This window comes from Gouania willdenowi, chromosome 6, assembly GCF_900634775.1.
Source record: "Gouania willdenowi chromosome 6, fGouWil2.1, whole genome shotgun sequence".
NCBI classification, from domain to species: Eukaryota; Metazoa; Chordata; class Actinopteri; order Blenniiformes; family Gobiesocidae; genus Gouania; species Gouania willdenowi.
Window position 1 is genome coordinate 58,462,260 of NC_041049.1, and position 144,179 is coordinate 58,606,438.

At 37.5% G+C, this 144,179-nt stretch overlaps 6 protein-coding genes across 7 annotated transcripts; 4 read left to right on the forward strand and 2 right to left on the reverse strand.

Moving 5' to 3' along the window:
- The first annotated feature begins 272 nt into the window (after window positions 1-272).
- lcat (lecithin-cholesterol acyltransferase) lies at window positions 273-14,296 on the forward strand. Its single transcript, XM_028448898.1, has 8 exons — window positions 273-340; window positions 1,999-2,157; window positions 7,088-7,244; window positions 7,357-7,472; window positions 7,674-7,769; window positions 9,875-10,099; window positions 12,514-12,709; window positions 13,657-14,296. The coding sequence occupies exons 2-8, from the start codon at window positions 2,007-2,009 to the stop codon at window positions 14,009-14,011; spliced, it is 1,296 nt and encodes a 431-aa protein (XP_028304699.1). The 5' UTR covers window positions 273-340; window positions 1,999-2,006; the 3' UTR covers window positions 14,012-14,296.
- Window positions 14,297-16,350: 2,054 nt separating this feature from the next.
- spire2 (spire-type actin nucleation factor 2) lies at window positions 16,351-50,448 on the forward strand. Of its 2 annotated transcripts, none has more exons than XM_028448886.1 (15): window positions 16,351-16,756; window positions 23,378-23,424; window positions 24,820-25,212; window positions 28,915-28,995; window positions 29,890-30,072; window positions 30,249-30,335; window positions 31,625-31,742; window positions 34,378-34,544; window positions 36,676-36,880; window positions 42,423-42,520; window positions 42,620-42,757; window positions 42,832-42,899; window positions 43,556-43,583; window positions 44,358-44,455; window positions 49,027-50,448. In XM_028448886.1, the coding sequence occupies exons 1-15, from the start codon at window positions 16,468-16,470 to the stop codon at window positions 49,409-49,411; spliced, it is 2,385 nt and encodes a 794-aa protein (XP_028304687.1). In that variant the 5' UTR covers window positions 16,351-16,467; the 3' UTR covers window positions 49,412-50,448. The 2 variants fall into 2 exon arrangements, with proteins under 2 accessions (XP_028304687.1, XP_028304688.1); XM_028448887.1 differs by having other exon boundaries at window positions 29,890-30,054.
- A 6,155-nt stretch (window positions 50,449-56,603) lies between these two features.
- sntb2 (syntrophin, beta 2) lies at window positions 56,604-84,588 on the forward strand. The gene is made up of 7 exons (XM_028448893.1): window positions 56,604-57,575; window positions 74,027-74,252; window positions 75,565-75,775; window positions 76,868-77,010; window positions 77,772-77,968; window positions 79,457-79,647; window positions 81,886-84,588. The coding sequence occupies exons 1-7, from the start codon at window positions 56,858-56,860 to the stop codon at window positions 81,976-81,978; spliced, it is 1,779 nt and encodes a 592-aa protein (XP_028304694.1). The 5' UTR covers window positions 56,604-56,857; the 3' UTR covers window positions 81,979-84,588.
- Window positions 84,589-85,775: 1,187 nt separating this feature from the next.
- vps4a (vacuolar protein sorting 4 homolog A) lies at window positions 85,776-104,863 on the forward strand. Its single transcript, XM_028448896.1, has 12 exons — window positions 85,776-85,901; window positions 85,991-86,211; window positions 90,768-90,879; window positions 92,418-92,562; window positions 92,665-92,726; window positions 93,580-93,699; window positions 95,681-95,837; window positions 98,586-98,734; window positions 98,831-98,912; window positions 101,813-102,032; window positions 102,107-102,247; window positions 103,672-104,863. Exons 2-12 carry the CDS (start codon window positions 86,191-86,193, stop codon window positions 103,771-103,773), a joined length of 1,311 nt encoding a protein of 436 aa, XP_028304697.1. The 5' UTR covers window positions 85,776-85,901; window positions 85,991-86,190; the 3' UTR covers window positions 103,774-104,863.
- Window positions 96,297-98,416, reverse strand: LOC114464574 (uncharacterized). Its single transcript, XM_028448895.1, has 3 exons — window positions 97,670-98,416; window positions 97,228-97,510; window positions 96,297-97,090 (listed from the first exon to the last, which is right to left on the reverse strand). Exons 1-3 carry the CDS (start codon window positions 97,954-97,956, stop codon window positions 96,338-96,340), a joined length of 1,323 nt encoding a protein of 440 aa, XP_028304696.1. The 5' UTR covers window positions 97,957-98,416; the 3' UTR covers window positions 96,297-96,337.
- Window positions 104,481-118,404, reverse strand: cdk10 (cyclin dependent kinase 10). The gene is made up of 13 exons (XM_028448899.1): window positions 118,204-118,404; window positions 113,178-113,250; window positions 112,199-112,270; window positions 111,890-111,992; window positions 109,662-109,743; window positions 109,522-109,589; window positions 109,231-109,283; window positions 108,301-108,370; window positions 108,038-108,097; window positions 106,888-107,011; window positions 106,656-106,795; window positions 105,654-105,706; window positions 104,481-105,565 (listed from the first exon to the last, which is right to left on the reverse strand). Exons 1-13 carry the CDS (start codon window positions 118,291-118,293, stop codon window positions 105,471-105,473), a joined length of 1,083 nt encoding a protein of 360 aa, XP_028304700.1. The 5' UTR covers window positions 118,294-118,404; the 3' UTR covers window positions 104,481-105,470.
- Window positions 118,405-144,179: the final 25,775 nt, after the last annotated feature.

Below are 144,179 nucleotides of genomic sequence, written 5' to 3' on the forward strand. Positions count from 1 at the left end.
TAAACTTAAAAATGTTTCTCTGTACCTCCTGAGAGGTGTTCACGTACCCCAGTTTGGAAACCACTGGCATAAACGAATTATTATAAGTCTTTTTAAAAAAATAAAAAATAAAAATAAAAATCTAGTTCTGCTCCAGGACCCTGTGTGGGTATTATTGAAACACAATAAACTGACCATACTTGTTTCTGGACTGTGGAAATACAACAAGACCTTGAGGAAACGGATATATTTTCAGGCGCGCTTTCAGCAGACAGAGACGTTTCTGTTTTACTTAGTTTTTCATCAGGTCTTTGAACGCATCCGCGCAGCAGCTGTCCACAGACAGGAAGGACGAGTGGAAGTAAGTGAACCTCTCATAGAAAACATTGTTTGTGTCTAATAGTAACTTTATATTTACCTTAACAACATTTAACAGCGTTGCACCAACGTGAGGCACGTTTTACTCTTACGTCAAACGTGTGTTGTGTATTTTGTCGGTCATTTATTTACTGGTGTGTAAATAAATACATGATTGGAGGTTAAAAATCAATGGAGCAATGAGTAATCTGTAGTTTACACGTTTTATTTGTCCATGTGGTTTGATGGATACATCTTGTTGTAAAGCCGTAGGTGCAGATGTGAAAAGTACTCACGTTAATGTTACTTGTACTTTTAAAAAAAAAAAATAAAAATTTTTTAGTCTATGATAAATCAATAATTTGACTTGTACTTAAGTACGTTTTAAAACAATACTGAGTAAATTTTTTTTTTTGTGTGATTAAAAAAAATAAAAAATAATAATAATAATTCCGTTTCATAAACAGTTTAGAAAGTCACATTAAAGAATCCATTTGTTCTTTGTCGTGCTATGTCTGATCAACGCCACTTTCTTGGGTTCAAATTGGAGTTTCTACCTAGTGGAGAAAAACACTAGGTAGAAACACAAAAAGAATATAAAAACTTACAAAACAACAAGTACAAATATATCAAAAAAAAAAAAAAAAAAAAATCAGAACAATACATAGAATGACAACAATGATACACAAAAATGACTTAAAAAACAATCAAACAAAACAAAACAAAAAATACAACAAAACTACATAAAATGAGTCCCAAAACACACAAGATGACTACAAGTATACATAACAGGTAAAGAAAAACATACTAAATGATAAAAAAAACAAAAGACTCCAAAATGTATGTATCTAAACTCACAAAAAAGACAAAAATAAACAAAATGAGCATAAAAATATACAAAATGCCAACAAAAAATTTACAAAAATCAATTAGAAAACACACAAAACAACTACAAAAATACACAAAAAACCCTTTGCTCTTTCCTGTATTATGACATGAAGTGGTGGAAGTCTGATTTCATCATCATATAGATTATATTATTCTAAACAAAACTTGCATGTCTTATGAATCTGGAAGTATATGACCAATGTTACCCACATGGCACAGTTTTAAAGTTCATAAATGTATCTATACTTAAAGCCTGATAATGTTTTTTATTGTTATTTTGAATTGAATTCATTGGTGTTATTGTATTAACAAAAATAACTGTACATTTTGACAAACCTTTTATTTCATACAGATGACTTTGTGGAAAACAAATTAAGTTCTCACTACAAAGTTCATACATGAGATGTTTACTGTGTGCAAGGGAACAGAGGCAAGATTTATTACCAAAAATAAACATGGGGGGTGAAAGTAACTAGTAACTTTTACATTGAGTACTATTTAATTTAGCTACGTTTGTACTTGTACTTGAGTATTTTATGTATGACTTACTTGTACTTATAGTTGAGTACAATTTCAATCAAATAACAGTACTTCTACTTGAGTAGAATATATAGGGACTCTTTACACCTCTGATGATCTGGTAGTAAAGGCTGTGCTATCATTATTGTGATATCGCTGGTTATTGTTTGCCTCCGCCTCCAGCAGCCTCACACACACACACACACAGAAACACACACACACACACACACAGTAGAATTGACGCTGTGTTCACAGAGAGAAAGATGGGCTCCTGGGGACGCCTGTTCCCGGTGCTGCTGATGGGCTTCCTGCTGGGACTCCATCACTCCACGGCTTTCTGGATCGTCAACGTAGTCTTCCCTCCCAACGCCAAAGCCAGGCCAGCCAGCAACAGCACTCCACCGCTTATCATCAGTAAGTGCTGATCGGGTTCTTTTACAATCCTTCTCAGCCACAGAAAGTAGTTTCATTGATAAAAACATTTAAAAACTCATTGACAATTCACTAGAGCTGGGACGATATGCAAAGTTCACGAGACGATACAATACTGGGCTCACAATACCGACACAGGACTGTATTTTGGAAAGGGGAAAGAATGCAGAAAAATAATCATGCTTTTTTATAATTATAATAATAATGACGATACATTTTATTTATATAGCGCTTTTTCAGTGCTCAAAGACACTTTAGAGGAATAAAAAAAAAATGCATTGCGTAAAACAGGGGTTCTCAACTGGTCTCACCCTGGGACCCACATTTTGCCACAGTCATCAAATCGCGACCCACTTTTTCTTTTTAGAATTCAACCAAAACCAAATTTTGTTTTTTTCAAAGATAGCTGTTGGAAACACGCATATATAATCTTTTTAAAAACATAAATCTATTAATTTTCCTGTGCAACATGCATTTCACAGCATGCATGTCAAAAGACAAGTTTCTTCCAAAATAAAAGACAAGTCCAACATAACAGACATTAAGTATTTAATTTTTTTTTTTTTGGCCAGCTTTCCGCGACCCACGCAGTACAGGTCCGTGACCCACTTTTGGGTCCCGACCCACCAGTTGAGAATCACTGGCATAAACAATAGGTAGAAATACAGGGGCATAGAAATAAGTTTAAAAAAAAAAAAAAAAAACCATTGTTTAAATGGGTGCATATTTTCATATTTACTCAAGGGAATTTAAAAGATCACACTTTTAAAAAAGGATAAACAAGACACATTTTTCCTATTTTAAAGTGTAGAAAGTGCCACTGTGCAAATATAATGCAAAAACAGTGATGGGCAAATATATGCCAGTCTATAATTAAAACCAAATCATGTCATCATCATGACACTTTTCAAAATAATATTCCTATCTGTGCATGAACTTTGCATAACTATAAAAACATGTTTGTAAATGATCTGTGCTTAAGACCATAATTTTTAGATACTAGTCAATATTCCTGTTTTCCTTTAAACATGCTGAGAGGTCAAACACTATAGGACTCTGCACATTAGACCCTCAGCCTCACTGATTTTCTCCAGCTTATCTCAATCATTCATGTGTTTTGTCAGAACAAAATGAGATTCACTGACCATGCTTACAGAACGCTTAAAAGGTGATGAAATTAGCCATGTGCATGGTGTGCTTAAGGCAGACATCTTGGGGCCCTACACTGCCATTATTCTATTATAAACCAAATGAATTACATTTTCCCCTCTATAAACTAAAATATATGGAAATCCACTAGGGATGTCCCGATCTGATATCGATATTGGATATTGGTCCGATATCAGCCTGAAAGTCGGAGTTTCCAATTTTTTTTTTTTCCCCCAATTCATTTTTTATTCATGTTATTCAATTGTAGAATACTGTAGATATTATGTTGAAGGTTAAAATTCATGTAACCAATTAGTTAATAATAAATGGATCAGTTTTTCTCATACCTACTGTTGCTGACTATTGTTCTCTGATTGAGTAACATCACTTGATCAAGCCTTTTCTAATATTGCACACTACAAAATAAATAATTATTATTTTTTTCATGAAAAAAAAATAAACACATAAAAGTATGTATGATTCATGCTGATATCGTATCGGTATCGGCCGATGCGCAAGGCCACAATATCGTTATCATATCGGAAATGAAAAAGTTGTATCGGGACGTCCCTTAAAGCCACTCTAATGGAAGATGAATTAATAGAACCAAATGTTAAAGCCTTATTTTACATTTATTCATAAATGATTATTTCCAATAAACCAATAATAATAATTTATTTGCATCAGGAATTCCTTCAAACACACTTCCAACTCTGAACTATTCTACTCAACAGAAACACAATGAACAAGATAATAAACTGCAAAAAGACATTTTTCTTTAAAACAAAAACAAGTAAAGTTAAAAAACGAATATGAATGGAAAAAATGAAAACACTCATTGCGACAGAATAAATATGAATAATGTAATTGTTTATTAAAATGAAAAAATAGATTAAAACATTGTTTAGAATTTAAATTCGATGTGCTTTACATGATCAAAAAGTGCAACAGAAAACATTCAACAGCTTAAAATTTATAAGAACATTATAGTCGGCAAAAAAAAGAAAAAATTAAAACATCAGTAAAATCATTAGCAAACACATTACATCATCAACAACATGACTAGAAATCTCCCTTTCAATCATACGCAGTAGAGAAAAAGAGTTCCTTTAACTTAATTTTAAAATGTTCACATTGGATGCTGACTTCAACCACTTTATTAATTTTCTTTCTCCTTGTTAATGACTAGACGATATGTTTGTTTTTCTTGTAATTTTTTTATGCAAACCCTTTTATAATGTCATCAGAGGAAATCTGCTTTCCAACCTCATGGTCGATCATGATAGTGATGTCGTTGACAGTGTTTTTTTGAAGGATGGGTGGTATTAACAAGTAGTTTAGCAGTTCACCGTAGATAACAGGTTAAAGAAGTGTGACGGACAGCCATCGTGTGGGGGTCCCCTATTGGCCTCGGGGCCCTAAGCAACCGCTTAATCCGCGAAGTGGTAGGAACGGCTCAGGCTTAAGGTTTCCCTTTGACTTTTACTTTCATAAGCTCATCATTGTCCCATTTTTTCCCATAATTATCAATAACTGGTTAATGATAATCGGTAATATCACCTTAAACACTCATATGATTAATTAAAGCAATTAACAAACACATGGTTGAAATGTATTGTATGAACATGATTTAAAAATATATATAAATATCATTAAGGTCAAAATACATATGTTTTTTGAATCTGTTGAATACTTATGAGTCGTAAGACCAAATAAACTAAAGTTTAGATCAGAATAAAGTGTCATAATTGATTGATTTTCTTGCAGTAAAACACAAAGATCAGGTTTACATCAAAATCAGCTTTTACTTCAGAGGTCAATGTCTGACATCCAGAAGGAATTTAGTTTCACAGTTCCCAAAGTTTATTCCTCCCACGAGCCGTGACTCAGTGTTGACAGTTAGGAGGTCATTGTCCACGTTGTGATGACTCTGCGTGTGTCCCGCGTGTGCCAATCCTTCTGTTGACTTTATTCTTCTAGTACATCAGTTACAGGAATGGTCATTTCTCTCTGAACAGGGACAGAGTGACAACTTCAACTCCACAGTTTCTGAGAGCTGAGATATCACAGTGTCAAATCTGCCCTGTTTGCAAAAAAACAAAAAGAGAAAAAACCCTCTTTATTTCAAACATTTTTGACAATCCATTTGAGCTGAAAGTAAATAAAAGCACAGTTTTATACCAGAGTGTCAATAGCCGAACAGTAATTTTCCATATATTGTAAAGGTGAGAATCACATGCCAATACATTTTCATGTTCACTTAAAAATAACAAAGTGATTTATGAGGAAAAGGGTCATCAGTAAATGAAAGACTATTCAGTACTAATGATACTAATGATAAAGTAGTTAAAGTAGTACCATATTTATAACACTAACAATAATAGTAATACTCCAATAAATGGTGTGTATTACTTTTTTTTTTTTTGGGAAAAAAAGTCAAATGTAGTTTATGAATAGAGGCAATAAATTAAGATCAGTAATCTAAAAGGCTATTTTTTGCACATCCTGAGGCACATTTGGAGCGCACAGAGCAAGAAACATGCCTAGTGGAGGTGTCCATAATCTATATTGATATTTAAAGCTAAGGTAGGCGATTTTCTCCAGATGTACTTTTTAGGTTTTTGGTTGAAATTGTCTTTATGTCCTGACAGAGATTAAGATCGTATGTGCTCTGAAAAAGGAACGAAGAAAATCTGTCATCTGTAGCAGTTGTAAATCTGTAACAACTTCGACCAATTGAAAAAACCAATCACGTCTCCCTGCTCGTTCTCGATCCCTCGCGTGCACGAGCTCACAGTGAAAGCGCGTTGCTGCTGTTTTTTAACATATATGATGGTAAAGTTTATTTTTTACTTATTGTTGAATGAGACATGAGGCAACAACGTTTCTACACAATACAAGAGATGAACTGAGGTCTGCAGCAGCTGTGCGCGCGCATGTGACTGAGACGGCGCACAGAGGGGAGGGGCAAGGGGTGTATGGGTGGAGCCATCAGGGAGGCAAATTCAAAATCATGCTAGCTTTTGAAAATCACCTACTCTACCTTTAAACAATGAAACCTGACCTGTCCTTAGTTAATGGATGGTGACTTAATAATGAGTTGGACGTGACTTTCAGTTTTGAACAAAAATAAACTAAATACACTGAACAATTAATAATGAAATTGTCTATTTATACGGTTGCCGTACGGACAACCTCCGGTGCTATTGGTACGGTTACCGAAGTACAAGTACGTAGCGTGTTAGGGTTAGGATAAGGTTTAGGGTTAGGTTTAGTTTTAGACACGCAACCTAAACTGGCCAATGACTGACATATCACATGACCTAAATTGGCCATATAGGGGCGCTGCGTACGGATAGATTGTCGGTATATTGATACGGCAACCGTATGGATAGCCACTGCCATTAACAATCCGATAATGTTTGAACTCGGGACTAACTGCTAATGAGCTGCCATATTTGGTCAGTTTGGGTGCTTAGTGTCACATAACGTGAGAGAAGTTTGATAAAAGTAAATCATTCAGTAATATAATAGGATTGTACGGTATATGAATCCTTATTATCATACATTGCATATACATTTCATTTAGTTTAAATAGCTGCCTTAAAGTGAATGTGTATCATTCTTACAGTATAACCAGCACTGTATAACCACTGATCACTGTGTTACTCAGATTTGTCTTGTTTTTTTGGCAATGCTCTTTACTGACTCTTACTGTTTTGTTTGTCGGGTGAATTCCATATGTGTTTGTTTTTGTGTTTAGTTCCAGGAAGCTTAGGGAACCAATTGGAAGCAAAGATAGACAAGCCTACGCTGGTCCACTGGTTGTGCTATAAGAAAACAGATCACTGGTTTCCCCTTTGGATCGATCTCAACATGTTAATGCCCATTGGTGTAGACTGCTGGATCGACAACATCAGGTAGTGACATTATTCTATGTTTTACATTCTTTGCGTTGCCAGTTGTGACATCACAGGCCCTGTAATGGGATCCTAAACTGGTATTTGAGAGTGAGCGTGTGTTTTTTCCCAGACTTGTGTACAACCGGACGACTCACCGGTCATCCAACTCTCCTGGGGTGGAGGTGCGGGTGCCTGGGTTTGGACAGACCAGTTCCATTGAGTTTCTTGACCAGAACAAACTGTCTGGTGAGAAACTTAATGTTTTTTATAACAATTATTATGGGATCTTTTCATGTATGCCAACAATATGCATATGCATGGTTTTATAAAATGAATTGCATGTGAATTTTTAAATTCTCAACAGATCAATTTCTGCTTTTTCATGTTTTTTTAATAAAGAGAGAAATCAGGCTCTGATTTTGAATGTGCTTTCCTCTATTTTTCCAGGTTATTTCCACACCATGGTGCAGCATTTGGTCAACGCCGGCTATGTCCGTAATGAGACGGTCCGCGGGGCACCATACGATTGGAGATTAAGTCCTAGTGAGTAGATAAACTACATATACACAGTGCAGGTGGGCGACCTTTGAAGCATTTTGTAAAAGGAACTGAGCCTGTACATGCATTAGTTTGCTTCACCACATGAAACCAAAATGTAATTTACACCAAGGACATACTGGTACAAAGACTTTTCTAGAATAGGCAGACCTGTGGCTGGATCGTTTCAGTTTGATAAACAAAAATAACAGAAGAAATGTTGAGTTTCTTAATCTTTTGTTAGCTTTAGCATTAAGAAATTGAACAAAAGTGAGCACCAGCTTAAATGTTGTAACATGCATTTACACACTTAAGATTTAGGGATGGATAGAAGTTTACAACAGTATTCTGTTCCCGATTGGAAGCTGATTTATTTTAGTTTTTCTGTTACATTATAAAATATATATAATGGTTGTTACTACACATAGACAGATTTGATGATTTTACAAACATAAAACCACATGAGATTTCGTCCCATGTGATGAAATTATAGTTTTGTTTTCATTAGTTGAAGAAAATACAAAGATATTTGGGTCCAGTTTTTATTCACATGTATTTTTTTTTAAATTATTTATATTTTAGTTTTTGTTATTTAAAAAAAAATGTTGTCAATGACTATTTATAGTTGACAAAATTAACAGTGAGAGACATTAATAAACAGCTATTTTAACAATAGGAGTAAATATGCTGGACGATAGCAAAATGCTAATTTGCATTTGCAGTCATAGGCAGGCAATGGAAACACATTACAGTACAGTAGATAAAGAAATTAAAAGTCAATGGACACTGTAAACAAATTTTAAAACAGTACACATAATTTAAAGGTCAGTCGGACAATAACGCACAGTAAAACACATTATTAAACAAGTTAAAGATCATTAAATAAGGCACTTTTCAATGTATTTATTTGTTATTTTTTGTTGATAATTTAGTCATCATTAATGTAAGCTACAAAAAATATGAGGAGCCACTTGGGATCGGAAATCTTCTACTGTTTTTTGAAAAAGGAAAGATGATGATGATGATGATGATGATGATGATATTATGTAGGATAAAAACATTAAGTGCTTTAAAATAGTGACTGTTGTAAGGGCTTGAAAAGCCACCAGTTCATTTGGTTTATAGATGTTTTTACTTTTAGTTTTAGGTCATTTCATTAGAAAGCTTCATATTCTGTGAGGCTTTAAAGAACTGACATTTAGTTGTGCTGCTTCTTTTCAAACCCGAGATCAGAAAAGTTATGTGCTCTCCTGTTTGTATCTAATCTTATCAATTTTATTAGGCTCATTAAAAAACGTGTAAATACTTTGCGTTCATGTCATCATACTAGAAATCATGACACCATTTTAAGAACCACTGCTGAGTGTACAGTATGCTTTTAAAGCCAATCTGATAGATTTACAAAGTATTACAAATGTTTGGTATTTGGGTGTTGGTGTTGTGATTAACAGCCTTTTTCCATATTTAGTTGGCTAAGTTGGTTTGGTAACGTGAATGGTCAAGTCTGTTGGCATTTCCTTTGTTTTTGGTGATCGTATGTATTGATTTGGTTCTTGGTATTTCATCGCCAGTTCATTTGTTTATTTTAATCCCTGTCTGTGGGCCTGTTTCAACCTCTTTTGTGTCTGGTGATCGTGAGTATGCTCCCCTTCTCCCTCCTGTTTCCACACAGGTTAAGCCCATCTTCCTGATTACCCTTATCTTTTGAGAGGTGCTTTAAGACACTGTTTGATGAATAATTGTTTGTAAAGCATCATTCCTTTACTGCTCTTGGGTCATCTACATCCTTCAACTTCTCCTACAACACCCCATGAAATTATGACAGTATCTTGTCTCTTTATGATATACTAGTAATCTTGTTACAAATTTGGCCAACACAATGTATTTAGGGTTCGTAAGATGCCTTTAAAACATTTCATTTCCGACATGCTATTGCCACTGAAGGGTTTAAATTGGTTCAGCAAACACTGAAGTTCAAGCCCTAGGACATTCCCCTGCTCAGTGTCTAGTGATAAAATGTTTTAATGTTTAAAAGCATGTATAGCACATCTAAGACTGAGTCGTGTTTGTAGTTTCAAAGTTGTGTTTCTTGTGTGTGTATGTGATTTCAGATGAAAACACCGAATACTTAGAAAAGCTGAAGGATCTGGTGGTGGAAATGTACGAGCAATACCAACAACCAGTTTTCTTGCTGGGACACAGCATGGGCTGCCATTATGTTCTCTACTTCCTCAACCACCAGCCACAGGCCTGGAAGGACAAATACATCAAGGGCTTCATTTCTCTGGGAGCACCATGGGGGGGTGCTGTCAAAGCACTTAGAATCCTTACCTCAGGTAACGTCAAGTTATACATTGATACAATGTGCCATAAACAGAACCGGAGAGATTCAGAACACGTAATTATCCCCGAGGGGAAATTCAGTTTCAGTTACATTCTGACCAAGAAACATGAAAGACAATAACATATCACATGGGGGGACAGGTACGGGAGTACTGGGGAGCAGCCACAGCAGAGCAGCGCTCCGTTTCTTAGATGAGAAATATGAAACAATGAGTAGGAAGAAGAGGTAAAAAAAAAAAAGGCAAAAACCAAATTAGGCCCGTGTAGAGAGGGGCGGAGTTTGAGATCAAGAAGAAACTATTCAACAAACATTGCAACAAAAACCAACAAACACAACATTCAATTCAATACAACAGCACGTTGGCACAGGAAATGGGTCTTAAGATGGGTAGTGCGCAGGTTGGCCACAGGATGGCGCTGTTCTTATGGCTCGCCTCCTGCTGCCTCTGCAGGAAGGGAGGATGAGAGGGGCTCAGAGGAGATGGTGAAGAAACAGGTTGTGTATGTAAATATGGAAGTGAAGTGTTCAGTGTTGTTTGAGATAAGTCTGTTTACTGAGACTGCTGTAGTCTCTCATAGCCAATGACGTGGAACGACGTTGTCGTAGTGATGACCTCGAGAGTTTGTTAGCCGAGCCAGATCGCAGGTGTTCATGGAAAGTAAGGGAAAGGTCAGAGCGTTGAATCAACATCCATCCATGGAGAGTGTGGAGATAAAAAAAACAACAGACTTTGACAGGCTGTTCTCAGGGGAATGAGATAAGAGAAGATGTTTTCAGACGGGCTAGCAGCAACATGACTGCTAGCCCTATTATTCTGGTCATTCGATCAATAATCAAATCATGTGCCCATTTCCTTGAGCCAAACTCTCCACTCCTCTTAAAGTTCACAGTGGAATCCATCAGAGAGTTCTGAGAGCTCGGCCCCTTCTATCGATGACAAGCGGCTTTCAATATTACTGCCAAAGTAATCCGAATTTTGCGATAAATCAGGAAAATGCCAGATCCAATCAGCAGAAGACCCGTTATCATAATTCCAATCTGCCGGACTTCTTCCACGTCCTCAGGATTTACGGACTTTCCCAATGCCCGTACTCATAAATTTGACCAAAAGCGAAGAAAGACCAGCTCATCAATTCCATGATTTAGATTTAGGATCAGGATGCAGATAGAGGCTCCTGTTAGATTAAAACAAGACACAAACAGTAGGGAGCAAGGGTAAAAGCGTCCTGGTGAAGGGAATACCACAAGGAATCTGAACCAGTTTCAGGTTGAGTTTTTAGACATTATGTTGTTACCATCAAGGCACATTTGGCATGGCACTGTTTTAAATCTCATCAATTTATTTTGAATTGAATTCACTGGTGTTATTTTATTTAAAAAGAATTGTATATTTTGACAAACCTTTTCTTATATACAGATGCCTTTGTGGAAAATCAAACTCCAATTGTGCAAGAGTTGGTCTCTTCCTATTTATAGTTTCTACATGAGATGTTTATTACCAATAATAAATGTGGGGGGTGAAAGTAACTAGTAACTTTTGCTTTGAGTACTATCTAATTGAGCTACTTTTTACGTGTACTTGAGTGTTTTATGTATGACTTACTTGTACATGAGTACAGTTTCAATCAAGTAACAGTACTCTTTACACCTCTGGCTAAGACCATGCCCAGTCACAGCAGCTCCACCCACACAGCGTGAAGCTGTTCATCAAAACTCACTGAGGGCTGTGAGAGGAGAAAACCAGTCCCTTCTCCCATCTTTTATAGGAGGGGCGGGGCCAACAGTGACGGTTAGTGACGTCACCGATCCAAAAAGACGTCACTGATCTAATCTCAGCCCAACAGCAAAATTAAATTGCAATAGTTGGAATTCAATCCATAGAGGGCAGTCACAACTGAAAATGCTAAATTGAAATACTACTTTGACTAAAATGTGATGAGTGGGACTAGGATCAATAAACTCCATTACTTCATACCTAATCATATACTGTATGTATTCAGCAGAAAAAAGTGGCTTTAGGGTGTACTTACACTTTAAGAATTCCAACAGATGAGCTGCTGTTGCTCATATTACTGAAAAAGTTCACACTGGTTCTGAGAGAAATGTGTTGCATGGAAGATGAATACAAAAGTACAGTTTGTCACCAAAAGGGAGACACAGTATATTTTGGTGAATGTTTATAATGTTATGAACAGAATAATGTTAACACAACAAAGGGTAACTGAAAGCTACACCTGTAACTATATAATAATTCAACCAAAGGTAGAAGACAATATACAAATGGTGAGCATTTGAATCCGTGGATATCCATTACAAACATTGCCATCACAAATGTAAATGTATGAGTCAGTTTGTTTGGAGGTGGGCATCAACATTTTCCTCTGTTGCTGTTGACACTGGTTGCAGGTGAAAACGATGGCATCCCGATGATTTCTAACATAAAGATCCGCGAAGAGCAGAGGATGGTAGCAACCAACCCGTGGATGCTGCCCTTTCCGAACTTCTGGCCCAAAAAGCACGTATTCATCTCCACACCGACCTTCAACTACACCCACCAGGACTACCAGAGATTCTTCACAGACATTGGTTTTCAGGACGGCTGGTAACTACCAGTTTTTTTTTTTAGTTTTTACTAAGGTCAGATTCATTGAGGCAGTAGGGTTTTGTTTTCATCTACAGAAGGTTCCCTATCCACAAACAAGCCCTGTGTTGTGTCTCCACATCAGCAAACAAAGACATGTATTTAAAGTGATTAAGACAATCCGTGTACCCTTCGTTCTTTGGTTATCCCGTTGAAAAGCCAAATCGAAACAACAAATAAATGATGTGGTTATTTTGTTTTACTGACTTAAAACTAAAACAAAAATATAGAACCAAAAAAAAACCAGAAAAGCAGTATCCAAATGAACTGGAGACTGACTATCGACTCTGAGACTGGTGTGAGGAACAATATATGTTAGAACTTCTACAATTTCACACTTTTGCAAAAAAAATTACACAGCTTTTTTGAGGCCAGTAAATATATTTATTTTGCACATTTTAATACCGTGAGCACTAACAACAGCCGTCAACACACATGGACGTTGATCACAAGACACAAGTGGAACCAGTAGATTCATTACACCACCTCTGGTTCCTTTAATCACATATCATGTCCATGCTTTTTGTAACATCCATTTTCTTAAATGTATTTATGTGTTACTCCATTTTTGTCAGGGAGAAAAACTCCACCCCCGTCTGTGGGTCCCCTCTGTGTGGTGAGATTGAAACATGAAGCTCTCGTCCTAGTTTCCCATAAATATCCAAATATCACACAAACAGAACAAGATTTGATTTTAGAACAGAAAAACGCTGCTTATCTGGTTTCTGATTTTTCTGTATTTTTGTTTTGGTTTTAAGTCAGTAAAACAAAATAACCACACTGTTTGTTTGTTATTTTGATTTGATTTTAAAACGGAATAACCAAAGAACGAAGGGTACACGGATTTAAGACAGGTGCAAAGTTGAATTTAAAAAAAAAATGTTATTTGGTCTATGTTTGTGTTCTAGGTACATGTGGGAGGACACAAAGAACCTGACTGGAGATCTTCAGCCACCTGGTGTCGAGGTGTGGTGTATGTACGGCGTCGGACTCCCAACTATTGTAACCAATATTTATGATAGTGAATTTCCCAATGGGGACCCTGTGGACTTTATTTATGCTGACGGGGACGACACAGTGGACAGTTTCAGCATGGGTCTGTGCAAACTCTGGGAGGGGATGCAGAACTATCCAGTGCACGTCACCGAGTACAGAGGTCTGGCCCACCTGGATATGGTGTACCACGAGAAGGTTCTCGACCAAATTCAGAATATCTTGGAGGGCAAATCAGAAACACCCAGAGAAGTGGAGACAAGGTTTTAGCAGGAACAGCAGCATTCAAGGTTTTAAAACACTGGTGTAGGGCTGGATTTGAATACTTAATACATTGACTTTGTTTTGATATCAAAGAAGAAGAAAAAAGATTGTATACACAATCCTGACCTTATGAAATTCAAGGCTGATGGGCTGATGGACAACTTTCTACTTGTATCCATTACATTATCCTTTTTCTGCTAAATGTTTTTCCAGTAATCTCAGCAACATAATCATTTTGCTAAAGAAAGAAAAACCTTTTTTTTCTTTTTTAAATAAAAACAAATAAATGCATCTTTTTCTGTTTAAGACTGTTTCATCAATAATGTTACATCATCGTTTTAAGTTATGCAGTGATTGATGACTTGATCGCGCCATCTTTGCATTGTGTATAATATCGTTGTTATATTATGAGCATGTGTAATGTCATATCATCCTTTGGAACTAATGGACCAATTTTGAGTATATAGTTTATTTTACATAAAATGTTAGTGATTTAATATAACAGTTGAAAACATATTCTTTATTTTTTTTTTGTTTTGAATAAAGCATGTGATGCCACTAAAAAAAATACTGGAAGCCTTCATTAAAGTCATAATAAGGCCAATTATGGACAGAAAATATCCAACCACATGTAAAGCTGAAAGCCTTCAAAGAAAGTCTTTAGAAACTGGAGCCTTTACTCATGCTTCTTGAAAATCTCTGCGTTAAACATTATCTTAGAAGCAATTTAGAGCAACAAATGGGCAGAGTGCATAGCTCATGATAGGACATATCAGTGATATCACACACTGCAGGTTTTCTATGATAGATGGTGCAAAATTGCCCTTAAGAGTGTCGTGGTTTTCCCAGGTAGAGATGTGAACGATGAAAAAGATGTAGAGTGGAAAAAAGGGATCGTAGAAACTGGCTTGCATAATAACACAAAGTTTATTAACACAAGCAGAATCAAAAGAACAGGGCTGAGGCAGAAGCCCTGTGAGAGCAGCCGGGGTCAAATTTACTCTGAAGCAAGAACAGGAGAGAGAAGCTTATATCTTTCACAAAGTTCTCAGATGTCACATGATTACTTAACAACCCTTTTCTGGGACACAAAGAAAGGAAGCAACATTTGTCCATTTAGGTGATAAGACCCTCACATGATGATCTCATTTTGAGGTGGAAACAAACAGCTGGTATTCTTCCAACATCCTGAGTGACCTGTGGGGATGATTAAATCTCCTGGGCTCCGCAGGGGGTCGGAGCCCAGAGTTTGGAAACTTAGCAAGTAAACATTGATTAATTGTTTATTTTTGATCGTAATGTAACAAAGAGGTGATAACAGGAACAAACCTGTTCTTTGATTCTACTATTCCTTTGCTTGGCCAGGAATGCTGAGGCTAGCACAGTCAAAGTTCAATTTAAATGATTTAATTTCCTACACGTGAAGCAGTAAATACACCTCAAGAGTTTACGGTACTGCTCTCAATTTGTGTTTTCCTCTAGTAAATTCAATAAAATGTCTTTGGTTTGATGGAAATTTAACCAACGAAACATGTAAATATTAAGTATATCTGTTTATTTTAAAGTCTGCAGCACAAAAACATACGCCACAGGGTTTGTGATCGTACTGAACTCTTAGTCTACAGATTTAAGAATTGCTGAAAAAGAATTTACATTCAGAAAACATGACAGCCAATTCAAAGTTAAGTTTTTTTTAATGCATATTGAGGGTAAAGGGCTGCTTAATTGGAAAAGTGTCCATCTGCAACTTCACATAATCATCTTTCATTCTGAAAGGATTATTTATTTGGCTTCTGAGCACAACCGATGATGATTTTATTTTAAATGGGGCCATGCAACCTTACCTATACCCAGTCGGTGTCAGTATTACCCTCAGTATATCCCTAGGAATCACTATGTCACTATTCCAATAGATTTGAATGGGAACATTTCAACATTTCAATTTAATTTTGCCAATTAATCAAAAACTGTTAAACTTTTTTTCCTTAGATTGAAATGTTTGTTTTTGAATAATAATGACAGATATACTACCCTTAATATGACCCAAATACAAAAAAGAAAAGAAAAACCTTTTCAATAAAAAAACAAGAAAAAAAAACCAAAAACATTTTTAATCAAATTATTTGAGTTCCAAATTTATTTTTTGCATTTGAACACTTTTTATTCTTCGATTGAAAATATAATTTTTTTTATTGAAGTGTACTTTTTTCATTGAATTATTATAATTTTTTGATTTTTGATTTTTTTATTTAAAAATCATTGAACGCAAATATGGTATTTTATTTCTGAATGCTGGGCTTTTATTTTCGTGAATCTGCACCGGATGTGCTGTGGTAGTACGGTCATCTTAACAGCTGGTGGCGGGTTAAACTGCAGTAGTCGAGCAGCAGACGGTAGCGGTCGTTGGACTGGGCCAAACCGCTGTCTGTGGACTGAAGAATGGGCTCCACCACATCGCAGCCATGGCCAGATCCAGCAACCGAAGCTCTGAGGACCGTGACCCGCGGGTGAGCGCCTCTGCAGACCGCGGGGAGGTCCGGGACCTGGCCGAGCCCCGGGAACTGTCTCTGGAGGAGGTGCTGAAGTCCTACGAGCAGCCCATCAACGAGGAGCAGGCATGGGCGGTGTGCTACCAGTGCTGCAGCGGGCTCAGAGTGCCCCGCCCGGTTAACCGGAGGGTGCCCCGACTCAAGGACCCGTCCTCCATCCTCCTGCACCGTGACGGAACCGTGTCGCTGCATGCGAACCCCGGTCAGTATATGATGACATGACGGCCTCAGCCTGAAATGTCCAACTTCTTTAGTTTTTCCAAACAACACTTATTGAACTTAATTTGACAGCCAAACCCTGCCGCCCAGAGCTAAATAACTCTCTGTATCCACCTCACTTTCACTTTTATAATTTTTTATCTGACAAAAAGTCCTGAATGTATAGCAACTTTATTTACTTTAATGAGAATTTGTTATGGATATTAGTTCTTGGTCGAAACAAGGTTAAGTCTTAATTCGCATGTTTTTCAAACGGAGTCTGCTTAGCAGGAAGTTACAGTTTGACTTGAGCTAAATAACTCTGCGTTCACCTCACTGTCACTTTTATAACACAAAAATTACTTTTGAATAAAATCACTCAAATATGTCACTGGAAAAAATAAATACACATCACCACCTTTTTTGCAAAAATGTACACTTTGTTTAAATTGTTAAACTTCAAAGTTACGAATGCAAACTAGTCACTGAAGCATCTCCATTTCCTAAATACTTTGGCAATTTTTTCTCTGACAAAAACTCCAGAATGTACAGCAACTTTATTTACTTTTCTGAGAGTTTGTTGGGGATTTTAGTTCTTCGATGAAACAAGGTGAACTCTTAATTCGTATGTTTTTCAAACGGAGTCTGGTTAGCAGGAAGCTACTGTTTGACTTGAGCTAAATTACTCTGCGTTCACCTCACTATCACTTTTATAACACAAAAAATGACCTTTGAATAAAATCACTAAAATATGTCCCTGGAAAAAAAATACATATCGCCACAGTTTTGGTAAAATATGCTAAAATAAAATAAAATAAATTATTAAACTTCAAGTAACGAAAGCAAACTAGTCACTAAAGCTCCCCATTTCTCAAATACTTGCATTTTTTTCCCTGACAAAAACACTTGAATGTATAACAACTTCATATACTTTTCTGAGAGTTTGTTATGGATGGTAGTTCTTTGGTGAAACAAGGTTAACTCTTCATTTGTGTGTTTTTCTAACGGCGTCTGGTTAGCAGGAAGCTACTGAATCCGTGTATCATTCATTGATTCGTTTTTCTTTATGTAACAAAAACATGAAAAACTAAAAGAACACTCATTATTTGATATTTATTTCCAAAACCAAAATGAAAAAATGGAAAACGCCTTGTTTTTCAAATTCAAGCTCTTTTGCTTCGGTACAGAAAACGAAAATCGCATTCCGAGATATCTTTAGCTTTGCAACACTTAGGAGTCTCTAAATCCTCCTAGATGTTCGTTTTAGAGGATCTGTGCCCAACACCAGCTAAAGCGAAAAGGACACGTTTCGGATGCACAGTTGGAAGCAGTGATCTTGTCATGCCAAATTGCTGTTAGCATAGCCATTAGCATCGGATGAGAGTACACTTCCGGGTCACGTACTTTGGCAAATCGGTAATGGAGAAAACTAATAAAGGTGTTCGTTTCGTTTTCTGTACGGAAGCAAAAGAGCTTGAATTTGAAAAACAAGTTTTCTGTTTTTTCATGTTTTTGTTACATAATGAAAAACGAATGAATACACAGATTCTACTGTTGGCTTTCCTTTCCTTTCCTTTCCTTTAGGCTCTCTCGTCCCAAACGGCTCCGGTTTCTACAAGCTCAGGTGTAATATTCTACTATCCTGCAGAATGTTCAGCCAAACAACTCTAGTGCTTTCCATTGAATAACTACTGTATCTCTGTCTGCAATGACTTGTATTATGTCGGTAAATGATTAATTATTCATATTCTCTCTATTTAGAGTTTCCATAAGCTCAGACTGTAGGCGACTTCTTCAGGATGAATGGCTGTCCAACTGATTTTATCCATTATGTCCAAACTGAAATCAGCCATACCACACAACATATGTCTCCATAAGGGCAGTAACGATTCACTCAACTCCCAATACGATTCGATTCACGATACTAGGTTCATGATACGATTCTCTCACAATTTATTTTACAAAATGGGACTGTAGACAAATGATGACTGAAAAATATTCCTTTATTTTTTTCGGGGAAAAACGAGAAAATACTGTACTGTTTTCCTTTTATTTTTCATTGTCAAAAGAATCCCTTGATAAACTATTCAAAACAATGCAATTTACCTAAAAATTAATCTTGAATTAAATAAATAAAGGAATAATACAAGAAGAAGAATATTAATTTACATTCTGGTTCTATCGTAAACAATGCAAATCTGCATAATAGTTCCTTTTCTTTTTAAAAGTGCAACTGAAAATGTATTTTGTGCCTTAACAATTGGACTTAAAAAAAAAAAAACAGTCAAATATTTGTTTGAACCAGCAGAGGGCGCTGGTAACCCAGTGGTCAGTTGGCATGCAGATATTCTAGCAGTGAAAAAGAGATGCTATGCTAGCAGACGGAGCTAATAGAAAAACGGGACTTTTACAGATATTCACGTAATATTACAGATATTCTTTCGGTGCTAAAGGGGTAAGGAATCATTTGTGAACATGTTTAAGAGTAGAAGGCGGCCAGAAACAAAGTAGTAGCAGATTCTGCCCGCTGCCTACGCTTCTGGACAAGAGAAGGATAAATAGATAGCGCCCTCTGCAGTTATTGCGATTCAATTTTTAGAGTATCGATATCAACCGTGATACCTATGAATCGTTTTTTAACTGTCTTACAATTAATCATTACATCCTTAGTCGCCATAAGGGATTGATGTCTCTGAAATCATTTTACGATACATCCAAAAACGACACTGGCAGTTTTGCTGCGAATTTGTAGACCTTTGTACAAATTTTATTAAATACTGTTCTTCATCATGCATTCTTAGTTTGCTCAGGGATGATATAGTTAAGTACTGGATGAATTAAAGTTGTTCCCAGCTTCCAAAGATCTCTTCATTCTCAGAGTCACAATTAAAAGTCTTCTTCAGTAGCTGCTGGAACAGTTTTTCCAAAACAAATTTGACTAGATACACATTTTACAGTAAATGTTGATGTATTTATAATCCTTATATTTACCAGAGATATCGCATTAAGATTAGCAATCCCAGCCAAGAAAGGCTACAACATGAAGACCATTTTCAGAACATGTAAGCAAAGTAGATAATCAAACATAGCAACAAAAACATAACATGAATACATAAGAAAAAATATGAAGTAAAAAATCAATGACGCAAAAATAGATAAAAACAGACACAAATTTAGAAAAAAAGATGTGGAAGGTTGAGGACTCCAACCCAAACATCATTCACATTGGAAATTATTTTTATTGACCACTTTAAATACTTTGACAGCTATTTATAGAAAGAACAAAACTACATCAATCTTTATTTCAGTGCTGGGAGGAAGTTGTTCCACAGATGAAAAATTTTGTCAGAATCCATGAAGTAGTTTTAACAAAAACATGCTAACAGACAAACAAATGAAAGCGCTTATGCAGCGCAGACTTTAGAAAACGGCCAATTTTGTTCTTAGCTGTTTCCATCACTGACAAAACTTATCATAGTTACTGGATCTGTGGATGTTAATTAGATTTTTGAGAAAATAAAAACGGCTTTCAATTCTATGTTAGGTCATATAATAGGCTCATCCAACGGTTTACCAACTGAAATCACTCAATCATGAAATTGAAATGAGCTCATTATCCCTGCACTAAAAATAAAATTCAGTTTAATCCACAATTACAATCACCTAGATCTAGTATGGTTTCACAGAGAAATACCGCTAAATGGGGTTTTCCATGTCAAAATCGGCTCACTTCAACCTTCTGCCAAATCCACATTCTGGATCGGATTCGTACGAAACTCGAGATTTTGATAGAAGTCACAACCTGACATCAATCCACCAAATTTGAATGAAATCAAAACCTTTTTAAAACTGTATAAGAATTTTTGAAAGTGGTAAATGGGCTTTGTTAATTGTTGTCAATGTTAATTTCCAAGAAATGCTGAGTCGGCAATCTGGATCGGATCCAGATCAGATGTTGCATGTCATAGGCTTACATCATCCTGCAAAATCTTGAACGAATCGATGACGATCTGACAGAGATATGAGTTTTAGAAAATTTGCCCTATGCTATAGATATGGAATTTTGTGATTTTTGATATTTTTGTGACCTTGATCTTGAACCTACTTTCACCAAAATTGAATGGTCTCATCTGTGGCCAAAAACCCATTAACAGAAAAAAATTGAAGTGGATTCGTCAAAAATTGAGGAAACTATCATGTACACAATCATACAAACATGACGACCAATATACTTTTAAAAACCGTTTTGGAAGGTAATAAGTAAACGCCATTTCAAATATAACCTGATACTAGTCGAAAAATGATTCTAGTATAGAGGTTTAATACCAGCTAAGCCCTCCACAAATCCCTTTCAAAATAAAAGCTCAGTAATTTGATTTTCCTCTCTGGAAAAACCCCCCCCCATTGTACCTGATATTTAGCTGCAATTGACATAGAGATTAATTATTTGTTCTCACATAAAAATGCAAAAAAAAAAACCTAAACAAAAACACATTACAGCTAAACATGCATCCATATGAAAAAGTAATTGATGTAACCGGAGCCTGGTTTCTCTACATTTCCCGTCACCTTGTCCAAAGAACCTGTCGTTAAACACTATAGAGTTTGGTTTTGATGACTCATAGATCATGTGAAACAGCACCAGTCTATCCCAGTACAGCCGTTACACACAGTGATTTACTGCGTTTCTGCAGCCTGATGGAACGTTAAAATGTTATACTGCTGCTGAATGAGCAAACTGCCATCTGGATGAGAGTCACTCTTGACATGATGAATGCAGCAGCTTTGGTGGCAAATCTGTGTCATGTGACGAATATTTTACCCTTTTTTAATTAAATTCAAGGGCTCAGCTTTTAAATCCTCTGTATGTTTACCTCTCTTTTTGTTTTTAGGTAAATCCCTGCCAACATTTGTGTGTTTGGGTCAATGTTGCAGTAAACTGTGGATATTGGTTACAGTCTGTAACCATAGCAAAGCATTATGGGAACTCGTCGGACAGGTTTACGGGGCTTCACGTTATCACCTTGCCCCCAAGGGAAGAAGGGCATCATAATGGAGAGTTTCTTGTGTCAGGGATGAAAACGGAGGCGAACACAGCAGTGCTTTGTTTGTCTTAGCCCCTTTTTTTGTTGTTGACATCAGACTGACCTTTTCCTTGTCAGCATGGTGTGAGATTGTACTACAGGAATGGGAGAAATGAAGTACAGAATACAATGTAGATTTATTTTAAACCCATAATAAAACAATAAAAGAAATGGTGAAGAAGTAGTGGTGCTAGAGTGGGAAACATTTCTGTTTTCTTTTCAGTGATTTTTTTTCTTCTTGTTTATTCATTTAAATATTCCAAAACAAACATGCAATTTGTGGATATTTTGAGCATCAGGTAATAACTACAGTAGTCTCAGCATTTCCTAGCATCCAGACTAAACCTTTAAAGTTTCTTCAATATCTCAGCCAACGAGGTGATATTTTCACCAGTGGATGTTGTTGTTGTTTTATTTTGGAAATTCAGGTAGCTTATATTTCAGTTGAGAGAAGCTATGCAACTGGCCCTAATGGTTTGATTGACAATGCCAAGGTTTGATGGAAGTGAGGAGGTTCAAAACTTGTTTAATCTTACTATATATTGTGGATGAATGAAAAGAGTAGAAGGGTTGAGCTGCATGTACATAATTAAAAAGTATATGTGCCAAGGCTACAAGTCAAACCTGGGTAGAAACGCACAATATCTTAAACAAAAACCAAAATGTACATGTTGTAAAGAAACAGTGAAAGACTGAACAAAACACAGGTAACTGTATGTTTAAGCTGGTGCTCAATAATGAGCAAGAAATTTTTATGAATGTGTTTTTACATTTGGCTCATTTTTAGTATTGATCTTTCCCTCCCTGTATCCTCCGGTCTGTCCTGTCTCCTGTTTCGCCGCAGTGAGAGCTGCTGATTGAGGAGTTTCAGGCCTCTCGGGTGTCATTACTGACATCTGAGACGGGCGTGAGCACTTGTTTTTATGCTTGAATCTGACTGCAACACAATGACCAAAGCCAATGCTAAAGGACCTGTAGTGTGAATAAACAAATGACCAAAAAATGAATAATTGACAGTGTTTTAATCTTTTAATTCAATGGAAATTGTTGGAGATGTATAGGAGATTACAGTCTCTAACATCTTTATGATTTTTAATAAATACACCAATTATCATCAATAATTTCTGGCTGAACTGATTACACAACACAATAAGCACAACTATAACATCACATTTCACGCTCACGTTAAAACAGTCAACTTCCCTGTTCCCTTCCCCCTCACCTAGTTGTAACACTGCCCTCTCTTTTTAATCCTCCCTTTAATAAATTGTTTCTTACTCTTCCTTTGGGACGGCTGGTGATGGCCACAATTATGCAATAAAATAAAAACATTGATTTAATTGCAATAACAAAACATGCATTGCCCTTCTTGTAGTGGTGACCTTAGCGTGTGCAGAGGAAAAATAAAATAAATAAATACACCAATTTAAAGGACAAGTGAAATTGCAATTTGTTATGATAAATTGTCAGGATGAATGAAATGGTTGTAATCATTTATTGGTGGTTTCTTCATGCAATGTTTGACGTGTGTTTTTTTTCAGATGACTTTGAGGATGAGCCCCCTGTTTCTCCAGCTGCAGAGCGCCAGGTGAGATGATATCATGCATTTAATTGTTTCTTTCACCTGTTTAACCCAAGAACACTATCGTCTGGTGATTTTCATTGTTTTGTGTTAGTCTGAGTGTCATGGGTCATCTGAGTAGCTTCAGCATCATCTTTAAAGGTGTTGTGGCGGTTTTGATGAATGAGATGGAGTCAAGCTTTAGGGTTGCTGGTCAGATGCGGACACAGGGTTTATTATGTCAAAGTGTTTGGGGCGAACAGACCGGTTTGGGATTCAGAGGTTAACCAGCTTAGCTTTCAGCGGGTGTGCCTCGGTGAATCTGCTGCTGTTCCGTGCTCTCAGGGTTATTAATGTCTCTGATAGCGGTAGTCAAAACATGGCCGAGCTTCCTCAGGCTGAGACCTTGGTGTGATGCTATCTGTATCTGGCATGCTTAGGGCATTCTGAACAGAACCAACCAGGGGAGAGTCCCATAACTGAAATTAGTAACATCATCACTAACAATTGGTTATTTTTACCTGATATAATATACCCAATAAATAGTACTTGCCATCAAAATATAGTAGTTATTGTTGGGTATTAGAGCTGTATCTTGATATTTTCTCTCAAAATGGTGATATAAAATATAAATCTCGATATTTTGATTTCAAATAAAGTTTCACCAGAAAGACAATTCTGGTTAAATCTGCTGATGCAAAATACCACACAGGCCCATTTATTAATAAACAGCTGCTTAATATGTGTCACTTTTGGCATTTTCTTCTATAGGGGACAGCATGTGTGAGTGAGTTCTGTGGTGTGGCTTTTTTAGGGGAAGGTCTGGGTTAGGACGCACTTAGCAAGTGATCAAACTGGGCTTTTAATGCTGTTCTGAGAAGTAGCAAAAGCAGTGACTCCTAAAACAAGTATTTTAATACATAATAAACTTTAAATAATATATACATCGATAGAGGTGATATTGTCATTTTTTATATCGCCAAAAAAGAAAACTTGATATATCTTAAATCACAATATATTGCCCTGCCCTATTGTTATATTATATTGGGTACTGCACTAATTTGTGATGTATGATCATGTTTTTATATATATTGTACTTTTATTGGGTATATTGTATCGCAGTGGTTCTCAAACTTTTTTGGCTTAAGTGCCCCCTTTCTCTTATTTCTGAATCCAAGTACCCCCTTTGTCTGACTACAACATTTTGCTTAGAAAACTATTTAAATACAACTATAGAGCATAATGTTGGAATGAATGAGTGCTAACACACATTTTTAAATAATATATTTAGTAAATAAGTGGAAAGAAAGTGTTTAGTGCAATGGTTCCCAACTTGTTTTGGATCGTGACCCCCGTGACTCAAGAATTTCTGTAAGAATTCCACTTGAAGGTTAATTAAACGACTGTATGAATCTTCCTCAGTTGGTGCAGTCCCTTGGTGTCACCATCTATCAAGCTCTGGACTGGGGGCTTGACGACAGCGAGGAGCGAGAGCTCAGCCCACAGCTGGAACGCCTCATCGAGCGCATGGCCAACGGTGACCATGGTGGGGAGGCCAATAGCTTTGCTGGTAACGGAACAAAGGACGAGGGCTACAGTGGACAGGAGGAAGAGGAAGAGTACGAAGAAGAAGACGAGGAAGAAACGGGAGTGATCAGGGCGGTGTGCTCGTTCCGCCAAGTAATTGCCATGTGCGCCGCTCGACTGGCCAACCCCAGTTTGGCAGCAGACCACTACCAGGCCGTGTGTCGGGCTCTGTTTGTGGAGACTCTGGAGCTGCAGACCTTCCTCATTAAGATCAGGGATGCAAAAGAGGTAGGAGAAGTAGTCTGATTACTTTTTTGGGTTTATTTCCAAACAGTTCTGGAGAGACATTTTTAGCAAAGCTAAACAAGGTTGTTGCATGAATATATGAAGCTTTTTCCTGGGTTGTCCTGATCACGAGATTTCGTTATTCTTGCAGTTCATTTCCTCTCATTCTATCACAATGAAACCAAAAAGTATATTCATACTTTTTTAACTGAATGCTCCATTGCTTGTTTTAGCTTTTTTTTTTTTTTTTTTTAAAAAAAAGGAAAACATTAGGGACTGATATTCAGACTGATGAGATTTAAACATAAAATGGATGACAGAAACAGTATTTTCTTTGGTGTACAGTATTTCAAACAAGGTTCATTTACTAATCAGTTTGTGTTTCCTGACCAATATTGATATTTTCTTTTTTGGCAAAACATTTTAGAAATAGCTGTATTTTTCATTTCTTTTTTTTTTTCTTTTTACAAATCTTTATTTTAAAATGTCGTTTGTGATGGATTCATTTACCTGTCAGGGTTTTTGAGGAAAGGATCTAAACACCAGAAACCTAACTAGCAGACAGTTTGTTTGTGACTAATAAAAAGGGCGGGGCAATACACAGAGTTCATGACACCATACCTTTGGTTTTACAAGATCGATATCATACAATATTATAAAAAAGAACAAAAAAAATGCGTTTAATATTGTTAATAATATCAGATTTATTAAATTAAAATCTGGATGACTTTGCTTTTGAAGTTTCAAATATGTCTTTTAGTTAAAACCAGTCTGTGACTAAATTTGAGAACTAATTATCTAAATATGGACATAAAACCATGTTTGCTATGCTAGTAGGTCAATGAGTTGGAGTTTAAAGCTGAGGGTTTCTCCATCTTTCTTGTAAACATTGTAAAAGAACAAGAAAAGACTGTCATCTCTAAAGACAAAAGCAGAAAGTGTAAGAAGTGACCTGCAGTTTATTTATTTACCCCAGTGGTGTCTCACTGCTGCTGCCTCACCACTTGTTGTATATCGCTGTATGCTCACGGATTATGATTTGCTTTCAAACCCGGGCCGTAGAGCAGCCTGATGAATGATACTGCCACGGTTGCCCCCAGACTCGGCATCCAATCCGTGCCTTTTGTTATGCTGCCTGCTGCTGCTGCTGTTGTGGTTACACATTTTTTAGCTGCTCATGCATAAAGAACAGAGATACTGTGCTGTAAAACCTTTTAACAGCTACATTTACACAGCAGACAATGTGTTGTTCAGCAGATGGTGTTACGTGCCGTGGTTTAAGTCATTAAAGTTGTTGCTAGGAAACTACAAGAATTCAGTGACAGTGGCTTTAGTTTAGGGATTAATATCATTTGTTTTCTTTTTGTCTCAGCTTCTAATGTGGCACAAGTGGATGATTGACCTCTTTTTTGGACAACATAAGCAAAATTTAAAAAAGCAATACATTTTTCTTTACCAGGGTTCTGGCATTCTATTCATGAGTCTAAAAATAAGGCCTTAATTGTCAATAAAATGTCTTAAATCAATGTTTCACAATTTTAAAATATTAACACATAATAAGTAGGATTTTATGATTGTAATTAGTCTCACGTTTTAAAATAAATTGTAACATCTTTTTTTTTTTTATATATATATATATATATGTACTAGTGCAGTGCCCGTAGGAAGTACTGTATGTCTTGCTAGAAAAGTGGGAGGTTAAGTAACTTTTTCATGGGTGGTTTACATGGGAGCTTTAATTCATCTTTAATTCAGAATAAAAGTTAAATCCTCTATAAACTGACCTTATAAACACTTAATTCCTAATGAAAATTTAATTCTGAATTAAACACACACACACACTCTGGTGCACCCACAGGCTGCATCTAACCCGGCCAACTGTTTCGCTTGATCAAAGCCAGCAAAGGCTCAATCCACAGTGATGATGTCATCAGTTGTAACATTTATTAAAATTTTCCGCTCCCGGTGGACAATTTTATGAAATAATTCATTAACGGTGTCATTGCAGTCCAAACAAATATGACCTTGCACACCTTTGAACCAAGCAGCAGCCATTTTGAAAGTCTCAGCTCTGTCTGACCCTGAACCACAGAGATATTTCAGCCACACACACACACACAGACAGAGATTTCTTTATAGATAGATAAACAACATGGGAAAATGTAAATTTAACAAAAATTGCCTGTCCAACAAAACATTTTGTTAATGGTTTTTATTTTTTGTGTTTATGTTGTTGTTTTATAGATTTCTGGCAAATGTTGTAGTCATCAAGACTATAATCTTGATTATTGTAGTCTGTTTTTTTTGTCTATTTTACTGTCATTTTGTGTGTTTACTTTGAGGGCCGCCAGTTGCACGTCTGCACTTAACACTAGAAAAATGCTGTAGATATTATGTTGAAGGTTACAATGTATGTAACTAATTAGTTAATAATAAATGGGTCAGTTTTTCTCATAACTACTGTTGCTGACTATTGTTCTCTGTTTGAGTAACATCACTTGATGATGCCATTCCACACTACAAAATATGTAATTATTATTATTTTATAAAAAATAAAAAATGTATGTATCATTCATGCTGATATCGCATCGGATCAATATCGTCATCGGCTGCAATATCGGTATCGAAAATGAAAAATTTGTATCGGGACATCCCTACTATTGTGTTAGCTTTCTGTTAGCATCTCTTATGCTAAAGGGTCAGTTTATTCCTTATCTTAAATCAGCTTTAAAATACATTAAAAAATATTATCCATCATCTAATTTGTTTCTCATCTCTTGGTTACCGTGTGAAGCTTCCTTATCCATGAAAATATTGGTATCAACATTTTTGGCGTGAGCGTCTGAGCCTTTTTTCTGTCAAAAATGGTAAAATTATCCATCTTACTGTAACACAGTTCACCAGATTTGCATTTAATTAAATTTTAAATACCAGTTTTCATAGAATGTTATTGCCAATTACAAAGTCCATTACCTCAACTCAATTACAGTTCAATTACGATGACAATGGCACTAGATTTTTTTCATTTACAGTTATCATTATGTCATAACCCTGGTGTGAACCCCTATACTGTATAAACCTTTCCTGCAGCGCCACCATCAGGTCAAACTTTCAGTTTTGGCGTTGGTATATCTTAAAAAATTTTCATCCAAATCTCTTCTAATTTGGGGTAACCATTCATGACTCTCACATAATGTACCATATTGATTGATGTTGGTGACCCCCCCCCCTTTTCCTCTCTTAAACATATATACAGTATTTACTTATTTTTATCTTCTTTTTGTAACATATTTGAGGTTATTGATAATATAGTCCTCTGTCTGTTACTTTCACTGTGAAAGAGCTGACAGACACGTTTTACACAGCTCAAACACCTTGGGTTCAAATTGACCCCAGAGGAACATCAATTAACAATATGTGTTCAGCACATTGAAAAAATAATCATCTTGATAATTTTATAATTCTACCCATCAAATTAGGAAAAGTCATGAAATACGAAGCAAAAAAACCCAAAGTCAATTATTATTTTTTGAATGATAAACACTAAATGTGGTGAAATTGACCCCAAGGATAATAGGAAAGTTAAGCGCATTGTCATTGGTAATATACTGTGTTTAATAATTGGGGAATATGAATTTAGTTTGCCATTCAAAGTGCTAAATAAGGTTATAAATATAACGGAGTGAATTTCTGTTTGTTGCTCAGATGCTGAAGAAGATTTCTTCAGAGGAAACTCTGGAGGACAGATCCACTGCAGAGCTGGACGCCCTGAAGCACAGAGACTGGGTGAGATGAGACGGGTGGCTCCTCTGTGAAGCCTGGAGAACAGGACTATAGTGTACTGTAATGCAGGGGTTCTCAACCTTGGGGTCAGGACCCCATTTTGGGCCACGAGACACTGGGAGGGGGTCGTCAGATGCCTTTAAGAAGCTAAGAACATTTTCTGAACAATTTGAGCTTATTGTTGCTTATTTTTTTTACTTTTTTTCTGCAACTACACTAAACTTTTCATCACTGTTTCTTGCTATATTTTTGCTACATTACTCCCATTTTGCTATTTCAATGCCTTTTCTGAAATTTTTTCCACTTTCAAGACATTTTCTGCACTTATAAACCCTTTCCACCACTTTTCCCACCTAATGTCACATATGTTGACCCGTTATTTTCACTTTTAACCTCTCTTCACCATATTTCATGCTTAGTTTTTGCCCATTTAACCACATTCATCATTTGTCATGCTCATCATGTGCCAGTTTAAACTAATTGTTCCAATATTGACACTTTGAACCTTTTTTATCATTTTTCTTGGCCACTCTAATTTACTTTTTATTACATTTTTTTCTTATTATTATTGTATTTAATTTTTTTTACATCAAAATTGTTTTTTTTTAATTTTATTTATTTATTCAAAATTGTATTTATTTATTCTTTTTTTTTTTTTTTTTTTTACTCTTTTTTCTTACTTTAATTTTTTTTCACTATAATTTACAACTTTGAACTAATTTCTGTGTTTTTTAAAATCCTATTTCACCACCTGTTCTTCAATGTTCATGTCTGTGTACAGTGGAGGTCCCCGGTCTAGACTGGCACCTTCATTTTGGGGGTCGCGGGCTGAAAAGGTTGAGAACCACTCTAATGCCTAGTGATGATCACACATGTATTCACATATACACGTTACAGGCTCGACTGTGGGTGCAGTTGATGAAGGACCTCAGGCAGGGCGTGAAGCTGAAGAAGGTCCAGGAGCAGTCGTTCAACTCGCTGCCAACCGAGTTCAGCCTGACGCCCTTTGAGATGCTGATGCAGGATATACGAGCTCGCAACTTCCAGCTCCGCAAAGTCATGGTGGGAGTCGACACTATGGTATTCACTAGCCCAGTGTGTGTCCTTTGAAATGAGAGATTTTTAAGCACCCACAACAGTTACTGTTTGAAGCACTGAAAGTTCTGTTATCTCTTAAAAAATCGGTTTATTTACTCCAAAGGTAGACTTGTCTGCAAATGAGGCACACTGTGTGTTTGGTTCCTGTTTGTACACAGGTGGATGGAGACATTCCTACAAGGGTCAAGAGAAATGCCCATGAACTGATCCTGGATTTCATCAGATCAAGACCTCCACTTAAACCTGTGAGAAGCTTCATTCTTTTTGAATATCCAACACCAACTTGTTCTTAATATAAATTGCTTTTATGATTTACATTAAACATAAACACGTGAATAATTCTCAGGCTCATTACAAGATGTTGGATCAACATATCCTGCAAAGTAAGCCTGAGCTCCAGCTTTAGAGACCCTGTGCATGCGGTAGATAAAGCTGGGCTTTGGGTTTCTGAACAACTCATGTGAATTCGTTCAATCTGTACCTGCTCATCTTTTTTTTTAGTTTTGACACCCTGGAATGGTCACGAGCAGGGTTTGAATTACATTTTTAATTACTCATGTTCAATTACAATTAGTTACTTTAATTTTCTCCAATTACATTTCAATTCCAATTATTTTTTTATCCTCAGAAAGTCAATTACAATTACGTTCTCAATTGCTAAAGTTCAATTACAATTGCTGAGCTTGAAATAAATAACCTAATAAAAGTTAACCTACCTCTTGTGTTAGCTTTTCTGTTAGCATCTCTTATGATAACGGGTTCAAAATCCACTGTAAAATCCACTAAAAACAAATATCCATCATCTAATTTCTTTCCTATCTATTGGTTACCTTTTTAGGCTTCATAATCAATGAAAATATAGGTTTTAATATTTTTGGTGTGGGCGTTCTGAGCCTTTTTTGTGTCAGTATACCCCTAGATTTATATTTTTTGAAATGGTAAAACGTGGAAAAGCTTGATATGAAACATATTTTAATAATTATTAACTACATATATGTAGAACTGTACATAGAAATGTAACATGGTTCAACAGTTTTGCGTTAAATTATAATTGACAATTTTTATAGAATTTTCATTGCAATTACAATTACAAAATCAATTATCTTGAACTCATTTGCAATTTAATTACAATTACGACAGCAACAGATTTGTAAAATTACAATTAGAATTAGAAATATGCCACAATTGTCATTAATTATCAATTATGCGATTACAATTATAATTGACCCCAACCCTGGACTCGCTAGTTTGTCGTGGGGCAAACAAACATGATCACTGTCACGCACACACATCCTTCACTATGGTGAATTTTAGAGACACGTGCAAGAACAATTTCATTTATATTTCAGAACTTGGATTTAAAAAAAAAAAAAAAAAAAAACTTACCTCAGTTTCTATTATCAGAAAATGAACCTTGTTTTCTATCGATGCTGCTTGTCAAAGTCTGTCAGCTGTTGAAGAGCTAACCGAAAATGGAGTTTTTAAAGTGAACACTGACACCGATTTGTGTGGTTGTTGTTATTTACTTCCCCAGGTTTCAGAGCGTAGCCTCCCCCCTCCTCCCCCACAGCAGCAGTCCCTCCATGATCAAGTTCTCGCTGAGATCAAACAAGAGCGAAAACTCAAGCCTGTGGTCATACCCAGTTCCCGACGTAAGAACAAACAATATTTAATCACATTCATTTCTCTGCTCTCAGCTTTCACTTTACTTATACATACGTAGCTGCTCCATTGATCACTCTCGCTGGTGATCAATGCTTATCCGTGTACAGTAGGTGTGAAAAACACAGTGTTCAATCTGTGCACTATGCATGCTGCCTGTAGAGGTTGAGTCTCTATTTAAGTGTAACTGTGTTTATTCATTTCTTCCTGTGCCTAATTTGCTGATTTTTTACTTTCCCTGCACATGCTGTCGAAGGTCAACACTACAGTGCAATCTTTTTTGACAGCAATGCATATTTTGTTATTGCCATAAATAAATGTATTTATTTTATTGCATAATTGTGGCCATCACCAGCCCTTCCTAAGGAAGGGTGAGAAACACTTCATTAAAGGGAGGATATAAAAAGAGAGGGCAGTGTTACACCTAGGTGAGGGGGAATGGAACAGGGAAGAGGGAATCGGGGTAGGAAAATGGAAGCGGTGCTGATTTACAGACGCTGTGTCGTGGCAAACCAGCCAGCGGTGAAAGATCATTAGGTGTGCTGATTATCAGTGGTTTTCTCAGTAGGCAGCAGACTACAGCAAGACTTTTTTTTTTTAAAGCTTAAGGCTTTTTTTTAAAATACTTACAGTCTCCTTAAAAGTCTAGCACTACAACATTAAACTGTTTACATCACATAATTACCTTATTGTAGTGCTGGGCGGTATGACCAAAATGTATGTATGTCACTGTATTTTTTTAAATTATTACAATTTCACAGTTCGATATATATATATATTTTTTTTTGTTTGTTTTTGTTTTTTTTGTTTCTTTGTTTGTTTCTTTTCCAAGCACGACTGAGTGTTAACCACATTTTCAAATGATTTACAGAATAATTACTGCATTAAATTGGCATAAGTAGTGAATTGTACAGATGCATTAATATTCACACCACAATGCTCATTAAAAAAAAACCAATATCCATGTTTTAATCTGCCAAGGTCTCCACTAACACTGGAAAGAGTGTTGCTCTGTGTGGTAAAGAGTCACAGGAGGACTCAAATTGACTAACATTGCACGTCTCTCACTCACTTCCAAGAGATTAATCATGATTTGAGGACTTCAGGGAGATAATATTAATATGCAGGAGATTCTTGCAGCTGCAACTTGGGAGATACTTGAAATGTCTGCATTCCACACACTTCACACAAGTTGTGCTCTCGCATGCTTCCTCACTTAATGCAACTACAACACAGTCTCCTCACAAACTATTCCAAATTAATTTGTATACCACCCACTACTGCTACCTACGGAATAATGAGTATTTAATTACTCTATCTTTGAACATTGAGTGAACCCATAATATATTTAATAAACATATCACTTCCAGGGTTGGGGTCAATAACATTTTTCATTTACAATTACATCTTCAATTATCCATGTTCAATTACAGAAAAAAAACAAAACAATTACAGCTAAGTTTTGATTAAATTGACTGCCTTTTTTTCCATTTCAAATGATTTGTTTTTCCCCTGAAAATCAATTTCAATCACGTTCTCAATGACAAAAGTTCAAATTCAATTAATCACAATTACTGAGGCTTTAATAAATAACCTCATAAAACTTAACCTTCTTCTTGTGTTAGCTTCCTGTTAGCATCTCTGATGATAACGGGTCGGTTTTGACCCATGTCTTAAATCAGCTGTAAAACACACTAAAAAATATTATATATCATCCAATTTGTTTTTCATTTCTTGGTTTCCTTGTTAAGTTTCCTAATCCATGAAAATATTGGTATTAATATTTTTAGTGTGGGCTTCAGAGCTTTTTTGTGTCAGTATACCCGTAGATTTCAATCTATACAAAAAAAGGTAAAATGATCCTCAAGCAAACTGACAGGTAAACTTGATATGAAACATATTTTAATAATTACATATGTGTGAGACATAGAACTGTAACATGGTTCCCCAGTTTTGCGTTTATTCAAATTGTAATTGACAGTTTTAATAGAATATCCATGTCAATTACAAAGTCAATTATCTGAACTCATTTACAACAGATCTTTTCAATTACAACTGCAATTATAATTATGTTGTAATTGTAACAAATGATCAATTACGTGATTATAATTGACCACAACCCTGACCTGGTCCATGTCTTCCAACAGAGCAGCAACACCACAAATTAACTTAGATATCATTACATTATGTATTTGACAGCAGATTGAATTTTACATGGATCTGAGGTGTCAGACTCAGTTATGTCTTGCACTCTTTAATATTGCTGAATATTTTTCCATCTAAACCAGCCACGGTGTAAACATATAAACTAATGCACAGATTTGAATATGCCTATTGTTATATTATTAAAGAGAAGCCTAAACATCCATCCATCCATCCATCCATGCATTTTCAGACCCATTTGTTCCTGAGCCTAAACATTCAAACCGAATAATATGCGCGGACTCATGTGAGATCAATGAAACAATTATGCAAACTAAATGGATTTTTGTTAATAGAAGTGATTAAGACATAAATAATCTCAGACTGGTATTTATCATGTAATTGGTTGCTCTGACTGTTTCCTTGACAAGTTTACACCCTGGGGTTGTTGATGGAGTCTTTTTTTGTTTTCTCCTCCCTCAGCATTTGGCTCCCTTCCCTGCCTCGCTCAGACGTGTCCTTGTCATGTCAAATCCACCTCCTGTATCGACCTGTCCGTGTCCGATCATGGGCCCCGACAGCCAGCACGCCCCCGCATCCTGCTCAAGGCCCCGACTCTGGCTGAGATGGAGGAGATGAACATTTCTGAGGTGTTGGTTTTTTTTTTTTTTTTTCTTTCTCAGATGAGCTGATCGTGATGTGAATACTTTGTATTTTACACAAAGGCACAACAGCTAAGGGACTTTTGTCTTGTTGTTCTGCAACATTCCCTACAGGACGTTGAGCTGCAGGCCATACACAAACTTTCCCTGCTGTTCTCACTTTTAGGATTGTTTTTTAATGTACTTTCTTTATGGATTAAAAACCTAATGGTACGTTCACACCTAACGCGTTTCGGACGTCAAAATCGTGCCACACACACGACGCTTGTTCTCATTGAATACAGACACTTGTCACCAACGTCGAAGATGCTCGGGACGCGCGTCCAGCACGTTCAGGGGAGGGGCTTCTCTGTTGCTGGTGGTGTTCATAAAATGGATGATATTGTGGCGATCAGTTATGGTCATAATTCACTTAGTTGGTGTTTCCGGTCGGATGTATTGTGACTCAGTGTGTGCAGTGTGATGTTAGAGGACTATAGAGAAGTGTGGTGAATGGAGAATAAAGTTTGGAGTTCCTTGCTGAACACCTCACCTCAGACTCCCGTTCATCGGCTCTACATTATCGAGAGAGTGGCTTGGCTTTATTTGCGTCGTTTCTGGATTCACCAGAGCTGTGCTCGGACGAGAGTCGCTTTCAGCGCTACTTCCATGTTTCCCGTGCCCAGTTTGACAACCTGCTGACCGGCATCGGCGCTCGCATTTCCTACCAGGACCAAAACTACAGGCGCTCTGTGCCAGCAGAAGAGCTCCTGTCCATCTGTCTCCACCTCCCGTTAGTGTTTTTTTCCTTCTCATTTTTCTGAATACGTCATGTTTGGGGAACGCTCCTGATTGGTCGACACTACGCAATATACCCCAAAAGTTCAACAACAACAGCGTCGGCTGCGTTGGAGGCGCCAGACGTACGTCAAAAGCATCTGCCGCGCGAAAAGCTTCAAAACGTGCTGCGGCACCTCCTTAGAAGCGTGTCCACCATGTATTGTGAATGTACACCTGCTGCTTTTGACGTGTTTGGTGTGAACGCGCCATAATGCAGTTCCATAGATACAATATGGCTTCAGTGATGACGTGTTTTTTATTTATTTATTTTTACATTTTATTTCCCACTAATGTCCCAACAGGGTTTGGGCCAGTTATAATTCATAATTAATTACAATTATGACATATTTGTAATTGTAATTAAAAAATCCATTGCTGTTATTTTAATTGCATTGTAATTGAGTTCAGATCATTGACTTTGTAATTGGCATTAAAATTCTATAAAAACTGTCAATTACAATTTAAACGCAAACCTGTGGAACCATGTTCCAGTTCTATGGCTCACACACACGTAGTTAACAATAATTATAATATGTTCCATATCAAGTTTACCTGTCATTCTCTTCAGGATAATTTTACCATTTTCGAGGGGTACACTGAAACAAAAAAGGCTCAGACCCCCACATTCCAAAAATATTAATACCAATATTTTCATTGATTAGGAAGCTTAACAAGACAACCAATAGATAACAAACAAATTAGTTGACAGATGATATTTTAAGTGTATTTTACAGCTGATTTGAGTTGTGGGTCAAACTGTACCGTTATCATAAGAGATGCTAACAGAAAGCTTTTACGGGGTTATATATTTCATGCTCATTAAATATGATTAATTGTAATTTAACTTTTGTATTCAGATTATAATTGACTTTCAGTGGAAACGTAATCATTTAAATTTGAATTGTAATTGAAAACAAATGCTGGTCAACATAATTGTGAAGACGTAATTTTAATTGAAAAATGTAATTGAATGCAAGTGAATGTCTTAGTTCCAGTGAGATTCATTTTGTCTTCTTTTTGAATAGTATGTTAGGTTGAGGTTTCGTTAACATACTATTTAAATGAATGTCTTGGTCGAGTGTCGGATCTAAATTGAAGCCAAAGCCCTTTTGTTAAGTTTTAGTGAAGATTTATCAGTGGAGTCACAGGGAACTGATGTTACTGCAACAAAAACTGTATAACATGTTGGTGATGACATGTTAACTAACTACCTGAACACTAAAACTATTAAGTCTAACATAGAGATACTTCATCCTCTCCCCTTTCTCTCTGCACCATCACTTCACCCCCCACCCAAAAGGAGGAGGAGTCTCCAGACATCGGGGAGCTGAGGAGAACCGAGAGTTCCCCGACCCCCCTTAAAAGAGACCGGTCCTTCTCAGAGCATGACCTGGCTCTTCTCCGTGGGGAGATGCTTCCCTCCATGCCAGAGTCAGTCCAGCTGAGAGTGGAGAGGCCTCGGTCCAGGACCCTAACCAGCGCTGGACCACCTCCTTATTACAGAGGTCAGACCCTTTTGATTTTTTTTACTTCTTTTGATTAAGTATATCAGCTCATTATTAGGCTTCCTGAAAAATGTAGTGCTATAAGATCTGGCCTATAAATAGGTCTGCTGAGCTCTTTTAGAGGCACAGTTTTATTTATCAGTCGTTCTTTTGAAATCAGTAAGTTTCTGTTATCCACAATAATTACTTCCACCCCACTGCAGCTCATTTTAGATTTAGTGCAGCTTTCATTTCAGCTGAATAACAGATAATTACTGGAATCAGCTGGTTTAGTGTTTCAGACCTATTGTAGGAATGCGTGCACATATCCAGCTGCAGGCATCAGAACGCAGAAATAACTCACAAAAGCTGCAGTTTATCTTTTGCCCTACAGAGGGAGACGCAGCCCTAGAAAGAGGTTTTCTTTCTATCAACATTACATTTCTGTACCTTTTATGCAACTGCACTCTGCACACCAAGTACAGATGAGATCATCTCTAAAAAGAGCGGATTGAAAAAAATATTACAACTGTTTACAACTGTATGAATGTAATAACAGATTGACCGTTGTGATAATCAATGAACGTACGTCACCACTATGTACCGTAATCTTGTTCTGATGTAAAACTGTTGATGATGATACATCTACAGTAGAGTCACTGTGACTGGACTCACAATCAGATCCACTCATCTGGAGGGAATTTGAAACAGTGAGAATTAACTCTTTCAGTGCCAGCCATTTTCAAAATTTCTACCCCCTCAGTGCCAGCCGTTTGAGCATTTTGACAAATTTTTTGTACTATGACAATCTGAATTCTGTCTCTAATTTCATCAGAAAAAAGAATTTTGTTTGTAGATTGTTTCGTTCTTCTGTAATCAGCAGTTGAATAGAGGCAAGTTTCCCACAAATCGCCAGTTTGTGACAAAAAGCTGAGAAAAACGTCTTTTTCTGAAAAAGTCTATTAGTGACTTTGGAGCAATTTTTTTGCCTTAATGACACTTCAACATTGGTTTCCTTCTATAAAAGAGACCGGGCTTTTGATGGCAACATTATTAATATTTTGCTATCTATGTCAGAGTGGAATCTATTTCTTACTGTATTTTGCCCTTCCTCCAAGTCTCTCCCCCGTCATTCTCCACACACGCAACTTCCTCCTCATCCCGGACATGCCGAGTGTCAGCACTGGCCCCATTTTTTTGATTGTTTTATCTCACCACCGCGACACTCTCAATAGTTCACTGAGGTTCCACACATGCTCTGGTCAAGTGTGAGCTGCTGTGAGCTTCAGCATCAACTCTCGTAGCGCCATTTTCTGTCCCTCTGAGCTCTGCCCATAACGGGTGATCTCTCATCCAAAGGTGCACTGCTGCCACCTACATGTCACCAGTTGGTCACTACATCATGGTACAAGTTAGATATTCACCAGAGAATTTCGTCACACTGTCTCCTAGCAACCCCAGCCAAAAAACACAATTCACGTCTATAGACATGAATGGCCCTCAATGAGTTAATCATTGAATCGTCAAAAGCCTCACATTTTCTGTTCTAACACGTTTTTACCTCCGACAAGAAGGTAATATTTTCACTGGCGTTTGTTAGCAGGATCATGTCAAAAGTACTGAAAGTATTTGGAATTTACTTCATTGAAGATTCCATGAAATTTTGCAGGGGATCCAGATTAATATACTGATTCTGGATCATTATTAAAAATAAAAAAAAACCCTATCTATCATCAAGTTAAAAAATGAATATCTTTATTTGTAATTAATTAAATGATCTTTAGGAAATTTAGTTCAGTTATGTCTGGTTGGTTCCTCAATTACTCATCAATTTCTTCCAAGCCTTTGAAGTGTAAATGATAATGGTCACATGATCACAATCACTGATCCAGATGATTGCTGATATATGACGAAGAGGAGGATATTTGGAGCTTGATGGAGGTTTGTGCTCTGATCTCTAGTTTGTCAATAGGAACAGAAGATTTTGTGATGTTATCATCTAAAAACAAGAAGTACATGTGAGTCAAATTAAACAAAGCTTTTCTTTTGATCATTTTATCAGATTGAAAAACCTTGTGGTTTGAAAAAGTCAGGTTTTTATTGTTAATAATGTTTTTTTGTCTTAATAATTTCATTACTTGTACATTTGAACTCTTGTCCTTTACTGTTTGCATCCTGTTCCGCTGCTGTGATATGCAAACGTATAATAATAATAATTATTATTATTATATTATTAATAAAAATAATAATAATTATTATTATCAATAATAAAGGTTATCTTAACTTGCAAAAACAATTGCTACCTACACATCCCCTTTGAAATGAAAGCAATATATATATATATATTGCTTTCATTTCAAAGGGGATATATATATATATATATATATATATATATATATATATACATATATATATATATTTTTAGCTAAGGCAAGCAACTCAATATAACCTTTATGCAGCAGCGGCCCTGAATCAGCAGCAATAGCAGTTACAAAAATCTGTGATTCTATTAGTTAATGCACCTTAAAGTATGAAGTTCTTCATTATCAGTTCTGTTTTCATGGTAAAATGTCATTATTATTCATGAATTTCGAAATACCTCATTAGTCACATACAGATTCAGATTGTCTAATAGATTTGTTCAGCCCGGCTAATCAAATGAACCTAGATGTGAAAACTAGGCGTTAAAAACAGTAACGGGATGCTTGTAAAGATATGACGACATCTCTCTGGTATAATGTGCTGTTGTTGGTGGTCTGATGGGGTTCATGAGAAGCTGCTGAGTAACTGTTGATGGAGTGTAATCAAATTGTGCTGATGAAATACTGACTCTTGTGAGGCAGATATGGAGGCTAATGGCTTTGGCCTGTGTGCGCCATGAAAGGCTCTTTGAGGGATGTTCACTTCCCGAGATAATTGTGTGCGACACACACACACATATACACACACACACACACACACCGTCCAGACGTCCACTCGCTGTCCTCCAGTAGACCGCCACAAACCCATCCACATCTCAGCACTCTCTAATCCTTCAGCACTTTGAATAGTAAGCACGTGAGCTACATTGATCGGTGGACCGCTCACAATTTAATGACGACAAACGTTGTGTGTGTGTGTCAGATATGTTCACGTTCTTTACCTTATGACGCCTAAATACAATCAGCACTAAAGAAGAGCTAATGGTTCCCATTACACAGTCACATGACTTTATCATCACTCAGAACTCAATCATCTATGAATGAATGAGTGAGTGGTTCCCAACCTTTTTCTTGTCGTGACCCCATTTTTTTTTTTATCACAAATTTACTTTCTCTAAAATCAGTTTTTTAGTCACGTTTGTTTTATTGTGTTACAAATACAAAGTGACAACATCATAGGCTATGCACCAGCTCAGATATTTTCATACTGCTTTTTATTTGAACTGGATTTATATTTGAGAAATTGAAAGTATAGAATACAGTTGTTAGTCAATGTATGTGGTGTGTGTTAGTTTTGGAAAAGAATAATAAATATTTAAGCTCTTCGAGCTTTCTGCCCCTTCCTGCACTGTATATAGATTTCTGTGGTGTTAATGTCACTATTGTTTCGTTTAACATTGTATATTTGTATTATTTTGTATGTATTCTATTTTTTTTTGCTGGTGTTTTTTTTTTTATTTTTATTTGTTTTTCTTTTTTTTAATGCTATTATTTTATTACTTTTTAATATTATTTATTCTTTATGGGCTTAACTGGGAACTTGGGGATGTTGTTTTGTTATGTACATGTTCTTGCACATAATGACAGATAAAAATCGTTGAATTATGTATTATTTTTTTTAACTGTGCAAAAATAAATAATTAAATGCATTTAAAACATTTTTTAAATGCAATGTTTTTTTTACATTTTATTATGACTAGACATTTCAGTCGACCCCAAGGTTGAAAAACACCTCTCTAGTTTCAGTGTGTAAATCTGTTTTTCATTTTTTTTAATTATTCAGTTAAAAAAATCATAAAATTCTATAATGATTCCGATCAAACAAGACCATAATAATCCAAAAATTAAATTTCTCTAAATAAAGACACTAATGTCTTTACTATTTACTTAAAATGAACCCAGTCCCAAAGTCTCCCCAAACCTTGGCCTGTAACAACTCAAAGTCCAAAACTATGACAATTTTTTGCTGTGCAGGATTTATCATCATTTATCTAGGGCCATTTCCTGCCAACAGGGGGCTGCGTGACCTCTGTTTGGTCAGTGGACCCCTGCTGTCATTCAGCAGCTGCTCCACACTGTGTGTGCTGATGATGTTTACTTTCCATTGGAGCCAAATTGACGCCTTCCATTTGCAGGATGAGGAAGAGGCAACATGTTTCAGCTGCGTGTGGTCGGATGCCACTGTGAGGACCGCTCGCTGAGATCTGAGTTACAGCATCAGCTCAGATTAATAATGCATGACAGGGACCAACTCAGGGCTGAGAGCTGGGGAGGGCCTGATGTGTAATTCATAGGCTTGTTAGACGAAGAATCTGTTATTCATCCAGTTTTCTGATTAGTGTGAGCCCACACATACTGCTCCTTACTATATTGTCACTCAGTGTTTGTGTGACACTGTAACTCTTTCTTCCTCATGAATACGCAGAAAGTGCAAAGTAGATGGTGTGTGGCATCCTTTACACAAGAATTTTTGTGAAAGTTCTCTTTTCAAAGTTGAATTTTTTTCAAAGATTTCAAGGGCCCAAATACGAAGCAGTTTGATGTCAAGTGGGCCAAAGATTTTATGTGGGAAAACAACTAATTTCAACATTATTGTGTGCCACTTTGCACAAAATATGTAAGAAAAATATGGAGTTTGAGCAAAATATGTAATAATTTGAGGAAAATGTAAGGATTCTGTAAGAATTTAGTTTTTTCAACAGTTTTACCCTAAAAATGACTGTAATCATGCGATACAAGCACCAGGAGTATATAAATACGAAGCAGTTTGATGTCAAGTGGTCCATAGTTTTTATGCAGGAAAACAAGTCATTTCAACATTATTGTGCCTGAGTTTGCACTTCTACGCATATATAAAATACATAATATGTAAGAAACCGACAATATCCAAGCAATAAGTGACAGATATCAGTCCCAACAGGGTCTTCACTTTTAATTTCCTAGATTTTGAGACCAATTTCTATTTAATTAAGGGAAATATTATGTAATAATTTGAGGAAAATGTGAGGATTTTGTAAGAATTTTGAGTTTTTTTCTACAGTTTAAAACTAAAAAATAACATACTGTATACGCACCAGGAGTGTTGAGTTTCATTTACACAATTATTCATGTTTTGTCATATTTACTTTCTCCCTTTGGATGCTCCGAAGGGCCTGATTTGACCCCCGGGCCATGAGTTTGACACATGTGACTCATTCTCCTTAATTAAAAAGAAGCACAAGGCTGAAGTCCTATTTAACAGCCGGTGTTACCTGATAGGTGTTACCTGCTCTGGATGGATCCACCTTTACCGTTGCCTTTTACAACTGAATGACTGTTTAGAGCCGTAACTGTGAATTCTATTCATTTTGATTTGCTCTCAGCCTCCTTCCCAGTTCATGGTTGGATACCATCCTCCCCAGCTTACCGGTACATGTCTCCCAGTTCATCTGATGAGATGAAAGATGAGCACAGGTGGATGGTGAGTTAAATTCACACCGAGTCCCCAAATGCCAACATTTATATTCAGTTTTTATTGGTTTTTATTTAACATTCCTCGTCCCTTTCCTCTGGCGTTAAGGAAGAGTTCAGTCACCCCGTGGAGAGTCTCACCCTCACTGTGGACGAAGTGATCAACGTGCGGCGAGTGCTGGTCAAAGCAGAGATGGAGAAGTTTCTTCAAAGCAAAGAGCTGTACAATAACCTGAAGAAAGGGAAGGTAGCCAAACTTAAGCATCTTTAAGCTTATTGTCTGCTCGGCTCACGGCCAATAACTCTGAGTGTGCTCTTCAGGTTTGCTGCTGCTGCAGAGTCAAATTTCCTCTGTTCTCATGGCCTTCTACCTGCTTACTGTGTAAAAGGTATTACAGCATATTCATTTCATTTGTATTCTCTCAGTTTGCTGTTATAGTTTTTTTTTTTTTTTTTTTTGGCATCTTAATGCATAAATTACATCTAATGAATGTAGATCAATGACTACTTCTGCTGTGATGTTTATTTGTCGTCCATCGTGGTGGTTGCTAATCTCCCTGGGTGCCATAAATAAAAAAAATAAAAAAATTAAGATTGTAGCACATATAAGAACAGAAAAAATTAGACGGTTAAAAATATACAGAAACATTACGAAAAAAGGTACATCAAGACACAATTTCATTACACCAACAAATATATTTAAGAAATACATGATATATACATTAGGATTGGTAAAAATATGATTTTGAATATTTTTTAAATGTGTGTAAAGTTGACACATCTTTCAGGTCCCTAGGCAATTTCTTCCATAAGTTTAAAGCTCTAAAAAAGACAGACATGTTTGTATTAGGACGATTGGTGACTAAGTTAGAGTTAGAAGTAAGTTGAGTGTACTGTAGTGTGCTGTATCAATGAATCTGTCCCTAAATTACAAGGAAAAGTGAATGAACATACATATTAATAGAAAAATGTCAGTTCTTCATTTTTGTGAATTTTAAGAGCAACTAAAGTACATTGAATGTGATCCTATGTGTATTTCTTCCAGATCAGTCTGTGGCTCCTGCAGTGCAAAGGTGAAGAAAATAACTCCAACCATTTGCGCATCATGTTTTCTGTTCAACTTATTATTATTTTTTTATTCTACTTGTCTGCACATGCTGTCAAAGGTCAACACTACAGGAAGTGCAATCTTTTTTTTAGACAGCAATGCTTTTTATTTTTTTTGTTATTGCAATTAAATAAATTGCATTATTTTATTGCATAATTGTGACCATTACTTTCTGTTCAACTTAGAAAATGACTCTCAAATTCTTCCCTAATTTGTCTTTTCATGAGCAAACATTTCTTTTTTGAATATGTTTCAAAATGTTCATTCTATTGTTTTTTTGTTGTTATTTTTTTAATTTTATTTACATTAACAAGGTCAACACAATATTACATAATCCATTGAATATTAATGATATTTTTTCAAGGTGTGTCGACATATATTTTCTCCTGTTAGCGAGCTGTGAATTGATGCTCAGTGTTAAAAGAGAATTGGGGGCTGCTTTGCACTCTGTTAACGTCACTTCTGTTGTTCTTTTGTTGATTTGGATTTGTTGCTTCAGTCCTGGGCCATGTTGGATGTGTGGGTCTGTGCTGCTTAGGTTTGGAACCAGTTTGTTTTGTTTTTGTGTTTGTGTGCTGTTACACATTACCTGTAGTCTGTTTTGTGTTGGTTAACGTGTGGTTTTTTTTTTGTTTTGTTTTTTGTGGGGGGGGTTGTGTGAGTCCTTCACATTAGAGTTTGTGGTTCTTTTGGCAGCTGCCTGATCATTTCTGTCGTTCTCTATGGCTCAATGTTTCAGATGAAAATTCCTTCGAAGAAGATGGCTCACATTCCCGTGTACACAGTGGGCTTCCACAGCACGCCAAAGAGCCACGGACACAAAAGTCAAGTCTACAAGTGAGTCTGAAAGGGAAAGAGACGATGGGTAGAATCCTGAATGTGCAGCAAAATCCCTTTTTTCAGCAGAAAACAAATGTGTTTAGGTATGAAGTACTGTTGTTGATTGACTAAAATGTCAAAAGTTGGACAACAATCAAGGTATTTCATTTGGAATATTTTGTTGTAAAAATGTACGAGTGACTGCCCTTTATGGGTTCAAACCTGGCTATTACAATTGAATTTTGCTATTGGCTGACAATGGAGGTTTGTGAGGTTTTGGTGGCATCTTATGTCACAAACTACCACTGTTTGCCCCGCCCCTCCTATGAAAACTAGCACCGGTCATCTCTGCAATCTGTGGCAAGTAGTTTGGATACAGTCTTAAAAGGCATTAAATTCATGAATCTAAAAATAAGGCCTTAATTGTCATTAAAATGCCTTAAATCAGTGTTTCAGAAGTCATACATTTTAACACATAAGTATGATTTTATGAATGTAAAATAAATGATGACATTTGTTTAAATAATAATAATATATATAAACAACATGGGAAAATGTAAAAAAAAAAAAATCTTAATAGATTTTCTTAATGGTTTTTGTTTTGTATTTTTGTTGTTTTATTGATTTCTGGCAATTTTTGTAGTCATCTTGTGTTTTTTGAGTGATTTTGATTATTTTAGTTTGTTGTTATGTGTATGTCACTGTCATTTTGTGTATTTTTCTGCTTACTTTGGGGGCTCCTAAAATTTTTTTTACCCTAACCCCATGTAATCAATGTGGTGCTTTTTTCCCCTCAATTATGTTTACTGTAAAATTGGTCTTCAATTTCATTTGAAATGGCAATAAAAAGTCTTAAAGTCTTGAAATTAATTTGCAAGCTGTAGGAATAGACAGGTATGGTGAGTACTGAGTAGCTAGTTAACAGCATCGATTGTTCTTTGGACATTATATAGTATAGACTGGGCGTGTCTTAACTCCTCCAGAAGCCCCGCCCATAATCAAGGTATTATTTTTAAATTTCAGCCAAAACCTGAAGTTTAGTTGCTCTTTAATGTGATGGTACAAAGAGGCGGGGCCTCCAAAGGTAGAGGTGTTAGTTTCTCATCAGAAAGGTACATCTGTTGGAGTGCTAGTGCGTTTCATGGCTGCTTTGTTGATATTGGTGTATGAACTGGCTTCATAAAGGCTTCTGTTTTTATCAAAATGCATATTATTTAAAAAATAAAAATAAAAAAACCTATGTGAAGGAAAAGGTAACAGTTAGCGACTCGTAAAACAGGAACAACAGCAGTTATTTTGCGAGCCTCGTGTTGTAAAATGCTGAAAGCAGAAGCTAATGATCTTTGTGTGGCCTTGAATGTTTGGATGGTAATAAAAACCATTAAACAGTCTGTTTGCCTTGAGGACACTTAGTTCTTTATTTTGTAATTTTTCGTTCATCACATAGTTGCTCACATGTACAGGAAGTAGCGCCCTCAGGAAAAGTTGCAGAAAGGAAACTGGAATTAAAATGTCCTCCTGCAGAACCCAAACTCACAAAAACACCTTGACAACAAATCAGTGCAATTGTTTAAAAAGCAACACAGAATTACTACCAGTTGATCAGTGACATACAACATTATAATTAAATGACTTTAAATGGCTATTAAAAATGAATGAAGGAGAATATCTAAGGGAAGTTGCAGTTGGTCATAAAGATAAACACAAAAGTCAACCCACCTGTTTACCACAGGTCTGATGAGCATTTACACCATATAGGGACGGCCGTGGATCAGTGGTAGAGTGGGTCGTCCAATAATTAAAGGGTTGGGGTTTGAATTCCACTTTATCCAAGTCATTGTCGTTGGGTGCATGGGCAAGGCACTTCACCCACATTGCCTAGTATGAATGTGGTGTGTGAGTGTTGGTGGTGGTCAGAGGGACCGACGGCGCACTATGGCAGCCTCGCTTCTGTCAGTCTGCCCGAGGGCAGCTGTGGCTACAGGCTACAATAGTAGCTTATCACCACTGTGTGTGGAGTGAAGGAATTATGCACATCAATGTAAAGTGCTTTAAAGCAGAACTAAGTAACTTGCGCTTAGCGCTCCCCCTAAAGGTCCCTTTTGGTTATGTCACTGTCGTAAACACTCCACACCCCTGCCGCCTGCCCCACCCCACAGCTACATGCGCACCTTTGCTCTCACAAGACGGTAGCAACCGATCACTGAAAAATCCTAATACAACAGTGACAGTAAGGCTGCTTTCACACATATAGTCCCATGTGACCGTGTGAACAGTATGAGGAAGAGAGACAAGTAAAATAAATGAATGATGTGGGACTAATATGGAAGGGAGTGTGGAAATGTGTGCGATGTGTTTGTTTGTGTGCTGACAAAGCGGCTCTGAAAATGAATGGATAGATAGATAGATAGATTGATGGATATTTGTGTGTGTGCTGCCTGATGGAGCACTGGGTTGCTAGTGTGTGCATGCCTGTTGCCGTGACGACGGTACATGATTGCTGTGTGCTGCTGCTGTCACTGCGTGGAATTGCTCTGTTCCTCTGACAAAGGTCTTCTCTGCCTTTTTTTTTTTGGCTCCGCCATGATATAAGTTTGAAAAAAGTGAATTTGTAGACAACCGTGTGCAGCCACAGGGCTGCTCATAATCTAACATTAGTTTGTATTGGGCTGCCGTAAAGAAGTACGTCTTGCCACCGGGTCAGAGGCAGGGAAAGTTGCAAGTGCGGTTTTCTGGCCAGAGACAGCAAGGGGGTGAAAGACCCCCCAATCACCCCATAAACACTTGTATTACCCTCACAGGGACTACGAGAAGGATTTATTAAGGTGAAAAAGTTACTTCGTTCTGCTTAATAAATAGCTATATAAAATCCAATGCATTATTATTATTCTTAATATTATATACATACATTTATTAAAAGGGAGGGAAAGATATTAGAATAAAACAGGAACAAATGGCAAGAAATTATGCAAAATTCTCATTTGTGACAAAACTCTGAACTGAATTGTTGTGTCCTGCTGGAAGCCTGTCTGATTTAGTCCCTTCTTCTTCTCTTTCTAAGTCCTTGTTTACACTAATGATGTCAAGCCTACGGAGCCAAACAGTGTTTGTCACTGGAGGTCAAAGGTCACCCTTAGCTTGCCCTGTCAGCTGGTCAGCACACAAGGCCAGGCCTCTGACCAGGCTGTGTAAGGCTTTACAATGCAGCACCAATCTAATTAGGCCTGCTGCGGACGCAGCCCGCTAAACGCTAACTGCTAACCGCTATCTGGCCTATCACAGGTCATGCTACTCCGTCTGCTCACTGGCCCTTTATCCTCTTCTGCTTTCTTCTGTTATATAAGTGTTAAAGCTGCCATTATGTAATTATTGCCAAGCGATTCTTTATTTCCTTTAGTTGTGATGGCAGAATGAACTGGGCGAGAGCGTTAGGAACCCATTAGAGAGAGAGAGAGAGAGAGAGATGGACTCTGATGTAATACTGATCTGCTGCCCAACACCTGTCGCCACCACCCGACTGCTGTGCAGCTCCATCTACTTTAACATGTGCTTGTATTAAAAGTCCAGTTTGTGTTATTTTAATCACACCAGCTGACAGTAATCTGCTCGTTACCGTCCACTATCAGCACCACCGCCGGTCTGCGTTTACATCCTAGATCCATTAAGGCTCATTCAGTGAAACTCGTACGCTTCCCAGATGTTGGGAAACGCTCTGTGCGTGGGCCACCATAAACAGGTGTGACTGCAAACCAACAGATAAGAAGAAACTGAAGGATCCTTCATGTGTTCCTGCTTTGTAGTGCAACACAGAACTATGAAGCCATAAAAATGAGTCAGACACACTCACGATGTTCTTTAATTTAGACCAAAGTAGTTTGTACAGTAATGACCGTTGACAACAGTTGAAGTGATCTGTGTATATTTAGGGCTTTTGTTGTGAAAGGGTGGAAGTGGAAGTCAGTGTTCAGTGTATATGTCAATAAATAAATTTGAGGTCCTAATAGATCTTAATTTATTGTGCTTTTTCCTGACCTGCCACTAGGAGGGCAATTCAAAAGATGCCTTGATTATGGGTGGAGCTCGTGGAGCAGTTAAGACACACTGTTCTTTTTCAAGTTTAGTTTTTGGTCAATGTGAACACCAAGATACTTGTACGACTGAACAATTTCAATCTGTTAACCAATGATGGTCACAAAGTCTGTCTTTCTTCTGAAATCAATAACTATGTTTTTTTGTCTTTCCAACATTTAGTTTCAAATAATTGTCGTCCCACCATCTGAGAAATGTATCAATCCCTGTTTTGTAGGCCAAATCTTTGCAGTGAATAATAAAAACCCACCATAAGGGGGCAAAATTCAACTCACTTATTTGGAGCTAACTTTTTACAAAATGTGGAATAGCAAGGGAGGGAGGAAACAGAACTTTTTCAACTTTGGCCCTTTGAATGATGATTTTCTTCATAATACTGCCCCTTTAATAGCTATATATGTTCACGTATCGGCCACAGTTTGGCCCAGGATGAGAATCTGCTGTTTTCAGTGTTGTCTGTATATCATGTGTGAAATGTTTAGTTTCTTGTCGGTCTGCAGGTCCCTGCGCAGTTTATCTCGCCGCTCGGTGGAAGAAGAGTTCCCACACCTTTACGCACACGGTTGCACGCTGCGTGACATTTGCTCTGAGTGCACCAAGTTTGTAGCCGACGTCATTTCCTCCAGCCGCAGGAGTCTAGACATCCTCAACAACACGCCCAAGAGGGAGGCCAAAGCTGCTGCTGCTGCTGCTGCTGCTGCCGCTGCTGCCCAGAGGCCAACACTGCAGCGTCAGAACCACCTGGAGGCGTTTCCTCAGTCACAGAGTCCCCCTTCCCTCCATCCACAGCCCCAGCACCATCAACAACAGATGCTAAACCCTTCCCCATCACCCCAGCAATCACAGCTGAACCGCGCCGAGACGATCAACAGCTTGAACCAATGACTGACTGACACCTGTGAATACACTGTGCTGCACTGGCAATATTAGAACTTTACAGATTTTCACAAAAACATTTACCATAGGGGTTGTTCTACTCTTAATCATTTCCAAATATATGAATTGAACTTTATTTTGGTTTTGTTTATACTTGCCAATTTACTAAGATTTAGGACTTTTTATTCAAATTCTGTACATTAAATTGTTCAGATGAAAACAACATTTCAATTGTTTAAAATGTTCTAGTTAAGCTTATGCTTTATCGCACTCCTATTCAATGATCCCAAAGTTAATGTCTATATTTAAAATGCATTTCCAAGCTGTTAATCAGATTTAGTTATTTTGTGTCTTTGTTTTGGGTTCAACATTGCAAAAGGTTTTTATATTTTACATATTTGCAGATAAAAAAAAAATAGTACAAAAAAGTACAACATCTAGTAGCAAAGATTCCTACAGAATATCAAAGCAAAAAAGTCACGGCTTGGTTGAATGCTCCCCTGTATGATTCACACTGTCCTCTTATAAAGACACTTATTGGAACTTTACTGTTAGAATATAAAGATTTGAAGCCACCTCTGCCTCACTTTTAAAGAGCTTATGACACACAATGCACAGATAGATTCATGATGGTGGAACAGAAAGTTAGAAGCTATCAGAGCACTGAAACCACAGTAGTGTTTTAGCTGTCAGTGGTTGCCTTGTCTTAGTCCTGAATGTACCTCAGAGACAAAGAGATAGTTTAGCATCACAGCTTTTACTGTTAATCAACACATATGGAGTTTAAATTGTAAATAACCGTGTGGCGGCTTAATGGAGGCCTCTTTTAACAGACTTTTTTGCTTGTGAAGAGTCGATGGAGGCAGCTGCAGCATTATGAATGTACTGGCAGTGCGAGGAAAGCTGCACAATACGCCTTTTAACACTTTGATGCTGATGTGACCATTCCCTCCTCTTTCATTCGCCATGGATGCTTGCAAGTTGCTCTAGTTTTGTAAACTCAAAGTGAAAACCTGAACTGCAATAAAATATAAAGAGAAAACCAAGCCTGGCAGTGCCCATGAGTTATTACAGTTAAGATGCTCAAACAAAAATACCGGTAAATGATTCTGAAAAAGGTGTGACAGAAGAAGGTGAAAGTGGGAGGAAAGCTAATCGGGTTTGACCACGACTACCCACCCAAGATTGTTCAGAAACATCGATCATACCTGGCTGTAAAGACGGCACTGAGGAAGAAAAACATCCACTTCCAGACCCCGTTTACAAAAATATGAATCCACAGGAATGATGGAGTAAAAAGTTATGATAATGCTCGAGAGGGATATGAGAGCAAGAGGATTCTCACTGGACATGCTGAACAACACCGATAAGACTCCTCCCTTTATTTATTTGAAATAAAGAGAATTACAATAAAAGTGTTAGAATTCAAAATTGGACTTTTTGCAGATGATGTAATAGCTTTCCTCATTCCCCATTTCTAAGACCCAGATCTTCGCAATTAACTATAAATTAACAAAAACAATTCAGGAAAACTTCAAGTTCAATTGAAATTTCTATTAAATATTTGGGAGTGTCAGTTACACAGGATTTCTTAGAACTTTATAATGAAAATTATGAAAAACTAAACCAAAATATACAAAACGATATAGAAAGATGGTCTACCCTACCACTAGATTTTAATTCAAGAATTGAGATAATCCGGATGAATTTGTTGCCCAGACTTCTATACCCATTCCAATCATTACCAGTAGAGGTCCCTAGGAGTCAGTTCATTAGGTGGGATAAAATTATATCTAAGTTTATTTTGGGGAGGCAAAAGACCAAGAATTAGATATGAAACTCTCCGGCTGCCCAAAGCTAAAGGTGGAAAAGCTTTCCCTAAATTAAAGGAGTATTTCTATTCAGCCCAACTAAAACATGTACTGCTGGTGCAATGGTGCAAACCTAATTATGAGGCTAGATGGAAAGAAATAGAAAAGGAAGTGGACCAACAGCCAATTCAAAATATGATGGGAGACGAGGAGCTTTATAAGAAATTTAGAAAAAACATACATCCAATAACAGATCATATTCTAGAAATATGGTTTAAAATATTAAAGACCTATAAATGTTACAATGATTGGCTTATGACTTCTAGAGTCCACTGAATTGGTGGACCAGAAGATAAAAGAACTCACTGACCAACTGGGTAAGATTAAAGCACACGTGCTGTGTCGTTACATGCAGCACCTGCCTGTGTGTTTAAAATAAAGCGTTTTCTCCTCACCAGACGAAGTGATGTTATTATTGTCCACGATGCTGAAAGAGATATGGACCAGTAAGCAGATCCACCTCAAGAAGCCACGTGTGCTCTAGAAACCATAGAGCTTTGGACAAACTCTGACAAGTGGAACCATTAGATGTTTGGTGCATGTTGAGCTTTCTGATGGTCAACAAGCTCAAGGAATCTCCTTATTTAACTGACTCAATGTTCTCTGTTAGTTTCCTTTCCGTCCCTTTTTAGGCGACTTTTCCATGAAGTGTGTTTAGTTTCCTTCACTAATGGTAAATAATTTTCTTTTAAACTTAAAAACAAAATAGAATCTTTCTGACTGTGTCACAAAGTTTACTGTCCAACGAAACCCAGTTCAGGTTTTTTTATTTTCTTCTTTTGGGTTTCTTTAAGTAGTTTGTTTCAGTTTGTGCCTTTTCTTTGTTCTTTGTTCCAAAATTGAAATTAATAAAGATTATTCAGAGTGAAAACCACAGACCTACCATCACTTTTGTTATTCAGGGTTGATAAAATTCTGGATAAAACTATACAAGTAATGTTTTATTTGAGTGAGCAAGTTATCAAGTCTTAATGCAGGAAATACATTTTTAAAAAGTTTGTATAAGTTAAGGTTTTTCAGGAAATTTTATCTCCTGGCATGTTTTGACTGTCAACTTCCTTTAGAGAGAACTTGTAGGGCCACATCAAGGCATAATACCAATATAAAAAATATTAAAACCAAAAGTCAATGGACAAACTAAATGACAATTTATAATATTTGGGTGAAGAAACATGTATATAAACCATGGACATTGTGTAAAACACTCATTTCTCACAGCACTGACAGCAGAGCCACAGCAGGGATAACTTTATTCTGGTTCTAGCTGTAGAGGCTAAATCACCATGGTTACTTGTCCGAGAGAAAGTTGGCCGGCTTTTGTTCAACCGACTTGGGGATAAGTTTATCTAGGATAGCTGATTTTTCCAGGCGTTGTCCACTATCCTGGTTTTGTGCAATACCCTGCAGGTGTGACTGCAAACCAGTAGATAAGAAGACGCTGAAGGATCCTATTTTGTAGTACGCCATAAAAATGAGTCATGGTACGAGACACTCACAATGTTCTCAAATTTAGACCACAGTAGTTTGTAAAGTAATGACAGTTAACAGGAGTTTAAGTGATCTGTGAATATTGTGGACTTTTGTTTTAAATGGGTGGAAGCGGAAGTCAGTCTTCAGTGTATGTGACAATAAATAATTATATAAAAATTATACATATATAATAAAATTCTGTTTACATATGTATATATACTTTTTATTTTATTTTTATTCATCATTATTATTATTATTACTAATGCAGTGCCCGTCGGAAATATGTATTGCTATAGAAAAGTGGGAGGGTAAGTAGCTTTTTCATGGATGGCCAAGGTTGTGTTTGAAGGTGGGACATCATCACTGTAGAGGTAGGACTGATGACATCATCACTGTAGAGGTAGGACTTATGACATCATCACTGTAGAGGTAGGACTGATGACATCATCACTGTGGAGGTAGGACTGATGACATCATCACTGTAGAGGTAGGACTTATGACATCATCACTGTAGAGGTAGGACTGATGACATCATCACTGTAGAGGTAGGACTTATGACATCATCACTGTAAAGGTAGGACTGATGACATCATCACTGTGGAGGTAGGACTGATGACATCATCACTGTAGAGGTAGGACTTATGACATTATCACTGTAGAGGTAGGACTGATGACATCATCACTGTGGAGGTAGGACTGATGACATCATCACTGTAGAGGTAGGACTTATGACATCATCACTGTAGAGGTAGGACTGATGACATCATCACTGTGGAGGTAGGACTGATGACATCATCACTGTAGAGGTAGGACTGATGACATCATCACTGTGGAGGTAGGACTGATGACATCATCACTGTGGAGGTAGGACTGATGACATCACTGTGGAGGTAGGATATCCCTTGTAAACTGAGATTGTCGCGCGGGGATGTTTATGGATTCGTGGCAACTTAAATAGCCATGTGTTATTTCCTGTAATGTGCATGTTGTGTGTGCACAGCAAGAGATAAATCGCTAGTGATCAGCGGTTGTGTGTGGCTAGCGTATACGGACACGCCTACTCATGAATATGCATAAGTAGACCACGAATCAGCCTGTTTTGAGAATTGCTCTGAAAGTGGCTTTTCAGAGGCTAAAACTCCAGAAAACAGGTGAGTTTGTGAAAATAAACCTTAAAAACTATGTTGTTGGGGTTCTTAGAACAAATGGAGATGGGTGAAAGAAAGCATCATAATGGACCTTTACATTTTACATGAGCAAAGATTCCTACAGAATATCAAAGCAAAAAAGTCATGGCTTGGTTGAATGCTCTCCTGTATGATACACACTGTCCTCTTATAAAGACACTTATTGGAACTTTATTGTTAGAATATAGAGATTTGAAGCCACCTCTGCCTCACTTTTAAAGAGCTTATGACACACAATGCACAGATAGACTCATGATGGTGGAACAGAAAGTTAGAAGCTATCAGAGCACTGAAACCACAGTAGTGTTTTAGCTGTCAGTGGTTGCCTTGTCTTAGTCCTGAATGTACCTCAGAGACAAAGAGATAGTTTAGCATCACAGCTTTTACTGTTAATCAACACATACGGAGTTTAAATTGTAAATAACCGTGTGGCGGCTTAATGGAGGCCTCTTTTAACAGACTTTTTTGCTTGTGAAGAGTCGATGGAGGCAGCTGCAGCATTATGAATGTACTGGCAGTGCGAGGAAAGCTGCACAATACGCCTTTTAACACTTTGATGCTGATGTGACCATTCCCTCCTCTTTCATTCGCCATGGATGCTTGCAAGTTGCTCTAGTTTTGTAAACTCAAAGTGAAAATTGCAATAAAATGCAATAAAAAAAAAAACCTGCAATAAAATATATAGAAAAAACCAAGCCCATGAGTTATTACAGTTAAGCTGCTCAGAACTGCTGCTCGTGTACACAAGGTAGCAAGTATTGATTTATTTATTAGTTTATTTAGTAGAGACAGAACAGAGAGCATTGTTACATTAATATATATATATATATATAGCAACCAATGACATGTCCATGGGCAATTTAGCCAAAGGCATTGCCATGAATCTGATGATTCGATACAATTCACAGTTTGCATGTCACGATACGATATATCCAGATACTAAATATGATATACAGATATACATCGTGGTATATCAATAATTAAAAATTTTACTTTTACAAGTACAAAATGGTATGAAATACGATTTATTTCATGTTTTTCAAACTTGCGAGAACAAGTAAATGGGAACTATATATATATATATATATATATATATATATATATATATATTTAGTACTCTCAGAGTTAACAGCTCAATGTTGACAGGTAGTCATGGTAATCCTGAGTTTATCATGTTACCATGACCGGAGTGTGTTGGTTGAGCTTGAGCTGCTTGGTGGAGGTCTGCGCTCTCCGAGTGCTTTTCTAGTTGTTATTATTATTATTATTATTATTAAGTGCAATGAACTTCCAAGCTAAAATGCATGGAGGAGAGAGGTAGTTTAACAAGGTCTTATGTGGTTCACTAACACCTAGTGACTGGGAGTTTACATGCTATGCATATGTTAACGCAATTACATTTTATATATTTTTGTTCATAAACACGATTTAGATTTTTTTTTTGGATCAATACGATTATCGCACAGTGAAATATCGCTCAATTTATTTTTTTTTTACACTCTTAGTAGCAAGATAGGACAATTCTTTCTTTTTTCTTCAAGTTTTTGATTGTTAGTATATGGCTAAGTCAAGAATTTTGTGGTTAGATACAAAGACAGTGTAAAACTTCAAGTATTTTCTATATTCACCCATCCTCTCCTGGGGAATGTAATGTATTCTTGGTATGATTGAAATAACTGAACCTTAACTCTTGCAAAAATAATTGTTTTGAAACACTTAGATGAAGTACATGTCTTCATCCCACTGCTATGTTGAAACACGTTTGTATATCTACAGGTTGCATGGTGGTTGTGGATAAAGTTTCCTGCAGGATTCAAGAAAGGATCAGCAGCACGCAGAGGGATCTTTAGGTGACCTTGTCCTCTCTCCCTCTCTTAGGATGATGGACCTGGATGCTCCTGTTCCTGTCATGCAAAGTAAATGATAGACATGCAGAGCCTACTGTGCACCCACACGAAAAAGCCTCCATCAGCTTACTTTCATCTTACCTGCTTATCCTGCACATAAGTAGGTTCCATTTTGTAATGTTGTTTTGGGAGCACTACTGGGTCTTGAACCGTGATCATCTTCTGAGCACTCACTTTTACAATATTGACATTAATTTTACATGTAAGAACATTTTCAACCATATTAAGTAGGTATCGATATCTTAGAATATGATAACTAACCAAGTTAATTTGAATACCAACATAATTTGCATTAATCATTAAGAGATTTCAGGTACATATAAAAACATCATTACCAATGACAATAATACAAATAATAATTTTGTAGATTTGAAAGAATTGGTTGGGACATGTTTGACATGATGTTAATTTATTAAATACATGTATTATTTAAAAAACAAAACGTATATTACTAATTATAAAATAATACTGTAATTATGAATTATGTTTTAAACTAAACCTTTAGCACTGTGCTTAAAATATGTACACTTTCTGCATCCAAATTAAAAATGCCATCTATCTTTAGATTATTTTTTAGATTTTATTTCTTCTATTTTTCAATTTTGGTTTTAAAATCACAGGACAACTTTCCTTGTAGCATTTATAACAGCTTGTCAAAGTGTGGTTTATGGATCAAAAGGCTTTTATTGTGTTATTTCGAAGTGTGTGCGGATGTACTGCAGCTTATGTGCATTCTCGCTAACTTTGTGGTGGAAGTTGCCTAGCTTTACAGCCTGAAGTCGTCATCAAGCAGCCCGGGAGGCTGGACCATCGCAGCCGGTTGTCGGGCTCGTGTTCCTCCGCCTGTTTTTCCGGGACTCCCTCCGACTCTCCCCCCGCTCCGCCCGCCGCCTTGGCGGGAGTGGGTGTGTCGATGCGGGCCAGTGCAGCCTCTCCACTCGCTGTTAGTGCGCACTGTGAAGGAGAGAAAAAAGTTGAAGATGAGTTCCGAGTGAGGGAGCAGGCTCGAACCGTCCAGGGATGGCAGTTTGGACCCGAGCGGACAAGAACGGACAGCTGGACCTGCTGTTGCGAGACCGCTGGATCCGTGTGAACGCTGAACTCACCCGGGAGACGTTTACTCTGACGGCCGAGGCAGATACTACCGCTCCGGGGGCCAACCACTGGGACCACAGCGTCTCCTCGGTGGGCCTGCGGAATGGCATGTCAAACGGAAACGACCCGGGGTTAAGTCCCGGTAACCGCGCCCCGTCTTCTGGTCAAGACCAACGCCAGGGCCAGTGTCACGGTGGTCGGGGGCGAAGCAGCAGCCCGGGGCGCGTAGCCCGAGGACACTACGACGCTAACTACGGACCAAACAGCCCCGGAAAGTATCACAATAACGGATCAAACTCTGACTTTGGAAGTCCTGGGTCCAGCTATGGCAGTCCCGGGTCTAGCTTCGGGTCGAGGCAGGGCGAAGCCCCTGTCAGCCTGGACGGGTCCTCCGAGGCGGTGCGCAAAGTCCGGGTGGTTAAGCAGGAGTCCGGCGGGCTGGGGATCAGCATCAAGGGGGGACGAGAAAACCGCATGCCCATCCTCATCTCCAAGATCTTCCCGGGGCTCGCTGCGGACCAAAGCCGTGCTCTCCGGGTGGGCGACGCGATCCTGTCGGTGAACGGTAACGACCTCCGAGAGGCGACCCACGACCTGGCGGTGCAGGCGCTCAAGAAAGCGGGGAAAGAGGTTACGCTGGAGGGTGAGTTGGTCAACGCGAGGGCGGGGATTTGATTTGAACAGGCCGAGATTAGACTAGTGAGGTCTGGCTGTACACCTCCGTGCACCACCCCCACCTTTCTCACTCTCTGCTCATAATTTGGAGTAACTTGCAGATATGAAATTTATGAATCCACTGCATGTCATGGAGGTAAACTGGGAGTTCATACTGTCAACGTTGAATAGTTTGTGGAAATATCTTACATGTTGGAGCTTGTAGGCGAGAAGATACCTGAACAAGTTTCTAGAGCACATGTGTCAAACTCAAGGCCCGGGGGCCAAATCCGGTCCTATAGGGCATCCAATTCGGACTGCAGGAGACAATAAAAATGACAGATAGATATCTTAAATTCACCAATTTAGTAGTTTTCTTTAGTTCATATCACATTAGTGCAGTCATTTTTATTAGCAAATTGTGGAAAGTACTCTCAATTTTTCCACAAATCTTGCAATTTCTTTCAAACAATTTCCCAAAATTTCTTTAAATTACACAAATTTGGTACACAATCAAGAATTTTTTAAGTGACTATCTGTCAGGGACTGATATTAAAAACTAGAGCACAACTGATGACGTTAAATTTATTTCATTTTTTTCTAATAATTAAAATGACTAAAATGTAATATTTTCACCTAAAATAACATATTTTTACAATTTCATTGCTTAAAAAAAGGATCTTTAGTTTATGACAATAATTTGTCAATCCAAGACCTGTTGATGTTTGGATTTCAAACATAAAGAAGCCCTGCTATAAAATATAGGTTTTTTTTTATTGCTTTGGGTGAAGCATCTTGATGGAGTTTAAATTTAGAGATAAAGTTTCAACTAAGATAGTCACTACGACTATTAACGCCCTGGATTTGGTTTTCCAATTTGAAAAATATCCTTCAGGCAAACAAGACACCTTTTATCCCTGTGACCAGTGTGGCATTCCTCCACTAGTTTAATTTGGGTTGAAATAGTTGTGGTATCTGTTTTCTATGTTACTTTTTTAGACTTTGGTCAATTGGTTGATGTTGATTTTGCGGCTCGGTGTGTACTTTTGATCACTGGCCTTATCAAAAAAAAAATGATCTATTGACTAATTAAAAAAAAGCCACTGCTATTGGCCAATGTACTCTACAGTCAAAGAGACGAGGATCACGTGTCCTGAGCTATTGAGTATTGATCTTCTATCCTGTGCAGAGTTGCAGAGCATTTTAAGCTATCTCGGATGTTAAAGAGCAGAATCTGAAATCAATATTGAATGATTAGGAACAACTTGTGTGCTATTTTCTTTATCTCCATGCATATGAGCCTCTATTCTAATCTTTGTACAGTGTAAACAGGATTGCATTTTGAGCACAGTTGTGGTTACAGTCAGACTTAGCGATGTTGTGCCTTGTGGTATCTGCTGCAGACTTGCAGGTCACTGAGCGAGAGCTGGAGATGTGTTTGTAAGCACTGATGCAGTACAAACATTGTTGTTCATTGTAAGTCTGCACAGAGCTCCATGGAGATGCATTAACATCCGGATGTTAAAACTGTTCAGCCTTTAGAGAAGTGGAAAAAGAGGCAGACGGAGAGGCTGTGGAGCCCTCGGGGTTTGGAAACTTCAGGTCAAACAAAAGCTAAATGTGAAGTGTAATGGAGTGAATGGTAACGAGCACCTATTGTACAGAGTGATCAATGTGCAACATGTTAGTGCATTTTAGTTCAACTAAATTCACAAAGAGAAAGTATAGAAATACAATTGTTTAAGATTGTGTGTTGGTTTAATAATAAAAAAGACAGTATAATAATGATAGTATAATTGAAAAAAAAAATCTATTTAAATTTTTCAGAAATTTCAAGATACCCCATTTAAACTCCAGGCGACACCACATGAGGTCCCGTCCCCAAGGTTGAAAAACACTGATTTAGTGGCTCCTGAAAGGATTTTTTTTCTTTAGTTTTTATCATTTTCAGTCATATCATGCTTGGGTTGGGACAAAGAATTACACTTTCTCAAGTACCCACTGTAGTGCCATTGCGTAACCCTAGGGGTACACGCAATGTTTTTCAATCTTGGGATCGCGAACTCTTGTGAGGTCGCCTGGAATTCAAATGGGGTCGTCTGAAAAGATTACTAAATGATAAAAAAAAAACACTGAATAAAATTATATTTTTAAAATTTAAATTAAATAATAAAAATTATGTTTTTGTAATTTTTTTAATTATTTTTTTTAATTAAAGCCACACACAATCTCAAACAATTGTATTCTATACTTTCACTTCCTCAAATATAAATCTAGTTAAGAAACGCTACAGTATAGTTCAGGGGTCTGCAACCTTTATTCTCAAAGGAGCCATTTTGCCTAATCTCGTCTGGAATAAAATCCTTCCGAGCCGAAAAAATTATCTTCTCAATGAAGACAATACACTTAATAAAATTCTATACAGTTGAAATAGTATCAAATAATTTTATGAGTTAATGGATTTGAAGGGCTACAAAAAATATCTTGAATTTGATACATGTGATCATGTGATGTCACATGCTAATTGCTAATTTCTTGCAACACATCAAGCATGCATATTAAGCCGCATGTTGGCAATTAAATAGATCTTTCCCCACACAAATAAAGTTTCTATTTTCTTCCAGAATAGTCTTTTTGTTGGTTTAGATATCCTACCAGGGTTTTAAAACCCAAGGTTAACCACAGGTGTAAGGAAAATTGATGGTCTGTAGAGGCTGCATGAGTTGAAGTAAGAAGGTGTCAGAGTTATTGCACAATGTGATTTATTTTTAGGTTAACCAATTGTTTGATCATCATTTTATTTGAAATGAATGCCATTAATCATCAATACCCTTTGTAAGAAATAAAAATTCATTATTTTAGTATTTTTTTTAAAGCTACAGGGAGCCATTGCAAAAGAGTCAAAGAGCCACATGAGGCTCCAGAGCCGCAGGTTGCAGACCCCTGGTATAGTTAGTATCTCCTTTGTGATTGCTTGTTTCTTTTCTTTTTTCTTCATTTATGTAAAAAAAAATAATTTGTAGTTATTGTCGATATGATATATGTTATGGAATGTTTTGAATAATGTGAAATGAATATCAATGTGTAAAAAATGTATTGTCACAGTGAAAAACTGCTGACCTCAGGAAGAATAGCGTCTCGCTATGCGGAAGCTAATGGGGATCCATAATAAACAAACTATAGTGCTACTCATAACACTATATCACAATTATGATCAAAATCTGATCATAAAAAAATGCTTCTGGGGTTGCCAGAAATTTGTGATATCAAAAATGGGGACATGACCCAATAAAGGATGAGAACCACTGGACTAAATAACTGACTACTCAAGAGTAGTTTTGATTTTTATTTGCTCTTAAAAAATTAATTTTTTTCTTTTATAATTTTTTTAATACATCTTACGCAGTCTAAATAGTAAAAAAAAATAATGAAAAAAAATCTGATTTTTTTCCCCCAAAAAAATATACAAACAACTGCTATGACAATATTTAATTATTATACATTTAACTTGACACATTGAATATTTTTTTTGCTATCCTGAAAAAAGAAAGACCCACAAAATTGTCAGCATTGCCATTTCAGACATACATTTGTTTATTCCATATACTGTATGCGACAGCATTCTTGTTGATATTTTCAGTAAATAAATAATTAATCATTTAGGAACTGATGGTTGTTTGTCCTGTATGTATTTGGTGACTGTACCTTTATAATGTTATCCATGGATTACATAGTGTAGAATCATGTTTAAAAGGCTGATGAAACATTCTTGTCCTGGTCTGACCTCCGTTTTAAATGGTTTCCTGTCAGCGGTGCTTAGAGAACGGAGGATTGGCAGGAATGTGTCAGCTGACTGTCACTGTTTGACGGCCTCGCATTTGTTGATGTTTGTGTATCCGTCACCAGTTTGAGAAGACATAATGGGGTCACACATCCCTGACTACTTACAATTAGGCAAAGTGCCCCACATTCCTGACCTCCTCTTCTAGTGAGGTCAAAGGTCAACAGTGGAGGCAACCCTGACTCTCATCATCTTAAACAAATCTTATCGTTAGAGTTATTATTCCTGTCAGCGCTGCCAGCATCTCCTTTAAGATTTTGTGCTTCCAGTCTGACTTTATTGATTTATTGAATATTTTGCACTAGTGCTGGGCGATATGGACCAAAACTCACATCTCAATATTTTTTCACAAAATACCGATGTACAGTATTAGTCTCTATATATTTAAGTCTCACCAGAAAGACAATTCTAGGTTCAATTTGGTGATGAAAAATGGCACACAAGCATATTTATATCAGAAAACAGCTGCACAATATGTGCCACTTTAGTCTTTTTCTCCTCCAATGGACAGCACGTGTGAGTGAGTTCTGTAGTTTGGCTTGTTTGCGTGAAGAAGGACGCACTCAGCAATCCAAGCAGCGACTCCTAAGACCAGTATTTTAATACAAATTGAGCTATAAAAAATACATATATATATATATATATATATATATATATATCTCAGAAATATGTTCATATTGTAAACAAGGGCACTGTTTGACTGTACTCTATGAATAATATTAAATACTTGTATGATGTCATTTGTTCTGTGTGGTTGTATAAATAAATACAAGTTAGAAAAATATACTGTAGATATAGGCGATATTGTCATTTTCTATATATTTTGCACTCATTTTTTGTTACTTATTGCTGTTTAGACTCTTGTTGACATTCGACAAAACTGATTATACGTTTCTCACTTTTTTATTTTTAATTTATTGAGCATTATAGGTGTTGTGTTTCTAATGCTGCAGTTTCTGGCTCATTTAATATTTATTTGGCATCTTAGTGATGCTTTGTTACTATCGTGCTGGTTTCTACAAAAGTGGATCTCTACTGAAGTCATTATTTAATCTTTATGCTAAGTTGAATTATAATTAGTGAATTTTGTTTTGCAGTTTTGATCAATTTAGTTGTTCATTTTTGTGCTTTTTCTTTTTTTTTTTTTTTTTTTTGAAGGGTTTGTGCCATATTGTGACTACTGTGTTGAAGTATGTCATTATGTATCTTAGTTGCTGCCTCTTTGTCTAGTAACTAGCATTATAGCGATGTAACTAAGTTGTCACGTTAATAATAGTGTGCATTTCTACATGAAATCTCTCTATAAACTGTAAAGTGCTGTATCCGAGGAGCTGTGAGCACTACTGCTCAGTCCTGTAAGGAGTGGGAATCTTGCTCCAAATTGGATGACAGCTTAGCCGTCATCTCATCATCCCTCTGCGTCTCCCACCCCACCACCCTCCACCTTCGGAGCTGACGGAGCATTCAAGGACAGTGCTGACCCTCCTGATCAGCTTATCAATCCTCCTCTTGTCAGCTGCTGAGGTGAAACCAGCTGGTCGCTCGGGAAAAGTAACGGCTGACACCAAAAGGCAGTTTTAATGTTTGTTTGTTTTTTTAAATCTCACAAATTGAACAGATTGAGTGGTTTTACGGTGCCTTTATTCCTGGTCTTCACATTAAACGTAATTTAAAACTTGCTGATTTTAGACTTGTTACCTGTTGGTTTGCTTGGACTTTTATTTATTTGAAGGACAAGGTGCAGTTGCATTAAAGAGATGGCTGCACCAGATTTAGCACTATGCTAAATTCCATCTGTAGGCATCCCCGTTTTCTCAGTTTTTATCAAACAAGTTTTATTTGATTGTGTTTGAATAGTTTGGGCTGGTGAGATTTTTCATTGTACTTTTAAGATGAAACTTTCAAAACTGTCAAGTAATATTCTGTCAGTTAGCAGAATGATGTCAAAATAACTGAATGGATTTTGGACCTTAAGCCATGGAAGAGTCCATTAAAATTTGGAGGGGATCAGGATCAATATACTGATTCTAGATCAGTTTGAAAAATCCCGATGTGTCATCATTGCTGAAATTTCAAAAATGTATATCTCGGTTCATAATTGGCCGATTGTTATGAAATTTGAGTCAGTTATGTCGGATTGGTTTGTCAATTAGCCCACTAAGTTTAATCCAGATCGCATCCAGATTGTGTTTTTCATCTAGATTTTTATTTTTTAAAATTTTTTAAAAAGTTTTTGCATGACATTTGGACCTACTGTAAGGTTCTTAATGCAGATATAATTTTCTTCCAAGCCTTTAAAGTGCTAAAGACCATATTACCAGGATCATTGATCCAGATAGCTGCCAATATCTGGAAAAGAGGAGATTTGGCGTTTGGCAGAGGTTTGCGCTCCCTTAAAGCTCTTGTTTTACTTTGTTTTTGACAGTTTGGCTTTGGTTGTCCGTTGAAGTTGAAACATAGGACTCAGCATTGATTCCATTGGCGATTTAATTAGATTTTTGATTTGGTTTAGGATATTATCAGTCACCAGTACTAATTTTACTTGAATATGGAATAGATTCTCAGAGATTTCATGCTGTAAATAGTAGAAAGTAACTGTAACTTGGCTGCAGCAATATAAATATTCATGTTTAATGCGTGTAAAGAATCAATATTGGGCCATTCAAAGGGAAATTGATTCAAATAGATGAATCGATTATTTGTTCAACCCAGCCCTATTGAAAGATGACATGTGTCATTGCATTTGTTTTATGACTTATCCCAGAGCCGTATAGAGAGAGAGTCGCGACAACTCTAGTCAACTGTAGTCCTGTGGTGCACCTTGAGGGGATCATCTCTCATTCAGAGTGGAGTGGAGTGGAGTGGGTGTGGGGGTGTGTTGGTGACAGGTGATGTGTTAAAGGAGGAAGTGCGGTGATGACAGCATTAATGTTTTGACAGGTGAACTGTCATGCTGTTTGTGAGGCAATAAAGAAAGCCGACTCGACATACCTGTCCGACTCCTATTTCTCGGCTTCCACATCTGATCCTGATATTTGAACATGTCTGTCGAGGGCGCACAAGCCGGCGGGGCCGCTGTTTGCCGCTACTGTCAAGTTACCAGAGTTTTGGCAACATGACCCTGAGCTGTGGTTTCAGCACGTTGAAGCCCTCTTCCAGCTTCGTGGCATCACTGCGGATGACACGAAATATTACTACATTGTTCCGGCGTTGGATTCATCCACCATCCGCCGAGTGATGGGATTGCTGCGAGACACAGCAAATACACTGCTCTCAAACATCAGCTCCCCTGTCTGTTCCAGCTCTCCGACACGGAACGAGCAGATCGCCTGCTGTCACTCAATGGTTTGGAGGACAGTAAACCCAGCTGATGGGAAATATGCTTGCGCTGCTGGGATCAAGGCGACACCTCGTTCCTCTTCATCCAGCTGTTTTTGCGCCAGCTCCCGCCGCTGGTGCGCACGGCTCTGGCAACTTCACCACTGGTGCGGGCTAAGGACTACCGGGGCTCGACAGAGTAAGTCGATCAGATTCTGCTCGCTCAGTCCTGAGTTATGCACGTGAAGTAACGAGTAACGAGCCTGTTCAAATCGCAGTAATAATAAAGGCGTTACTTATTTTGACACAGTAATTTTTTACAGTACTCCTTACCGCAAAAAGTAATGTATTTACTGTAACGCGTTACTTAATTACGCGTTAGTCCCTACACTTAACCTTTTCCGTTCAGTTTTTTTTGTCTTTTTTGAGCTACTAGTACGTTCTAGTATTAACCTCTATGATCTGGTTATCTGAACAAGTTTTTTGTTAGAATTTCCAGTGGGAAAGATACTTAAGTTCTTGGCGTAGCTGGGCTGCGTAGCTCTTCAGGGCAGTACTCTAAATGGGCTGGGTGGGGTTACCAGGGCTCCTCCCGCCGGACCCTGCTGCGCAGACTGGCTCCAAATGACGTCAAATTTGCAAGATGGCAGCGCCCCTAAGCGCCGTATTTTGGCTTCAAGAGCGTTGAGTGGGAACAGCTCCAGTGCACGCCCACTGTATAAGATGTTGAAATAACCATATTGGATATTATTATTAGTATCAGCGTATCTAAGCTCATTAACGTGTGCATTATTAACTAATGATTAATTAATAAATAATGCATTATTAACGTGTGCATATGACGTGTACTGTATAAATATTGTAAATCAATGCAGTTGTTGACGACAAATTACCTAAAATCCGTTATGTCACTCGGAATCAATGAATTTGAATTGCCAATAACTTCCGGGAACTATTTGAGTCTATTTCAAACTTCCGTTGTAGCAACTCTCTCTAAATGGCTCTGACTTATCCTACTTTCACTCTCGGGATAATCTTTTACTCTTGGATATTGTTTGACTAGTGAATGTCATATCTTGACTTGGTTTGAAACTCGGACTTGTTTGGTCTTGTCTTAAAGTCAATTACCTTCAGGTTCATTATGCTTACTTTGCAAATAGAGTTAATTATCTTAATATTGTTTTTTTCTACATATGGTTTGAACCATTCAGAACAGCCCTGTCATACAAACTAAATAGTCTGATCTTGCTCACAGGAGGAGTTCATATTTCTGCCTCCACATGTTTATTTTCTCTTGGCTTATTACTGTCACATGACAGAGTACCGTCCCCAAGAACACACACCTATCTGTGTGTTGTATCTGTGCACACACAAACACACTTAGAAAATATCAACGCAAACACACACACGCTCCAGTATTCAACTCTAGATTCTTTAGATTGAATGCAACTTATCAGATTTTGTCCCAAAACGTTATCCTTGGTTCTCTTGGTGATTTAGTTCCACTGACCACAAACGTGACATTCGCACTTAAACTGGGTTACATTTAAAAGTTATTGCTATTGGCTATAAACTTTGTCTTTGAGATTTCACTCATGACAAAATATGTCACTGAAACATTTCACATGTAATTGTTATGTGTCTGATTTTGTGAGGGACCGCACATGAACCGTGTGTGTGTGTGTGTGTGTGTGTGTGTGTGTGTGTGTGTGCGTGTGCCTGTGTGTGTTGAATCTGCACACAGTCATATTGTTCCCATTACGGTCCTGGCAGGAAAACAAGGAGTGTTTGAGAATAGGGGGGAGGCAAAAAAGAAAGGAGGGAAAATGGGAAGTGCAGATCTAGTTGAAGTTTAGGAGAGGTGTGGGAAGCAGAGGAAAGAGGATGAGGAAGGTGGAGGAAGAGGATCAGAAAAGGATGAAGAAAGAAGGGGGAAAGGAATGAGGGAGATTGAAGAGTGGCAGGCTGAACCGCAGGGGGAATTTCTGGGGCAGCTTCGGGGCGGTTTGGGGGGGTGAGTACAGAGGCCAGGGTCTGACCAAGGGACTGGCTGCTCTGATCTGTAAGCCATTATTTCATACCACCACATGATTACTTCTGCGCATGTGGGGAAGACGAAGACGTGAGGAAAATAGTTGTACCAGCAGCATGTCTCCACAAACAAATATGTCCATCCTCTCTGCGGCTGATTGTTAACAAAGGCCTGGGTTGGGGTCAACTACATTTTTTCAATTACCACCTTTTATCCATTTATTTATCTCATTTATCCACGTTCAATCACAATTAAATTATGATTACGTTGACCGACATTTTTTCCAATTACAAATAAAATTACAATTATTGTTTTTCCCCCCTTAAGCAAATTACAATTACATTCACAACTACTAATGTTCAAATTCAATTATTCACATAACCCCATGAAACTGCCTGTAAATATGTATCTGTATTCTTTATTCTTTTTTTTTAAAATTGTTTTTTCTATTTTTATTTACATATTTATATATATATATCCTCTATTATTATATTGTTTATTTGATCTTCATTGCACTATTTTTTGGATGTTTTTTTTTTGGTTTCCTGTGTGTTGCCTTCTGTTGTCTTTTTTATTGTACTTTGAGCTGACAGTCTATTTCCCCACTACAAGATCAATAAAGATACTCTATCTCTCGGGTCGGTTTTGACCGATGTCTTAAATCAGCTGTAAAACACACTAAACAATATTATCAATCATACTTTTTGTTCTTCATCTTTTGGTTTCCTTGTTAGGCTTCCTTATCCATGAAAATATAGGTATTCATATTTTTTGTTGTGGGTGTCTGAGCCTTTTTTCTGTCAGTACACACCTAGATGTATATTTTTTAAATGGTAAAATTATCCTCAAGAGGTAGTGGGAAAAGTGAATGTGGAACATATTTTAATAATTGTTAAGTACGTATTTGTAAGTCATAGACCTAACATGGTTCCCTAGATTTGTGTTTAAATAAATTGTAATTGGCAGGTTTTCTAGAATTTCCATGCCAATTACCATTACAAAGTCAAATTTCTAAACTCTTATTACAATTCAATAACAAATACAACAGAAACATTTATTTCCATTTACAGTTACAGTTATAACTACGCCATAATTGTAATTAATTATCAATTACGTGATTACAATTATGATTGATTCCAAACCTGACGGAGGCAGCCGAGCACACCCTGCATACATCTCTGAGGGAATCATCTGACTCCATTAATGCAGAAATGTTCTCACACAGCAGCAGCAGTAGTGGTACACTACGCCTTTGTGGACAGGACTAATTATAGGCAAAAGTAGAGCTGAGTGACAGGCCTGACAGAAATAATGAGTTCACCCATCGGCTCCCCATCAGAGATACAGACAGTTTGCTCGCCTGGCAGGAAGAAAACTTTCTGAGATGCACACAAAGCAAAGAAAAAAAAAACTCCGGAAAGAAAACTAGGAATTATGAAACAAGAGAAATCACAATGCCAGATGTCGGATGCAGTTAATAAACTGAATTAATTCCCGACTGTTTGATGGTGAGCGTGTTTTCAATGGCGCTTCACACTCAGAAGGTCCATAGTTGGTGTGAAACTAGCATGCGCTCCCTGAGCCTATGTCACTTTTTTCCCCCTCCCTGACAATCCAAACGTGTATTTCAAGCTAAGTGGAGTATGGAAAGGTATTGTTTAGAAGAGGATGCTGAGATATTTCAGACAAGAACTAAAATAAACTAGAATATTTTGCATTTCCTGAAGAAAATGCAAGTGAGGATGCAGGTGCTGGAGCGCTGCATTAGCCTAGCATTAGTACTATCCTAGCATTAACAATAGCTAGCATTTGTCTAACATTAGCATTTTCTAGCATTAATATTAGCCTAGAATTAAACTAGCATAAGCACTAGCTAGCATTAATTAGCATTACCATTAGCCTAGCATTAACACGAGCCTAACATTACCATTAACCTAGAATTAGCATTTACTAGCATTAACCTAGCAATAGCATTTACTAGCATTAACCTAATATTAGCATTAACCTAATATTAGCATCAACCTAATATTAGCATCAGCCTCGCATTAACATCCGCCTAACATTAGCATTAGCCTAGCATTAACCGATTAATAACATTAGCATTTTACTAGCATTAGCCTAGCATTATTCATCAGACAACTGAATATTTGAAAAGTTGAAATCCATTGAAGAATGGCTGGATTGCTCAAGTGCAACGTTGAAGCGCATCGCGGACGGAATTGACCAATGAAAACTGAATCCAATGTTCAATGCGGAAATTGACAGAATCGGGATGAAACGCCGTCACCGTGAGGCACAGAACGTTTTTTTATGGGGAAATGTTTCTGTGGAGCGCTCATTAGGTGTATCGCTCGCCCATCCTGGCGGCTTCAAACACTGTCTAAACCACCCGAAACACCGTCTAAACGACTCAAAATGTCATCACTCACTCCTAAATACAGAGCCACCAGTTACCACTTAACTTTATTGTGCCTGTGAAGCTCCGTGCGTTTCTGGTGTACCGCTGCAGCGCTCCATGAAAACATGGAGCTTCACCTGCTCAGTGCTACAGAAGATCTGTGGATAAAGTTGTTCTGTTGTTGTGGACGAGACTATCGATGCCAGGGATTGTATGGTCTTAAACATCGTAGGTAAATAACTTGATAGCTTCTAATACTGTAAAATATTCTGGCCTCTAGTGGTGAAATAACTGATACATCCTGCGTTCATTTGTTTTTGTTTAATCATTACGGTCTGGAATTTTGTCATCAGGATAATTTAAATTAAGTTGATCAAAACTTAATAAATCTGCTCAGATTCAGTAAACCATTGATCCCTGAGGGGAAATTGGGTGACATTAATGCTGCTCTCATACATCTTTATATGACATAAATAATTAAAAGGGAGCAGTCAGAATAATCTGTCAGTACTACTTATATCTACCTTTTAATTGTATCTTACTCATTATTTTGAATAAAAAAAATATTTTTTACATACATTTTTGTTTATTTATGGTTTTCTTTTTTAGTAGTATTTATTTTGTTTCCTCACAGAAGTTAAAAACGAATATTTTCTGAAAAAAAAGTAATATTTCAGTAGTCAGAATAATCTGTCAGTACTACTTATATCTACCTTTTAATTGTATCTTACTCATTATTTTGAATAAAAAAATTATTTTTTACATACATTTTTGTTTATTTATGGTTTTCTTTTTTAGTAGTATTTATTTTGTTTCCTCACAGAAGTTAAAAACGAATATTTTCTGAAAAAAAAGTAATATTTCACATTGAGTTTAACTAATTAGTCACATTTGTTAGAATTTTCTTTCAAGTTTACCTAGTTATTCATATTAAGCAAAACCAGGCCAAATGTTGTTGCTTGCTTGGCCAGCATCTTGTTAGTTTATGTTTACAATGATGTGATTGTGCCTCTGGCCTTTAACGGAAGACATGTAAAAAGACAACAAAATGTTATCAGACTTTGCGTTTCTTGGTCATTTCATAAGAACCTGATGGTTCTGAATGGGAACCGGTAAGTTATGGCTGGGCTTTAACCATAAGTTTGGGAATTGAAGTTGTTGTTTTGGTGTTTCTTGTTGAAGCTAAACTGTGTTAGTAGTAGTTCCAGCAAGATTCATTTTGTCTACTTTTTTAACAGTATGTTGAGGTTCTGTTTATTCAGACGAGGTTTTTCAGGAAATTGTTTATCTCCCGACTTGCTTCGACTGTCAACTGCCAGTCTTCATCAGAGGAGTTCTGCTGATTGCCTTTGACGGTTTCTTTGAAGTTCCCCTTGACATAATAGTTCTAGCGAGATTAATTTAGTCTTCTTTTTGAACAGTGTTAAGTTGAGGTTTCGTTCATTCAAACAAGGTTTTTCAGAAAGGTTTTTGTCTCGACATGTTTTGACTGTCAACTGCTAGTCTTTGTCTTTGTCTTGATGATGTAGTAACTGTGAAGGACCAAATGTTGGCTCAGTTGTTTTTAAAGAAAACAAAATGCATTGATGAGATGTTTGATTCATTTCTGCTGCCACATTAAAGGCTTTGCTTTGTCCTGTGCTTTCTCTTTAATACAGTAAACAAAGTGAGTGGAAGCAGATGTACAGACAACTATGCTGAAAGCAGATCACACAAAGGGTTGACAACCTTTAGTGAAGTGAAACGAGAACTTTATTAACAACAGTGGGGTGGAAAAACGCGGTTTCTTGTGACTTGATTTTCATCCAGTCTTTTTAGATTTTGGCTTGGTATGGACTGGAGATGAATATGTAAAGTTCGTTTACACTAACGCTTACATATGGTTTTAGCATGATAAAGTGCTTTAAATGCAGTGCACCGGGTAACCAAAAGGGTCTGAGAAGAAGTAAAGTGGTAGAGAATATTTTGGCTGCTGATGCCATGATGTGCACAGTAGATCAGATTATTAGCCACTATGTTAGGCTTGTTTGTGGTGCTCACATGTAAACGTGGGCAGCCAGGAAAGCTTTCACACCCACATGCTTACTGCAAACCAAATGTCTGCTCTGCAGTAATGGCCTCGGACCAAGTTGGTTTCGGTGAGGTAGTGAGAATGGCCAGCATTGGAGGAGTGGACATCTGTCCACTCGGATGGACAGTAGGGAATCCCTGCATACGGAAAACTTAACAGTTTTAAAACTTAGTCAAGAGTAAAAAGAGGGTGTTGGGGGAAATGACCTCGTCTTGATAGCACGGTTACTGTTTTACTGATGACTCACAGACACACAGGGTCACTGGGCGATGGCAACGTAGAGCTTTTTATTTATTGACAGAAAGTTTTGTCCAAATCATGTGATCGGTTTGAATATTCTGCTAGAGAGTAGAGAGTCAGTTTCTCTTGGATCTCTTGTTCATGCATTCCTTCACAAGCCTAACATTTGGGTTACGTTCAGGAATGACTGCATCCTCCTCAGAGTCTCGCCTCAGGTTTCACACAAGGCAGATTTGACGATGTCCAGTGCACACACACACACACACACACACACATACACACCCACAACTCGACACAATCGCTGTTATGTTTTTAAACTAACAACCTTTCTATGCACACAAATCAAAAACAAAAGACTGCACAGAAAGTGAGAGATGGACGGAGCCATTCATAGAAGACCAAAGAGTTTTGCTTTGAAACAACTTGCAGCTGTACCGCTGATTGTGTCCTTGTTTTTCTAAGATAATGTCACGCAGGAGACCACTTTGTTTTTTTTGAAGATGGCAACAGTCTATTTAAGATCCAGGATTGCGTCCAGAGTACAGTCTGTTAGGTAAACTCCATCGGCTCTACTCCCTAAACTTGTGTTTAAATCTTTCGTCTCCAGCTGGCCACAAAAGTGTTTTTAAAGTAGACCAATGCTGCTGACTTCTTTTCAGAGTGTTTCCTTATGGTTTCAGTTTCTAGCAGGTCGCGCCATATATCCTCAGCCATCGGCGGCTATTACTGTTTAGATTCACACAGATGGTCAAACCATCATCTCGCCATTTGCTGGAGGTTTTGTTTGCAGATATTCAGCAGCTGCCGTTCGGATTTACACGGTTAAACTCCATCACATGGGTTTGTTTGTTTCCCGATGGCAGGAAACCAATTGTGACGATGTCAAGGTTTTGGATTTCTTTTGAACACACTAATTATTAACTAGCTCTGTGAATTGTTTCTTAGTCCATCTTTTTTGTTTTTGTTTCCAGATGTTAAAGAGTAACTAAACCCCAAAACCACTTTTTTCTGCTGAATACAAATGTATTTGGTATGGAGTGGAGCTGTTGATTGATCCTGGCCAATTCTTTTAGTCAAAGTATTTCAATTTGGCATATTTAGTTGTAAAATGTCAGAGTGACTGCCCTCTATGGCAGTGGTTCTCAAACTTTTCAGACCGCGACCCCCAAAACAAAGGTGCCAGAGACCGGGCACCTCCACTGTACCTGAAAGTGGTTGAACACAGACATGAACATTGAAGAACAATCATGTGGCGACAGAGCCATCTGTAAGGGGGAATAAAGAGGATAGCTTTTTGAGGCCCATCCATGAAGTCAGCAAAATTATGGTCTATTGTTCTATGAATCTGTGATAACCATATTTATCTGAATAATATCCACTGTTATCCTGGAAATGTATTCTTATTTTGCACCATAGTATATAGTCATCTTAAAGATGTAAATCTTTGTTTTAATCAGACATAAAATGGGTTAAAAGTGACCCAAAATGTGGTGAAATTGGATTTTAAAAACCACAGAAATGGGTTAGAAGTTGCAAATTATGGGTAATGTCATTTAAAAAGTAGGAACAATTACTTTGAACTGGCAAACAATGGGCATGACAAATCGTGAATGTGGTTAAATTGGCAAAAATAAGCATGAAATATGGTGAAAAGATGTTAAAAGTGACAATAATGGGTCAATATATATGACTCTAGGTGTGAGAAGCGGTGGAAATCATTCATAAGTGCCGAAATTGTCTTGAAAGTTAAAAAAAATGTGCAGAAAAGGCATTGAAATTTGATGGAGAAGTGGCAGAAATGGGAGTATTGAAGCAAAAATGCATTAAAATAAGCTAAAATATGGCAAGAAAAAGTAATGAAAATAGGTTTAAATATAGCAGAAAAAGGGTAAAAATAACCAAAAATGGGCTCAAATTGTTGGAAAAATATTCTGTTTCTTGAAAATATTTGGCGACCCCGTCTCAGTGTCTCGCGACCCATAATTGGGCCCTGAGAACCCCTGCTTTATGGGTTGAAATCCATTGATTTTTGCTATTGGCTGAGAACAAGATCATGTGATGTTTTGGGACCATCTTGCATCACAAACAAGCACTGTTAGCCCCGCCCCTTTTATGAAAACTAGCACCTGTGGGCTCTACAATCTGTGATGAGTAGGTTGGGTTGGATTGAGAGAAAGGTGAATAGAGAGGTGCATAGCATAGCATAGCATAGCATAGCATAGCATAGCATAGCATAGCATAGCATAGCATAGCATAGATTGTTCATTGGAGATTTTATTGTAGAGTGTGGGCGTGTCATAACTGCTCCTGCAGCCCCGCCTATAATCAAGGCTTTTTTGAATTTCCCTCCTAGTGGCAGGTCAGGAGAAAGCAGGTGTTTAGTTACTCTTTAACTTATTCCTAAAAACCAAAAGCAATATATAACAGCTTTTTTATCTTTATAAAAAGTGCTTTATGTGTTTTTAAAAGTCTTAGTCTGTGTTTTGTTCACCCTTCTCTTCTAGTCTGTTAATGTTTGTTCACTCTGTGCTCCTTCACAGTCAAGTACATCCGTGAGGTCTCTCCACTGTTCAAGAAGCCGTCGCTTGTGGCCGACCTGCCATGGGACGGCGCCCGCCCACAGTCGCCCAACTACAGCGGCAGCGAAGACTCGGGGTCACCCAAGAACAGCAGCTGCTCCTCCTCCTCATCCAAAGACAGGAAGGTCATCAACCTGAAGATGTGCTTCATCAGCAGAAACCTCACCATGCCCGATCTGGAAAACAGGTCTGAGGGGAAGCGGAGTGTGTTTTCCAGTTGTCAGTATATAGAGGAAGACTAAAACACTCACTTGTGTTTGGTGTGAATAAAAACAAACGGAAACCTGTTCAACAACATACCGACAAATGAACTGTATTAAAGTTTGATGTGTAAAATATCTTGTATAATTACTGTTAAAAAAGGTTTAGGATGGTTTTTTTTTTAAATTATTAAATAATTTATAGCACATAATCAAAGCTGATTTCTTCCTCAAGTAAAAAATTCAAAGGCATTTTTAATTTCCCAAATGATTCGTGGGCATAAAATTTCACGATAATCACCTCAATAATATTTTAATAATGATACAATTAACTACATTTTTTTTTAACTGTTGTATTTTATATCTTTTTGAAAGATACATTTCTCTCAAAATGCATTAGTAAGAAGGTATAGAGACAATCTGAAACTGTAGAATTGTTTACAAAAAGTGCAATTATCCTACAATGGCTAGCTTAAACTTCACAGATTTATACCATGATTTTTTTTTTTTAATTAACTACATCTTACAAAATTATTTTATTTCATTTGATTTTTTTTTTTATTTACTAATGTGTTGGAAGTGTTTGAATAACCACTCTTTGAATCTGATAAGTGTAACTCGACATCGTTTTTAAAGCACAGAGTGATTCTTAATCCAATATATCACAAACAAGAGCTATAAAAACACTCTATTATGCAGCTATTGATATTATGTCTAAGTGACTTTTTGATTTGTGGAAACTTCTGCACACTTATTATTGATACAAACATAAACTGCGGTCTGATTATTGTATTCTATGTAATTGAAATAAGACAAATAAAATAGCTCCAATCACTTGCATTGTTGAACAAATGTAATAACGTCACCAGGAGGTCATATTTCATTCAAGTTTATTTATAGTTTGTCTGTTAGCAGGATTACGTCAAAAATATTTAATGAATTTGGACAAAATTCAAACTAAAGATAGACCTTTGGCCAATGAAGATTTAATTAAATATTGGAGGGGATGTGATCAATATAATGATTTTAGATCAGTTTGAAAAATCCCAATCTGTCATCATTGGTGAAATTTCAAAAAATTTGATCGATCTTAATCAAATTTGACTCGGTTTTGTCAGGTTGGTTCCTCAATCACTCCAAATTACAGATTTTAACGCAATTTTTCTAAATGAAATCGGGGTACCTATACATTAAGACCGACTGTATGGCAACTGCCAATATCTCGCAATGAGGATATTTGGCGTTTAATGGAGGTTTGTGCTCTTGTTCACAGCGTTATTTTTCCTTTTTTTTCTCCAGACTTTTGGAACTCCACTCCCCGGATGGCCAGCATACAGTCGTTCTACGCTGTAAAGATGGTCCAAGCGCCAACTCTTGGTTCACTGCAATCCACACCAACGTCGCTGCCCTGCTTCCGCAGACTTTAGCTCACATAAACGCATACCTGGGTGCTTCGTCCTCAACCTCCACACACCCCCACCTCAAACACATCGGCTGGCTGGCTGAGCAGGTATATTTAGTCGTGGGCTGAGATAATATTATTTATTTCATGACACAGTGCCTTAATAGGACTTATTTGCAAGTCTTGAGTTTGTGTTGCAACTTGGGTATTTTCAGTTTCAGTTTCCTTTTTCATTCCTGTACGTCACGGGACACATACACCCACTTCAGGCACAAAAGCAAACACGTCTGCTTAAACTCACCACCTGCAGCAGCACACAGGAAGTTGTTTTTATGAATTAGCCTTAGCCCAAAAATGAGCACATCAATCCCAGGCTCTGGTCACTAAACTCAGATATCTCTACTTTCTACTTTGATGCTTTGTTTTGTGAACGTGAGTGTATGACCTAACGCAGCTCTGTCAGGAAACACAGATAGACGTTTCCGCTGTCCTATTTCCTGCCGACCCCACCACGTACTCGCCAACATTACTGTTCAACCAAAGCGTCTGGGTATCAATTCAGGTCAGATCGACAGGATGGGCTTTTCAGCATCACAGCTTTTTTAATCTATCTGCAACATGTTGGGTTATAACTTATAACCATAGACGAAGTTTGAGATTCTTGCCGGGGGGGCAAGAGAAAAAATAGAATTAAATATATATACTATTTTGAGATTCGTGCCAACCACAATATGTGTAACATATACAATAATGCAAAAATTATTAGTAACATTGATAATCTTGCCGTTGACGCATCTAATTTTGTGAATTCATGATACAATCAGGCCGGCGGCCGCTTTGCACTTCATTTTTGCTGCAGTACCGTACAAGAATAATTGCACAACAGAAGAAGAACTAACCTAAAGTCTCAAAAGCTTGGGACCATTTTACTGAAAACATACTATGTAGATAGAACTAATATCTGTGACACAAAAGAAGCAAGGCAGCAAAAAACATTTTTTTCGAAGGAATTTGGGAAAACTGTTGACCACTGGGGAGGGGCAATGCTCCTTCTGCCCCCGCAAACTCTGCGTACGGTTCTAACCCTGTTAAATGCGCGGTGGTGACACACCAAAATCAGAATTATACTTTTTTTTACTTTCTCTTTAAGAAGGAAAAAGTTCAGATTTTGGACTGAGGTGACGGGCTTTTCTTTTCCAGGTCCAACTGGAAGGTGGACGGCAGCAGTACAGGCCGCTGGTTATGGCCCTGACAGAGAAGGACATCCTGCTGTTTGAGTCGGTGCCCTGGAGCAGAGAAATGTGGTCTCTGCCTCTGCTCACGCATCCACTGCTCGCCACCAGGTACGACTGTGACAGTCACACAAAGCAGATTTGACCTACAACAACCCTAGGTTCCCAACGTATGGTACGGGGACCCCCCAGTGGTACTCAAATTGTCATGGGGGTACGTGAAAAAACTATTAAAAACAGCATGACAACATTGGAAACTAGAATATAAATCAACCAGCAGTCAGGAGCCTTCATGCATTGCCACAAATGACAAATTGCCTTATAGAAGACTGCCCTCTAGTGGTGACAGAAAAACAATCTCTTCAAAAAAGCACAAATATGGTAAGAGCTACATTGCTTTGCGCAAAATATAGAAAAATACTTTGTGTGGAGATTTTAGACTTAGACTCTCATTCAGCCAAACATTGCAGAGTTCTGTTCATCCTCTCAACCACACCCTTCTCATTAAAGTTGTTGCAAGTTGTATTTCACAGTTTCAGGGTGATGAATATATTCTATTACTGCTATATGTTCAATCAACAAATGTTTGGTTGAAGTATTTTCTAAAATGAAATACGTTGTTTCTCACTGAAAATGCCAGGAGGGTAATTCATTTTTAAAAATCTAGTGATAATTCTGAATAAGATGTTTTATTGTGTGCTTACAGATTATTATTATTATTTCTCAACAGCATTGGTAAAATTAAGAGACAAATGTCACTGTCGGGATACAATGTATATGACATTGCATTATTATGTTTGGGAATTGTGTGTTATGTTATGTAAACAAAGCCTTTTTTCTATTGTGTTGTGTTTGTCGCTATCTGTTACCAGATTGGTCCACTCCGGCAGTGCCCGAGGGTCTCCCGCTCAGGGTGCGGACCTGGTGTTTGCCACACGGACCGGGACGGGCCGAGGCATTGAGTCACACATCTTCCGTGTGGAGACCCATTGGGATCTGTCCTCCTGGACACGAGCTCTTGTGCAGGGAGCACACGCAGCGTCCGAGCTCATCAAAGAGGTTTCTATCGGTGAGTGTGAACTTAGCCTGGAGAAGTCGGTGTTTTCTGTTGGTATTTTTTTATTTCCAAAGTTGACAATAAATAATAGATGTTTATGGATGTTAAGGGTCAAGTTTTAACTTCATGCCACATACAAAACTTGTCGTTTTCTTCCTTTCCACCAAAAAATGTATGAGGCAAAAAGTACATGAGTTTGTAGCTCATCTCAACTCCGAACGCAATAGTTATCTTGGTTTTTATGCGTTTTCCTTCATGCATCAACGTCACAGACTTGGTCGTGTTTGTTAGAATCTCTTGAAAACTCCCAGCGTGTATGAACTTTGCTTTTACTAAAAGATTAAGGAGAATTTTGGTGCAGGAAGTTTGGAATCGTGCTGCATGCACAGTAGCTTTAAAACAAAAGGGTGTCACAGATAATAGATTGGTTTGGTGCAGCAGGTCTGGGTTTGATACAAGGAACAGAAAAAGCAGAAGCGGGAAACGTTGCACTCGCAGCAGAACAATAGTTGGCCGGTGGAAAGCCTCTGCTTTTTTCATTCTGAGTATAAACGCTCAGTTACAGGAAGTTTGAGGTCATTTGAGTTACTCTAATACATAAAACACACTTTCAAAACTGTTGACTTTGCAGTTAAAGCTAATGCACCAATCGAAGATGTCCTGGTTTTTGGGTGCAGCTGTTTATACTACAGACATTTACTTATATACATCTGTTATATACTTTCACATTTTATGGAATTAGTGATTGATGAAGTTATTTTTACGGGCTCAGAATAACCCCGCCAAAATAAAGCGACTTTAACATTTAAAAGGAAATTCTATGGATCTGTTTTACACTGAATCTAAGTTTTAATTACCTGAAGAAACACAACAAACTAATTTCACAAAAATAGCAAACAACTACATAGTTTCAGCCATCTTGTTTCTGCAATCTTTTCTTACAAGTTTACCAAAGGAAGGTTTAAGCAGACATAGGCAACTGGAGGCGCGGGGGCCACATGTGGCCCTCAGTCTAATTTTGTGCGACCCCAAAAAAATAAATCCCCAAAAACAACCACTTGAAAAAACTAAATGACTATACCTTACAGAATAGCTGTCAACAAAATGACACAAAATGGCAGGAAAATACAGAAAGTGACCCTTAAAATGCACAAATCGACAAGATAAATGGAGAAAATGACAGAAAAATACACACAATTACAACAAAAACACACACAGACATACAAAAAATACACAGATAATGACTAAAAACTGACAACAAAACCACTGTTGTTAATGCTCAGATCAGTCATTGTTCTAATGCTGACATTGATGTTGATAATGTGGCTTCGGATCAGATACAATCACAGTTTTGTGGCCCCCGCTGTGATAGAGTTGCCCATCCCTGGTTTAAGGTGACTGTAATTGCTTTAGTAATAATTATTTGCACTTTGCACACATTGGTACAGCCTAATGCGTTTTCTTAGTGCACTTTTCCCTGTCTTGTGGCTCTTTTTTCAGGCTGCACGCTGAACAGACAGGATGTCCGGCTGACGCTGCACTATGAGAAAGGCTTCACTGTGACAAGGGAACCGACCGACCCAACAGGAGGTGCTGTGCTCTTCAGATATCCCTACGAAAAGCTCAAAATGTCTGCAGACGATGGGATTCGAAACCTCTACCTTGACTTTGGTGGACCGGAAGGAGAAATGGTGGGTATGTAGGGACGGATTGAGCATTAGCACGGAGTTTAATATTAGGCAAATGGAAAGTAGAAAATCAGCTGAGTGTGCACAGTTGTTTTTGTTTATTTCTTTATTTATTGATAGATAGATTATTTTGTTTTAGTTTAATCTATTACATATTATTATCTCCCACCACAAATGTGGAAGGTGGATAACAACCCGTTCGTCTGAGTTAAGGTGGACAGCTTTTCTCAGAAACCGTTTAAGATAGGATAACTAGATTTGGTGTGTGGCTTCAGGGTATCTATACCTTGATGGAGTTCAAAAATGAGATGCGTGTGCAATTATTTTTTTTGGAGTTATTGCCCTTGTTCCATATTTTTTTACTCAGTTCGAGGTATCTTCAAAGGCAACAACTTTTGTCAGAAACCGTTTAAGATAGGATAACTAAATTCGGTGTCTGGCTTCAGGGTATCAATACCTTGATGGAGTTCGAAAATGAGAAGCGCACAATTCTTTTTTTCAGAGTAATTGCCGTTCCGTTTTTTTTTACTCTGAGGTATCTTCAAAGGGGACAGATTCTCTTTGAAACTGTTTAAGATCAGATACCCAAATTTGGTGTGTGGTTTAAGGGCATCAATACTTTGATGGAGTTCAAAAATGAGAAGTGCGCAATCATTTTTTTCCGGAGTTATTGCCCTTGTTCCGTTTTTTTTCCTCTGTTCGAGGTATCTTTAAAGGGGACAGCTTTTCTTAGAAAATGTTGAAGTAAGTAAGTAAGTAAGGAAGTAAGTAATTTTAGATTCTTTTTTTTTTTTTTTTTTTTTTTTTTTTTTTTTTTTAATTTTACTTTCTTTTTTTCTTTTTTTCTAAAAGAGAAAAAAAGTAATTTTAGATTCTGATGTGATAATATTTTCTTATGTATACGTCTAAGTTAGATTTAGGACATTTAGGCAAAGGTTGTGAGTTATAATGACAACCAGTCTGGTGGGGGATGTTGATGACTATGTCTTCTTGTTATAACTAATTGTATTATTATTCCAGCAGAAGCAGATAGGATGAAGAATGAGAGACTTATATAGGGGTGTGCATTGCCATGTATCTGACAATACGATACGATTTGCATATCATGATAAGATATAGTCCGATACTAAATGATATGATACACAGTGATATATTGCAATATCAACAATCACAAATTTCACCTCTACTAGTACAAAATGGTATGTAATACACTTTATTTCTTTCTATTTTTTTATTTGAGAGAACAAGTAAATGGTAACCACCTGTAATTCCAGTACCAATATCAACAAGTGTATTTTTTTTTTGGTTCTGTTTTTTTATTCTGGTTCTGTTAAGTCACCACATAAATGTATTAAAGTGACCAGTATGTTTTATGAAAACATAGTGACTGGGTGTTCATGTGCTACACATATGTTAGCACAATTAAATGGTTTTTTTGGGGGGGGGTTTTTCCGTTAAAAAACATCATTTGGACATTTTTTTGGGCCGATACAATAATCGTGCGGTGAAATATCACGATATATCGTCGAATCGATTTTTGCTTCCACCCTTACTTTAATGTAATGAATATTTTATTTCAATGTATGGTACTGTAAATAATTTATACAGCGGCTCTTGCTGGTAAAAAAAAAAAAGTGATACCGCACGGATGTTTTATGTTCTTCAGGCTGGGATAAAGGTAGCGCTGATGTTGTGGAGATGAGGAATGGAAGTTGAGAATGTTATGATGGTTAGAAGGTTTCATTTCATACGAGTATAAGGCAGTAGACACACAAAAAGTTGTTGAAGTGGGCAATAAATGACTATACTTTTATGATTTAATTAATATGTATTTATATAGCGCAAATAACAGCAGTAGTCATCTCAAAGTGCTATCAAAATATAAAATTTGATTGAAAGAAAAAAATCCAACAAATCCACATGAACTCGTGAAGTAAAAAGTTAAAGTTGTTCAAAAAATGGAAAATTCGGGAATGACAATGGATAATTGGACTCTTCATTTTGATTTTTTCTATGTTCATTTTATTAAATGAAGGACAATAGGAATAGGACGAGGGACACTCTGCAAAATTGTAGAAGTGAGATTGTGCCTACCCATGTGATTTCCAAAGAAAAAGTGAATTACAAAAAAAGTTTGATGCCATATAAGCAGAAGTAAAAGCTCTGACAATTGTTTTCATGGCTCCCCTTCCTTCCTTCCTTCCTTCCTTCCTTCCTTCCTTCCTTCTGTCTTCCCTCCAGGTGTTTGACCTCCACTCAGGTCCCAAACCAGTGGTGTTCGTCCTCCATTCGTTCCTGTCAGCGAAGCTGACGCGGATGGGACTCCTGACGTGAAGTGACCAAAAGCAGCAGCGACGGCAATGCGGTCGAGACATTTATTTCGTTTTTTTTTTTTTTGTCTTGTTCGAGCTATGTTTTATTTTTCTGATTTCTCCTTTTTACAGCTGAGGTTAGGCAGTGAAAAGTGATGTGGCTGATTGTGCCTTTCTCTCCCAGCTTATCCTGCACGGCACACAACCAGGGAAGACGTGGGGACGAACTCTTTGTTGACTATCTCTGGTAACATTCCCTTGCAATAACGATGCGTTCGGCGTGCAAACCGAAAAAGTGCGTATGAGATTGCAGCAGCTGTGCAGTCGGTCACCGCTCAGCCGTGCACGGATTGGTCCAAACCCCCCTGTTTCTACTTTGCCTATGATTCCAAAGCAGCCTTTCAGCTTCGAGCTCTTTTAATCCCTTTTAGTCATCATGTGAGGGAAGGACTTGACGCAGTTTGCCACGACACAGATTCTATGAAAGATGCTGTTTCACTGCTTTTCTTCTCGTGTCTGCACAGTGTCCTAAGCTACTGTCATAATCAGGATCGCCACCTGTGCCTTTTTGAATACCAAGTTAAAGACACTCTTCATAGATTCAACTTTTCTTTTTCACAAAACGAATGAATTCCACACTTTGAACGTGCACAAGAAGCAATAGTATTGACACATTAATGTGTATTTATGTCCTTGACCTCTGTATGACCTTCCCTTCTCCACAATGTTACTGTTTATAGTGTCACAGTTGTCTATATTTACGTTACTATACTGGCTCCTAAACACATCTCACCCTACGTGCTTCACCTGCTTTATTTTATTCGTTTAAATATTTAATTACGTTCCCTTTAACAGATACATGATCACGTCATGCAGGGTTGGGGTCAATATTAATTGATAATAATTACATTTATGGCGTAATTATTATAATTTAATTGTAATTAAAAAAAAACTGTCGCTGTCGCAATTGTAATTAAATTGTTCAGATAATTGACTTTGTAATTGTAATTGCCATGAAAATTCTATTAAAAAAAGTCAGTTATGATTTAACGCGAACAGTTCTATGTACAGTTCTGCACATATGTAGTTAATAATTATTAAAATATGTTTCATATCAAGCAATTATATAAATATATAAATAAAATAAAAAATTTACAATTGGAAAAAAATGCTGGTCACTGTAATCGTAATTGAATTGCAATTGAAAAGGTAATTGTAACTGAAAAAAATGTAATTGACCCCAACCCTGACGTCAGGCCACAAATGAGACAATTGAATGCACAACTTCAATTCTGAGAGGTTGCAGCTTAAATTTTGGAAGAATTAAATGTTTAAATGAGAAAAATGAACAGAAATAATGATAATTAAACGACAATAACGTGACTTTGATATTAAGCTTTTGAAGAAGAGTTTGTGACAAAACGAGGAGATTGAGGACGGCCTTAAAGAGTTACAACCATGATTGGAAACCAGAGATGACAATTTAGAAAGTGTTAGTGGAAGTTATTTCATTAAAATATTGTAAAAAAAAAAAACACAACAACCAAAAAAACCAGATACACGCACACTGTGATACAATAGAGAGAGATTCAAAGAACTGACAAAAAAAAAAAAAATACTCATCCTGTTTTTAAAGATCTTTATACAAAGTTGAAGTTTATTTTTACAAAATTAAGTTTTGTGCAAATTTCTACAAATGCAAGTTGTTTTTGTATATTCTTTTATATGCATTTCTGCTGTTTTTTGCTCTTTTGACTAACCCAATGAAACTAACTTAACTTCAGATATTTATTTTGACTCATTGATTGAACAAGGTTAGTTTTTGCCCAAATAATTGGAGTTTAAGTTGAAATGATTTCATTCTGTCAAACTGTGGTTGGAATTGTCCTCCCTTCAGGTTAGGGTGCATATGTTTAGCTTTGGGTTTGGTCACAGTTATCAGACTTCAACACAGTTACCGTCAGTGAACCTTTATGTTCCTTTTTAATTATTTGGAAATGTTCAAAAACAAAAAAAGATAGTTTAGATGAATTGTCCTTTCAAACATAGGGTAATTAAGAACTTTATAAGACCATAAAAAGGTGTGTATTAGAAGGTTTCATTCACTCATGTATTGAAAATTCTGTTTTAATACAATTTCTAATGTTTTTGTTGCACAAAACCAATGAATAGGCCACCTCTGCAACAATGCATGAGGCAAAAGATGATGCACAAAGGTAACCATGACGTTAGGTGTCATGGTTACCCAAGTCTAAACCTGTTAAATCTCTCTCAGCCAGTGAATGTACATCTTTAACCTCCACATGTTACACAACACCATGTTTGTTCTCTCTATGCAAAGCGACACATCACAGTCATGTGTACAGTAGGTCTCCTGAAGGCAGACTGACACCATGACACACATAGTCTATATATAAGGGCTAGTTTTGGTTTAAATGTGGTCGTATGGATGTTTAATGACGTCTAATTGATGTCCAGATGACTATGTGTTATGTCTTATTCATGTCCAAACAATCACACTTTTGACGTCCATACAAAAGCAAACAAAAAAAAAAAAGTGGCTGCATTGACGTCAAAGAAAAACCCTTTAATTTTCACTAACATTTTTGTCAACTGTAGATTCTTTTCAGATGGTGACATACTGTTTCAGATAACTTGAAACTGATAACAGTATTTCGCCTCCTGGAACAAAATAGGACTACAGTTAAACAGAGGGTTACAAATCAACACAAACCAAAGGTCACAGTTGTGGCTGCTTGCGTCCGACACAATCATGAAACAAACATTCGACGAGGTTTGAAGTGCTGCTGCGACAACAAACTGTCCTATGCAAAGTATTTTAGACTTGCTTTAATGATACAGTATATATAATGTAACATAGCAATGTGGTAATCTCAAATGTAAATACCTAATACAATTAAACTGGTATAAATCTCATAAAGTGGTGTGTGTTCTTTTCATTTGAACCTCGTTATCTTGACTTTACGCTTCCTCACTTCAAAAATAATTCAGACGTGCACAAAGGAAATATGGTGAATATGTGATGTCAGAATAGAGGTGTAAGGCATTTCTCAATTCAAGTACCCCCTTTATACGACTACAATATTTAGCTTGGAACACTTTAAACACAACCATAGAGCATAATGATGGAATGAACGAGTGATAGCACAAATTTTAAAGAATATAATTTTGTAAATAAGTAGAAAGAAAGTATTTAGTGTTTTGATATCAAGAATTTCTGGCGACCCCAAACACATTTTTTTCCTAGAATTACTTTTTTCAATAAAATTTGAGCTCAGATTTATACATACATATATATATATAAACTGCATTTTAGTTTAACTCGATTCACAAAGTGAAAGTATAGAATAGAAACACCGTTGTTAAAGATTGTGTTGTTTTAATTTAAAAAGAAAGAAATAATAATCATTGAATTAAATTAATTTCAAAAATCTATTTCAACTTTTCAGAAATTTCAAGATACCCCATTTAAACTCCAGGCGACACCACATGGGGTCCCAACCCCAAGGTTGAAAAACACTGATTTAGTGGCTCCTGAATAGCTTTATTTCTATAGTTTTATCATTTTTTCAAGTACCCCCTGTAGTACCATTGCGTACCCCAAGGGGTACACGTACCCTTATTTGAGAAACAGTGATTTAAGGGAGGGTGCTGCAAGGTAAGAGAGCACAGAGAATGTTAATGGATATCAAATAAGAAGAAGTTAGATAGCGACCCCTAAAGGTGAGAATACACAGAGGAGGAGAATGTGTACTTTCTCCGCTAGGTGGCAGTAGCTAAAGTCATTTCCTACGGTTGAATACATTGAAGTAAGAAAGTTTTAGCTCAATAACCGGAACATCAAACTTCAAAATAAATGTTTGCAATTTTTTGTCGATACTTAAACAAAAAGAAACGTGAAGATTATATATATATTTGATACAGGTGAGAGAGAAAAACAATATGAAAGCGTGTTTATAGTGTTATCAGTGTTGTTATAGAAGGTCTTTTGTGTTTTCTGTTGTACTTTGAAGGTCTGGGTTAGGTTCTCCGTTAGCTCGTAGCTAACCACCCAGTACCGTCGCCGAACTGTCACTGCTGCTAGCCGCTAGCTGCCCTTTAGCTCCGGACTGAGTGTTTGTCATGTCGGAATCCAGCACACGGGATCATTGAAGACTTCTCTTCGCGTTCACATTCACGCAGGACAGACGTCTGGAAGACACCCTGAGATGAAATGACAACGTCAACACTACAGGTAGCCTGGATGTTAGCATGTTAGCATCCATCAGCCTCAGAGAACACCTTTGAGATGTGTTATTGTGTAATTTAATCAGCACAGCACTCTGCAGAGAAATCTAGACATGACATCAATCTAACGACACTCTCTTAATTAAATTTATACAAAGGTGTTTATTAGTTGTGGGTTTTTTTTATTATTATTATTATTTTATCATTGTTATATTACAACTCGACTGTGAACCAAAACAATGGTGCCATGGATGTCCACTTGGGTGCGTTAGTTTATGTTAACCACACGTTTTAAATGAGCCTTATGTCGGTGGGTAAATACCTGGACAATTTTAGGGAGTTGGGGCAGTTTTATTTAAAATATATGAAATTATAGTAATGAGTAATTTAACCATTAGCTTTTGTAGGCTAGCGCATGCTAATAGCCTTAGCTATAGCTAGCCTTATCCTGAGCTTCTCCCTGGGTTAAACAGCTGATTCTGCTAACGACGCTAGCGTGATATTTAAAACACTGCGAAACCTTAAGACCGATGTAATAGATGAGTAGCTGTTATTTTATTATTATTTTTTTTTAATTTAAGGCTAGCCATATTGACTTATGAACTACAAACGGAGACGTAGAAGAGGAGTGTTAATGTTATGTGGCTAACAGCGCTTTATAACGGTACAGTTAGCCCGTTAGCTGGGCTGTGGCCTAGACGTCACAGACACTGAATCATCATTAAAGCGTACAAAATTGTGAATAATAACACGTAATAAGCGGGGAAATCATTGGAAATACATTGTTTTGGGCTAATGGTGATTAATGACAAACACTAATTCAATTGTAACATTCTAATTTGCCACACGTATTTGAAATTCAACTTTCAACAACATGAACTGTAAGACAATGAATTCCTAATTTGTTGGGTTTAAAAAAGAGTCCAGCTGGTCTTTCGGTGTTTGTTATGTTATGTTATGTATTTGGTTTGCCTCACGTTCTCTGCTGAAATTCATCACAAATGTGTTTAATCAGGTTGAGGTCAATCATCACGTTCCTCCATGCCAAACTTGCTATCTCATATTTATATAGACATTGTTTTGTACACCAGTAAAAAATTATAGTATATCTAAAGAAAGAGAAAATGACAAAAAAAAAAAAAGTTGTTTGTAGCATGAAATTATCCAATTATCCAAAACTGTCAGTGGAGAATCAGAATGATTTAAACGAGACCTGATGTTAAACCGTCCTTTGTACCAAAAGATGGTAGTCACATGAGGTTTATCATTTGAGAGTGGCGTGAGAGCTGTGTCTCAGATATGGGACGCATCATTAGTAGTGTTCCTTTGAATCACGGGGTGTTAAACACTAGACACCCTCATCAAAGGTGGTTAGCTACAGGGTGATCAAGCCCATAACTGTTTCCCAGTCTCTTCTATCTGCAGCTTTAGGCCATCTCACATCTGATCTTTTTTTCTATAACTGTGTTTCAAACTTTATATTAGGGCTGCTCGATTATAGAAACAATTCTAATCACAATTATTTTAGTCATAATTGAAGTCACAATTATTCAAATGATTATTTGTTAACCAAAAAGTTATTTCTTTTTTGTACAAAAAAACCCAAAAACAAAATATATTCTTTAAACATACATAAAATCCTTCAAACACTAAAATCAAGTGTGTTCACTTTTGCACAAAACACTTCTTGCACGTGTTTTTGTTTTAGGTCTTTATCATCAAACCCAAAGTGTTCTCATATCAGAGAATTTGAGTGTTTTTGCTGTATTTCTCCTGCCATGTTTCAAGACCACTAGCAACAACTTTCCTCAGGTTGGCCTGCAAGTTTAGCAAGCTTTAGCTTTGAGAGGGGCGGGGCGGAGGGGAGTAGTTTGGATTATGGATTAAACAACTCAGTATTAATAACGTGTTTGCCAAGCTTTATTATTTGTAGATGTCTGAAATAGTGGGTTAGTTTTATTTAGCGAATAAAACATGTAATATATATATATATATATATATATATATATATATATATATATATATATTATTTATTTATTTTTTTGATTATTGTTTTTTTTCAATTATGTTATTTTTGTAATCGTTGGGTGTAATAATCAAAATCGTAGTTGAATTTTGATTAATTAAGCAGCCCTACTTTCTATTACCCCTAAAAATGCACTAAATCTAAATAATGCAACAAAAACTGGTCATGGAAACATCTGAATTAAAAAAAAAAAAAAAACACTTGAATATTGCTAAAAAGTTTTTACTTTTTCATGAGCAGGAATTTCAGATGTTTCGATATTGAAATGTGTCACAAAAGCGCTATGTAAACTTTTGGAAAATAACCGGTGAAGTTTCACAGGAACTTGAGCTTGGTAATATTAAGAAATAATAACTTCTTATTGGAATTATTTATCAGAATCAACAGGAATTTGATAGTGATTTTCAACAACTGATGCTGATATTTTAGATAATATATTTATTATCTCTGTTGAGGGCCAACCTTTAATACTGGTATTTTGCAACCCTAGTTGAAATGTTATGGTTTTTAATTATATTATTTTTTCTGGGTGCTTATTTTTATGTTTTGAAGCGGTACAGTTATTTAAAATTATTCCCAATTTCCGGTTTATTTTCAATAAATAATTCCCATGAAAAAGTTTATACTTTTAGTATTCCGAACATTCCTGAGCTTAAGTTTCTGTGGAAAGTGGAAATCTGTGTATTGAAAGGAATCCTGCCTTAAAGCAAATGCAGTGCAGTACTGGCTACTTTCAGAAAAAGGCTGGATCGTGTCATTCCAGCAGAACCAGGTGCAGAGGTGGCAGCCATCTGCGTCGACTGGTTGGGGTTAGTGGACAGAAGGACCAACAGAATAGGATGGAGAGATAGAACATCAGAGTGTCTCAGACTAGTTGAGCTGTGAACCACAGATCAGGAACTGCCATCATCAGCTTCACCACACCTGAAACAGAGGAGAGAGAGAGAAGGGCGAGGAGAAGGCACTGACTGCAGAAAAACATGATTCAGTATTATCAAGTCAGCCTGCCTTGGCCTTTGGGCCTCACTCCCAGTGGCCTAGTCAGCACTTATTATAAAGGTGATTAATCTCTTCCCGTTTATTGGTAAGCTTAGCTAACAGCGACTCCAAGGTCTGTAAATGTGACCGTTTACAGAGGAGACCATATCCGCTCTAGCGGTTAGGTTATGTTATGATTCCTCTCACGTTGTGGGTGGACTTTTGCTGTGACCAGTGGCCACAGTCAGTTCAACTGGTCGCAGCAGCTGGGATATTATTTAGCAGATGAAATACAGATTGGTCCACCTTCATATGTGGTTTGGTTTTTCCTTGATTTACGGCTAATTTATTCAGTTATCTACAGGGCTGAATGAATTTGGAAAATAATCTAATTGCAATTTTTTTCCCTCAATATTGCGATTGCGGTTTAATATGCCATTATTTTTTCAAGGGCCTTTTGTCATGTATTTTTCAATGAACACAAGCAATAAATCAATCTGTTTCATAATAAACAATTTCAGATATATTTAAACTTTAAATAGATATAAAATATACATTTTAAAGCACAGATTACAACAATAAAACAAACAAATCTCAGGCTTTACCTCTTCAACATATCTAACTTCACGTTTCATGAAACATGTGGACTGCACTTCTTAAACACTCTCTGAACTTAACAGGACAGTACAAGACAGGACAAAAAAATAAATACAAAATTGCAGCCTTTGTGAATAGAAAATCACATTTTATGATATCGGGATATTATTGTAAATGTAATTAATCCTTCAGCCTAGGGCTGGGCGATATGGCCTTTTATAAATACCGCGATATTTTTAGGCCATGTCACGATACACGATATATATCTCGATATTTTGCATTACCCTTGAATTAACACTTTGATGCACAAAATCACACCAGTATGATGATTCTATATGTCTACATTAAAACATTCTTGATCATACTGCATTAATATATAAACTTTCATGCAAAAAAGGGGATATCACAACTAAGTCAAAGTTGACATAACTGTATTTATTAAACAGTGAGTGGCTCAAACATAAAATTGTCAACAGAAAGTGCACGTTCTGTGCAAAATTGTCACAGAGACATTTCAAAACAAGACATTAGTGCAGGATGCAACTCACATGGCATTTCAAAACACAAAATTAAAGTGCACTTTTTGTACATAATGCCACTACAATATTTTAAAACAAATAGTGCCCTTTAGTGCATGTTGTCATTAAGATGACATTTCAAAAAAAAAAAAAAAAAAATATAAAAAGTCCGCGAGTTTAACGGTATGGTCATTTTCAACACCGCACAGACTACAAGCTGCGATATATCGAGTATATTCGATATATCGCCCAGCCCTACTTCAGCCTTAGTTATCTATCATATTCATTAAGGTGTCCTCATACTTTTGGTTATACAGTATACTTTACACAATCAAAGTCTTACATTTTCTATTCCATAGCTGCTGTTTTGTATTTGACTCAGAGGGTTGTCAGATTTATAAAAGGGGGTTCATATAAACCGTTCTGTTTCTGTATTTGCTTCAGAAAGCGATCGACCTTGTCACCAAAGCCACAGAGGAGGACAAATCAAAGAACTATGAGGAAGCCCTGCGACTATACCAGCATGCCGTGGAGTATTTCCTACACGCTATCAAATGTAAGCATTGGCACCAGGGCTGGGCAATATATCGTCATTCAACATATATCGATGCGATATTGAAAATGTCAATATCAAGATGTATTTTAAATGTCTTAACTTTTTTTGATTTATACAATCACACAGTAGAAATCACACCATACAAGTATTTCATATTATTCATAGAGTACAGTCAAACAGTGTCCTCCTTTACAATTTTATTCGGTATTAAAATACTCATTTTAGGAGTCGCTGCTTTCGATCTCAGAACAGTATGAAAAGCACTGTTAGATGGATTTCTGAGTGCGTCCTAAACCAGACCTTCATCTAAACAAGCCACACTACAGAACTCACTCACACATGCTGTCCCTTATTGGAAAAAAAGCCAAAAGTGACACATATTTATCAGCTGTTTGTTAATAAATGTGCCTATGTGGCATTTTTCATCTGCAACTTTAACACAGAATTTTGTTTTCTGCTCAGACTTTATTGAGTTAAAGGTTCCATATCATGCATTTTTCACCCATCTCCATTTGTTCTAAGAACCCCAAAAACATAGCATTTGAGGTTTATTTTCTCAATCTCGCCTGTTTTCCAGAGTTTTAGCCTCTGAAAAGTTTCTTTCTAACCAACGGGCTGTTTGCTGCCTGCTTATGCATGTTCATGAGTGGGCGTATCTATGCACTGACTTGCCTGCGAGGCTCCTTCATGACTCGCTCTGAGGCAGATCAGTGATCACCAAAGTGATTTTTTCTTCCTTTCCATACACTGTTGTTATTGTTTTCAGCTAAAAAACAACACATTACAGTAAAACATATGGACTCACACAATAGCCGTTTAAATATCCATCTTCATGCTGTGTGTTCATCCAGCATCAACAGCAGCAGCTTCAAACACTCACCTGAGTTTTAAGCTGTTAATTTACTTTCTTCTCCTCCTCATCTTTATTAAATACAGGAATAGTGCATTTAAGGTGATAATCATTTGTTTATCACCTCAACCGTTGTGTCACATTGGGTCACATACACATCAGATCAAGTCAAAGGCGATACGATGTCTGCTCCCTGGGTGCCAACACTGCAGTGTTCACCGTGGAGGCGCGGCACTTCCTGGAGGAGGCGGTTCATAATTCTAGTGACATCACTAGAATTTGAACCGCTCATTTTTCAGAAGAGAGCAGAGAAGCAGCTCAGAGAGCAGGATTATTGAGGGTTTCTCAGGGATGTAGGTCCTTTAAACATATCAAGATTAATATCGTATATCGACATTATGAGAAGAAATATTGAGATGTGAGTTTTGGTTCATATCGCTTCTTTAGCCACAATGCAGCTAAAAATGTCATTATAAAATTAGTTAATAATTGATTTCTTTAATCATTGACTTGTTTCTATTTACTTGTGTCCAGTTGTTACTAAGGTTTCTTCTTGGTTAATAATTGTAGTTTGGTAGTCAGAACGTCTCTTTTCGAGTCATTTGGTAAAAATTCCTGCATTTATTCATATCTTGTTTTATATCGCAGCTATAGTTTTCTCTATATCTTTTTTCCTTTATTCCTTTAGATGAAGCCCACAGCGACAAGGCGAAGGAGAGCATACGAGCCAAGTGCATGCAGTACTTGGACAGAGCAGAGAAACTCAAGGACTACCTGAAGAATAAAGACAAACAGGGCAAGAAGCCCGTCAAGGAGGCGCAGAGCAATGACAAGTATGCTGCTTCTGTCCTATCGCGCTAACTTTGTATCACGAGTGGGAAGAGTCTGATTGGATTGATGTTGTTGTTGTTGTTGTTGTTGAAATGTGTTCACAGAAGTGACAGTGACAGTGAGGGGGAAAACCCAGAGAAGAAGAAACTGCAGGAGCAGCTTATGGGTGAGTAGAGCCAGCATTAATCCAGACCTTCAAATGCTCATGCTCACGTGCAGCGATAGGCAACTCTCTCACAGCTGGGGCCACAAACATGTGATTGTATCTGATCCAAGGGCCACATGATCAATATTAATTTCAGCATTTAAAATAATGACCAATCAGAGCATAAACACACAGGGGGGAAAAGGGGGTTTTCTTTGTGGTTTTGATGTTTTGTAAATTTTTTTGGTCATTTTGTGTGTTTTTGGAATCATTGTGTATGTTTTTATTTTTTGTGTTGGTGGAATTTTGTGTATTTTTCTGTCATTTTCTGCACTTTTGCCTTCGATTTGTGCATTTTTGGGGGTCACACTATCTTTTTGTGGTTGTTTTCTGTATTTTCCTTTCATTTTGTGTAATTTTGTGTGTCTTTGGAGCTATTCTATAATGCGTTGTTGTTTTGTGCGTTTTTGTAGTCCTTTTGTTTGTTTGAGTGGTTGTTTTGTTGTCATTTTATGTTTTATTAGTCATTTTGTGCATTTTTGGAATTCATTTTTTGTGTATTATGTTGGGCTCCATATTCCTTGTGTCAGTAAGATAAAGAAAGATAAATAGTACTGTTAAATATTCAATTATCCTTTGCTTATCTTTTTTTTTCAATGTCAGCCAATTATAATTTTGACCTCATGACTGACTTTTTAATTTTTTTAAATTATTTTTTTATAATAAAAGTTGTAATTATATGTTTTTAAAGATAAAAACAAACCTTTATTTCCGTCACTCTTTGTGTCCAGTTGCTTCACTGATACTGCCATACACACCATGATATGGAAGCATTTGAGCATGATCCTTATTGAAAAGCTTTCTGTGATTGTAGGGGCGATTGTGATGGAGAAGCCTAATGTGAGGTGGAACGATGTGGCTGGACTGGAGGGAGCAAAGGAGGCCCTGAAGGAAGCTGTCATCCTACCCATTAAATTCCCCCATCTCTTCACAGGTTGGTCTTATTTATAAACCTGTTGACAGCCAATGGCCTATAATACACTGTCGTTGTGAAGGAAATCATGTAGTGTTTTTACCTCAAATGTGACACTTATTCTAAAAGGTCCCATGTCATGCTATTTTTCACCCATCTCCATTAGTTATAAGAACCCCAAAAATGTAGTATTTGAGGTTTATTTTCCCAAACTCACCTGTTTTCCAGAGTTTTAGCCTCTGAAAAGTCACTTTCTGTCCAACTCTACATAAACAGGCTGATTTGCGGCCTACTTATGCATATTCATGAGTGGGCGTGTCTATAGACGGGACACTGACTTTCTCTTCCCCGCATGGTGACGTACTGTAGGTCCAGAGGACGGCCCGCCCTCCTCCCACCCACTCCGTAGCCGAGCTCATGCTGCTTTATAAACACGAGACAGTAGAAAATACATACATCGCACTGCGCAAAGGACGCTGAAATGCTCACCTTTGTGGGCCTGTCTGTTTACATGTCAATCACGGCAGAGAGCTTCCTGCAGGCGCGGTTTCTCCAGCTCAGTGCCGCGTCAAATTCGTCATCAAAGTGGAGCGAGGTGTTTGGGCTCACCCTGCAGTAAGAAAGGAGCAAATCACCCTCTAACTAACGATTGAGGGAATCAATAAAAAAACACTTTGGGCATCTGTTTGAAGCCCTAATAGCACTTTTATCATGTTTAAAGCACAGAAAGTTGATTTAGCTTAACATGGGCCCTTTAAAAGAAAAAAATAATTTTATAATTTTTATTTCCATTAAAACAAATATTGTTTTGTTGTGTATTTGCTGTTGGCGACAGTAGTAAAGGGTTGGTGGATTGATTCCAAGATTCTACCTGTAATGTGTCCTTTGGGCAAGACACTGAACCCCAAGTTCCTGCTAATTGAGGATTAGCAGCTAGCATAGCAGCTCTGTCTGTCTCCATTGGTGAGTGAATGGATTATGGAGGCTACTGAAGTGGTGGTTTAGTGCTAAACAAGTGAAATGTATTGACCATTATATTTTAATTATACTTCATGCAGCAACATGCAGTGATTGGTCTGCTCATACTTGTTCCTGTGAATACTTTTCTGATAATTTTAGTCAACATTAAGATTGACTAATCCAGGCATGGACAACTGGCAGCCTGGTGGCCAAAAGCAGCCTTAAGCCTAATTTTGTGCAGCCACAAAAGCAACTGCACATAATGACTTTAAGAAATTCCTCAAACAACAGCAAAAATACAGATATATAAAATATTGATATATAAAAGTATAGAAAAATTTACAAAACAATAACAAAAATACACAAAAGTGACTTCAAAACACAATAAGACAATAGAAATGCACACATTACTTATGAGGACTACAAAATACACAAAATTATAGAATAATATACAAAACGACAACAAAAATACATAAAATGTTGACCACAGGAAAAATATAAAAACAACAAACGCACACAAAATAGGATAAATATGTACAAAATAAAATAAAAACAAAACGACACAAAATGACAGACAAAACCTACAGAAATGACAATAAATTATGCAAAATGACAGCAAAAAACTCAAAACAACAAACACACAAAATAAGAGAAAAATGTACTAAATGATAACAAAAATAGACGAAAACCTTAGTTGTTCCCTGTATCAGTGCTCAGATTGGTCATTATTCTAAATGCTGCTATTAATGGTGGTAGTGTGGCCCTCAGATCACACTAATACATTTTTGTGGCCCCCACTAGGATAAAAGTTGCAAATCTCTGGTCTAATCCAATCCACAACACAGATTATCATTAAATACAAACATTATTTATGTATGTTAAAGCGGTTCCACTGTCTATTTCATATTTCCAATAACTGCTACCACACACACACACACACACACACACACACACACACACACACACACACACACACACACACACACACACGCACACACGCATCTGTGTGTGTGTTTTAATGCTTGTGTCTATTTTCTCCCAGGGAAGCGAACTCCATGGAGAGGAATCCTGCTCTTCGGTCCTCCAGGAACCGGGAAGTCGTATTTGGCTAAAGCTGTGGCTACGGAGGCCAACAACTCCACCTTCTTCTCCGTCTCTTCCTCAGACCTCATGTCCAAGTGGCTAGGAGAGAGTGAGAAGTACGTCTCTGATGATTACAGTTTTTCTCGAGTGTCAGGACACATTTCAGGAAACTGCCCTCCATTTTCTCTAAACTCTAAACACAAAACACTTTTCTCAAGCTAGCTCCACAAAAACTCGCAGTCTCTTTACAAAACGAAACTCTCACTCCAAAACCCAAACTTTCACCACAAAACTGTTGCTCCTATGGCCAAAACCAAACTTTGACAACAAAATGGTCCTCACCGCTTGCAAAAATGTAAACACTATTGGATATCTATCACACACTTCAATAAAAATTGAAAACACAATGTTCAGGGTGTGATGTTCTCAGTACCCCATCATTTGTATAGTAATCACATCTGTATAGTAATCAATAGTAAGTCACAGATTATTTTTAGGGGAATAGAACCTCATTTATTGACAACCTGTACAAACATACTTTTTCCAAAACAAATTTCAAAAGAGAACAAAAGCATACATGGGGATACATGTCACAAATTCTTACAGTAAAGAGGTTCTATGGGGTCTGTGGGGGGGCCTGTGCAGGGGCCTGTGGGGGGGCCTGTGCGGGGGCCTGTGGGGGGGGCTGTGCGGGGGACTGTGCACGGGCCTGCGCATCACGTCGTCGGGTGGGGTCAGGCCACAGGACCTCGTCCACATCGCAGGCTATGTTTTCCCTCGCCAGGCAGCGGGGGAAGAAAGCTCTGGCATGCCGGACCCAGCCTGAGTAATCCCCCACATCATCACAGGCCAGGTCCATGGCCCTGAGGAGGTTCTCTCTACTATATGGTTGCCGGTCATACACCTTCCACCGCCATGATGAGAAGAACTCCTCTATGGGGTTGAGGAAAGGTGAGTAGGGTGGCAGACATACATTGAGGAATTGTTGGTGTATATTGAACCACTCTCTTATCTGGTTGGTGCGGTGAAAACTGACGTTGTCCCAGATGATGACATAGATGGGAGGAGGCTGTGCTGGAACCAGATTCTGCTGCTCACGGTCAATCAGGATGTCCCGTAGGTCTCCCAGGAATGTGAGGAGACGCTGGGTGTTGAAGGACCCAAGGAGAGCCTGCCTGTGGAGAAGCCCTTCTGAGGTCATGGCTGCACATAGGGAGATATTCCCCCCACGTTGGCCAGGAACGTCCACAATTGCTCTTTGGCCAATTATGTTACGGCCTCTCCTCCGTCTCTTGGTGAGGTTGAAGCCAGCCTCATCCAGGAAGATGTATTCATGTTGTCTCATCATGGCGTCCAACCCCAAGATTCTCTGTGGAAATGAATAGAGTATGGGTAGTGTCACAGAAGGAGTACTACAGTACACTGTGGGCTACTGTGCAGTACAGTGAGCTTGTACACCCACTGTACTGTGAACAATCAACATTGTATACCCGTATGTATACTTACTTGCACATACTGGAAACGTAGCTCTTTGATTCTGTCCGAGTTACGCTCAAAGGGAACTCTATAAGCTTGCTTCATGCGTAGCTTCTGGCGACGGAGGACTCTGTCTATGGTGGCCAAACTGACTCTGTCAATACCTCCAAAATTTATGTTGTCAGCTATGACTCTCTCCTTTATTTCCCTGAGTCTGATGATGTTGTTTTCCCGGACCATGTCCACAATGAGGATCTCTTGCTGTGCTGTAAATAGGGGAGCCCTTCCACCATGATGTGGCAATCTTTCAACCCTATAGAAACAAATATGCTTTCACTCTTCAAAAAAAGACTTACAATCTACAATACAAACATCAATGGAAATGTCCAGTCTCCCAAAGCAAACGTAATGTGGTGAAACCAATTTAGATTGTGGGCTACAAACATTTAGACAAAGTAACTACAGTACATACCTGTTGTGTTGTCTGAATGCCCGAATTATGGTGGACACTGAGAACCTGCTGAGGTTGGGTTGGACTCTTAGTCCAGCTTCTCTCAGTGACATTCCATGGACAATGACATGGTCAATGACAGTAGCTCGCATTTCATCTGTGATGATTGTACGTGGTTGTCTTGCTCTTCCTCCTTGCACTCCTCCTCTCCCTCCTCGCCCTCCTTGGCCTGCTCCTCGCCCTCCTCTGACACGAACTCCGCCTCTGTACATTCTGTTGCCGTTTGGCACCTTCAGCAAACTGTGCATTCTAAACTGGCCTATATAGGTGTTGTCACATCATTGGCAGGTGTCTTCAATTTTGAGTCGTTGTGCATTCTCAAGCGGCCAATATGGATGGTGTCACATGTGTCTTCAATTTTGAGTCACAGTGTTTAAGCAATGACACCCGTGCTTTCATTGTGTTCAACTTTTGATGTCTGAGTCTACCATTTTGCATTGTGTGAGCAAAAGTGTGTTTTAGCAAGTGTGAAAGTGTTTAGCATAAGTGTGAATGTGTTTAGAGCAGTGCAAATGTGTTTAGAGTTCTGCAACATGTGTTTTGGCAAATGCAAATGTGTTCAGAGTTTTGTGAAATTGGAGATTGAGGTGAAATGTGTTTATAGTTAAGCCAACTAGAGGCCAGATTTATTAAAGTGTTTAGGCAACTGGTCATTGTGCTCAGAGATCTAGAAATTGTGCTTTAGCAATCGAGAAAAACTGTAATGCTACATTTCAGGAAAACACAAGGTCACAATAAATCGGAGAGACTTTGTCAAACGTAAAACTCTGAATTCACACAAAGTTTTTACATCCTGCAGTATAGTAGATGTGGAATGCCCAGTGTAATATGAGCTTTGTCCCATTCCCCTTCTTCTGTCCTTACTCGTCTCATTCAGGCTGGTGAAGAACTTGTTTGACTTGGCGCGAACTCACAAACCCTCCATCATCTTCATCGACGAGGTGGACTCGTTGTGCGGCTCCAGAAACGAGAACGAGAGCGAGGCTGCGCGCCGCATAAAGACTGAGTTTCTGGTCCAGATGCAGGGTGAGTGCAGAGAAGTCAGGTTTCATATGGAACAGTTCACAGCGTGTCTTCTGTCTTGAATAAATGAGGAATGTCTGAAGTGGTTTGGTTTCGCAGGTGTTGGGAACAACAATGATGGGATTCTGGTGTTGGGAGCCACAAACATCCCCTGGGTGCTCGACGCCGCCATTCGTAGAAGGTCAGCGATCACCACAGTTTGACTTCCTGCCACAAAACACACATTAATACCACAGAGACAAAGCATTGAAAGTCAATTGAGAAGGACTAAAAAAACTAAACTGAAGCTGCATTCTGTCATAGTGATGCATTATTTACAAATCAAAAATGAAATAATAATAATGATCATCTTCTCTGAAACATTAATACTGTGCATGTTCATATGCACTTTTCTACAGTGTCCTTTCAAACAATTTCAAAGTGCATTAAAAGTCCATATATTGGTTAGTTTACAATTCCATACACAATGACCACGTTTACATGGGAGCTTTAATTCCTCTTTAATTCAGAATAAAAGTTAAATCCTCTTTAAACTGATCTTGTAAACGCTCAATACCTAATGCAATTTTAATTTCGAATTTAACTTAAATCCAATCTAGGTGTGCTGGTTTATTCTGATTTTAATTTCAAATTAAATTATTACAATTCTTCTAAACACATAATTCCGCTTTGAGTTAATTCCCCTCGTTCTGAGCATGCGTGACTTACCGCGATGACGCGCTGATGTCATAGTCCAGGATGGCCGCCTGGACTCCAGCCAAGACTATTTATTTAATAGGAGCCTTAGAAGACATGGATATAATGAAAAGAGTGGACGGACGGAAGAATGAATATGCAGACATTCACACGGACACACTGACTTGCAAACGGAACAGGCTTCATCGAGGCATGAAGCACCAGAGCTTCGCTATTGACGCGCGGTTCATTATTAAGTACATTTTTCACTCATCGTCCTGTATAGTGGAGGTAGAACAGCTGTTGCATTAACCGCTGGCTTTGATTGACCAAAGTACGGTCTTCTATCTCCCTTTTCCGCTGCTCTCTCTCTTCTGCTTCACGGAGAAAAGTGAACCCGTGTGTTATTGTCCAGCTGCTGCTTAAAAACAGTTCTCATGTGGTCTTCTATGTTGGAGCCGAAAAGAAAAGGTTTGTTGTGTGTTTTTATCCCGATAGACGTGACACGTGTCATTCTCCCCCTGTGCAATCAGAGCCTTTCCCAACCCCCAGAGCGAATAAAGCCGAATAAACCGGTTTTTCATGTAACCTCAATTCGGGAATTACTATTTCCATGTAAACACGAAGTAGAACACTTTAATTCCGAATAATTTAATTCTGAATAACTAATTCGGAATTAAAAAACATCATGTAACCGTGGCCAGTATTGGATTCAGGAGATCAATATGATAACCAGTAATTATTATTTTATCCATAATTGTATTATTATTGTCATAATTATTAAAGTTACATTTATTTGACTACAGAGTTCAAACTGAATATAAAAAAATTAAACAACAAAATCAACATAGTCGACATTATAGACCAGAGGTGGGAAACTGTTATGACAGCAGGGGGCACACATGATCCGAGCGCAACATTATTAACATTCATGTCAGCATTTAGAATAATGATCAATTTGAGCATTTTGTCGCAGTCGTGTGTTTTTGGAGTCATTTTGTCTATTTGTTGTTTTTTTTATGTAATGAGTTATTTTGTGTATTTGTTTTTTTTTTTTATTTTCAATGTCGTTTTGTATATTTTTTTAGTGGTGAACTCGATTAAAAAAAAAATAAATAAAAAAAATCTAATTAATTAGAGACTAATTAATAATTGTAATTTAATTAATTTTAATTCATTAGAGACTAATTAATTATTGTCTATTTATCTAAATTAATTGCATAGCAATATTTGACACGGACAAAAAACGTTTTTCCATATTAAATGGATTTTGGTTAATGACTGAATCAATGAAAACAATAAATGAGCTTAAACAACAAAATATTGTTTATAATTTAGATTGCTGAGTGCTGACATAATGTAATGTAATGAATAAAGAATATTATGATTGCCTCAGTTTCAATACCGTCTATTAATATTCAACCTTCTAAATATTTACACATTTATAGATATTTTAAAGCATTTTCTGTGGCATATTTACAAGATTCACAAAAAGAAAAAGTAAAATAAAATAAAAAAATGTAAAAAAGAATAATCAAAACATTTTTTAAAAAAACAAAACCATCGTTTTCATGTTTGCTCAAATCAATTAACTCACATCTCATATTATTTATCTTCAAATCTAATTTTCATACTTATTTAACATTTATTAAATAGAGTTCCTGACTCATTTCTTTCTTTCTGAAGTGCATTCCATAAACACATTTCCATTGCTTTTGAGTTAAAGCTGGGGTTTTTTTTAAAGATGTCTGACTTTCTGTTTTTTAAAACCTTTCTTGGATATTCTTTGGCAATGTTTCTTATTGGCTTTATACAAAATCCGAAGAATATTATAATCATCAATATCAATTGACGCATTAAAATTCAAGCCCTAATATTTTTATATTTTTTGTATGTATTTGTATTGACCTTGGTTTTTGAGGGAAAATGTGTGTTTTGTTTGTGTCGTTTTATTGTGATTTTGTATGTTTTTGGAGTCATTTTGTGTATTTTTGTTGTTGTTTTTTTTGTGTATTTTTTCATCATTATTTATGTTTTTGGAGTCATTCCGTGTGTTTACTTTAGGGGCCATGCAATACTAGACTGAAGGCTGCATGTGGCCCCCAGGCCTCCGTCTTTGTCTTTGATAGACTGTTTATGGTTCTCACACACTGCCTTTGCTGACCTGTGGGGGCAACAACATATCATCTATCATTTATGTCTATGTTATTACTTCTGTGGTTTTATAGCTACAAAGCTAATGACCTGATTGTGTTGATTAATAAAAATATAACATGAACAGTTCTGAGCATGTTTAAAATCCTCTTTGGATTTGATCGCTCTTGTCAATTTTTGTGTGTGTGCGTGTGCGCGTGCGCGTGCGAGCGAGCATTACTAAATGTGTGTCACTGATTTGTTGCACGGCAGGTTTGAGAAGCGTATCTACATCCCTCTTCCAGAGGAGCCTGCTCGCTCCCAGATGTTCCGGCTCCATCTAGGAAACACTCCTCACAGCCTGAGCGAGGCCGACCTCCGGCAGCTCGCTCACAAAACCGACGGCTACTCGGGCGCCGACATCAGCATCATCGTCAGGGACGCCCTGATGCAGCCGGTCAGGAAAGTTCAGTCTGCCACTCATTTCAAAAAGGTGAGATAGGCGACACAAAGAGGTCCAACCCACGTCTTCTGCTCCCAGTCATTCCTGTTCTTCTGACTCTGAAGGTTCGCGGTCCTTCACGGAGTAATAACCAGTTTATGGTGGACGACCTGCTGACCCCATGTTCACCTGGTGACCCTGCAGCCATAGAGATGACCTGGATGGATGTGCCTAGTGACAAACTGCTGGAGCCCATAGTGTGCATGGTGAGCTGCTGTCAGCTGTGTTTCTATCTCACCTCTAACCTCTCCTGGTGTTCACAAACACCAGAATTCATCTTGTACTGTTCCCGCCTTTGCCTTTTGAAACCACACCCAACCGATTAGAACCAATCATGAGGCAGTGTTGTGGTTTAGGGCGGGACATCAGGGTGTGACGAAGGCAGAAGCACCGACGCAAAACTGGAGTATGCGCAGTTGCGGGAAGAGAACTAGCTGAGCTACCGCTATTAGCATAGTTCCATATCAAAATAGAAAGATGTCGACGCAGGAGGATGAACGTGTGGAAGCTGCTCTAATCTCAGTTTTAGAGCATTTTCTTTTTGAACGAGCAACAGCGAGAGGCGCTTTGTGCATTTTGGAATGGTAAAGACGGCAAAACTGAGTCGTTTTGTTGTTGTAGCAGTAAATCATGGTAGACAAGCGCTTCGCCTAATCAGCTTCAAGCATTCGGTTCCTGTCCTTCCCTGGTTCCCGAAAGGATTCGCCTGACACAGACCCAGATCGATGTGGAGAACTGGAATTAGAGGGAGGGCTACATATCAATCTGGCTCTTGCCAGGTTATCTCAGGAAAAGTTCCACCGGAGTGGAGCAAACATGTGTGAGAGTATGACAAAATTATTTGTGATCATGATTATTGTTAAATTATAGTGAAGTATTGAAACGTTAGAAAAAAAGGGAAATATATTTAACAATACCCTGGGGCTTCATTTATAAAACACTGAGTTGAATCTACACTAAAATGCAACGTACGTCAAAAATCTGAAAATGCGCTAAACCATGCGTAGCTCACCTGCACTCACTTTTCTCTTTCTAAATCACAGCCCAGATAGAAGTTCGTGCAGGTGAATTCACTTCATGTTCCGCCCTCGACACGCCCACATTCTACCATAAATGGTCAGGAGCTCATGAATGGTTTTTGCATCAAACCGAGCTGCTGACGTTACAAGGAAAAAAAATTGGTTCAGGCGTTGCAATAATACATTTCATCCAGAAGGAAGAAATAAATGTAATTTATGTGACCTTTTTTCATTCAAAATGAAAGCATATGCAAATAGTTTCTTCTGAAAATCAGTCGTCGTCTTTGGTTAAATTACTGTCCCGGTTTTGAGTTTTAAAAATCTGGTCACTCACTACAGAACTCAGACACATGCGCTTCCTTTTAGGAAAAAAGACAAAAGTGGCACATATTGTGCAGGTGTTTAAAATAAGTGTTTAAAATAAATGTGCCTGTTTGGCTTTTTGCATCAGTGATATTAACCCAGAAGTGATTCTGTTAAGACTTAATTTCATTTAAATTATCGAGATTTATCATATATATCGTATATAGTATAAATTTTGGTCCATATCATCCAGCTCTATTGGGAAGTGATGGATGCCACTTTCAAGCAATTGTTTGTGTCCTCTACAGTCAGACATGCTGCGCTCTCTGTCCACCACTCGGCCCACAGTCAACTCTGAGGATCTGCTGAAGGTGAAGAAGTTCACAGAGGACTTTGGGATGGAGGGCTGAGGAACGGAGGTTTACATCTCACACCCCGCCCCTCTTCCTCACCGTTCCACTGCTGTCCCTTCCTGTAGAACCGTCTCTCAGTGGATCTCCTGGTTTTTCGTCTGTCGTGGATAGAAACCAGGATTTCTGATGTTGATCAAACGCAGCAGTAGAGAAACTGCTCTGTGCGTTTCAGACACTAGGCACCTCCTCCTGCTCTTCTGTGTTCCTTTACAGCTCATCTTTACCAAACCCACCCATCATCTGCGCTGATGAGGAGAGATTTGTCCCTCCGTGAGCCGACTGAAGGACGGTACGTTCAGCCGCCATCGTGCACTTTCCAAGGACAGCTTGATGAAGAAACAAATGAAGGAAGTTCTCCTGTCAGGCATGCGAGTGTGTGAGTGCATCTCAGTGTTTTTATTAAACTTGTGTGTCTACAGTTTGTGTCAAAATGTCCAAAAAACAAGTTGTATTTTTTTTGTTATTTAATATGGAGGTAAATCAAACCAGATCACCTGAAGAGATGCATTCAATCCCAGTGACGTGCTTGACTGATTTAAAAAAAACAAAACAAAAAAAAAATACACATTTTAACATTTAAAGACTCCTGTGATAACAGCTGCATTTAAAAAAAAAAAGATTTCTTTTTTTTTTTATTTACCACATCCTAATCTTTCCTGGTTATTTATATAGATGCAGAATGATCCATTAAGGAAGCACTTTAATTTTCCAGTTTCAATATTTTTAATATTTATTCAAGTATAATTCAACGTGCTTTTTACTATGCTCAGAATTTCAGTCGCTGAACCAAATAAATTACCATCTAATGCAGCATTAATAAAATATGCAGATGTTTGAAAGCAACGCCTGGATTTTTGTGCACGGGAGTCAGTCAAGCACGTTACTGAAACAACATTAGCTGAAGGACGTTTACACCTGAAGTATTACTTTGGGTTTTTTTCCCACTGGTCTGTTTGTGGTTCAGTGAGAGATCTGTTACAGACGTCTCCGTACGGGGACCCAACCTGCCGCTGGCCATGTAACCATTACTACTAATTTAACCAGAATGAATAAAAACTGACATTTCAAAAATGAAATACAAGCTCCACTGCTGGTGTAATGTCTTTTCTTTTGTTGGATGTTGGAAACATTAATCTTCTGCCAGGCTAAACAAATACAAAAAGCTGAAGTGAAGTTAACAAATGTTGGATAGTACAGGCTTTGATCTCTCAGATTAGTCTTCATTGTGAAAATATCAAACATGCAGCCAAAATCTAAATATGTTTTCTGAGTAGTTTAGATCATGTGAATGAAATCCATCTCTACAGTCACACACTTCTCTGCTTTCTGTTGGACATACAGCAGAACTCCACCTGAGTAAAACATGGCATTGGTCTGAAAAAATGTTCTAAATGATTTTTCTAAATAATGTTCACATTCACGAGTTTTGAAAATCTTTCCGTTTTGAAAGCGAGACTTTCATTCTCTTCTGTATTAAAACAGACCAAATATAAAAGACAAAATCCATCATGAGGCTTTTCAGTCCTTTCTGATGCTCCCAGAGTTCCTCCTCTGTACACAGTGATGCACATCTGGATTCCAGCTGCAGGTGGAGAAGGCACAGCTTCAGTTCTGTATCTTTGTCACAGGATGAGATTCCTCTGTAAACTAATGTGCTGTTAAAACCCTTCAGGGAGGAACAGTTGGCTTCTTCATCACACTTTGCTCCTCTTTGAGTGGCCCTCCACTGGGGGAGCAGCTCGCTTGTTGCGGTGATGAGGGAATGTTGGCATCAGCTCTGGTTCGCAGGCTGGAAATAAGGCGCAGGATGGGACACATGAGAGTCTGACAACAGAGACCAGGTAATACTCATCAATTCCAGGGGGAGGAACACTCACGCAGAGGTTTCTCCTTAAAGTACGAACTCTCCAAACAATCTCTGGCTGTCGCTCTGGAGAAATAAACAGATTATTAGAATCATATTTGGGTCACTTATAGTTAGACAACAAAGAACAAAGGAAGTCACAGTGGAACCCACTGAGAGATCAGAGAGTCGAGCTTGTGTGTGTGTGTTAAGCTTTTCTGTCAGCCTCGGAGGTTGGTGTGCGATCGCTCCTGAACCAACGAACGTGGTGATTTGACAACTTTCACACACAGAGAGCACTGCCACGTTGTATGGAATAAAATAAATCAATTAGCATCCTATACACCAGAAAATATGGTGCTTTGACTCTGAAAAAGTAGTTTGAAGACAGATCTTTAGTCTCATGACAAGCACAGCAAGGGCTGGACGATTTTGCCTTTAAAAAGATAAAATAATCTCCGATTTTTTTTAAAGAAGAATTTGAGTTTCGATTCCATTTTTTTCTCAATGCACTTAAAAATGACTGCAGACATCAGATATATTGTCAAAAGTGCAACTTTATTGCTGTGATTGTCCTCAGGAGTTAAAATGCATAAAACAATCCCAAAATAAAAAGTAAATGATTCTCTGTCATTCAACAATTTCAAGCTTTAACCAGGTTTAAGCAAAAGTGCAACAGCAACTTCACAGTAGCTTCAATTTTCTGATTAAGAAATCAAATAACTACATATTTTATGACGTTTAACATTACAATTAAAAGAAACATTAAACATGCCTGTGGCACATATAGCCTACTCAAAGAGTAAACAAATGTAAACAAAGTGGGGGCTGGCTCACATCACGGTATGGTAACCCACAAGGACAGAACGCGAAAAAGTCCAAAAAAAACTGTTGGAAAAAAAATATATATATTTTTTTTTAAAAAAAACTCAAATTTGCTGAATAAAAATTGTTTATCTACAAATTCAATAAATCAATTAAATACATTTTTTGCACAGCACACCTTTATTATAGGATGATATGTGAACGTGTGTACCTGCGTTTTGGGTTGTACATGAAGAGCAGGTTGAGCAGTCGGTGTCCGGCCTCTGACAGCCAGGTGAACTTATTCTTCAGGTTGTTGTAGGGCTGCTTTCTCAGACTGTACTGACCAATCAGAGGGAGCTTTGAGAATCCCTGGGTCACACAAACAGAGACGAGCACAAGGTTAGAGTGTAATAAATGTTTAACGCCTGGTTCAGACAGTAAAGAGTCGACTTCAGCCACACCGGCCAGATGTTTTCATTGGGCGTCCCCAACAGCTGGACGATCAGGTCCACCTGCTGGATCTCTGAGGTTCCTGGCAGCAGAGGCTTGTGGGCCAGCAGTTCTGCTAGGATGCATCCCACCGCCCTGCAGAGCAAACACACACAGCCTTTGAATTAGAGAGGGAAGAAAAAATGGAGTTTTTTAATTTAACAGCTTCTAAAACCACATTTTCCTTTGGAAACGATGCAAAATGTATTAATCTGTTACTGTTGCTCCACAATTGTTGTCAAATACAGTGTGAATTGTAAAAATACAAACAAAACATTAGAAAGCTTTTAACAGATCATTTCACGCAATAAATAAAAATTTGGTTTAGTTTTTTTTACTATTACTTTTATTCATATTACAGGGTTATTAAAACAGCAAATGTGCACATACAAGATAAAAGGTGAAAGTAACTGATTACAAGTACTCACGTTCCTATAGTTGAGTTGCTTTCATGGGTATTTGTACATAATATATTTGTAAATCAGTAATTTTACTTGGAATTAAATACGTTTTACAGTAATTTGGTACATTTCTACACCTAACTGTTACTGAGTATTATTTTTGTTTTAAAATGATCAAGGGACATTGTGAAACTACTAAAAGTAAAATGACCAGACAACAATCAAATGCATCACATCATAGCTGACCAATCAGATTAAACGTAATGCACCAAAATGCTAAAACAGCATTGAATGCTGATTATTTTCTGTTTTACAGTTGAGAATTGTATTTATTTATTTTTGAATTGAATTCATTGGTGTTATTTTATTTTAAAAAAAAATTATACATTTTGGCAAACCCTTTATTTTATACAGATGCCTTTGTGGAAAATCAATTAATTGTACAAGATTTGGTCTCTACCCTTTTGAAGAGAGATGTTTACTGTATGCTAGGGAACCGTGGCAAGATTTATTACCAACAATAAACGGGAGGTGAAAGTAACTAGTAAGTTTTACTGAGTACTATTTCACTGAGCTACCTTTTTACTTTTACTTGAGTATTTTATGGATAATTTACTTGTACTTGAGTACAATTTCAATTAAGTAACATCACTTCTACTTGAGTAGAATATATCAGTTCTCTTTACCAATAACGTAATGAATGCACAGAGTAGTTTCTCACCACATGTCCAGGGCTGTAGTCTGGCTCTTGGTCCCTAGGAGGAGCTCTGGAGCTCTGTACCTGCAACGAGGAGCGATCGTGTTGACAGAGGTGACGGACGAGCAGAGATTACAGCCTGGGATTAGAGTTTCCACTGATGCAGCAGTCTGATCATTTTATCTGCAGGGTAAATTTACCCACAGAGCGCCTGACTACGCCTCCCCAAACATCAGCTGACGTCAGCCAGGCTGATAGTGTGGACGGTGTCAGAGAGGAACACTCACCACAGCGTCACCACCCGAGGAGTCATGGGCTGCTGAGGGATGCCGTACATCCGGGCCAGGCCGAAGTCAGCTGAGGGAGGGAGAGGGAGGGAATAAAGCACAAAAAAAACTTCAGTGTCTTTTAATTAAGGCCAATCACTGTTCAATCAGCACAGTTTAATTAAGCCAACACTATTTCATTGAATAATTCACAGGTGTCTTTAAACGCCTTAGAACTGGGGTGTCAAACTCATTGTAGTTCAGGGGCCACAGATTTTATGTGGGAAAGCAAGTTATTTTAACATTATTGTGCCCTAGTTTGCACTTCTACTAGGGCTGGGCAAAAAAAAATTGATTGAATTTGTAGATAAAAACAATTTTTATTTTGCAAATTCGAGTTAAAAATAAAATACTTTTCCACGTTCAGTCCTTGTGGGTTACCGTAGCGCGATGTGAGCCAGCCCCCTCTTTGTTTACATTTATTTACCCTTTCAGTAGGCTACATGTGTGCCACAGGCATGTTTACATTTTTTATTCGCACTATGCTAAGATGTTAAAGGAAGAGTTTTTAACTCCTGAGGACAATCACGGCAATAAAATTGCACTTTTGACAATATATCTGATGTTTGCAGTCATTTTTAAGTGCATTAGAACAAATAAATCTTCGTATACTGTACAGAAAATACTAAATATGTAAAAAAACAACAACAATATTCAAGCAATAAGTGACAGATCCTCTCACTTTAAAACACTTTGCTTTACATCGACTCTGATTTTGGCTAAAATTTACAAACTGACGAAAAATATTGAAAAAAACTACAAAAGAAGCTGATAAAAAAGCTGTTTAGCTGTGATGTCTGAGGTTAATGCTGGCAGGCTTTGAGACGCTGGGTGTTAGGGCAGGTGTAATCTGATTACTGTGGAGGGAACAGGAACAAAGTGACTACTCACCGATCTTCACGCAGCCTTTGTCTGTCATCAGCAGATTGGACACCTTCAGGTCCCTGAAACAGAGAGCGAGCTGACACCTCCACAACACATCTGTGCCTGCATTATCCAACCATCTTTGGCTTTTTTTGTTCAGTATTCAGCCCAAAATCCTGAAAATTGCACCCCTTTTAACTTTAAAAAAACAATTGTAGCATTTTTAGGGGTTTTATTTGCATGAAATTATAGATAGAAAGAATGACGTGTGATTAGAAAAATATAAGTCTGTCAATTGTTCCGTCTGTCCCCACTGACCTGTGGATGATGAAGTTGTGATGAAGATACATCAAACCTTTGAGCAGCTGAAGAATGATACACTTCACCTGAAGAAGTAAAACACCCACATTTTAAAAGCGCTCGACTCAGGAATACTTAAAGAGGGGCGGAGCTTCTACCTGAGCTTCAGAGAACGGCGTCTGCATGTTGTCCAGCAGACTGGCCAGATCCTGTTCACAGTAACTCATCACCAGGAAGAGGCTAAAGGGAACCAAGGCAGAACAGAGAGGAACTTGACACCCCCCAAAAGTGTTGACCCCACCCATGTAAAGTGGTCATTTTTAGATAATAGATATTATTTCTAATACAAAAATCTATTCAAACATTTAACTATTTAAGTTAAGTGTTTATTATGAGGCTTGTGTCAGGAACATCAGCAGTGCAGAAACAGGAAGGAAAGCATATATAATATTTTACCTGAGGTTATTACTTTTAACTGAGGGATTTCAATCAAGCATGTAAAAAAAAAAAGAAAACAAACGTGTTTGAATCCAAAAGGAAGCATGTGGAAAACTAAATGGATCGTTGCTATCAATATTGTCTCATCTAAGAAAAGAAGAGAATAATGGGAGTGGGTAGGTGGTAGGTTAGGATCAGAGTGAGTGCAGATGAGCTGAAAAAGCAGGTCAAACTAACAGCAGAATACATTTACCAGTAACCAAAAGAAAACTGAGCTCAATTATGTTTTATACCCAATATCACATCATTTTACACTTTTGTTTTGTTTCCATTTTAACATCTTTCACTGTTTAGATGACTTCACAAGCTGTTAAACTTCCTAAATCCTACCAAACATGATAAGTAGGATTAATAGTCAACTACTGTTATTAATTTTACATTTTAAATGCTTAGGATGATTTACAAAAACCTTACAGTTGCGCTGAAGTCACGCTAACATTATGTCATGAGAGCTTAGCATGTCCGTTAGCCACAATGCTCTTAGTCACCCATTTAACAGGAAAAATACAATAAAAATGTCACATGATATGGTCCCAAAACATTAATTGTGAAACCTTTAAATCACTCTCACATTTTGCACGCGTTATTGGAGATTCTTATGCAGTGATGAGTCATCAAGTAAACTCATCACCAGTTTAGCATCAGCTAAACCTGTCTTTGCATCTAAATGTGAAAAGGCACTGGTACAGTCATAATAACCTGAACTACTTGTTCACAACACATTGAAAACACACTTCAGATAAGATCTGCATTCATTTTCAGTCACAGGATAACACAATAACTAGTTTTACCGTAACGTGTAGCACGGGATTTCAAATTGGATTATGGGTGCAATTGGACATATTTGTTACATTTTGTAGACGTTTCATTTGATCAGCTATTTCCCAGGGAGGAATAGCATGTAGGGGAGACCGGGGATTGTTGTCACACGGCTAAGTTGTCACATTGCAATTATCTTGTCCACCAGAGGGCGCAACTAAAAATGTGTGACATTTTCCCAAAACATTTATGTGATGCATCTCAGTGTCATGTTGGGGCCTGATTGTAAACAAAAAGACACAGTCATCAACATCCCCCACCAGATTGGTTGTCATTATAACTCAACCTTTTCCTAAATGTCCTAAATCTAAGAACTTGGATGTATTCATAAGAAAATATTATCACATCAGGATATAAAATGATCATCTTAAACGTTTTCTAAGAAAAGCTGTCCCCTTTATAGATACCTCGAACAGAGTCAAAAAAATCTCCGGAAAAAATAATTGCGCACTTCTCATTTTCAAACTCCATCAAGGTATTGATACCCTGAAGCCACAAACCATATGTGGTTATCCTATCTTAAACGGTTTCAAAGGAAAAGCTGTTCCCTTTGAAGATACCTCGAACAAAGTAAAAAAAAAAAAAACGAAACCAGGGCAATAACTCCGTAAAAAATAATTGCGCGCTTCTCATTTTCGAACTCCATCAAGGTATTGATACCCTGAAGCCACACACCGAATTTGGTTATCCCATCTTAAACAGTTTCTGAGAAAAGTTGTCCCTTTTAACTCGGACGATCGAACGCATGCACGGACGGGAGGAGCTCAAACCTATACCCCCCTTCCACTTTCTGGCGGGGAAAATAAAGACAGTCCAATGGGTCAGATTGCTATTTCCATTTTAGAACGTGAATTCCGCCATCACAGAACATCGAGGTCCTACATCCACCGAGCGTCCTTGTGTTGAATCTGTGCAAGTGCTTCACAGCACAACGATGAACCATCACGTTTTATCATTAATCTCGTTGCTCATAAAAAGTCATCAGCGCGTGTTAAAGCCACTCTCTGTAGCTCTTACGACGCCCCAGGCTGTGAGTGAAGTGGCTTTCATGCTGCTCAGTGTGCTGTACCTCTCCAGATGGCTGCCCACCACCACCTCTTTAAGCTCCACGATGTTTGGGTGCCTCAGCCTCAGCAGGAGGGTGATCTCCCGGAGGCTGCTGATGGGGATCCCTGTGACAGACATCGCCATGGTTTATTGGTTTTTTACAGCAACGCACAACACAAGGACGTGTCATAAGTCAATTCATCAGGGAGTTAAGAGAAAGCTGAGTGTTTTAGTGATGAATGCTATCTATTCAGATACCAGTGATGCCCTTTAAAGAGACACATACAAACTTTTGTTTAAGAAACTTTATGTGAAAAAGTCTTTCTCTCACCATCTTTCTCTTTGATCATTCGAACCTTCTTAAGCGCTACAATCTCACCAGACTTTGAGTCCTTTGCTCGGTCTGCAGTGAGAAAAAAACAATTCATTACAATGGGGCAGAAAAGTATTTGGCAGCCACCGATTGTGCAAGTTAACCCATTTAAAAAGATGATAGGTCAGTAGTTTTCATCCTAGGTACACTTCAACTGTGAGATACAGAATGTGAAAAATAAAATCCAGGAACTCACATTGTATGATTTTAAAATGTATTTGTAAATTATTGCGTAAAGTAAGTATTTGGCATCTACAAACAAGCTGGAACTCTGGCATTCAGAGACCTGTTATTTCTTCTTTAGGAAGCTCCTCTGTCCTCCACTCATTACCTGCGTTAACGGCACCTTTTTGAACTCGTTATCTATATAATAGACACCTGTCCACAACTTCAAACAGTCACTCTCCAACTTTCACCATGGCCAAGGCCAGAGAGCTGTCTAAAGACACCAGGGACAAGACTGGAATCAGCCAATCTACAATAGGCAAGTAGCTTGGTGAGAAGACATCAGGGTTAGGGCTAATTACATTTTTCAGTTTCAATTACACATGTTCAATTAGAATTGCAGTGACCAGCATTTATTCCAATTAAAATTAAATTACTATTATTTTTTTTTTTATCCTAAGAAAGTCAACTACAGTTCCATTCTCAATTACAATTAATCACAGTTACTGAGCCTGAATTAAATAACCTAGTTAACCTCCCGCTTGTGTTAGCTTTCTGGTAGCATCTCAATGATAATATTTATTTCCTATCTATTGGTTACCTTCCTAAACAATGAAAATATAGGGGTTTTTTTCACATTCTGTCTCTCACAGTTGAGGTGTATCTATGATTTTAAGTGGGACAACTTGCACAATCAGTGACTTTTTTGCCCCACTGTATACATCAAGTTTTCCAATAAGTCACAATATTTCCAGCTTCACGCCTGACTCACACACAATGCCATACGTTCCCTCTCCAATTCGGTTCAGCTTCTCAAAGTCTCGGACGCTTCTGCAGCTGCCAAACTGGAAATAAAAGCAGAGAGTACATATGTTTCTCCACAGGTCAGTGACCTTCCTTCTTCCACTATGAGGCGACATCATGAAAATCAACACACTTTCTACTTGAAACAGTTTAAAATACCTATTGTAAATTGCCAAATATATTATTCTCATAGGAGTTAGAATTTTTCTTCTTCCGCAACTCCTTTTCCCTAGAACTCCTCCTAGGCTGTGCAGTCGACCTTTTACAAATGTACAGATGTATACAAAATACTGTGTAAGCACCAGGGTTGGGTTCAATTATAATTGTAATTAGGGATGTAACGATTAATCGCAAGGCAGTTAAAAATCAATTAATAGGTATCACGGTTGATATCGATTTTCTGAAAATTTAATCGCAGTACTTTTTTTAACCAGCAGTGTAGGCGGCGGGCGGAGTCTGCTAATACTTTCTTTCTGGCCACCTTCTACTCTTAAATATGTTAATAAATGATTCATTACCCCTTTAGCACCGAAAGAATATCTGTAATATTACATGAATATCTGTAAAAGTCACGTTTTTCTATTAGCTCTGTCTGCTAGCATAGCTTCTCTTCTTCACTGCAAGATATCTGCATGCCAACCGACCACTGGGTTACCAGCGCCCTCTGCTGGTCCAAACAAATATGACGTAAATCAGTGTAATCACGGTTTTTTTTTTTAAAGTCCAATTGTTAAGGAACAAAATACATTTTCAGTTGCACTTTTAAAAAGAAAAAGAACTATTATGCAGTTTTGCATTGTTTATTATAGAACCCTTCATTTTCATTTGCATTATTCCTTTATTTATTTCATTCAAAATGTATTTTTAGTTAAATTGCATTGTTTTGAATAGTTTATCAAGGAATTCTTTTGACAATGAAAAATAAAAGGAAAATAGTACAGTATTTTCTAGTTTTTTTCCCAAAAAAAAAATGTCTACAGTCCCATTTTGTAAAATAAATCGTGAGATAATCGTATCGTATCGGGATTTGAGTGAATCGTTACATCTCTAATTGTAATTGATGATTAATTACAATTTTGTCGTAATTGTCAATTAAAAGTTGCCTAATACATTGTTCTCGTTGGAGTTCTTATTTTTCTTCCGCAACTCCTTTGTCCTGGAACTCCTTCTACGCTATAAATGCATCACTAATGACACGTATGTAATCTTATAGGGGCAATGTCAAGGATTTGCAGTCGACCTTTTTTGGAGCCAAAATGTCAAGGTCAATATCAAGGTCTCGTCAAACGTCAAAAACCTAAATTTTCCATATCCCTACAAATATTTATTGTACAAGTTTGATGCTTACATGTATGAAAAGCTCATCTCTAGTGGAGTATTTTATTAAATTGGACCGAAGTTGTACGACCTACAAGTAAAAAGATTGGTAGGGGTCAAAGTTCATTATGTCACAAAAAACACTTTTTACCCTATAATCTGGCCACAAATTAAGATGTAGTGGTCAGACTGGTACCGTTGAACAACATTTCCTTTCAATGTGTGACCTAACATTAAAAAGATCAGCAGAGGTTAAAGTTAATGACTTCAATCAATCAATCTTTTATTTGTATAGCGCCAAATCATAACCAATGGTATCTCAAGACACTTTACAGTAGAGCAGTCTTAAGGACGGACTCTTCATTTTATGGATACACACATGCATATATACGTATATACACATACATATGTATCCCACACCCAACATGAATTCACAAAAACAAAACAAAAAATAGTTTTTCCCTATAACTTGCCTGCAAATTGAGATACAGTGCTCAGACTGGTAGTCTTTAAGAACTTTGCCTTTCAATGTGTGACCTTGACCTTTCCTCAAGGTCATGTTTAACGTCAAGGTCAGTCTTCTGTTTTCCAGCATTATATAACTTGCCAATTTTCAATTGCCAAATACGTATTCGCCTCGCGGACACAGGTCTTGCCTAGTTTCTATTCTCTTTGTGTTTTTCTTTGCTCAACACTGGTCAGTGGTCCATAGCAAACAGAGTTTAATGGGAACAGTTTGATAAGAGTGAGGGTGTGGGCACTGAAGGGCCTGCTGGGTACAGGCAGAGGTGAAGACGTAGTCAAGCTGAGTTAAAGGGATTCACAGCAGGAGGCTTATCACAGAGCAGTTGATTATCAAACAGGCATCTTCAGCCTCTAATAAGAACCGGCTCTCAGGGGATTTAGTCATTACCTAAATGGAAAACACTGCAGAGAGGCTATCAATCTGGGACAGCGGGTATCTCCTTTTTGTGATTCAGAAGAAAAAAAAGCTCTAATAGTAATATGCAGCAAATAATACATACAGTACTATTACCTACCATGACAACTCGTTCAGTTGAGTAATACTAATGTAATGATTATAATAACACAAAAAATTATCTATAGTCAGTCCATAACTCATGATTCACTCTGAAACCAGTCTATCAGAGTGCTCAGGGTTAGGGTCAATTACATTTTTCAGTTACAATTAAGTAATCACAATTGCTGACCCTGAAATAAATAGCCTAATAAAAGTTAACCTTCCTCTTGTGTCAGCATCTCTTACGATAACGGGTCATAAATCAGCTGTAAAATACACTAAAAACAAATCTATCAACTAATTTCTTTCCTATCTATTGGTTACCTTGTTAGGCTTCCTAATCAATGAAAATATAGGTTTTAATATTTTTGGTGTGCGCGTCTGAGTATTTTTGGTGTCAGTATACCCAGAGATTAAAAAATAATAATGAACGGTAAAATGCGGGAAAGTTTGATATGAAACATATTTTAATAATTTCAACTACATATGTATAGAACTGTAACATGGTTCCCCAGTTTTGTGTTAAATTATAATACAAATTCGATTTTTATAGAATATTTATGGCAATTACAAAGTCAATTATCAAAACTCATTTAAAATGTAATTATGATTACGACAGCAACATATATTTTTTTTAAATTACAATTCTAACTATGCAAGACCTGTATTTGCAAGGCAATTAAAAATTTCCAAATAGAATTGTTCATGTGGAAGATAAGGTGAGTGGAGGTCAAGGTCACACAGAGAGGAAATGTTGTTCAATGGTACCAGTCTGAGCACTGTATCTCAATTTGTGGCCAAGGTATAGGAAAAAAAAAAAGTATATTATTTGTGTGACTTTTTACTGGTAGGTCGAACAGCTTCGGTCTGATTATATACTTCACTTGAGATGAGCTTATCATAAATGTAAACATCAAACTTGTGCAATAACTGTCCGTAGAGATATGGAACATTTTGGGTTTTTGATGCGACCTTGACATTTGGCTCCAAAAAAGGTCGACTGCACACCCTTGACATTGCCCCTATAAGATGCTGCATTAATCGCCTGGGAGGAGTTGCGGAAGTAAAATAGGAACTCCAACGACAATATACCTGTATGTGGCAATTTTCAATTGTCAAATATAATTACGACATAATTGTAATTAATCAATTATGCGAATATAATTGAACCCAACTCTGGTGCTTACACACAATACGTTTGTATTATTGTCTGCACTGTAAAGTGTGCACTTGTATTTAATCCTTAAATAAGTCTTTTTACTTAATTGTGTTGTCTTTTCTTTGTTTTTCATTTGTAATATTTCTTGAGTCTCTGTAACAGTCATTTCCCCCTGGGATCAATAAAGTATTTCTGATTCTGAATTTAGAGAGTCCAATATACGCAATATGTTGGTAAACAAAGAGGAAATGAAAATTACAGAATTAAACACACACGCACAACTCGGCACAGAAAGGCCTAATTTGGCAACGCACAACCACTTTAACAAATGCAGTAAGTAACATCTCATCGTGCTAACAAATCTGACTTTACACCTAAAACCAAAGCTATATTTTTCACTTGTTAGCCTGAATTTTAACTGCAAACCAAATGTATTCCTGCGGGTTCTTCTTATTGATGACTTGCATAATTTAAAACGACTACATTTCCTGTGCAGAGTTTTCATTTTCTTCTGGAATCTGGCCCAAGTGTGATAAATGGCGAGAATAAGCAGGATCAGGAGGATAGAGAAGTTTTATTCTGCGTGGGTGCATTTTTATTCACTTCATGTCTTTGTTTGCATTACCAGTGATGTTTATGAAAATAGACTACAAGATAACCTTCTATAGAGGTCTGTGTTCATCTTATTTAAATAAAAGCCGGCCTGTATCTGAACCTCAGTCAGAGCCTGGCAGCTTTTCTTTCCATTGGAACAACAACCATGCACGTTTACATAGTCAAATGTCTTTGATTTATAAGCATTTCTAAACATTCTTGAAAAAAATGGATACAGATTTAACCAATGAAAGAGCTGTTGTAAAGCTCAGGTTCATAAGATGTCCAACATGATATTTACTTGACCAACACAGTCTATGTATAATGAGATATACATACTGTATATACCTATTATACAATCTAAAGAACCTTAATATCGCACCCTTTAAGTGTTTTTGGGGGTATGAAAATGAGGTAATCTTGTATAGTGGTTAATTTTTGAGCAATTGACGAAATCAATCATTTAATATGTAAATATTAAGACACATTTGCGTCTACCTAAGATTGCGCATGCGCGAAGTGAGTCCACCAGCATTGCTAACAGTACGCGCATTCAGAAGTTCATTTTAGAATAATAATTTTCCCATTTAACAAATGAGTTTAACAACACTCGTAACATCTTTAAAAACTTTTTGTTGACAGTTTTTGTATTCAGTCTTTGTTTCCATAACGTGATAATTTTAATTAAAAGCGCACAATACTGATTAAAGGCTTGATTTCATGCTGGAAATGCTGCGATTCTTATTTAAACAGCCACGGAACATTATAGCAGTATACTATAGTTGTGTTAAAGTTATTAGTTTATATATTGAGTGTATGCATTGTTACATTGGAGCGCGACATATTTAAATGACCTTAATTAGTAAATGGAGTACGGTGTGGATTCCCAGCTCAGTCTCTTACCCTGTCGCTTTGAGGGACTGTGTATGTTTTATAATCCCTGACGGACTTCAGCCTAATGGGCTCCGGCTCGTCCTCTCCCACAGACTCCATTCTGCGTCCACGGAGGACCGTGTGAGCTCAGGGAAATGGGTTCGTCACTACAAAACGGCTGCACGAACAGCCGCCATGACTTTCAGTGATTCTCCGCGCGGCAGCACCGGATGATCAACATAGGGTTTTCCGGTCGTTTCAAAATAAAACTAAATATACTGAAATGGGGAAAAATAACCATAACCAGGTTTGGGGGTCATTTATATTTTTCAGTTAAAATGACGCTTTCAATTACCCATTTTTAATTATAATTCAATAACGATTACAATGAGCAGTTTTGTTCCAATTACAAATAAATTACAATGTTTTTTTTTTTGTCCTCAGAAAATTAATTACAATATGTTCTCTATCACTAAAGTTCAATTACAATTCATCCCAATTACTGAGTCTGAAATAAATAATCTAATAAAAGTTAACCTTCCTCTTGTGTTAGCTTTCTGATAGCATCTCTTACGATAAAGGGTCCTAAATCAGCTGTAAAATACACTAAAAACAATTATATATCTTCTAATTTATTTTCTCTCTATTGGTTACCTTTCTAGACATTTATATTATTTTTAAAATAGTAAAATGAGTTAAATTAAACACATTTTAATAATTAACTACATATGTGTAGAACTGTACATAGAACGTGGTTCCCCAGTTTTGCATAAAATTGACAATTTTTATAGAATTTTCATGGTAATTACAGTTACAAAGTAAATTATCGAATCCCAATTACAATTTAATTATGATTATGGCAACAACAGATTTTTAAAATCACAATTATAATTAAGCCATAATTGAAATTAATTAGCAATTACTTGATTACAATTATAATAGACCATAACCCTGCAATAATTAAATTAAAATTACGTGTTACGTTCTACTCTATAATTTCCACATTACTTTTCAATATTTTACAGTGTAAAGCAGAGTTTTTCCACCATGGGGTCGCCTGAAATGTCTGTAAAATGAAGATGCATTTTTAAATTACAATTGTTTTTGCTATTTCTTAAAACAACACACAATGTTAAACATCTGTATTCTAAACTTTCACTTTGTTGAAATATAAATCTCGTTCAACTAAAATGCAGTAAAAAAAAAAAAAAAAAATCACTAATTCTGGCTACTCTGTATTTATAATACAGTATAATAAACATGATCAAAAACAAACTTTAGATAAGAAAAATAAATGTCTTTGGGGTTGCCAGCAATTCTTGATATCAAAATCTGGTTCATGATCCAAAAAAGGTTGGGAGCCGCTTGTGTAAACTAAAGTATTTATTAGCTAATACTATTACTGTGGGCTTGTTTGTGTTATTCAAACAATAGACTAGAATCGATTGCTGCTATATGTGCAATAGCTGCAGAATGGTACTTTTTGTTTCTATGTGTGCAGGCTTGCATCTTGGTCAGGGATGTATTTATTGTTTTTTTTTTTTTAATACATTTTATTCTATTTTGTTTTTTCCAAATCAATACTAACAGAGGTTAGAGATGTAGAACCTTTGCAGCAGGCCACCATTTCTTCTTCTCTCACATTTTTGTTACTGTGTGGACACGATTTTCCTCCCCACCATGATGGGAGTGGATGTTGGCCGCCGCTCTTTGATGGCATCTGCTATGGTCATATTGGATTCTCTGTTCTCAGAGTGGATGTCCTCTCGTGACGGAGCCGTGATTAGAATAGAAGGTGGACGTGAACAGGCTTCAGCAGGGCTAGACTCACTGTTTGTTGGGGATGTGACTGGTGTCTCTGAAACTAAGGAGGAAAAGTAAAGAAGGAAAGCAGAGTGATGTAACATCTAATCCTCTAAGACAAATATAACACACATGGGGCACACGGGCCAAATGTGGCCCTTCATTGCATCCAATTCAACCCACAGCAAGTAAAACATTGTTATCTAAAACTTAAAAATGTTCAGTTTCAGATGTCTTTGCATTTTCTGTGTAAGTGGTAATGTACATCTATTGCACAATATTATTAAAATACACTTTTTTTTATGACAAAAATGTTTGGATTTTTCATATCTGGGTATCTTAATATTGAACTGCTTTAAAATGACATTGGAGTGACGTGAAAAATGATACATGTAGTGTCATCTCCCAATTTATTAAACACACTTCTTCAAATAATCATTAAAAAAAAATCATAATCTATCAGTCAGATTGCAGCAACACTATATATTAGGGATGTAACAATTCACTCAACTCCCGATACGATTCGATTCACGATACTGGGTTCACGATACGATTCTCTGACGATTTATTTTACAAAATGGGACTGTAGACAAATTTTTTTTTTGGGAAAAAAACTAGGAAATACTGTACTATTTTCCTTTTATTTTTCATTGTCAAAATAATTCCTTGATAAACAATTAAAAACAATGCAATTTAACTAAAAATAAATCTTGAATGAAATAAATAAAGGAATAATACAAATGAAAATGAAGCCTATCAATTAAAATTCTGGTTCTAAAATAAACAATGCAAAACTGCATAATAGTTATTTTTCTTTTAAAAGTGCAACTGAAAATGTATTTTGTGCCTTAACAATTGGACTTTAAAAAAAAACAACCCGTAATTACACTGATTTACGTCATATTTGTTTTGACCAGCAGAGGGCGCTGGTAACACAGTGGTCGGTTGGCATGCAGATATCTTGCAGTGAAGAAGAGAAGCTATGCTAGCAGACAGAGCTAATAGAAAAACGTGACTTTTACAGATATTGAAGTAATATTACAGATATTATTTCGGTGCTTAAGGGGTAATGAATCATTTATTAACATATTTAAGAGTAGAAGGCAGCCAGAAAGAAAGTATTAGCAGACTCCGCCCGCCTACACTTGTGGTTAAAAAAGGTACTGCGATTCAATTTTCAGAAAATCGATATCAGCCGTGATACCTATGAATCGATTTTAAACTGTCTTACGATTAATCGTTACATCCCTATTATATATATATATATATATATATATATTAGAATGTAGACGAACAAAAGTTTATGCCAAGCATCTGAAAAATTAAGACATATAAATGAAGTGCATGGATGTGATATGGCTTATACAGTGTTGGATGAGTATTTCAGAAACTGCTGATTCATTGTAGTTTGCACTCACTACTATCTAATGTTTTACAAAGAATGGTGCAAAGAAAATGTATGTGGTAGTCTGAACTGAATCTGCACTGAGCCAAACCTTTGAACTGAGTTTTCTGTAAGTGCTTTTGTAAAATAGGATTTAACTTTTTATTCTGACATATATTCATGCACTTTTATTATTCAATTGTATTTTATTTGTTATGCATATAATTGTAATTAAATATGTCAAAATTATCCCACAGTTTTGAGATTGCTGCAAAGTGTCAATTTCCCTATAGGATCACTGTAAATTTACATTTACAGCATTACATATTGTTGGACATTTTTATTGATTTCCACCTGACAAACCTTTGAAAGTGCATTTGACAATTTACAAAACTTATTGCACCAATGTTGACTATTTATTGCCTTTAAATTAAAAAGGTCTTAACCAGGTATGCTTTATTGCAGGAATTTCATTGATGTGTAATACCTTTTTCCAGAAAAATAAAAATAATAATTGTAATCATTCCAAGGTGGTAATTTATTGTAGCTTTATTTGACACAAATGAGTAGAACAAACTTAATAAAATATTTTATTTTTTAAAAATATGAGTTGGACCAATATGGAATATTAAAATGCAAAAAGGTCCCAAAAGACCTCGAGTCTCCATCCCTGGAGTAAAACCTAAGGTCTTCATGCTGTGGGGAAAAAAAGTGCTAATTCCCATAAGCTACTTAATAATTCTTATTCTCAAATACTAATCTTTCTCAAGGTTGGCTGACAAAGCCATTCATTTATTTAAGCGGCCAAAGACCAGATGTCCAAGCCTTAAGATTTACTACTTCTATAGTTTGCCAAAATTAAACAATTGCCAAGCCACTGTGTGTGTGTTAATGTTATACATCATGTCCTTAATGACTCCACATTCAGCAAAGTGTCAACTTGTCTGTACACACACGCATGTATATATGTGTGTATCACAAAGAGCAATAGCACCTTTTAAATAGGATTGTGCTAATTGCTTAAGAGTGTTAGGCTGTGGGTGAATGGCATCTTGAAGGTTGATTTGGGTTAATAGTGATTAGTGCATTAATAAGGATGTCCCGTGTGACGTCACGCCATCTGGAGCAGCCATCTTGACTAAATAGAAAATGCAAAACCACCTGACACTCCAGCTCGTCGAGAGATATTCCTATCATGCTGGTGCTTCAGGAACGGGCGCCGTCACTCGACCTCACTGATATTTCTGTGTGACATCCTAGACATGCCCATAGTCCCGAAGGGGCTTTTTGGCTACGTGCTGGCCTCCATGCAGTGACTGTGTGGCTAAAAAGGACGACAAGGCCTCTGTGTTCCTCAGAAATCCCCAGCCCCGTCTCCACCCGTGTGACGGAAGGCGTTTCCGCAAACTACTCCTCAGGGCCCACAGTTCAGATAGCCGAGACCGTCCGCTTCTTGGCCCACCCCGCCACCTTAATGGAAAGCCTTCGGCCTCGGCTGCAGCTGCACTGGCACAGCCCGTTCAGCGCACTTAGGCTAAGAAGAAGAAGAGGACGGCCTGACCACTCTCCTCTCCTCTGGTGAAGCAGCTGGATGTACCCCCTTCCCAAGCTCCACCGTTCTGCTTTCATGCGTGCACCCCTAGGGCCCTCCACGCCCTAGTCTCCTCGCTACCACGGCACGGTCCGGTGACGGCCGAGAGAGACGGACATGTTCTTCTGGAAGTCCCCCCCCCCCCCACGCGTCATGTCCACAAGCACGCACACACACAAGTTCCAATAAAAGTGATGTGTGCTCCGTTGACGCATCCAACGAATAAAAGCAAAATCTGCCACAATAAACAGCGCGGTGACGGCAGCTGCTGTCCCCCCTTGGCAGGGGGCCTTGCCTCCCGAGTCGGGAGCAGCGGGGCTTAACATGCTTCATGTGGATCTATGATTCCTAATTCCTTCATCCTCCTTTTGTATATCTATTTTTCTGATGCTAATAAGTGCGATGACTTGACGCTGAGTCGCCGACGAACGTATTCCGTCAAAATGGCTGACATAAGGCGAGGGGTCACATGACTGGGAGATCCCTATAGGAAGTGTTGCAGTAAGCTATAGTTTAAAACCTGCACCCAGTGAATTAACCCCCAGAAAATTATACAAAACAGACTGAAGCTAAATCCTTTAGCCATTACTTGTCGCTGCCATTTTCACATTTACAATGAAAAGAGAGAAAGAGATAAGTCATTCAACTGGTTTACATAATGTCCAAAAGCTACACTCAGTTGTTGCCACAAATAATAACTCACAATTTTAGCTTTTTGGTAATCATCTCAAGTGGGAAAACTCATTAATTGGCTTTTTTTTTAGCTAACAAAGAAATGTTCTGGTTTCCTCATAATTACCTCATAATACATCGCAATTGCTTCAATTGTAATCTGTTTTCTTTTGGACACTTTAGACAAAGACATGTTTATTTGCAGAAGGGATTTGACAAATAGAAACATAATTCATTGTTTCCTTTAACAAAGTTAACAATGTGGCTACTTCCTAATTTCTTAAGTAAACTTCTTTAACTTGAAACAACCTCAATTTGTTCAGTAGCTTATTTGTTGTAGATCATTTTTACTACATATCAGGGGTCACCAACACGGTGCCCGCAGGCACCAGGTAGCCTGCATGGACCATGTGAGGGGCCCTCAGACCAAGTCTGGAGCTCTAGTCACCAATGAGCTCCGTCTAAAATCTGAAACTTTCCAGGTTTCAAACCCATACAAATTAATACAGATGACAGATGGAGTCAGTGCCTTAGTCGAGTAACACACTGTTGCACTTGATAAGTTATTGTATTTATTTTACCATATTTAAATGTTTATTTTTACTGAAACATTGTGACAGACGTTTTTAGGTGTAACATTTTGTATATGGGTCTGTTTGAAAAAAAAAAAAATTACATGTTTTAATATTATTCATTGCCCTGTGATGGACTGGCGCCCTGTCCAGGGTGTACCCCCGCCCAGTGCCCTATGAGAGCCGGAGATTGGCACCGGCAGACCCCCGCGACCCTGTTAAACGGGAATAAGCGGGTATGAAAATGGATGGATGGATGGATATTATTCAAAGTTGTTAGTTAGTAGCTTGTAAAATAGGAACATGATCATTTCCTGTGAAACATAGTTAAAATGAAAAAAAATGCATAAATTTGGAGAAATTAAATGTATGTTGAAACTTAAAGTGAAAACGGTTGGTGACCCCTGCTATATAATACGACTGCCCCCTGGCTAATACTTTTGGTAACAGCTAAATGACAACCTGCCGAATCATACTTTAAAGGTTGAATTTAGAATTTGTGACCGTTTTGATGACTAAACACTCAAAGAATAAAATATCAGACACCCTGAAATACAATCGTTTTTGTTTGGGCTTTAAAAAAAAATTAAATAACTATGTTGTATTCAACTCCTCTACCTGCTAGCTCTTAGGATCTGTAGCTCCTTGCTTTTACATTATGTCCTCCACATTTTACATACATTCAGTCATCTCAGTTCTAACACATTGATATGTACAGTATAGCTACATTAAAAGCAACATTTTGGAATATTAGCAACATTTACTGAGTATTGAGGTCAATAAAAACATGGAGGTTATTTGTAACCCCATCCCATATAATATTAATTTAACATGTACTGGTGGTAATTTCACACTTATGCTCCCCTGTCAAAATAATGAACATTTTCCTAGGACTTCAAACCTTTAACCAATAATAGGGAGGTTAAAAAAAACCAACAACTACAGACCTGAATTTTCCTTCAGACTGGCTCCAGACCCCATCAGGCTTCATTCATTCAAATCTTCATATGTGGTATGGTCCATGAACAGAACAGTATCATCAGTCTGGTTACTTCAGGTCAGTCTTCTCTCAGTAGTGTAAGTAGGCCTCTCCTCCCTCCGTCAGATAGACACTAATCTTTTCCACTTGAACACATTAGGAGATAGGAAGGGATCTGGCACTTTAAGGGCAACCAGAGGTACTTCCATCAAGGAAAAAAAAAACTTTATGACATTATTATTGGATTGTAATACTGCATTTGTATAGGTCCATCTGGGCTTGTATTTCATCTGTAAAACCGATAGAGATTTGAGGCATTTGAATTGAGGACCGTAATGCAGAGTGATGAGGAGGCAATGAGTACCAACCATTTAATAAAAACTAAACAGTGTCAGAAACCAAATAATCACTAAGAAAAACTCACAAGAACTCATAGAAACAAATCATAAATCATGAGTACATTCTAGCTTGAATATGTTACCAATCCAATGCTCCAACTGTGACCAAACACGGCTAAAATAGTGCAGAGAAGGCAATCAAGGGAGTGGGATTCACCTGTAACAGCACAGAGGGAGAGATAAACACATGCACTTACACACAGATGGGACAGGGGGCGCCAAACACAAAGAAGCACTAACTCATAGAGACAAAGACTTGAAGCTCCAGAAGAGTAACCGATCCAAAGAGAGCCCCACTGGGACTTGAACCCATTGCCTTCATCAGAACATAAACATTAAGATGAAACAGATCCCAGCCTCTGACACTAAGAACCTACAAGACCTAAAGACAGCAGTCAGCAGAGGATGGAAATGTACCAAACATGGGCCGTTTTTTCAGTCTGTGTACATGTGTGGACTCCTGGACTCGTGAAATGTCATCACGCGCGGCCCAAGTCCTGTTCCAATTCAAAGTCCGCTTCTCAGCAAGTCCCCTGTAAATCCCTGCATGAGAACTTGCTCCGCCCATTTTTTGGAGCATGCATCAGAGGAGACTTGTGCGTACTCCCCCAGTTATGTTACCCAGCAAGCACTTTTAATACGCGCATGATTTCAAAGATGATGATGGAGAAGAAGCCGCACATGACTAAGTTTAAAAAAAAAAATAAAAAAATTCATTGACCAGCATATTGAACATAATGATAATAATGCACTATTAGGAATTTATTTCATACCTGAAGTAGTGCAGATTCTGTTTTGGCCTAAAGAAAATATTTTAAGGACAGAATTTTTTATATTTTTTAAAAATATTACCTAAAAATATTGAGAATCAAAACAAAAACCTTATTCAAAAAGGAGGATTACTTGTTTTTTCCATTATTATTATTAATAATCTTATTCTTGGTCTTAGTGGGCCTAAAGTATTTCCAAAATCTATACAGACTTAGTTTTTTTTTACGCTTTTTTGAATTATTTATTTCTTTTTACAATTATGAATTAAATACCTAAAAAAAAAATCTAGTTACCAAGTAAGAATTCAAATACCTTATTATTGTTATACATGACATTTTCATAAAATCTGTTCAGAATTTTTCAATTTATCACCAAATGTTTTATTGGTTTACAAAATAATGAATATTTACAGCAATTACATCTACTCAAGCATGTTATTTTCTTAGTTTACAGTAGAGTGCACATACTCCACACTGTTGCACACAACAATGTCAGGAAGTTTGCTTTGTCCCACAGCAACGACGATGGCAAGTCCGCGCTTGCGTACTCCACAAGTCTGTTCTCCAAGTTTGCTCCCACGAGTCCGTAACCAGGAGTTCACAAGTACAGAGTATGCATACTTAGCCATACATTAACCATTAAGAATTTTAACACTACTGAATACGACTATTTGATTTATAGTGATTTAAAGGCACACTGTGTAACTTTTGGCCACTAGAGGCACTAGACCTGTAACTTTCACATCAAGCGCCCCTAGTGGCCACAAGCGCCACAGCACTGTCGCAAAAATCAACAAACGGTCAGTCGGGCCAGGCTTCCATGTCTTTTGATTGTGTATGTAGACAGTAGTTGACCTGGAACTTCAGGATAAGGATTGGCTCTAAAGGCTGGGGTGCAAAGCGGGGCTGTGCTCGCGCCGCAGCTACAGTCTACGGGCTGGAACAGCAGCAACCACCGCCGCCCTCCTCTCGCCGCCAAGGTTTGGCACGGTGGCCGGATTTCCCATCCCCTCCGACCCCCGGCGAAGGGGGCCAACAACAGCGGCGAGCCCAGGGAATTGGGCGGAGCACCACTGACACGGCGAGGCGGACCCGCTTCTCCGGGGGCGGCGAGAAGAGTATGGCGGTGGCAGCTGCTCCTCCAGCCCATTGACTGTAGCCGCGGTGCGAGCAAAGCCCCGCTTCGCACCCCAGCCTTTAGAGCCAATCCTTATACCAAAGTTACAGATCTGACTTGCTGTAAAGCGAAACGTTCTCCAGGCATTCTCCAGGTCACATGACCTGGTGAAAGACGGTCCGTCTCTCCAAACTTACATAGTCGGTATTTCAAGAGGGAAGCCCCACTTGGAGCATTGATACTGTCAAGTGTTGTATATTGGCCTGAGGAATCATTTAAAATAACTCATATGGGTCAACTCTTTAGGTTCAAAAGTCCACAGTGTGCCTTAAAGCTGTCATTGTTGGGTTATGTTTGTTTTATTAACACTGAGTGATGACGAGCTTCTCTGTGTGGAAATGACACATGTTGATTCTAAAAAAACATATCGAAATAGCATTGTAAATATACGTACATAAGTTGTATTGGTGCTGTATACATTGTACTGTGTTAAGTTAAATGCACTCTTTTTCTCTGCTGCCTATGATTGAGAGGAATATTTTTAATCATGTTATTGTTGATTTAATGTTTTTACTTCTGATTTAATGTTCCTATTCTATTTTAAGCTGTTGAATGTTTTCTGTTGCACTTTTTGATCATGTAAAGCACATTGCATTGCTCTGTGTATGAGATGTGCTGAATAAATAAATTTGCCTCGCCTTTAGTTAATTAGAATAATATTTGTATTAATCCTTGTATGAAGCACATATAAATGTTAATGCGTTTGTGAGCAGCGTACTTGTTCTTCCTCCACTTCTTTTTAGTTCTAGACATATATCACAAAAATGTTAAATATAAACTCATGTATGCACCATGTTGGAACAGTATCATAGATCTATGACATGTGTCAAAAGAACAAAATACCTGAAACCAGCAAAACAAAGGAAGCCATATAGCCAGGGCCAGAATGGGTTTCTTTCTTTTTCTATTAAAAGCTTTGCACTGCGTCCATAGTAACTTTACTTTGTGTTAACATATACTGTAGTCAAAAGTCATTATTAATGCTTATAGTCTAACATCAAGAGATACATAATTTTAAAAAGTTTACTATGAGCTGCAAACACATGCACAGCAACAAAAAGAGAATAGAGCGACCTACAGCCGCTGCATGTTCTCTTTTAGGTTTTCACAGTTCTGGATCAGCCAGTGGTTTTGTATAGTGGGTTCTCTGGACATTGAAGCTTTTAGGCAAACCAGCCATTTATAGCACTTTAAGTAGATCCCAAAGCGGAAGGACATTAAAGTAATCACACCAAGAGGAAAATTAGGGTTTGCATAGATGATGATGAAGCTTTTTATTCAGTCATTTCACATCTTTGTTTAATCCAACAATCCAGTCCTCACCAACTGAGGAGGGCAAACAAGGATAATGGTTTGCAAAGAAGTCAATGTTTTATTGATTATATTTTACAGCCTATTCAGGATTTAAACACAAACAGAAAGTACACAAAACCTATCCACCCAGAAATGTTCTGCCTCATGCCAGAGGCAGAATAGTGCAGTAATACGATGATCTGATCTTTTGCACATTTTTAGTAATTAGTAATTTATTGATTCCTTATTTTAGTTCCAAAAAGGAGTCCACTTTTCGTTTTTAGCTTCCCTCTATGAATTGCAGATTGGTGTGTGTGTGAAGCTGTAAAATATTGCTGTGACCAAGAGGAGTAAATATGCTAAAATCTCAGGCGTATTTCATGGAGCCACTGTTTCCTCAACATCCGCTCAATACACGGGGAAAGAGACAGACGCAAGGGAGAAGGACAGGAGAGAGGAAGAGGAAGAGGAAGAGGAAGAGGAAGCACGGGGGAATAAAGCGACCAACAGGCAGGGAGACCATGAAGTAACCATCAAGCAGATGGTTGGGTTTGTGAAAAGAATGAACAAAAATAAGTTCAGGATATTATAATTTAGTTACATTTAGCAGACATGCATCTCAAATGCTTGAATTACTAAACATGAATTAACTGCTTAATAATGCATTAACTGGTATGTTAGTTATTACGTTATAATTTGTGTTATATTAGTGAACTGTTAGGATAGCGAATTACATTGTATAACATTTATTATTGCTTAGTTATGTTTGAATTACTAAGCAATAATTAACTGCTTATTAATGCATTAACTGGTATGTTAGGTATTGTTAGCTAATACATTATAATTATTATTATATTAGTAAACTGTTAATATTATATAAGGACAGCTAATTACATTGTATAACATTTATTATTGCTTAGTTATGTTTGAATTACTAAGCATTAATATACTGCTCATTAAGGGATTAACTGGTATGTTAGTTAATCTTAGTTAATACATGATTATTACAACATTATTAAACTGCTAATTAATGTTTATTAATGCCTTTAATAAGGACATTTATTGTAAAGTTTTACCAAAATATTTCGCTGTGGTATTTTTTTTTTTTTTGCATTCTGGGAGAATCCGGCTTAAGGTGCTGAGAACCTTTTGTTGTCCTCCATGTTCTTCTTCTTCTGAAGAAGAATCATTTCTACTTCCAATGTGCAAAAAACCATCAAATTTTGCCCAAAGGTCCAGTCTAATGCCATATTATCTCAGCTGCAAAACACTGGCCAATTTTCTTAAAACCGCTAAATTTCAAAATTTTGGAAAATTTACAACAAATCAACCATGTGAGCAAAAGATTTGCAAGTTTCACCAAAATGTGGTTCAAACACTTACTAAAACGATGTACATTTAAACCTATTGCAAATTACAAAGCCCATCACTTGCTACATTGACACCAGACCGTCCTACACAACAATACTCCCAGATTTTTGATTCATGAAAAAATTGAGCCCACAGTGCATCAAAATGTTGCAAATTCACGCTAAATACAATTTCAATGTTCGTTTAAAAAAAAAAAAAAGGACATTTCTGATGTCATGGTAGATGATGTTTGAAAAATATCCACATTTTATCTCTAAAACCGATTTTTTTTTTTCAACAGCATTTTGAATTTCTCTCTCATGCTAACAATTGGAGTCATTGCAAAAAAAACGGCATGTTTAAACATCAGTTTTTCATTTATTGAGCAAATGAATCCTTGTTAAAAACAAATTACCAATCATCTCCATGCTGTCTAGATGCAATCTGTGTATTTTCATTTTTTTTGTCTGAACTGAATGCTTGGCAGACGTTCGTAATCTGTCTTTTAACACGCTAACAGCTGCTGTCTTATTTTGCCTAAAATTTCTTAACTCCGTGACCATTGCTAACGCAGCAGCTTATAATTTAAGATTTATTACGTTTTTTTTTTTTTTTTTTTGGAGGTATTGCTCCACATCATGTGTGGGAATGTGGTGAGGTGAAAAACACTTCTTTGAATTATTAATGTTGATAATTGCTGTCCTGCTGAGTTCACATGACCGCTGACCCCCCCCCTCACACCATTGATTTCTACATGAGGCAGAACATTAACTTTACACCAGTACATCTGTACGAGGAGGTAAAGGTGCAATATTAGATAATGTTTTCATTCTGCTTCAGTGTCTTATGAAAGTTTTAATGGAATTGTGATGAGATCATCAGGCTGTACTCTTCTGTTCCCTAATTGAATCCTCCGAGGGTTTAACGCACGCAAATACTAAAAAAGAAGAACTTGTTCATTAATGGCAAGTATTTAGTGGCATTGCGTGCACATTGTGATGCTCCACGTACACAAATGACATTATTTTTAGCTTTTCGCTCTCATTTCGTTCACTGCCTGCAGCCATGTGCGTCTGTTCTCTGATGGCTCTCCTACTGTACATCACAGAGCTGGGAAATCAGCACTTTTCTCTCCCTTTGAGACCAACCGTCCTGTCGTCCCGTCTCTTCTGTTTGACACTGCAGGGTTTTTTTTTTTTTTTGACAGATCGCTGTCATTAAAAGCCCACACACAGTGAGATCTTGTCAAGGACACCGTTGTATTGTGAGCTGGCTTCAGATTTTGAGTTTCTCATCTTCAAACTTTATCACCCTTTGACTTTTCTGGACGTCAGATTACTATCTGTGTCAAACAAACTTCTGAAGTATTGGTTTTCAGTGGATTCATAGGCCCTGACTTACCAACTTCCACACAGCAGGCTGTAACCTCCAGCCTCCAGCTGGGTCTGCTTTCTTCTTATTTCATTTACATTCACCGGCAGGCTTTTTCTTTGTGTATCCAAGTCAATATTTTCACTCACTGAATAGTTGCTGTCTAAGCTGAATGTTAAAACTGTGTCACTGATGTCTTGACTTCCTGGCTGAAGGCTGTTTACTCCTCAACCGAAGCCATTATTGATGTTCAAGGGCATTATGAGTCAAGCTGCTGAGGCAAATATCGGTAATGGTTTCTGATTTATATTCCTCTGTGCGGGCTGATGAAAAAAACATGTGACCACAACTGAGCCTTTATCAACAAATTAGCATAATTTAGACATAATGAGGTCATCTGTTTGGTTTGCTTTTTATAAGATCAGCACTATCATCTCCTGCTATCTCCATCTTCTTCATCTCGCTTTAATGACATACATTTACTGTGTTACTGAACAAAGCCGCGCTGCGCTAAGATAGATGTGTGCACATATAAACACACTGCAAGTGTTATCCGGGCATGATTGAGTGATTATTGTAATTGATTTAAAAAAAAAAAAAAAAAAAACGGTTTTAATTCAAATGAAAAGCTTCATGTATAACTTATCAAAAGGCTTTCACTGTTCTAAACACTGAAATGATGTCCTTGAGTTAATAATTGTTTTGCTGTGAAAGTATCAAAGACAGCAATGTTACGAGACTGAAATGTGTACAAATTGAACAGGCGACAGTAATGGTTCTTGATATTCCTTTTCAATGGAGCGTTAAGAGATGATGAATACTGTCAATTCTTCTGGTCTTTTAGATGAACTAGAAACTAATGGTGGAAACTACATACTTGTAAAGCTTTAGTTTTGACATTTTTTGTTGTGCTATTTCTTTTATACGGAGCCCCTAAAGGGACACAGGTAATTCTGAATTACTAACACCTCCGGTGGCGTGGCGCAGATGTAACGCAGCGGACCCGCATCCAGTAGAAACTGGGGTAAGCTACTTTCACAAACTAATAGTCCTGGGCTTGCTTGAATAGGTGGACAACAGCAGATATTACACCGTGATTTGGTCGCCTCAAACTGACAGAAAAACCAATCAGCTACAAATTGAAGCAAGTCTTAAACTCTCTCTCACTGCTCCCATACACCTTTTCGTGGTGACATCATCATCCGTGACATTTGCCATAGCAACGCCCGCCACCAGTTTAGGAGGGGTAAGCTTTTGTTTGACAACCGCTATTTACACTATTCACCGCGGACGACGCAAAGGTTTTACTCAATGTTGTACGAATATTTCAGCAGATTACAACCAAATATGAAGGGAAGTCACATCTGCTTGGTTTGGAATCGTGTCCATACCAAGCACCTCAAGATTCTTCGAAAAATGACCCAACAACAAGATCTTTAATGGCCTGCTATTTATGAGTAGCTCATTAACAGCCGTGGCGTCTACACAATGGAGAGGATGAGGACTTACAAAAGCTTGGATGCATATATTTTCTTTGAGGTGAGCTTATGTATGTGTTTTTGTGCCTATGTAGGCCTGTGTCATCATGATAATTGGCTCGTTACGTGATGTGGCTATGCTAGGCTAGCGCCGCTAATAATATAATAATAATACAGCCTAAATTAACACATTAATGGATATGTGAAGCACATTTGTTTAATATACTTACAGTTCATACAACTCAACGCATATTGCATATTTACTGTTAATTTCACATCGCTTGTCTTCAAGTTAGACATTTACATTTTATTTTCTTTACATATTTTAATTTAATTTCTCACGCGTACTCATCTGGTTCTCTGGCATTCACAAACCAGGTGTAGTGTAGAATAAACCTACCGTTAAAGTTTCCTACGGTAGACAGTAGGCATGCGCACCTGGTGAGTTGCGCATGCACGTCCGTCATTTTGAAAAAAAGGTAATAATAATCTTTCCTTTAAATTTTAGAGTTTGGGTTCAGCTTAGGGTTAGAATTAGGGTTTATCATTGTAGGAAAAATTAAGGTAGCAAAATATTGTACGTATACGTGTAAATATTTACTACGCTATTAGTGCACATGTGCCTGTAGGAGGCTTTCACGTGTAGGATTATTTTTCACTACAGGTGAATGAAAGCCCTCTCGTTAGGCCTAGCCCTAGCTAGCTAATTAGCCCTAAACAACAATTTAAATGTAGGCTAATTCATAATCAATGTCATAAGATCAGTCAGGATGATATTAGATCCGCAAAATACACAACGTACCATTAAGAAAATGTCTACTGCAAACATACGACCACTTTGATTTGGGGCTCCATGTAGTTCCGTCGTTGTTAGATCGCCTCAGTGATTGGATCCATAATTTCCATTTCTGGCCTTTTTCTGTCGGTATTCTGTAAAAGGCTATCTTTTCTTTCAGCCAAGCAAATACTACGCAGGATTTGGGCATTATACGATAAAAATCAGCCAGACTGCAAGATCTCCACCGTATTGTCAGCGGTAAATAGCAGTTGTCAAACAGATGTTTACCCCTCCTAAAATAGCGACGCGCGTTGCTAAGTCAAGTGCTGACGTCACGCGAAAAGGTATATAGCATGTCACTGAGCCGTTCATGCCTTTTCTCAGCTAAACCAGTTGTCCCACATGAATAATTGAACATACATACAAAGTATAGACACAACTAAACCCAACTAACATGATAGATAAAATCAATATACACCCACCTACCGTAACAGATGTTAGGCAGATGTTAGCTTTGTTGTCCATTCAACGATTGATTGATTTCTTGGTGGAAATCACTAAATGTGCAAATAAATGAATGAATGAACAAATCAATGAATTAAAAGCCATTTCGTCCTCTTGAATCCAGTGACTCGACTTACTGCTGACTCTTTGGCTCTCTAAACCCCGCCCCTCCAAAGTCCATATTTCCTGATCAGATCCAATTCTTAGCCTTAAAAAGTCGACCCAGACTAAAATAGTAGTTCCGACAATGGAAACTAAAACATTTCTTGTGGCCTTTTGTCCTCTATGGAATTATCCTTGAAGTTTCCAATGCAACATATTCATGCAAATGCTAAACTTTGAATTCATCAATAAAGAAAACTATTTTTTGAGACGAATGCTTTTCTTTGAATGCGTTGGAATTTAAATAAATGCTCCAATGCTGCTGTTGAAAAAAGGTTATATTTCACTTAAATTAATCACACTGACAGCTCACTCTCTCAGATGGATGATAATTTTCCCCCCAGACTCTCTGTAATTAAACTTTAAAACAATAATAAAATCCTGTGTTGCAGTGATGAATTGACCTTGTTAGGCTCCTAGGTTGCTGCTATGTGTTATTTCTTTTCAAAGAACAATGTATTCCTTTGTTTTTATCTTTTCTTTTAACCGTAGGTTATTTCAGGCCAGAAGCCTTGTTCTGTGTTGTGTTTGTTGAATTTAGGTTAATGTTTTATTCATCATTTCCTTCACAGATCGTCAAACCTAAAAGGGCACCTGCAGTGAATTGTCTGTAAGCTTTATCGAAAGATCACATATAATAGAGGATTAGTTGGGTAAAAGTTTTTTTTACAAGCAGCCAGGGGGAGAAAAAACCTGGTCGTTCACGAGACAATGTGTCAAACTTATTTTAGTTCAGGGGCCAAATATGGAGCAGTTTATTTAAAGTGGGCCACTCATTTTCGGTGGGAAAATTAGAAATGTAATCATTATTGTGGTCTAGTTTGCACTTCCACAAATAGATAAATTATGAAATATGTACAGCACTGATAATATCAAAGCAATAAATGACAGACATCAGTCTTTACTTTCAATTTCCTTGATTTTGTGACCCATTTTTATGTAATTTGGGGAAATTTTGTGGAATAATTTTGAAGAAATTTGCAGGATTTGGGGAAAAATTGAGAGTTCTTTTAACAATTTGTGATTAGAAATGACTGCCATCATGTGATATAAGCGTGGGGGAAAATGTGAGCCCTGCTAATTAATATTGTGGAGTTTCATTTAATTTGTGTATTGATTTGGAGAAATCTAGCAGAGACATGTACAACTGTATTAGTTGGTAATTTACACAATGATTCATAGTTTCCTTTTTGCTTTCTCCTGCAGCCCGAATTGGATGCGAGTTTGACATGTGTGCATGGTAGTGAAGTCGGGCTATTGGTTTGAACGCTGCTGGTGGCTCCGTGACTCTCGTGGATTTTCCTCCTCGAAATGGCTTCAATGTCCTCCCAGTCTTGTCCCTGGTAAGTCCACTCTCTCCGTTGTGTCTTGTATGTAAACAGTGCAGCCGGCTGTAACTGCTCTGATACGCAGCAAATGCTCACAAAAGCAGCTTCATATACGACTAAAGAAGCTCCAACAAACATCCACATCCCTGTTATCCATAGTAGTAAATAAAACAATGATAAAGAAAATGTGGAGAAAAGCACTACAAAAACCTAAATAAAGAAGACAATTTAAAAAATCAGGTGGGCCCTCCCCCGGGGGTTGGGTGCTAGAGTGTGGGTGGGTGTGGGTGGGTGGGGGGGATGCTGGTGGGGGGCCTTGCGGTTGGGGGTTGGGGTAGGTAGCGGGATGCGCTGGGTGCTCGGCTGCTTGGGGCTTCCTCGGATGTGTGTGTGGGGGGCGGAGGCTGCCTCTCGGTCTGGGATCTTGGGGGTGTCTGGGGGGTTGCTTGGCCGTGGGGTGGTGGACTGGGGCTCCCTGGCCCCCACTCTTTCTGCTGGCCTGGCTGCATCTGCGGGCCCGGAGCAGTTCCTGGGTTTGCGGTAACGGTTTTTGCACATACACTGGTATACTGGCACGCCTTGGGATGTGGGGTAAAACTCATAATGGGCTTAATTTTAGACACGTTAATCCCAAATACCTGCTTTAGATACTACCACTAACTCATTTCCCCTGTCCACAGCCACCACCATTATAGCTAAGCTTCACACTTGTCACTATACTGGCTTGATTACACAACATAATAAGCACAATATATTCTACAACTTCACATCTCACCCTCACTGTATAACAATCTATTCTTCCCCACCTTTTTTATTTCCTATCTTGAGTCTTTCCTCCCTGCTCCCTTTCCCCTCCCCCTCCCTCTCCCCCCCCTCCACTTAGGTGTAACACTGCTCTCCCTTTTTATATCATCCCTATAATAAAAGATTTCTTACCCTTCCTTAGGGAGGGCTGGTGATGGTCACAAATAAGCAGTAAAATAAAAAATAAACACTCTGCTTTCCATTGTTTATATTGTCAGCTATAAAATTGTTTTAAAAAAGTACTTTAAATGTGTTTTATTTTTAAATGAAAATTTTAAACAAAATAAAAATAAATAAATAAGTATTTTAAATACATATCTAGATTTTTTTTGATTGGTGATGCATGAAATACATTTTATAAATTCACATTTCCAAAATATGTATCCTTTCTACTGCTGTGTAAAGAGGTTAATATAAAAACAAGATAAAATATATATATATATTAACAAATATTGTTTGGAGCTCTCCTGTGGGTTCCCGTTGCTGTGTGTCTTTTAATTTAGTTCACTGTGGGACATCTAACTGGTGACCATTGCTTTCTTCATGACAATTGTTCTTTTTTACTTTAATATTTGACTCCCCTCCATTGATTTAGAATCGTAACTATAGGACTGGGTCCTATACTTCTGTCTCTTTGTTTTTACATTTTTATTCATTGACCTTCTGGAGCTGCAGTTGAAAGAATGATATATTTTAAAGCAAAGCATGATTCATTTTGTATTGATTTTTCTTGCTGCAGATTTCACAATCTATCATCACAATTAGAACTAACGAAAAGCCATTTTAATTGTGGCTGATGATGACCTGACCTGAAAATTGGTCATTTTTCGATAGTCTCTAATTTGACAATGATGGTCTGCTTTATATTGCTGTCATTTCTCCAACAACAGAAAGCATCAGTTTGCCTGTCTGTAGGCATGTTTTTCCTTATGTTTCCCACTAGGAGTCTCATGAGCCCATGAAATCCAGCTACAAATCCAGCAGCAGTTTGCAGAGCCTGTTATATTAATGCACAGAGATGCACCACAAGCCCCTTTTGCAGATGCCAGATTTATGGGAAGGTAAAATTTGTACCGCAGTGTTTTTGCTGTAGATCTTTCAGGCGAGTGAGGGACAGAGAAGCTCTGCAGTGTCACAGAAACACAAAGCCACATCAACAGACTGCTGCAGTGTCAGCATGTGATCAAGGAAAACCAATAAAACACATGTGATATATGGATCTATGATATGACACATGCAAGTTTGAGTTTGTGTGTGTGTGTGTGTATTAAAGTCCTTCACTTCCCGTCTGAAGATAATCCAAATTGCTAATTTTTGGAGACCTTATTTACAGTGACCTGGCAATGAGCTGCATTCATCATATTCACTACAATAGAATCAATATAACTCTATAAGAGGCTGTTGCATCAGAATTATTATAATGCTAATAGTTCCAAGAAACAGGGCGGTGGTGGTGGAGGTGGGGGTGGGTGGGGTGAGGGGTCTGTTTAAGATGTTATTGAAGATAAGCAGGTTTCTGTGAGCACAGACTGAGTGTCTGTTTGGTCTAAACAGTTTTTTGCACCTGGTGCCGCTCTTTATGCACATTGGATTTGAATGAATGACTTTCCATCAACGGCTGCAGAAAACGCAGATGCACAGTGTGCGATAATAGCAGATGCTTGAAATAGACAACTAGTTTCTAAATACCTGGGTTGGTGACAACTTCACTGTCACCTCTACCTCAGGGCACTGCATTGAGTTTGGCTGACAGACTGTTTAATAAATGGATACTTTTATATCATATACTTGGCATCCATAATTGTAAGTGGCACTTTATCCTGTTTGCCTGTTTTTTTATACCCAGCAACTGTCCAACGGTGGCCCTTCATCTGTGTTCAAGGATCTAATGAGCTGTCATATTGACAGCGTCACAGCCCGTGTGTGAATGTGGGCAACGGTAAAGGTAATGATGAAGGTAAACCTTCCCATCTTTGGCAGCATGCCTTGATGCCTCGTCAGTGGCAGACAGCCACGAGTCAATTATCTTGTCTCGCTTGTTTAGTGAGATGCAGCTCAGCGTTGGTGGTTTACATTAACCATAAGCTTTCGGTCTCAGTCTCAGGCTACAGAGTGAGCTCGTGACAACAAGTGGACAGAGAGCACAAGCAACTGAGAGTTACCCACAGAGCAGATTCAATTACGGAGTCTCAGATAAATGGCCTTTCCTCCTTCGATGTTCACGTGGGACTCTTAAGTGTCGGTTTCCATCTCGAGCTAAGGAAAAAGGAAGCACTTTCAATTATTTGAGGCTGTTTGTATCTGTCAATTCTTGGGTTTGAAACTGTTTATGTGAAAGTATTACTGCAACAATGAAAATTCTAGATGTCAAATGTTTCTGCACATAACTGAGTTTGTTCTGAGCTATGAGGATATTTACTTGTTGATGAGTGCTCATCTGCACCGAGGAGGTACACAAAGCTTTTCCACATAACGTGGTCTGTTTTTACTGTTCTTTCTTAAAATGTCCTGCTCAATGGCGGTTCTATGCCAGTTTAACTGGCCAAAGAAACTTCACAAACATTAGTTTAGGGTATTCACTGTTAACCATATAGTCAAGAAAAGCATAACATGATTTTTAAACTATATTTTACCAGTAAAACATGGCAACAGATTCTTGAATTAGAACTGTGCTGTTTTTTTTAAGTTTGATATCCAAATGTCCCATAATTCATGAGATATCCAGTTCTGATATTGGAACGATGATTTGAAATATGAGTTATCATTGTTTTGTGTTAATTTAGGATTCCCTCCGTCTGTTCTCTTTCAACACGCACTTCCATGCATTCATAAATGCCAACAACAGTTGAACAAGCTGACACCACGAAACCTAGATCACCAAATCACAACCGTGATTTTTTGATAATTAACAAAAACACACTGTGACATTATGAACTGCTCAATCACAGTTTCTTGATTAAAACAATCCATATCCAAAATATGTGACATAATGTCATGGTTAGTCTACTTTTGGTCTTCTGATGTTTGCATAAATCAGCTACAACATGGTGGTGGAGGGCTGGTATCTTTTATTTATTTAAAAAAATGCTGAGCGCATGCTGTCAAAGGTCAACACTACATTAAATGAATGAATTTATTTATTATTTTATTCCTGATGTTGATCTACATACAAGCTTGAGATAATGAGCATATACTGTAGCTGTACGTGCTCATGGTGAGGGGATGAACATGGAGTGTGTGTGGATACAGTATCCCAAGAGGAGTGGATTTTAAAACACCAAGATAACTGTGTGTTCAAATAACACTTTGAAATTAACTTTTAGTTCAGCTTTGATTCCAAGGACACCAATATTCTCCACACGCTCGTCCGTACACTGAGTTTTGGCCTATAAGAGCTTTCAGAATGCAGCAGACTTGTTTGTCTACTATTCCTGTTATCATCAGCACCTTAGTGGAAAGTGGTAAAGAAAGAAATAAAACAAGATTTTTCATGGGTTAGTTAACAGAAGATGGAGGACAGTGATACAAAGCATAAAGTGTGAAGTGTAACCTCTAATCTCAACTTTTTTCTTTCTGCTTTTCATGTTTGAAGGCTTTCCATTTTTTTTTTATTTAGAGCAACAGTAACTAGAAATTCAAACCGTTATTTAGTATTCTCCTGACATTTTTTACATTTTAGCAATTTTATCTTTGATAAAGTGCTATAAATAGTCTAGAAGGACTGGAAATCTTTTGGGAGAGCAAAGCATACCCTCTGCAATGAGCTCGTATGCCTCTGTTTGGGAATCCTTGCTTTAAAACACAAAGGGAGGTGTTTAGAACTGACAACAGGGGCAGACACACATCACATTAATGCAGCTCCAACTCCTATGAATTACACACATTAATTGTCTTTTTTTTTTTTTTTTTTTTTTTTTTTTTTTGCAATGATAAATAGCATTTACATTACAGCCTCTGGTGCATTTCTTATTTGTCGTGTTATTCAAATGCACTCTATTTTGTAAATACAATTCAATGCAATCAACATGAATCCAGCAGTCATCATGTCTGTGCATCTTCACTGTTTAATTTAGCTGAAAACCATATCACACGTGTTTCGAGGTTTGTGTTTGTAATATTTTTATCTTCTTCCCACAGAAAAAGTGCGTAGGCCTGGGCCTCTCTTATAACAGATAGGAGAATGTTAATATTCCTCCGGACATAAAAATAGAGCAGCTCGGCTATATTTAGCTTGAATGTTGCCATTTGATTTAAGAATAAAGCAGCTTTGAGTTTCTTGGGTTTGACAGTTTTGTAGAGAACGGGTGAAATGTTTTCACGCCAGCAGGAATCGTGACTGGCTTTTTAAAAAATATATTTGCATCATAAGCCTGAACATATTTGCTTTAAATGAATTTGGAAGAGAGAATAAAGAAGGAGGAGGAAGAAAAACAACTGTCACATCCAAGACCACATAGTGTTTCCAACCTGCTGATTAATTATAATTTAATGTTTCATTGGATTCTGTATTAAACAAAACCCCCCATAACTATATGTATCTATTATTTATACACTCTATATCTATATTGTATAACACGGCGAACATGAACCAGTACCGAGTTTGCAAACATAGTAATTAATTATATAGTATCAAACTATAGGTTGGCAATACTAAAGCACATTTGAGCTCCCACATTTTGTCCTGAGTAAATATACAAACACATGACGTGTCTCTCTCTCTCTCTCTCTCTGTGTGTGAATAGAGACAAACAGGAAATAAGACATAGAATAGCAACCACTGAGAAATAAATTAGTTTACCAATCTACATACAAACAAGGCACCGTAAATGGTACATGAGATACTTAATTCAAAAAATAATTCAATATTAGTTAAGGCCTAAAGTAACAGCATTACAGTAAAGCAGTGGTTACCAAACTTTTCACAGTTCTGAACCCCTTCAGCCATTTAACCTGAAATCATGTACCCTCTACCACTGCACATGCACCGTTTTTCAACCTTGGGGTCGTGACCCCATGTGGGGTCGCCTGGAATTCAAATGAGGTCCCCTGAAATGTCTAGTCATTTATTATAATTTAAAAAAATACTGATTAAAAATATATTTTTAAAATGTTTTAATTCTTATTATTTTTCAAATTATACTCCACACTCACAAAATAATCTTAAACAACTGTATTATATGCTTTCACTTTGTTAGATATAAATCTAGTTAAAATGAAATGCATCTTGTCACTTAGTGCACTAATCCTGGCAACAACAAACATGATCAAAAGCTAATTCTTGAAAGAAAGAAAAAGTATCTAAATGCCAAAAAATGTGTGATATTTAAATGAGGTCACAACCTAAAAAAGTTTGGGAACCACTGATGTAATGGTATATACATTGTAGACCTACAGTAAAATTTCTCTGAATTGTACATATCCTGTTGAGGAATAATAATGTATAATTAAAAAAAGGAATAATAATTTGTAAGGAAATCAGTAAAACAATTTCTCATCATATTTGCACTTTTTTGTTGAGATTGTTTCTCTGTCACCATGTCTTTCATCGACTAATGTGTAATTTGTGGTAACACTCATCTGTTAGCATGGTCATTAGTTGAGGACTGTCAGCTCTAGCGATACTTTTTGCCTCAAGCAAATCTCTGCCCACAAAAAGATTAAATAGTTACTAATATACCAATTTTTCAGACCCCCCTGCCCAAGAGACTTTTTAATTTTTTTAAATAAAAAATCTCACAACCTTTTCTTTTGTTCAGTTACTCGGTTACCGTCCATTCCCTTCGTCATAGCCAACTCTATCTAGTATCTACGGCTTTTATCAACCATCTGGCTTGTTTATTTCTCTGGTCTTGGCATTTATTAATTTACTAAAATGCCCATTTTTTTAAGGGACTTTGATGAGACGTTCAGGATGAACAAGCAACTCTGCTATCTGGAAAGTCTAGAAACTCGATATCAAATAAAACTCAGAGACTGGAGTGCATGGAATGAATGTGTGCACTAAAGAGAAGGAACACTTACTATGGGTTTGGACATAGTTATTGTCTAACTCAGTGCCATGAAGATAAGAGTACTCAATCTGCTGCTCCATAAAAATAACTGTGGAGTTGACAGTCTACCGCAGGAGGAATATTTCAAGGTATTTCAGTGGGCTGTATGCAAATGATCATTTTATTCAACTTTGGTGATGACATCATCTACCAACTTTTGGGACAGCCAATGATAACTTCTCTTTCTGCAGCATTGGCAACACTGATGTGCTTAAGCACAACACAGATTGCCTAGTATGAGTGTGAGATATTCTAGCTAATTCTCTATTGTTAAGGACAAAGACAAGAACAGTGTAGTTAAATGTTTAGTTTCTGGGCTCAAAGCTCCTATCTACTGCCAGAAACCATATTTTTAATCCCTTGAAGTGCGGCAAAGCTTGAGGCTAAAGATGACCCGATGGACGCCTCCAAAATGATTCAATCACGCCGTTGCACCCAAGTGATAGTGGCTGGATTTCAACCAGGGGATTGTTAACCAGGGTCAACTTGAAAGAGCAACAGCACGACATGTGATAGAAAACATGCAGCCTATTTTTTACAGTAGAGTCGCTGCTGTAAGGGATGCAGCAAACTAGCACGATAGCATGTTCAGGCGGCACATGACAAATGGGACATAAACATAGTAATAATTGATTGGATATCATGTGAATGCAAATGAAACTTTTAAGTTGTTCAACAGTGTGTCTTATTCTTTTGGCAGTAACAGTGGTGAAATGAAAGAGAAATTAAGGGACTTAGCTGGAGCATAAACTTTTTTGTTTTTTAAAGTAACTCAAACATTCCTTTTTGCAGTAACAGTATTATTTGATGCAGAGGGAGTTACTGAGTTACTTTCTAAAATACATTAGCCTAACTAACTAACTAACTAACGAAAACTAGGCACTATTTTACTGTAACTAGCAAAACACTGGCAATAACTAATAAGGACACGTATAATAAAGGCAGTGGCTATCCGTACGGTTGTTGTATTAATATACCGACATTCTATCCGTACGCAGCGCCTCTATTTGGCCAGTTTAGGTCACGATAGGTCAGTCATTGGTTAGACTAAGACTAAACCTTACCCTAAACCTAACTCTAACCCTAACCTTTAAAAATTGTTGCGATATTGGGTTATAACCCTAAACCTAACCCTAACCCTAAGATGCTACGTATCTGTATTTCGGTAACCGTACCAATAGCACCGGGGATTTTCCGTATGGCAACCATATGAATAGACACTTTCTATAATAAATGGCATTAGTAAAGCAGAATTTTCAAGTTCCACAGGCAGGGTTTTCCCAGAGTTTTGTAACAAAAAGCTCGGCCACCTTTATTTACCTTGCTTTATTGGTCAATTATAAAACATAATGAATGATGTAACAAACACTTTCTCACAATACTTAAAAAAACCTGTCTAATTACTTAATCGTTAGTTATTTATGCAGCTGGTTTTTACTCATCGTATGTTCATCTGCATGGTTAGAAATGCTGCATTTCCTCTACAAAGCACACAATCAGTGTGTTTGTTGGCCTCCCATGCCCCAATGAGTAAAAGGAAAA

What these genes read in the sequence shown, in the direction of transcription:
- spire2 (XM_028448886.1), top strand. Translation starts at nt 16,468, where the DNA reads ATGGCCAGATCCAGCAACCGAAGCTCTGAGGACCGTGACCCGCGGGTG. An exon ending in GTCGCTGCATGCGAACCCCG is followed by an intron (nt 16,757 to 23,377) that starts GTCAGTATATGA and finishes GTTTTTTTTCAG; the next exon opens with ATGACTTTGAGGATGAGCCC. An exon ending in ATAACCTGAAGAAAGGGAAG is followed by an intron (nt 42,758 to 42,831) that starts GTAGCCAAACTT and finishes TGTGCTCTTCAG; the next exon opens with GTTTGCTGCTGCTGCAGAGT.
- cdk10 (XM_028448899.1), bottom strand. Translation starts at nt 118,293, where the DNA reads ATGGAGTCTGTGGGAGAGGACGAGCCGGAGCCCATTAGGCTGAAGTCC. An exon ending in AATGATCAAAGAGAAAGATG is followed by an intron (nt 111,993 to 112,198) that starts GTGAGAGAAAGA and finishes TGTCTGTCACAG; the next exon opens with GGATCCCCATCAGCAGCCTC. An exon ending in CACAACTTCATCATCCACAG is followed by an intron (nt 109,284 to 109,521) that starts GTCAGTGGGGAC and finishes TCTCTGTTTCAG; the next exon opens with GGACCTGAAGGTGTCCAATC.
- LOC114464574 (XM_028448895.1), bottom strand. Translation starts at nt 97,956, where the DNA reads ATGCACAGTTTGCTGAAGGTGCCAAACGGCAACAGAATGTACAGAGGC. An exon ending in GCATTCAGACAACACAACAG is followed by an intron (nt 97,511 to 97,669) that starts GTATGTACTGTA and finishes TTGTTTCTATAG; the next exon opens with GGTTGAAAGATTGCCACATC. An exon ending in TACGTTTCCAGTATGTGCAA is followed by an intron (nt 97,091 to 97,227) that starts GTAAGTATACAT and finishes TCATTTCCACAG; the next exon opens with AGAATCTTGGGGTTGGACGC.
- vps4a (XM_028448896.1), top strand. Translation starts at nt 86,191, where the DNA reads ATGACAACGTCAACACTACAG. An exon ending in ACTGCAGGAGCAGCTTATGG is followed by an intron (nt 92,727 to 93,579) that starts GTGAGTAGAGCC and finishes CTGTGATTGTAG; the next exon opens with GGGCGATTGTGATGGAGAAG. An exon ending in CTGCCACTCATTTCAAAAAG is followed by an intron (nt 102,033 to 102,106) that starts GTGAGATAGGCG and finishes CTGACTCTGAAG; the next exon opens with GTTCGCGGTCCTTCACGGAG.
- lcat (XM_028448898.1), top strand. Translation starts at nt 2,007, where the DNA reads ATGGGCTCCTGGGGACGCCTGTTCCCGGTGCTGCTGATGGGCTTCCTG. An exon ending in CGATTGGAGATTAAGTCCTA is followed by an intron (nt 7,770 to 9,874) that starts GTGAGTAGATAA and finishes ATGTGATTTCAG; the next exon opens with ATGAAAACACCGAATACTTA. An exon ending in ACTTAGAATCCTTACCTCAG is followed by an intron (nt 10,100 to 12,513) that starts GTAACGTCAAGT and finishes CACTGGTTGCAG; the next exon opens with GTGAAAACGATGGCATCCCG.
- sntb2 (XM_028448893.1), top strand. Translation starts at nt 56,858, where the DNA reads ATGGCAGTTTGGACCCGAGCGGACAAGAACGGACAGCTGGACCTGCTG. An exon ending in ATGCCCGATCTGGAAAACAG is followed by an intron (nt 74,253 to 75,564) that starts GTCTGAGGGGAA and finishes TTTTTTCTCCAG; the next exon opens with ACTTTTGGAACTCCACTCCC. An exon ending in GTGGACCGGAAGGAGAAATG is followed by an intron (nt 79,648 to 81,885) that starts GTGGGTATGTAG and finishes TCTTCCCTCCAG; the next exon opens with GTGTTTGACCTCCACTCAGG.